Source organism: Taurulus bubalis, assembly GCF_910589615.1.
Source record: "Taurulus bubalis genome assembly, chromosome: 12".
NCBI lineage: Eukaryota > Metazoa > Chordata > Actinopteri > Perciformes > Cottidae > Taurulus > Taurulus bubalis.
Window position 1 is genome coordinate 15,573,006 of NC_136600.1, and position 144,179 is coordinate 15,717,184.

A 144,179-nucleotide genomic window follows, 5' to 3' on the forward strand; every position below is an offset into this window, starting at 1 on the left:
GTTAATCCTGTTAGATATATCATAATTGAATGCATGTAATACTTCATCTGGTGTTAATTAAAATGGTTGAAAAAAATAATTTGAACAGAACTCTAAATGAAACTTCTGTAGTAATTAGTACCAGTAGCTCCTACTTATAGCATCTCAAAATACCCTTTAATTACATGCATACAGTAATTGTGGCTAAATGTTAGCACTACTTCTGTACCATTTCTTTCACTATGAAATATAATGTCTCTATCTAATCTAGACAGATTAATTTGAGAGAGTCATGTCAAGTTAAGACAATTTGTTCAGGCTATTAAGCAAACAACACCCCAGAGGAATTATTTAGAAAAACAGATGAACAAATAGGAAAATTGAAAGCAGTGTAGTAATGTTTAAGTAGTATTAGTAGAAGTATGTTTAATTGTGAGAGAATGTGAATAGCAGAAAATAGCTTCATTGATAGATATGTAAAGCTGAGATGGAGCTAATAAAAATACAGACTTAGAAGTTACTTTACTTCTCAGTCTTACTTAAAATGAGACACATGTAATCATATTAGAGTATATAGTGTGAAATCTGGCTGTGTAGTATATTTAGCTGCACAATATGAGTCAAAGTAAGAAAGAACGTCCCACAGAATATGAAACCATTACTGTCTCACTGTGCCGCATTTTAGCCAATATTACTGTGGTTTTTAACCAATTATATTATATTTTTATTCAACAGTATTTAAAATACTAATCTAAATAGCAATATTTTTCCAAATAATATTAACCATTTGTTTGATTAATCTGAGTGTATATTTGTATTGTTTTATAATGCAATACGTAATAGATCATGCATTACATATAATCTATTAACTTCACTTTGACAACATTTTTCTTACAACGTGACACATAATCATACCATTAAAATTGCTGAACTGAACTGTACTGAAACTAAGAGAAAGATATTTAAAAAATAAACATAAATATACATAAATATATACATTTTGAAATAGTGGCTTTCGTGGCAGTTTTCTTTGTGAAGGCCAGAGGCACTCAGTGAATTTGTGAGAGAAACTCCACCCGGCACTGCTTCTGGGGCCAAATCAAGGTCAGAACGCTGATTACAACATGTACATAACATACTGTACTTAAACCAGGTCCAAACAGATCCAATTAAAATATTACGTGTCAAGGTGTGTTTTTGTAACAGGATTGAGCAAAAACCTTTAAACCAGAGTCACATTAAAACTATAAAGCCCCATGTTGGCAGCGCTTTAGTCAGGATATCAAAGTTTTCCCATCGGCACTATTTTAGGGTTTTGATTGGTCAGCAGCAACAGGCGTGTTTCTCGTCAGTCGCCATAGTTTCAGGCGCTCAATAAAAACCTGGCATGGGTCGAGCATCTGTGCATCTCCGTGGGGCATCAATCAGTCATGAGGTCTCTGGTCTTTGTTCTGCTCCTTGGAGCTGTGTGTAAGTATGGAACGAGCGCAGAATGCTTTTTTTTGTACAGACACTATTCATTCTTTGAAGAGCTATTCTTAATTGTCTTTTAAGTTGCCACAGAGGATGACAAGATTGTTGGAGGGCATGAGTGCGCGCCTAATTCTCAGCCCCATCAGGTGTCTCTGAACTCCGGCTACCACTTCTGTGGTGGCTCCCTGGTCAACGAGAACTGGGTGGTGTCTGCTGCCCACTGCTACAAATCGTGGGTGCTCCTCGAACATCATATCCCAAACAACAAAACAACAAAAGCAGCACTAGTTTCTCAAAAGCCACCCCTCCCGTTCTCCAATCTCTCCGTCTCACTCACAACTTGTTTCTCTCTTTCAGCAAAATGGACATTGTCCTCGGCGATCACAACCGTTGGTTCATGGATGGCAATGAACAGATCATTTCTGCTGCCCACGTGATCCCTCATCCAAACTACGAGTCCTGGCTGGTTAACAATGACATCATGCTGATCAAGCTGAGCAAACCTGCAATCATCAACCAGTATGTGAAGCCTGTGGCTCTGCCCACCAGTTGTGCTCCTGCTGGGACCACATGCACAGTCTCTGGGTGGGGTGTGACCATGAGTTCCTGTGAGTATCAAACACTGCCTGTTATTCACGATACATTTGTCCATCAATCATGCCATTGTGTCTGATGGTTCTACATCTCCACAGCTGCTGATAGTAACAGGCTGCAGTGCCTGGACATCCCCATCCTGTCTGAAGAGGACTGTGACCACTCCTACCCCGGCATGATCACTGAGGCCATGTTCTGTGCCGGATACGTGGAAGGTGGCAAGGACTCCTGCCAGGTGGGTATCTCTGCTGTTGTGAAGGGCACCGAGTATTATGCCCCGTGTAGTACCTTCAGCAGCCCGTAGTTGAGACTTAACACTGTCATATGTTAAACTGCTTTGCTAACCCACTATCAGGGTGACTCTGGTGGTCCTGTTGTGTGTGACGGTGAGCTGCAGGGTGTTGTGTCCTGGGGCTTTGGTTGTGCAGAGAAGAACCACCCAGGTGTCTATGCCAAGGTAAAAAATAAAGAAAAAGAAGCTTTCCACAGCAATCATTGCTTTGTATTTCTTGACTCTGAAATATTCTTAAAGGCCTTTTGTGATATAACGTTTGCAATATGCCTTTTCCCCCTCTCTTGCATCAGACATGTATTTTCACAGACTGGCTGCAGAGCACCATGGCATCTTACTGAATTCAGTCCAATCACACCTCTGCTACTGTGCTACAGCTGTTTCTACACCGCAAAATCCTGTTCCAATGAAACTCTGCCTGTTGAACTGAATTGTGAAATAAAACAAGAGCATATGTTTAGTATATTATTTGTGTGTGTGTCTCACTTTCTCTGTTACTCTGATCTGCATGGCAAACCCACATGAAGAATTAAATTAGGGGAATATGAACTTAATAATAACTAAAGACCTGTGATAATTAGAGTGAAGTTGATTTCAAAATGCCTGTAATCCTCTACCCCCCCCCCCCCCCCGAAACACCGTCTTCTTTGACAAGCTGACAATGAGCTTGTTTTCCACATTAACAGCTACATTTGCACGCTTTGTATAGAATAATAATCCAAACAAACAACGTCACATAAATATACAGACACCCAAACTGTCCCCTGTCCTTTTTTTGTTTTTATATATATATATATATATATATATATATATATATATATATATATATATATATATATATATATATATATATATATATATATACATAATATACATAATCTGAATAATAATATCTTGATTTTTTATTTCGGTGGTTCTTTTATGGTTGCGGAGTTTAGTGGAACTGTCGCTCAACAGTGCTGCGGTCAAGTCGGACATATTTGACGACGCACCACCAATGTCAAAGACTGCAAACTTCGTACTGCCTTGACTGACCTCGGGATTTGTAATTACATTGAGATAACTGGTTCTAAAGACAGGCAGAGGGAGGTTTGAAGACAGTTTACGCTTCCAATATATTTACTTTGTTTTTTCCCCGTGTGTCTGTCGCTAACAGGCGACTCTAACCGGACAAGATGCGCCTCACGTTGCAAATGTTGATCTCCCACGGCCGGGTGGCCCGGAAGATGGGACTCGGTCCGCAGTCCCGACTCGACATGCTGCGGAACATTTTGACAGGACTGGTCCGACATGAGAGGATCGAAACCACGGCGGCCCGAGCAGACGAAGTCCGCTTCTACGCCGAAAAGGTACCGACGCACTGTTCATGCTGCTAGCTAGCTAGCTAACGTGGCTGTCCATTCATAAAGTGACATAACTACATAGTTAGTCCTTAATATTGATGATGTGAAGGATCAATAGACAAATCATTTGGCTGAAGGGTTGTCTGTACACTTTAGAGGGGAAAGAAGAAAAGTCAACAATCGAATAGAAACATGTGAAACATTAAATGGATGAGAAATACAATTAAAATAAAATACATAAACACTTCAATCACTTTGGTCACTTTAACCACCTCAACTGTGCAATATAAATACATTTGTATTGTGTCTGTATATATAATATTGTTATTGTGCACGCCACATAATATCGATCAATGAGTACTTCAAATAATATAACATATTTGAATATGTACATACAAATATTGTAAGTGCAGCATAACATGAACACAAACGGTCAGCGTTTTCTGTTTGATTTGAGTGAGTTTGAATTTAATCTGTTTTGCGCTTATATCAAAACGTTGTTTATTTCAAGTCCAATCATGTTTGCATGCTTTATTCCAGAGCTGTGATGCTCCCCACTTTTTCTTTATTCCACCGTGACTAAATATTGAACTGAAATATTGCATTGTCCTTAATGTTAGTATTTTTATATTTAGTCAATCTGAAATGCGATACATTCTGATTTTTATTATCCGTCCTTCCACACGCAATGGGCTTGACCGTGTGTGTTTTCTCGTTTTCCAGCTGGTTGACTACGCCAAAAAGGGAGACACTGATGAGAAGGCGATGAAAATGGCCAGTTTTTGGCTGACGGTATGTGTCTGCAGCGATCTCTCTCTTTGTGAAGTTACAAGCTGTGTCACTCCATGTAAAACAGTTATTGTGAGGTTGTTGTTTTATTTTGAGCATGCTTCTTCTCTTCAGGAAAAGGATCTGGTGCCAAAGCTCTTCAAGGTCCTTGCTCCGCGGTTTGAGACTCAGTCAAATGGCTACACACGGATGGCGCGCATTCCCAACAGAGAGAACCTGGACAGAGCTAAGATGGCCGTCGTGGAGTACAAAGGCAACCCCTTCCCGCCACTTTATCCTGTGAAAAAAGAGAATGAACTGACACTCCTCAACCAGCTGCTCAAAGGCTACAGAGAGGAGAGGGCACAAGAGTTATCCACAACATCCACCATATGAACAACATCCTGGTTGTCGCTGAAATGCCTCCGAAGAGCCACTTGCAGATTGTGGCTTATAGACACTGATCCGTTTCTTCAATGGAAAAACAGTTCAAAAGCTCCAGTGTCAGCAAAAGCCAAGAACAATTCTGTTAAAGGACATTTATGAAAGGTTATGTATTAATAAATAATATTTGTAGAACAGAACTAAGAGATTTAAGCTTTACTTTTTTTTAAGTAAGTTTGGCCAAACCAAATGCAATGCCCAAGAAGGAAATGCTTGTCTGGTACAAATGAAAGATACTGAAGCAATTGAGTATTGCACTTCCATTAGATAAGGGGACATGTAAAAAGTGGTCATCAAAGCAGCAGATGGAGAATATCCTGAGTCTTAGTCTGTAGTTTCGGTCAAACTCCAAAAACACTGGATCCTACATTCACCATAATGCAGCCGTATAGCATCTGTCCTTCTGTATTCCATACTGCTTCTTGTGTTCCACTTCATTCAGAAACAGTCCTAAATTTAATTTGGGGTTTCTGGAGAAACCCTTCATGACGAATGTGTCTGCAGTGAAAAAGCTCTATAATGCTGTACTATATTACACTTTATGGTGTTTTATTATTTTGTCATCTTGGTGGACAAACCAAAAAAACAGAAGCACAAATAAAGTCAAAGACATTTCCATATTGTTGTGCTATTGTATTGGGTTGCATTAAATTTGATAGCCACATCTATACGGATGAAAAGCAGTTAGTCTCAAATATTTTAACAAACCTACCAACTGAACATCGCAAATTGTTAAAGAATAATGGAAGCGGTTTGAATTTTTCCTCTAATGACTGTCCGTGATTAGCCTGAAAGTAATTTACAAATGTATACCATTACTGGAGAACAAGTCCAGACAGACGGGTGCAGTTTGTTATAAATCTGCACTTCAGCAGTCAGAGTGGAATACTGGCAGGGACTGTGAAATAATTAAGCTAGCCGACATCAAATTTTGGCCACCCTGGAGTCTGTCCCTGTGGTGTTTCACTTTAATGGAGTCTTGTAATGAGAACAGTTTCTAAATATGATTTACAGATATTAGATCAACTCCTTTGGACATGTGACCTTGTCCTAACTGGAACACAGACACTCATGCTTATCAAGTCAAGGAACCAAATAATACACACACCGAGATGAACCCTCTAATAAAAACATTTTTAATTATTTTTGGCAAAAAGTGTGTATGTATATACAGCGTATTTTGAATTGTCATTTGACACCATTAAAATGCATTCAAACAGTGCTTCAGTGATGTGCTCTTAACCAGATCGCTCTGAGTACCTAAAAGCTGTGCTGTTTTCTGTCATGCATACATAATCTCCTTTCGTCAAGTTCTCTGCACTTAGTGTCTCCGTCCTGTAATCGTATGTCGATATGCACAAGGTTGAAGCAGTGATACAGTATCAGTACGCCTGTCAGTTAGTCGAGTCAAGCGGTGTCTATTCAGTCGAGTCATGGCAACTATAACAGGCGACAGCGGACGAAATGGCAGACATGCCAAATATATACCGGACACAATCAGAAATAACGACTCTAATTCATGTCATTCTGTTTCACAGACTAAGTTACACCTCTGACTACACTCGTACAAGTTACACACCACAGTCCTAACACCCTACAGTACTCCATTACAGCAAGATTGCCATTGATAAATCTGTGGACTATAAACCGAGGTCCACCATTTTTACGAATCAGAAATAAATGAACGCCGTGGAGATAAAAAATGGATTTGTTGGTGTCCCTTTCACGGTTTAGTTTCTGAATTGTAGGAATCTAGACGTAAACTGAGCATGATATGTTCCCTATAATGTCCGGACCGTCAATTACATTTTCAGACTGTATTTACAGGTGTATGCTGATGATTACTACTCCAAGTGGTGTGAATACAGGTTTCAAAGCAGTCCTATAAGGTGACATCATCACGAATAAACAGACTAAGACCAGGAACATTAAAGTGCTCCATGCAGGACAGACTAAATGTACAGTTGTGTTGCCGCTTTCAAAGTTCATCTACAGTAAAAGGCTTTTTTTAGTCATAGCTCAATGTTACGGGGATATAAAACTAGTATTATTTGTTTAGCTTTTCGCACGATTTGAACGTCAAAGTGAGATAAAGCCAACGAATATACATGTTTCAGGTATTAGACAGGGGTGAGGATGAAGTTACTAAGTTAGAAAAAGTAGTCCCCTACTCCACATGGATGTTGTAGTTGAAAGCCAAAGAGAGGAACATTTGACAAAAGTATTGTAGTACTCCAGTAACTTGAAAATCACCCCTGTCCTTGTGCTGTATTGCATCAGTACATTCACCAACGTCTACATACACAGAAATGACATTTGACCAGGCATATTCTGCACTCGGGTTTCTGGTTTCATGTTTCAGACAGCGCACGGTTTTGATTGGAATAACAATTAACAGAATTTATCCAGTCAAAAATATACTAACGCCTATTGTATGCATTTATAAAAGTATAGATTTCAATACACACAATACGCAAATATTGTATGGACATGGAGTTACATATATCAGCTTTTTGACAGAAAATACGATACAAACATGCGTGTTTAACGAGTACGTAGAAGTGCCCACAGTAAACGTGACATTTACATTTACACATCAGCATATCAATCCAGAATAACCAGCTGCAATGAAGGCATATAAGAATATAAACGAACCCAACAAACTCCATATAATATCTATACTTTATAAAAATGTGTCAAACATAAAAAAGGCCTTGTTTTAGTTTTTTTAACATGACTTGAATAAATGTAAATGGCATGAGATTTTTTTTTCTATTTGATGGTCACAGCACCAACTGGAATTTAACACTGTGGAAAAAAAAACATAAAAACTAATTTCCTTTTTTGAAATAAAACTATATAGAGTGGTAGCTCTCTCCAGTTTAACTATTTACAAACTCCTCCGGACCATCAATGCCTCATGAATTTTTTAATAGAAGTATTTCAAGAATTTTGTTCATTTCCACACCGTGCACAGCTATCATCCTATTGCTCTGGCTACATCCACTTTGTCATCTTTCTCCCTGTGTGCCTTTTACTGGTCAACATCAAATATTTATTGCTTCTTTATTCTTTAACAAGCTCAGCACTCCTATCTCACAGACATTTCCCCTCACTCTTCCGTTCAGGTTATTTCCATTCGCAGGTGGAAAGGGACCATTTAGGGATTCACTTTTCGGATGATTTCTCTGCTTCGTACATCCAAATCTTTTTTCGCGGCGTCACTAAAACCTTCATCTCCACTCTTTTTCTTTAAGTTGTATTGTCATTCTGCACATTCTCTCCATGCCTTCCCCCCAACTCCCTCTGTCTTGCCCTCTGTCCTTCTCATGCCTTCGTTCCAAACCCTCCTCCTCCTCCTCCGCTGCCTCCTCCGCTCTGCATACTGAAATACTCTGTGAAGGAAGGGAGTCGAGGCGGTAGCGGGGGCGAGCGAGTGGCCAGGCGTGGGGGTATCGGAGGCGGAGGTAGGGGCAAAATCGCCGTCAAGTCGGCGGCAGTGGTGATGATCTTCTGCTCGCTGTTCCTCGGCACCTCGGGGCCTTTACGGGCCACTGTCTCCTCCACTGTCTTCACCGGTTCCTGGAAGCAAGAAGGCGATGGTTTTAACCTTTGACCTGTTTTGATTCTCTGGATGTAGGTTACTTTGTCATGTGGACCTTGCAGACACAGTGTCATTAACACCATACTATACATCACATTTTGACAACTTCCTCTGGAGCTCAATGATGCTGTGGTGGTCGGAGTAAGTTCCACATGTACTGAGTTTACTGACCTCCAGTTCAATTATGTTTCTCTCCACAAACTGACTCTCTGTATTAGTGTTTACTGTATGGTCAAGTCTGCATGCAGGCCTGGGGGATCATTATTAACATGTCATGAAATCCCTTTTTATATCAATATCACAATATGGCAAATGTATGCAAAATCTAGGGCTGCAAGATTTGACAAAAATCACAGTAAAAGATTTCATTGAGCTCACGGTCAAATGTATGTCTCACCATCAGTCCAAAACAAACAAATACATTCTGTATAATGTATGACAAGAAACATTACTTGATATGATTAACCAGTACTTTTAATTGTGTAATTTTCTGTTGATCGACTAATTGACCAATCATTGCAATTCTAATTTACAAAAAATTTACTAAAACCTGCCCTCCAGCTTGGATGTTTTAATTCTAAATATTTTATACAAATACATGTTTATACAATGAAAACTTGAAACGTGTCTTTCCTTGTCATGACTTTGTGCCCTTGTCATGCATTGTGTCAACTTTGGGTTGCTCCTTTGTGTTGTATTATTCCTACTCGTGTCTGCAGATTGTATCAGTGTAGATGAAGACTCACAGCTCTTCTTCTGTCACTCATTTCTGTGCACTATGAAATAACAACGTCCACAGATTTGAAAGTCACCGGAGCTAGACAATTCATCACAGCAAACACAACGCCTTAATTTGATCTTGTCAAAGTTTCTATTCATTAATTATTTCCTTGTGCCCAAGTGTTTTCATATTAGTGCGTGTGCTATGGTAGGCTGTGCTTACTGTCAGTCAGCACACGAAGAGACGGCAGTTCCCACCAAGATATAATTCTCAAAAACATGTCCAACAAACTGCATTGTTACAGTGATACCTTCTAATTCAAGGCATCTTTGTTAGATGAGACAGCAGTTAATTTCAAGCTAGGTTTGTCACAGTGATGATGTACTTTAAAAGCATCAAAAAATGTGTCCAACTTAGATGACTCTCATTGCATATTGCAAGAACAGCAAAATGGTCGGGAGACGTTTAAACGTTTTAAAGGTAAAGACACACATACAGGAGATGGGCTACAATTCTCACTCTGATGCTTTTTAACCGGTTTCTGCGCAATCATCTCCTTCATAGCACTTAGTCTTCGGTGTCTTCTGCTTCAACAACTTCCAACTATGATATCAAGCATACATAAAAAAAAACATGTAAAATTAGACTCACTGATTGGATGGAGAAGAGTTCAGTGAAGTTGGGTTGAGAGTCTCCCAGGAAGGAGCCATTTCCATAGGCATGATGAGGGAAACTCTCCGCCCCCTCGCCTGCTTTTGGACTGGACAGCAGGATCCCAATCTGTGACGTCCGAACATGATATGGGAAGTTCTTATTGGCTGCTGAGGGTCGTGTGATAGCCTAAGGGACAAATATATATGACGATCTCGGCTGATTCTTACATATATACTCTATCTATAAAATATGTAAAACACATTGCCATTGCATATACGGTCCAAGTGAGAAGTGGGAAATAGAGTGAGCAGGTACATAAAAGGAAATTTGTGTGAGCAGTACGGCCCATTAGTAAAGAACAATGTGTCGAAGGTGAGAAAGAGGTAGATAATGATCTGTGGGAGAGACAATCAGCATGAGCCAGGATGACTCAAAGACAGTGAATAATGTATGACTGACAGTGGAAATAATGACTCTTGAATAATGTGAGCTGTGTTTAGGTCCAAGAGTCGGCATGAGTGCGAGTGTGTGTGTGTGTGTGTGTGTGTGTGTGTGTGTGTGTGTGTGTGTGTGTGTGTGTGTGTGTGTGTGTGTGTGTTACGAACGAGAAAGACGATGTGAGCGTAGAGGTGGATGCCGAGCTGAATGCCATTGACGATCTTCTCCCGGGCCCAACGAGGAATCCCAAAGTTGGCGATCAAAGCCATAACAGGCACGGCGAAAAACCTGAGGAAGACAAGTGAGTAGATTTAGAATAACAAAAAAAACGCATTAAAAGAAAAGATGAGAACCAAGTTTGATGAGGAGACAAAGAGAGGCAGGGAGAGTAGAAACAGATGTAAAACACACAGAAAGATAATCATGTAAGGAGAGGAGCGACATAGATAATGAGGCGGGAGATAGTGGCAGCAATGAGAGAGAAATACAGAGATAATATTAGTCTTTGTAGTCCACACTTCATTTGAAACTCATGCTATCACACCCCGTGAGTGAAGGGCAGAGAGACTAATGTATGTAGAAGGGTTTTTCTCTGGGTTGTTTAAAAGGAAAACCACTTTCCAGTACAAAGCTTTAAACTATCTAGCACACATATATGGAAGCATAAATTATTCTAATAGAAGAGACCTCATCAGCTGAGTAAAAATAGATGTTTTCCTCTAGCAATCATTCACTCAAGTACAATTATCTTATCTGTAGTAGTGCACAGAGGTTGGGCTCACAATGTCATAGAAGGGTAGTTTGAAATAAACAACTTTTCATTCCCGGACCGGTAAAGCATCAGCTATCCCGTGCACATTTTTACAGCGTGGCATAAATTATTCAAATTAAAGAGACCTCAAACAGAGAAATGTGTATTTTTCTACGCCTGCAATCTTGCTCAGGTGCTATTATCCTCAGTGAAGGGCAGAGAGGGGGAAGCTGCGGCGGTCTCACCATAGTGTGTACGTGGTGAAGAACGGGATGTAGAAGGGCTGTTTCTCAGGGTAGCGTTTCAGAGAGACCAACACGGCGTAGCAGAACCACACGTAGGCCAGCAGCTGCAGGCCCATCAGTCCGTAGCCTGCGGGGCTGTCGTAGGCGTACAGCACTTCACCTGGGTCGAAGAACTGGCACGGGAACAAGAGAAGGTATGCCAAAATGAAGACACGCACATTAAACAAGCCTAAACATTTACACAAAGTAGAAAAGAAGCATCTTTTGGCTTGGCTACACATTGCAGTCTGTGTGCCCTAATTACTAAGATGGATTGCTCGTGGTTCGGCTGATGCACTGCGATGACCGAGCTAAAGCTCAGCTTGTTGTATTCTGTGCGAGTCTTTGACATTGACACTTCTTCTCCACAACTAGGGCATCGGTATGTGTGTGCATAGGTTTGTGGGTGTTTGTGTGTCTGTATATGGCACCTGTGCTTGCATCTGCGGACACTAGATAGCATTCACAGTCCCGTGACTAGATAGTGTTGGCCATACAGGGTTACCCCTTGCTACATAATGCATTATTCTGATGGCTCGGTGAAATGCTTATTTGGATCCAACCAACAAACCTGAGCCTGGCAGATTCCGTGACTGCAGGCCCAGTACCAGGAACACTCTTTAACTCTTTATATCAGTTCCAATTGTAACCTAGTTTGGTGTATTTTTAGCAGGAGCTCTCCTGAGTTTTGCTCTCTTAAATAGCAGAGACCGTGCAGGGGGGCAGGCAGCAGATAAATTACACTGCTTCAGATCCACATATTGCTGTGTGAGAAATGGCTATAGGCTCCAGCATTAAATATAGCAGGGATACTTCCACTGCTATATTGCCACATTAATAGGCTGTATTCAAAGACTGTAATCCCCTGTACCTAAATGTACCATCATTATGGCCGACTGTGCTGAAGCCTCTGCAGCATGCACAGACGTATATGCAATTAATTCATAAACTCATATGCTACATGCTATAACATCATAGCTGTTTCCTTCTTTATATAGACATATGGGAGAGTATGATTAATTGAATGAGTGGAAATCGAAATCTCTCAGAATACTGATTAGTAAGACTTACTTTGAAATCAGGAAACCTTAAAGAAACAGTCATTGATCTAAGATGTATTATCTAAGGTTGTACGTTATGTTTGTAGTCTGGAGCTGCCTGACTGTTCCTATTCATTTGTATCTTATTAAGGAGTTCCCTTTTTTTTAAACAATAAACTTTCAGAATTAGCAATGTATCAATGTAATTAAGTGACTTGACAGAAAAAAAAAAACATTACAGGCCACGTTGATGTGTGGGCTCGACTCACCCATGCATATTTATAAGATTATTAAAATAAAGCCAAAGAGAGCAATAATACGAGTGCAGAACTGTTTTGAGCACCGTCATGTCAGAAACGTCACCAGTCACCCGAGGCGTAATACAGACGCTGCTTTCAAGTCACATCTGAAGTGTTCACATGTTTTACTAGAGTCTGAATTAAAACAAAAGAAGAAAGTAACTGCAGTTTGCTTTTAGTGACACTGTAGTTGGTGTGGAAATGAATGCTGTCGCTATTGATTATTTTGCCTGCTGATTATTCTCTGTTGTTTCTCTTTGTATTTCCCAAAGCCTGTGCTGAAGTTTTCATATTTTTTGTTCTATCCAAATAGTCCAAATGTACATCATATAATATAGAAAACAGCCATATAATACATATAAGCAACACATCTTCACATTTGAGAAGCTGAAACTGGTGAATACTTGGAATGAGACAATGGATTATCAAAACCGTTGATTCATTGTTTAGCACTTTTGATAAGAACCACTATAAAAAACAACATTTTGGATTTGAATAATGTGGATTTGCAACTTTTCTCCGTTTTAAATTACTGTAAATTACATTTCTTTGGGTTTGAATGAGTCACCTTAGGCTTTGGGAATAACCTCAGTAACCCCATGGTTAACTACATCGCAGTGTGTGTAATGTACTGTGTGTGTGTGTGTGTGTGTGTGTGTGTGTGTTACCTCTGCCTCGTAGATGAAGAGGATGACGTAGGTGATTGTGTAGACCGTCATGTAGATGCTTAACTTAACCGACCCACTGTGACTGATCCTCGCCCTGACACATTAACAGTCACACAAACACACACAAAGATCACACACGAGCGGAAGATAAGAAACAAATACAGACACCCTCAAAGATACACAGACAGAGGGAGTGACATGTTTAGTGCTTTACACACAAAGCAAAGACAGCTTAATCTAAAAAGCTGCACCACATTCAACACTACACACTCCAAAGGACTTGTGTGCTCAGCTCTGAACTTTATAAATATGAAATGGCTGTAGACTTCTTCGCAGTAGGCTCTGAAAAAAAGCTATCCGCACTCACAAAAGCAGAAATGAATGCGTCTTTATGTGCAGTCAACAAATACCACGAGCACTTCTTAAACATCATTTTACTGAGGCTAATTCAACACTGCACTTCAGAGAAAACATTTCAAAGTTGTTGGATTATTTCCAAACTGTCAACCTCTCAGTTACTGTAGATAAACAGCCATGGTTCTAGCTGGATGGTGATGCAGTTTAGGTTCATTCACCGGGGTTTTAAAAGGGTTTAATAAGTCTGAAAGATCAGAGAATCTCCTGAACCCAGAGGAGGATGTAATCCTCAAGTCAAAAAAAGCAAGCTTGAATCTTGCAAGCTCAGTTTTCACTACAAGAGTTCAGTCTTCAGAAAATATTAACAGAGATTCAACTGAGCCCTAAGCAGGGCCAATCTTCAAACTGTGACCAGTGGGTTAAGAGGATGACTCACTATGAATCAAAGCACAAAACCTTGTGAACTGCCATTTACTTTTGCCGTTTCTCGCACAAAACGGAGTCAGAAACCAACATCTGGGGATAGAATAAATCTAACATTTCAAGAACAGCTGACATGTTTGATAACTGGACTTTCAAATTGGAATTGGAAAACTTGAGATCACTTGTAAATCATCTCTTGTGCAGATTATCTTAAATAATGCCTGCCCCAAGCAAATCTCCAATGAGCCTTGCCAGAAAACAGCGATCAAACCTAAGAATTGTTGGCTTCACAGGGCAAAAGGTAAACCTGCAGCTGACACAGAAACACAAACACAAAATAAAGTTCACAGCACAGCAGCAGCTGTCTCTCACATTCCTCTGACACATCAGGTGTTTATACGCACCATCACACCCAGCGTACTAACTGACTATTTGCCTGACACTTAACATTGTCATGACATACTGTACTGAATGTGACAGTGAGGCCTGGCAGTGAGAGACAGCAGCAGCATAAACACACCTGGACAAGGTGACACGCTTGAATTAAAAGAGACACACATAGACTTGAAGAGACACACGTAAGCTGCAAAAAAAAGTGCAAACCCCCACCTGGTGACAGTGAAACCTTTGCCCAACAGTATGAGCATCAGGAGGAACACCAAGAAACTGACTGAGAACAGTAATTTCCCTGGAGATGGACAGAGAGGAGTGAGACAGAAAGGGAGAAAGAGAAGACAGAGGGGGTAATTAGCTTGTGGTTCTGTAATATCAGAGGGGATAGAATCAGGTCGTCACACACACACACACACACACACACACACACACACACACACACACACACACACACACACACACACACACACACACACACACACACACACACAGAATCATGCATGGTCCTGCCTATGTCCAACACACCAGGTATTGCACTTCTTCACCCGAACACCTCCATCATCGTCCACTCATTCATTCTGCTCGGGCAGTGAGTGATTTTCCAGTGCAGAGGCAGTGTCAGTCTGATGCAGGAGGAAAAACTCACCAAGTATTTTCAGGCTTCCGTTGCCAACTCCATCTCTTGCATACAGGCTCCAGTAGACACAATGGAACAGCAGGCTGAGCACTGCCAAGTAGAAGAGATACAGCGAGGAGAGACATGGAGAACGAGGGAGAAGAAGAGGAGACGAGGTAGAAAAAATGGAGATGTGACAAAGAAGATGTAAAGTAGAGAGGAGACAGGGAGATGATAATGAGGAAAGAGAAAGGGCAGACTTAGGAGAAGAGGATAGAAATGGGGAGTAGAGGAGCGAGACAGAAAAGAAGAGGAGTTGATAAAAGGAGATGAAAAGGGAGCAAACGACTTAAGAGAAGTGGGAGGAGAGGGAGAAACAGAGAATACAGAGGGGGAAGGACAATCGAGAATGGATTTGAAGAGGGGACGAGCAAGCGAGAGGGAAGAAAGCGAGATAAGAGAGGAAGATAAAAAATCAGAGGACAGGTTGAGGAGAGTGATGGGGTTCGTCACTAACAGCAGGATCCACTGAAGATGTTTGCAAAAGTTCCTATTCAGAGGCTAATAAGGGCGATACTATCTCGGCTCTTGAAGGTGGGATTAAGGTATAAGATGCAGCAGCCATGCGAGAAGCTCATTGTTTTCTTGGGCATGTGTGTTATGGCATAAAGTGTGTGTTACGGTTTGTGTGTGTCTGTGTTTTCGGGACAGAAGCGCTCACCCTCCACACCTGCCGCCGTCATAAACATTTTGTAGGTTGTGTGAAGAAGCTGTCTTCCCTTCAGATTGTCTGCAGGGGAGAGAAAAAAAACAAGAATGAGATGCATGAATGCGTGCGTGAGTGTGTGTGCGTGTGCGCGTGTGTGTGGATAGAGATAAAAAGGATGGAGATATGCTAACAGATGGCAAAGGAGAGCAAGAGAGGCAGAGAGTGAGAGACAGAGGAGAAATAAATAGGGCCTTGTAGTTGTATGCCTCTGACAACCATTAAAGTTGCCGTTTATATCCATGTCTGTCCAAAATGTCATCATTTAATAATTATATCCCATTCGACATTTGTGTGAAATAATTAGCATATGCATTCTTGAGTTAGGAAAGACGTTTTGTAAAGTCACAGTGACCTCTGACCACCACATTTTAGTCAGTTCATCCTTGAGTCTATGTGGACGTTTGTGAAAAATTTGAAGAAATTCCCTCAAGGCAAAGCTGAGATATCAGGATATTGATGAGAATGGGGCAGATGTGCAGTTGCTGTGACCTTGAAATTTGACCACCAAAATATACTCAGGAGGCAACCTCCTGTTCTGAAAATTGAAGCCAATGCTGAGACGCCTTAAACTTGTATTGTTTCTAATGGCCAGCAGGGGTCGACTACCTCAGTAAATATATGTTTATAACCTCAATTGCTAGTTTCAAGTCTTCTTCAGAACAGCATGATGTTCATTTAGTAAATGATGGTCCTATTTAGAGTACCGCAAAATAGACAATGAAGCAGCTCACTATCAACCTACATCCGGTCTGGGCGTTGTCCCTATTCTCATCTTGAAAGTTAATACTAACATTTTGGTTGCCTTCAAATGTCTTATACAGCGTTCTGTTGTACTTAGCTCAACTCTTGTGTCACAAGATGGCGATGGCCAAAATGCCAAACTCAAGGCTTCAACACCATAGTCCATGAACCAATGGGTGACGTCACAGTGACTACGTCCACTTCTTATGTACAATGTATAGGTCATCGTTCGTCTTAGTGGACATTTATGCCAAATTTGAAGACACTCTCTTCATGCGTTCCTGAGATATTGGTTCACGAGAATGGGACAGACCTCCCAAAAACATAACGTCTCTGGCCTGTAATTGCTGCCACGGAGGCATAAGAAAAGAACAAGGGAGACGGCCAGATAAAAGGGGGAGCGCGACCATTAGTACGCATCCATCTTACCAGTCTCTAGATGAGGCCATATACATCTTCTCCACTCTCTCCCGAAGTTGTGAGGAAATATTTTAATGCGTATTTAACAAGACAATTTTATTACCTAAACACTTCTGCAAACAGAAGTGGCCCGGGGAAAAATTTACAGGGGGAGGAAGGGTCATAAACATTCACACACACACACACACACACACACACACACACACACACACACACACACACACACACACACACACACACACACACACACACACACACACACACACACACACACACACACACACACACACACACACAGCTGCCTGTATAACCACAGGCTTGGCCAGCAAGACACTGCTGGATCCTCCTGGGACTTCCTCAAAGATACACTATTGGTGACATTCAACGGAAAAAAAAAAAAAACTCTGTCATCTTCAAAGTTTTATAACCTTTTAAACATTTGACCATCTTTCATAAACTGCACATTCTATGGCATTGTGAATGAATATTGTTTTCATTTTGGTAGAAGTAATGAAATAAAATTCCCTGTAGGCCTGATTTGCTATTTTGGTACAACACTCAACATTGTTATTTGCATGTGCTTTGTTTGACTTTAAAAGGTTAGAGATTTAATCGCGTTTACCTGAGGAGGAACCGGAGGGCGAGTATGAGAGCAGTGTGGAGTGGCAGCCCTTAGCTAGTCGCACGCTCACATGCACTCACATGCCTGTGTGGCCGGCACGGCTTTGTAATCAAAGCAAGGAGAGGCTTTGATTACAACATACGGAGGGAAAGCGATTTAATTCTCTGCTCAGGTAGATGTTCCTCCACTAAATCTTGACATAGCAAAAAGCTGCTTGCTGAAGGTACAATATGCAAAAAAATCCTGAAAAACAATGTATTGACTGATACAGAAATAATTCCTCTAAATCATCACTTATGACCCACAGAAGCATGTGGCGGCATCTCTATCTATAGAGACTGTATTTTCCCATATCTTCTTATTTTGGTCGGGACTCTTCTGAGGGTCAGCAGAGCATTTGGGCCCAACGTGGGGGTCAAACCCCTCAGCCAATAAGGGTGTGCAGCCCTTTCTTATTCCTAGGTCAAACAGCCCCGCTTTGTCCCGCCCCTCTGCGTCATGAGGCTCAAGGTATATAGCAGTCATTAGTGTCTGTTACAAAGCGACGGAAAAGGGTATGTTACATTGCTGTGTGTTTTTATGTGTTTTTATGTGTGTTTCTGTGTTTCCCCTGTCAGTCTCTCAGCTGTGTGGAGATATATATGTCAGTGTCAGTGGTCGAGCACAAAGAGAGCAGACAGGCCACAACAGGATGAACCGATAAAACGTACAATTAGATGAGTCGACCACCCATACAGCTGCTGTTGCTGTAAGGTTGAGGCATGTGGCTAATTTAATCGTAGGGTAGCCCGGCACTGTTATCCTTCAGGGTCGTTTGGTTCACCCGAATGTTTGGACTTTATGACGACAGCTTCGCCAATAGAACGTGCATAAAAGGCAACGAATAATCGCAATAAATCCAGCGGCTCACAGACTTCCTTATTCCCTCATTATGGTGTTTAATGCGTTTCCACGGAAGTTAGAGCAGCTAGAAAGGGTAAATGAAATGCACCGTTATCTTTAATAAAATCACAGATTTATCCATTGTTGGAAATATTTCTAATAATGTAAATACACAACACGACAAATATATATATAACATACTACTTGGTTTAGTCGTGTTTAGACATTTTAACGTGGACATCGCACATATACTGCGCTACAAATATGCGCTACAAATATGTTTTCTTGGAATTTTAGTGAGTCAATCCTTAAACAGTTTGAAAGAAGTGAATGTAAGGAAACCTTAAGGCATGACAGATCCTTCACTGAGAAGTAAGTCATTCCTTGGGGCTCTTGTTCGGAGCTGCTTCGGGTTATTTGAGCTGTGACCTTCATGTGACAAACTCGCTTCACTAACCTTAAAGCTACTACCTTCTCCATTCAACCGTTCTCCTTCACACAAAAACCAAACCACACTCTCACCATCCTCCCTCTCCTGCTTTTTATACTGATCTTGCTTTGTTCTGACAAACCCCTTCTCCGAGGAAAAAGTAGGCGCATGCTCCCCCTTTACTTATCAGAGGTAACATGAGAACTTACTTCTATCCCATCAAGAAAACATGTCGATTTTATAATAGATCTGAAGAAAGGGGCATTAAATGACTGCTGGGGCTCTGAAAGTCAGAATAAATCGGCTCATAGAAGAAAAGGGAGATACAGATAAGTGGAAAAGACAGTACTTACAGGCAAAGTAGCAGGAGAGGATGAACACCAGGGAGAAGATGACTAGGAAGGTGATGTCCGTCTCCAAGATTCCTGTGAAGAGGGGATGGTGGAAGTAGAGGGAGGAAAGAGAATAATTGATGAGAAAGAAAAAAACGAAGGGAAAAAGGATAAAAGAAGGCACGAGAGAGGAGATGGAATCAAAACCAGAAAGTAAAGGGGTCAATGAGGTTCAGAGGATATCAAGGCGAGGAAGAGAGAAAAAAGGAAATGGTGAAAAGTCCAGAGAGGCAGGTACATGATCAGGATATTGGATTAGTTAAGAAACAAAAAGAGAGCTGCAGTAGGAGAGTGGGGGAGAGAGAGCACACTGGAGATGTAGGAATAATTCATTTAGGAGCTACTTGGGCCTCTTCTTTTTTTCATCCATTCCTCTCAGTTCATCTATCATCATTAATTCATCCAGCCGTCCCTTCATTATTGTAATTTGTTCAGTTCAGTGTGCTTTATTGGCCGTGCTAAGTGGTGTTGGCTTCTGCCATCAGCGATTCCTTCCATAATCTCTCTTTTTCTGTCTAATCACTCTTACCAAACTCATCTGCAGAGAAATGCTGCGTCCAGAAAGACTGGCCATTGGTCAGCTTCATCTCGTACTCCAGATGCAAGCCCTCGCCCTGCAAGAGAGGAGAGAGAAGAGGCAGGGGAAATAAAAAATGCATTCAGACTTTAAGAGGTAACCACTCTTTAGATACGTTTTTAAACGTCGTTCTTCTTCCATTTGGCAGTTTCATTATAAATCTGATGATGGGAGAGAACAAAGATGTTCGCTGGACTTAAAACCAGCATTTTAAAGTTAAACTATACGAGTACGAGATCACTTTAAAATTCATAGAAAATGTATTATTTAGGTCCTCCTAAAATTAAATTACACACTGCATCAGCACTTTAAATTACATTTGCTATTTCTTGTTTGAAAAATGGAATAATAAACCAAAAAGTAGACATTTAGATTTGAGATTTTTTGGTTTCATGATGGAGCTTCCTCTCTTTGCACTAATCATAAATATAATCATTAATAAATTAATACAAAAATGTTGGTATCAATGCAATAGCTGAATCCGGAATCAATAACAAAATGAAAATTGTTTTCATTACTTTACTTATTAATCTGTCAACTTGTAATGCAAGATAATGCCAGATAAGGTTGTTTCCACAAAATAGTTTTTGTTATCTACCAAAAGAAGGCAACATTCTCAAAAGTACAATGTTGTGTAAACAGCCAAGAATAAAGTTAAAAATGTAATTTAAATGAGGACAATATCTAATAGAATACGAGAATGGCTGATACTCGCTGCTATTCTGGGGCCAAAAAAGTATTGAAAATCAACACCCAGCCTTATTAATAATATTGATGTGATGACTAAGCAAGTAGACGCTTTATTGCTCAGCACTCAGAAGGAACAAATACGATCACAGCAATGCAGCCCTTCATACCAGGAAAACAACCGACTAAACTATGCCACCAAATCAGGAAAATTACAATCCCAGAGGACGACAAATCTCATATCGCAGAGTCAACACATGGCCCCGCTTTCACATTACACTCATGCAACATATCCGTGCAACATATCCATGCAACATATCCGTAAACTGATGCAAAACATCCCACGACGTTGCCAGTCGTGAGACCGTTTTGCTGATTTTCTGCAGTAATTTGCCGCTCACATCCATTCCTCTCAGCAGCATGTCATGTGAGTGAAGGGGGCGAATGCCCCGCACGTGAATTTGTATTTTATTTGATGAGATATATTTTAAAATTAAATCTCTGCCTGCCACAGTTTTAAGTAAAAAAAAAAAAAAAAAGAAATTAATCAAACTTTCTTGTTACAAGTGGAGGAAAATATCCAAATCCTCCTTGGGGAGAGACGCACTGTTGGTCTGGCTGCTCAGTGTAATTGTGCCATATAGTCAGTCGGTCCCCCAGCTGGCCTGGAAGTGCCTCGGGATCCCCAGGTGTGGAAGAAGTTAGTGGAGGAATACAAAAAAAAGGAATCTAGGTTGCTACTGTGCTGCCAATGAGAATATGACCCAGATTAACAGGAAGGAAGGATGGATGGATCATATCCATAGCAACAGTTTTCTTTCCTTTAATGTAGTGCATTCTTTTTTTTAAATTGTAGTCAGTGTGATGCACTTATAAATTCTTTTTTAAGGCTCATTAAACTTCAACGTCGATCGAATATAAATGTTCTACATTGTAATGTAGACAAAAGTCTTTGACAAAAAGAGAATATTTAGGTCTGTGAACATGTGGAAAAGGAGAAATGCCATGAAGTAAATTAACATACCTTTGTGTTAGATTCATATTGGAATGATGTACATTTTTGGCAGTCACACAAATAAGAAAAAGGGTCAATCTGAAAGTGAATTCTGGGAGGTGAAAACAGTGATATGGGGAGCCGTCATCGAGCTAGAAGGGGGACAGATATCGGTTGACAATCAGAGCACACTGAGCTCATTTCACACACACAAGTTCAAAGCCGATGGAGTTTGCGCTTGTTGCAGTTGAGCGAGGGAAAAGACCAAGGGAGGGGAAAAAAAGACTTTGATTTTATTTGGCAGCTAGCGACTCCATCTCACTCCCTCTATCAAAAAGGGCGAGAAGCGTAGAGCGTGCACTGCCACAAAATCAATACAGACACAAAGAGCAAGGAGACAGAGATAAAGAGAGTGATAGACAGAGAGAGAGAGAGAGAGAGAGAGAGAAAGTAAAATAAAAATAAAAAAAAACGGTAGAAGAAAAAGTAGGGAGGAAACCAGAACGAAGAGAAAGGAGCACATGCAAAGAGGGAAATAGAGATGTATGCAGGGGAGAAGGGAGAGATGAGAAGAAGTAGCACTTCACACAGCAGGGATTATCTCTTGTTGGGACTGACAGGGAGTCACAGGATGATTTTGGGGTTGCTTGTTGGTTTCAGGTGTAAAAGGCATCACTTCTGATATAGTGTACACATCACACACTGACTGTGCTATAACCCAAACAGCTGTGCAGTCTTGAACATCGTGTGCTCCCCTGGGCTGCTGATAACTGCATTTAGAGTTGCATGGAGAGTGTGGATTTCTTCTCTGCCAAAACGTGTTACGTGAACAGCTGAACATTATGCTGATATGTGATTGTTGGACATGTCATTCCAAAACCACGAGACATTAAAGGGGTACTCCAGCAATAATGCACTCCACAGAAGTCGGGGGACTCACAGTCACAAGAGATAGATTTGAAAAGGAATGGTCAAATATATCTTGAAATACATCCTAGTCCCGAGCATGAGTTTACTCTAATCTACATTTTCTATAATGAAACTTGACAATGTATTTTCATTAGATCCTTCCTGCCTGGCAGACGCCAACGTCTTTCAAACGCCACACTTTTAGATTGAAAAGCAGGCTCTCTTTCTCAGACTTCACAAAGCTCCTCCAAAGCCCAAGTTCCCTTTGATATGCTGCTATAACATCCTCCACTCCTCTGGGAAGGCTTTCCAAAAGAGTTTTGGAACCTGGCTGAAAGGATTTGCACCCATTCAGCCACAAAAGCATAAGTGACATTGCAGCACTGATGTAGTTCTATAACGCTTGACTATGGGTTGGCAGTAGAGGTGTGGACATTTCTGAATTAGAAGATTCATGCCTCTAGTAGGAATCATCAACCAACGCATTGCTTTGTGGACTTTACTCTGTGCACAGAGGCATTGACATGTTGAAACAGGAACGGGCCGTCCTCAAATCAATACGATTTCCCTTAAATAATCAATTAATCCAAAAGATAATCCCCAGATTAATAACTGCAGTTGACAATGGAAAAACATTTTAGTTGCAGCTCTGATTAAATGTATTTTGACATAAAAATAATACACTAGCAGGATCACACTCTTCAGCATTGCACATCTACAAATCATTGGGTTTGTTCATTTCCTATAAAAGTGAATATATCTCCCAAAAGAGTCCAAACACCGCCAGAGGCTCATGCTATTGTTTTTTTTATTTGTCACATTAAAGAAATGCAATGCATCAAGTCCAAACTGGCTTCCCATCTTTCAGAGAGTGATATGATAAGGATCCTTCCTCCGTATGCGACTATGCTGAAGAGACTGTTTACATTTTTGGACGAAACACAGATGTAGGTGTTTTTCAAAACCTGTTCTATAAAGATGAGTCACCTGGCCACTTCCTTGGTTCTCTACTGAGGTTATTTAGTTTCATTAACAGCAGATCTGCCCAGCATAATACAGTAGTGCTTGATTACGAACATTCAAAGCTTTCTATTTCTCCACTTCTGTTTGAAAGACCCCAAGAATAAACGCCTGATAAACTAACTCTCACACAGCAACTGCTGGCAAGCACTGAAGCCATTTTATTGTTCTGCTATCTGTTTATTTTCAATAAATGGTACAATTAGCTCCAACTAATGAGTTATATTATATTAACGTATCAAAATGGTTTAATGTAAGGCAATAACAAATAAATAAGTGTTGGCTTGTGAAAACTTACACTGCTATGCAGATGTAATTACAGCTGGGCAGCAGAGTATGGTGTTGAGTTTTTGAGACTATAAATGATCAAGAGAATTACTAATAAGAAAACAACATTCATGCCTGCTAATATTAGTGAACTTTGGTTTCTCTGGCAATTTACTTGAAAAATTTACCTTTACCTGAAAAACCTTTTGACAGAGGTCCTCTGCCCTGTAATTTGTGATGACCTGAATTTTATTTATGACCCTCTTTTTCCCCTGATAATATAATGATTATTTGCAGCCTTGAAGTTTCCTGCTATAATTAAATAAGGGAAATTGCCTGGAAATGTTAAATAACGATCAACCTCACATTTTTCTGTTTCATGCGAGCAAGTCTACACCTGGGGATTGAGAGAAGACATCCTATGGTTTTAAGGGCCTCATGCGCAGATATAAATTTAGATCCACTTCAACACAGGTAAGACTGAGATGGAAAGTACATAAAATGAAAGCTGGATAAGAGAGAAACAGGGACAAAGAGAGGAGAATAAGTAGCAGCAGATAAAAGTGAGGGAGCACGAAATAATGCATGGAATGAACAAGAAGAAGAAATGAGATCAGTGAGATGGCGTGATGGAGAGGAAAAATACAATTAGAGACAGGCTGATGGAGAGGAGCGGCAGAGAGGTAAATGGATATGAAATGGCATGGAACGCGTCACAGCTTGGTGACAGAGTTGAAAGAGAGCAGAGACGCAGCCGGTGATTGTGAGCGACAAACGAAGAAAGACAGAGAGGTGTGAAAGCATAAGGGAAACGAGAAGGCGAGAGGCGAGGGGTGTAAATTGGCTTCGGGGAGCAGCGTGCGCATGTCCCCGGGAGTAGAGGCGAGCTTTTACACTTTAATCCAACAGCATTAGGCAGTGCGTCCATCAGCGGCCACTGACATGACACTAAAACACACTCTGGGAAGCATCTGTTCTTATCATATCCCTCTCCGACAGCACACAAAAAAAAATCCCTCACACACTTTTGACCAGGAGCATGACACTGATGCAACCATAGTTGTGACACTGATAGGCAGGCAGGCCGTGACACACAAACTCAGCAGAAACTTCACCAGCTTTCACAAACATAAAAACACTGCACCCATAAGAAAACAACACACACATCTATTACTGGGTTTCGTCCTTGACTGAAGCCGTCGGTGTAGAAGGCAGTATCACTGAGCAGAGCTATCATTATACAAGCTCATGATTTTTTCACAGAGTGCCTCAGTCCAAACTCACATCAACAAACAATACACCACAGCTTACTGTGCTCTTTGTCTCCCAGAGCACCATTAGCGCCACACTGAGCCCCATTAAAAAATAACACAATGCTTAAAAGTACCTGAAGCTATCAAATCAATAGCAGTGGACCCCCCTTGTAGGGAATGTTTAACACAGTTAAACCAGAGTCAGCTGTATTACATTTGGGATCGGGTCTAATGTGTCTGCAACATGCAACAGCATTTATAATCATAGGTAGAATATCATTTTGGGAATTACAATCTTTATAAGAGTGTATATCTACTGTATTTATCTATCTATCTAACTATTTACTATATCTATCCATAAATCCATCCATCTACTGTATCTATCCATCCATCCATCCATCTACAGTATCTATCTATCTATCATCTATCTATCTACTGTATCTATCTATGTATCATCTATCTATCTACTGTATCTATCTATCAATCTATCTATCTATCCATCCATCTCATTTGGATAACAACTGTAAATCAAAAGGGTTACATTTCCTTGCAGTTTTTGCCTATTTAGATTACTTTATTTCAAGAATTTAAAATGTTCCCTTGTACAAAATGCTCAAATGGAAACAGCACATACCGGAACAGAAATATAAATATATATATATATATATATATATATATATATATATATATATATATATATATATATATATATATATATAGTAAGAGACATAGCAAGAGATATATAGAAAGAGACAGCACAATAAAACTATAGCCTCAAAACATCCAGGGTTTCACACTGCCTTCTCGGGGTATGCTGGGTATATTTTTGCCTGAGCTTTCCCATTTTCTGAAATCTGTTCATTGAGTGTTTTTCTTAACTGCAAAACCTTAAAACTGTAATATAAAATGTTAAAATAACACATTTCAATAAATGTATGGATATCTAAGACATCTATATTGTTGTTATTAATAAGCATAAAGGATCAATCTGATCATTGATAGATGATGTTAACAGTGATGAAGTTTTGGTTTTTCAACGGTGACTGCACCGCTGCATGTGAGGCACCCGAGGCATGGTGGTCAGTCACCATGGCAACCGTCTGGCGGTACACCTGCCCCTGTAGAGAGGAAGAGCTGGAGGAGTCAGGTCCGAGGTCGATGCTTACCCCACACTTGCTGAGAGCGATGTACCACCATCTCTCCCTCACCGAGCGGAAACTACGACCACCCACGCAGCTCAGAACCTCCTCATTCCCGTCTCCCTCCACCTGAGAGAGAGAGAGAGAGAAAGAGAAAGAGAAAGAGAAAGAGAGAGAGAGAGAGAGAGAGAGAGGAAATGCATGCATGAGGTGTGGGGGGTGTGAACAGAGGATGTTGTTATCCAAAAAGGCTGCTTGTTCACCTCAGAGACGCATTGAATTATCACAGTAGAGTGGGAGCCTGATATATCAAGATACAAGGAAATTTCACACCCCAATATAGCCTGAAAATTGTCAACAAGATCCACTAAACCCCCACAACAACAGAGTCAGAATGGCAATCGCATTTCCTAATGTGATAAACAAACATGTTGTGTTGCTTCTTGAAAAAGAAACAAAAGGAATATATTATGAAAAGAAAGGTTTTTTGAAAGGTGTTAGAGGAGAGAAAAATATTTTGGACCATTTCTGGTTGACTGAGATGCAGCAACACAGTGAATCAGTAAAATGTTACAAAAACACATTACAGGCCATTAGCTTTCACTGCCTCTCCGTGTTTTTGTTTACCTATTTTACATAGTAATGCTCCTTTTTTGCATTACAAAAGAATACGCAATAGGACAGATGAAGATAAGTTTAACTGCGTGGTGATAAAATGGAACAGCAGCAAAACATTGAAGGAGAGGTCAGAGGTCAACTTTTACATAATATTCTGTGTCTTTTCATGAACAGAATATAAGTAGTACACGTACAAGTGTGCGTACATATTTGTATATCTATTTGTGTGTGTATGTGAGTTCTTACCACACAGCCTGACCAGGTGTAGCGTGTTGTGAGGTTGATGACCTGGTTGTTCTCGGGCCTCAGCACCGCTTCCTTCTGGTAGCAGTTCTGACAGGAGACAACACAAAGTCAAAATGTAAGAACAACGTTTAAAACCTTAAAAAATGCCCTCAATGGTAATTAGTTTTGCACTTTTCTAGTGTGCCACCCACTCAAAGTGCTTTAACGCGACATGTCGTCATTAACACACCGATAGCATAGCCTTCGGGAGTGTCTTGCCCAAAGACACATCGACATGGACTAGAGCAGTGGTTCTCAAATGGGGGTACATGAAGGCACTCCACGGGTTACGCAAGATGTTTTTAATAAATATATTTCAAATGAGCATCCATTTTAAAATCCTTTGAAATTGTTATTTAAGAAATATTCAATACAATATAAGTGTAAGTTAAACTGAATTGTATATATTCTATATTAAATCAGACACTCATGGCACAGCGCTGTGTATTACATAATTTTTCAACCAAAAATGCTTTGTACTGTGTCAGTGGGTACTCGGCTGAAAAATATATTTCACAGGGGGTACATCACTGAAAAAAGGTTACATCTCCTCGGCATATTTTTCAATAAGGCTCAGTAAATGTGCACAAACTTGAAGCATGCTGCTTTTGGTTTACCCATATGAGGCCGATGGTCTATGACTACGTTCAGCTGAATGCATATCAAGTAAAAACAAAGCCGCATTAAAAGCATAAGAGACCATTTTCCCAGTCCAGAATATACAAATGTAATTGAAATTGTGGCACCATTGCCTGTTGGTCTACTGAAGCTGCTGTACGTGGAATTACAATGGATTTTTGTTGTTGTCTCTCCTGTGGTATATTTCTCCCTGTGTGAGAGCTGAATAATACTGCAAAAATGATGAGTGTAGCATGTAGGTCGTACGATTTGATTCTGGGAAAATGACACCAAAATCTGTCTGAGAGCAGAAAGATGGTGTGCTGTTTGTAGCTGCGTTGGAAATATCTCAAGATAGTCTCAAAAGACGTCAGCAAGATGAAGAGTACACCAGCAAATGACTTCCTGCGCCGACCAATGGAAGGTATTTGGTCAATGTTATTCTTTTTTCCAACATTGCGAGACCATTTTAGAGGAGATTTATATAGTACACAACATGCCTGATAACCCTAATAACAGTCTTTACTCACCTCACTTTAATAACTCAAGAAACCATCAGACGCTAAGTGCTGATAAAATAACACCGGGTTGGTTACACGCGGCTTTAAAATGGGAGAGCGGCAGGTACCGACGTCTACTTACAATAAATGGTTGCATTATACATTATTCATTGGTTGTGAAAACAATTGAATGTCAATGTTATAGACTGTATTATGTTATATCTCATAGTTCCAGCTGGCTGTGGCATACAGGTGAATACAACACCGATTAAGCATTCCCTATACCTGAGGCCCGGATCACATGAAGCCACTCTCTTTAAAAGCCAAAGATCTCCAACCAAAGGCTCAGAAAAAAATGAGTGTGGTAAATGTAAACTGTATAGACCGTACCGTGCATGGTAGAATAAGTTTGAGAACCCACCAAATACAGTGATTACTCTAAATGCATACAGTGCAGTCTGTTAAGTATGTGGAAAGAGAAGCATTTTCTATTGTTTTGGCTCTGTACTAAGGCAGATTCAATTTGAAATACAACAATTACTATGAGGCTAAAGTGCTGACTTTCAGTTTTAAGGGTAAAATACTTGTCGACTTTACTATAAAAGGCAGCGTTACAGGTTTCCAAACCAGAAAATCAGCATCCATCCGCAGAAACTCTCGCTGCTATCATATATTTTCTGTGAAGCAGTTTCAGCTCAGACGGAAATCTCTGGTGTCTCACTTTGAGTTCACAAATATGGATTGTACCATCCTTGATCACTGCATGTATCATCAATAATATAGTATTGGCTGTGAGTATAAATCTTTTCAAGAACTGAGAAAGACAGCTTTGTTTTATTCTGAAGCAGCATGACCAGCGTGCGATCCTTTAGTTGAAGTTTAAATGTTGAAATTGGCAAAATTGGAGTCACAGGGCTTTTTCAGTACAACAATGACATATACATTTGTAAATTAAGCTGTATTATTTCTCTTCAATAACGGTGTGTAAAAAGACATGATGCAGAGGGTGTCAGCGTCTCACCTTTTCGTGCCTCTTGTACACAGCTGGCCACTGAGAACTGTCATCAAAGTAGAGCAATATGTTCTGACAGCAGCGAGACTGTACAGAGGCGAGAGATGGAGGGAGAGAGCATAGATCAGAGAGGAGGCAGTGAGACGGTTTGAGATTTATACGACAAAAACTCTTTCCAAAGTCTGCAGGCTACAGCAGTAAAGCAAGGCATGGGTAAAAGAAGACAGAGCGGAAGAACAAAACAGACGAGTAGAAAGATGGAGCGAGGGAGGGAAAAAAGGAGGAGGAAAGGATAGGAAAAGAGGACGAGGCGGTTAAAGCAGGAACAGCCGGAGAAAGAAGGACCGATGGCATCAGTTTATATGAGGTGAGAGGAAGGAAAGAGAGAAAGAGAGAGAACCAGATGCAAAAGTGGAAAAAGAAAGGATTAAGAAAGAAGAAAAGTAAAACTCTCATGTTGCCAGACAAGAAAGTGTGGGCAAGCGGGGGCAGTGTAAGAAAACTGATTGAAAATAATAGATGTAAAATAAATGCATGATACTGACACACACACAGCTACAATTAGTCGTCCTACCTTCGGATAGCGGAACCGGAAGTCCAGCCGTCCAAAGTCGGTGAGGAAGCAGAAGCGAGTGAGAAATACCCAGTCCTGTAGTCAAGAAACAGAGGAGGGAAGGAAGAAAAAATGTTAACATGAACAAAGATTAAGAGTTTACAGCCATGCTAGCAGCTCTGCGCTACCACAGCTAACTTATAACTTAGTCACATGTTTTTATGCTAACAATCGGCTACACCTGCCGACCAGTGGCACCAAATTACACATTGTTGGTTTGCCAACAATGTGGAGCAAGAAATGAGACAGTAAAGGCTTATTGGACAGCACGGCAACTGGTTGGAAAGAGACAGCGGGGAGGAAATGACGGTTGAGTTGGCAGAAGTCTGAGAGCTGCAGCAGGTCACCGCCATCTGAAGGTTTAAGGTCATTGTTACACACTTAGCTGAATTCTCCCAGTAACTGTTGAAAAGGATTAAAGGTTATTTAGTCAGCCATGTTTTTTTGTTTTTTTAAATTACCTGCAAACTAGTCCAATAAGAGGTCAATAACCTAACAGCTTTGAGCAAAGGATGAGTTGACACACGTCTGACTATTAGTTTGATCGAAGTCTATCGGTGCGAAACCGGCCCCTGATGATTGCGTGAGGTGAAAAGTCAGCAGACGACTGAAGTTAGTTTGACTCATCCTGAGAGGAAAATGTCTGAACCAAATGTCACAGCAATCCATCCAACAGTTGTCGAGACATTTCATTCAAAACCACAAATGTCATGCCGGCCCTAGAGGACACGTCAGGGGACTACCAAAGTCAGTAGCAGTTATTGTTTGAGGGCCATAAATGTCTGTGCGAACGTTTGTGCCAATCCATCTTTTAGATGTAGACATATTGTGAAAACTTTGACCTACTTTTAGCGCGAGAGAAAAAAGTCAGGGGAGCAAAGGATTCATTCTCTGAGCACAAGTTTATCTGGACTACAATTTCACATTCATCTATCCATACAGATGTTGAGATATTTCAGCCTGCGTATCATTATTGCATGTCTGTATACCATGAAAATACAAATTAACATAATAGTTTTTGGGGGTTTATTCATAGTATAGATGAAGAAGTATTGATTATTTAGAATAAGCATATAATTTTGTTATCGCTACTGACTATTTGACCACCCACCCTAAAAACAAAATGGGATCAATGTTAGCTAAATGTGAGTTTTATTCATGAACACAGACTTATGTCCAGGATGACACTCTGAATGTAAACCTGGTTTGTCAAAGTTGAGAGCAACAGCCAAGTTGTTTGTTTTGGTTTCCATTGTTTTCTTCACAGTTATGAGGCCACAGACAATAGGTTGTCTCTTTAAGGCTTGAAAGGAAATACAAGTTTGAGGAAGACATTAACTGGGCAATAAAGCGAAAGAGAGGAGATGAGAGCTGAAACAGAAGGGTGAGAGTATCAGAAAAGTTTAATCAAAAGAGGTGGAAGAGGAGTAAATCAAAAGGTTTCGGTATAAGAGAAAAAGAAGAAGAGAGGAAATTAGGGAGACGTGTCAAGAGGGCAAACTTCTAAAGTGGGTAAACAGAGAGGGCATTAAGGGGCTGCTGAGCACATTAAAAAGGGAGAGGTGGAGAAGAGAAGAAAAAAATACCCATTCTTAATATTATTCAGCCATAAGCTTGGCAGCATGAGACCAGATAATAGTGCTGATGGTGTACTTCACTGAGCTTACATAAGGCACTGCAGCAGCATCGGCATGGCAGATCAGTCAGTGGTATATATATATATATATATATATATATATATATCATAAACCATGGTATATATATATATATATATATATATATATATATATATATATATATATATATATATATATATATATATATATATATATATATCATAAACCATGGTATATCTATATAGGTATGGTATGGTTCTACACAGCTGAGGGCAGACACATTCTGTAGATTTGGATCATAGTGCTGAGCACAGCATTGATACTATATCACTCATAATGTTTACACACATTTTATTTCTTATCTGGAGGACTGCCCGGTGTGTGTGAGTCCCACAGAGACAGCCAAAATAAATGAAGACTTTTGAACCAGAATGAGACATCAAAGCTTGAAGGGAAAAGTAATAGATAGTCTTTCAAAATTAGTGCAAAAAAATGGCAGAGGTTTTATTTAGACAAATGACACGAGAGAAACCAAGGCTGCATTCTAGTCTAAAATATTACAGATTTGTGGTGAATGCCTTTTAATCAATATCTCTTGTTGAGTTAATCAAGTGCTTGGTTAGGAAAATAATTGACAATTTTAAGTCTCTAAACTGTGAATGACTTAATTAAAGGAGCAGTGTGTAGGATTTAGTAGGGGTGGTGGAGAATTGATTCTTAGATGCATCGCGATACTCTCGAACAATTATGACTCGAGGCAGAAAACTAAATTCTCAACATTATGATTCTTCCTTCCTTATCGCTGCCCCTGAACGCAACAGAGGTAATGCACATGCATCTTGTTTACTTTATAGATTAGACTAAATACTAGCAGAGTTTTGGTGAGGGCGGCTGAGCTTGAGCTGCCGAATAACTATACAATCCCACCAGCACCTCCTGTTTTAAAGGCTAATGTATGGAAGCATTTAGCTTTTCCTCCCGCCCACTCAGAAATGGCAAATAAGAATCACGTAGTAGATTCACACTTTAATTGCGCTCCGACTCAGTCAGTGATAATCAGAGCTTTCGCGCTATGTTGCACACTTTGAACCGAGATACAACATTCATGTCAAAGTGTTTACGGACACAACTATACTCTACAACCAAACCAAAGCTACCGCCATGGAGTCACTGAGGAAAGCGTGTAGGATGTCAGTAACACGTTTTAGTGGATGTCACCTTAACCAAGCACTGTATCCCTGTATAGTTTAACCACATGTTTCAAAAAGTATTATTTTGTATGAGAGCTGAATGTGTCTTGCCTATAACAGTAGTTTGTTTGAAGAGAAGTTTATATAATTTATTTGTGAATAAGAGCAACTTGTTATGTAAAATGACTTTTACTACAAAGATGCTGATCAAGACCCAATTTTATTCATTTTCTTGTTGTTGTTTTTTGCAATGCTTGAAAATGTAATCCTCCAGTAGACACATATCTTCTATTTTACTAGTTACTAATAATGAATTAATAAAAGATAATGGAAGTAAATGTATCTGTTTTTATTATTATGAATCATTACAAATATGCAGTGTTTTAAAAATAGCAGATAGTCACAGTGAGGAAAAATAAATCACGTATATATATATTATAGATGTAGAATCTTTGATGCGTCGAGATGAACGTTTTATAATCGCATCGTAGCCCTCTGAATCAGAATCAAATCGTGAGGTGCCGAGAGATTCCCACAGTTATGAATATCTTATTCCATTTCTGGCAATAAATCCCCCTTAATCCTACACATGGCTCCTTTAAGGTAAAAATGAGCTGATGTTGGTCAAGATGTAAATTAAATATCACAGCTTTAGTATTTTATCATTTTGAGGTTGTTTTACAGATGCAAATGCAATACATACCAATATTGTTTGCCCAATAGGTTTATAATACGATATTTACAATTACATGTAAAGAGCACTCTCCTTCTTAGTCAGAAACAATTTTGGTAACTTTGATGAATTGTTTGAGGTGTATGTTTGCTGTTATCCTTTGTCTTGTTGTTTGATAGTGAACTGAAGATATTTTGGACTGTTGGTCACACAAAATATGCAGAATGTCAGCGTGGGCTCTAAATTGTGTTGCGGACCCAATTAAATAAGATATACAAAACTTCTCAAATAACTGCATCAAAGTGTAATGTTTTCAACACAAACAGACCTACAGAAACTCACCTAAACAAAAGATATTCCAATTGAATTAGGAAATATTACAGATTAAGTAAACAGGACTGAGAAGCTGATACCTTTCAAATCTTGACTATTTTGTATTATTATTATTATGAATTTGGTATTCAACAAGTATTGAGGTATCTTTTCTTTCAATATAGGTGCCAACATCTGAGTTTTTGTACCATTACCAAAACAACATATTTTGCTAAAACCTAGTTGGAAGAATAAACATGAGTTTTCACAAAACCATTCATTTAACACAAGTGCATTATAGCAGCCATAGCTTCACAAATTGAATATTTTGTCTTAAATTATAGTAAATTGAATATATTTGTGTTTTAGGCTTCTTTGGGCTTTTGGAAATGGTGTTGGCCATTTTTCATAATTCTCTTACATTTTACAGACCAAACAATTGAAAATGTATAAAACAAAAACTGCAGTAGATTAACTGGTAATGAAAATATTGGTTACATGCCTATCCAATTTAGATCAAGAAGTATCTGATTAAAGAATGAGTAAACAAGACTAAGAAGAACAATTTTTATTACTCAATCTGAACTTCGGTGAGTATTTCAATTTCCGGCTGCTCCAAGCTGTGATAATGTCTGATTTCCTGGAGAGGTCGAATGTGGGTTTCTGGCACAACTTCACCTCCTCCCAAGGTAAATGGAGAAGGGAAAACGTCTCAAGAGGTCAAAACTCCAGCAACAACGTTATTGTTAAGACTAATGTGTTTCGGCTTGTGGCCTTCATCAGGGTCAGTACTTGTGCAATCCTGCAACACCAAATCCTAACTGGAGTTCTACACGTTATTTGGATATGATAAAACAACAGGTATTCAATTAGCACTTCACAGAACAGTCAGCGGAATTCTTCTTTTGCAATGTCGATTTTTTTTATGAGGAAAACACAATCGCACAGTATACAAATTATGAAATCCAGGTGATAAAATCTCTCATATCAGGTGATGATATTATATTGATACATCTCCAAGTTCTACTTTAAGTTAGGTTTATTTCCCTAAAATCAATCTTTCTGTTCAAATGTTAAAAACAAGCACATCCATAACAACTGCAGTCACACACAATGCTTTGACTTGTCCGCATCACACACACACACACACACACACACACACACACACACACACACACACACACACACACACACACACACACACACACACACACACACAGGAATCTGTTGCACATTTCAGCTTCTTCAGGGACCCGCGCACAGTTCTCCCTCGTCTTCTTTATTAAAACTGGCCTTAAGATTGGTTGTTATGAACTCTTGATCTCCACCCAACCAGCTAAACTCCCCGTGTACCATTATACTGTAATTACCTCTGCCCTGCGTTCTCCCTACATAAACCAGCACAGTAATTTCTGTGGTGGGAAACAAAGTGCAACCAGAGCGGTGTAGCGTGGCCGGCCCTGCTGCCTCCATATATCACAGCAAACAAAACCGCAGCCATATTTCAGCCGCTGCCAGGCAGCTTCATCCCCCGGAGCCACTGGGGTTATAATTCATGGCAAACTCCAAAAGTCACTGAAGCCAGAGACTCACTCCCACCTCTGTGCGTTGTCCTGGATGACGTTTAAGGCCGTGACCATGACAACCGGGGAAGCAGAGGGAGCGCTGACCCAGAGATGAATCCCTGGAGAGAAGGGTGGGCTGGTTGTGATGGGTGGGGGGATCATTTAACTCACCACAAGCTAGGACTCTGAAAGACCCCCTTGTTGGACACAACCACAGAATCACCCACAAACATCTGTCACACACACTTACTGCGCGCGCACGCACACACACACACACACACACACGCGCACACACACACACACACACACACACACACACATACATACATACATACATACATACATACATACACACACACACCAGTGCCTACAGCATGCCTTAGTTTGCAGCTGCCATAGAAACATCAAAAGGCCAAGCTGTTCATTCAAACACACACAAACACTTTCACTTAGTCACACTACCGTATGCTCGTCCTCCAGATTTCCTCCTCAAAAGAACAGCAATAATATAACTCCGCTCCGACTGAACGAAGGTGTTCAAAGCAGATCGCTTGTTCTTTAACTGACTTCCTTATTCCTATATGAGCCAATTCCTTGACTGGTTTACTAATTATTGAGTTTATTCATGTCACAATTTGTGTGTATATGTCTATAAAATAGCAGAAGTACTAACCAGACATTCAACCAACCAATAAATCAATACCAGTATCTTTAACTGGTTATACAGTGCTGTGATTAAACAGGACTATCATATCAAAAGTGAGCCAGATAAAAAAGCACACACCCAAACATTACACCCATGAGATTATGGGACATTTGATTTCTAAGGTGAAGAGTATTAAATCCCGGGTGATCATGGGAAGTAATAGTCCGGAATGCGATGAGGTATAATTAAAAAGTATTTAATAAAAGGTTGATCACAAAAACAGCTTATGCATTCTCAATTGAGGCCCTCTCTTTCTCAAAGATTCACAGTCTGTCCTCCAGTTACCTGCCGCCCCTGTGGTCCAAGAGAAGACCCTTCCAGTCCCGCGTGTTAGTTTATCCCAGACATTCACATAGCTACATAAGGCCCTTCCATTGGTTAGTTCTATTTTTCACACCTTTTCGTGCCTTTCTACTCGTTCATTGGCCTGCAGCTTCAGGGGCGGAGCTATTCTTCTTCTCCAGAAAAAGGGTAGATTCAATCATCTCAAAAGTCAATGTTCAGCGCCGCCACCTCAGGCGAACACGAGAACTACACTTCCTTCTAATAAAACAGTACCCTGGCATCCACATGCACTATGCAAACGTTGTTTTAAACTCCATTCACACATTAATCATGAATAAAAACAGTGACCTTCATATGCATACAATTACACAATCTTCATAATAATATCCCTTATTAATGATCATATTTCATGCATTGTAATGTACACAAACAATTTCTTTATATAGATGTGCAAGTCCAAATGTGACAAACAAAGTTTAAAAAACCCTTCTAAGCCAATGGACATCCATATGCTGCTTTAACAATCTTCACACTTCACAGGCTTTCCAAGATTTTGGAACCTGGCTGCAGGGATTTTCTCCCTTTCAGCCACAAGAGCATTAGTGAGGTCAGGCACAGATGTTGACTGTGATAAGTTCTGGCTCGCAGTCGGAGTTCCAGTTCATCCCAAAGGTGTTTAATGTGGTTGAGGACGGGGCTCTTCTCAGTGTATTTCAGTCATGTATTTCCTCAACAAACTCAGAGAAACTGCTTCCACAAAGTGCAACGCGCAATGTCTAAAACATAAGTGTATGCAGTGACAATTTCCCTATAAATTGAGCTCCACTTGAGCTGAAACGATTGGTTGATTCAACAGAAACATAATATACTATTTTGATGATTGATTTGTCATTTTTCTAGCACATATTCGTTAGTTCCAGCTTCTCAGATGTGGCTTTAAGATTAAACTGATGAGAAAAGGGCTCAGAAGAATCTTTTTTATTTTCAAACTGGAAGTCTTTAGCCTCCAAGCAAGGCCGAATCAAGTGACATCGCTTAAAGACAATTTATTCCATTTCACACAGCTCCACAAAGGCCTTAATACAACTTATTTTTTCCCATATGAATTAGCACTCCCTGAGACTTGTAAACATACTTTGTTGGGACTTCCCCTTCAAAGGCAGACCACCGAGTCTAACAAAGCCAAGATGGTATCAACAAGCCGGCATGCCGCTCAAATAGTTATTAGCACAATTCATCACCAGGATCGAGCGATCCCACCAACGTCAACAACTAAACCAGGCGGCTGTTTGTTAGTCTAGTATGGCGTTGTGTGTGTGCGCAAGTGTTAAAGGGAGTCAGTGGAGAGCAGAACAGAAACCGAGCCCTGGAGAGCAGCAACAGCGGATGAGGTGTCTACCTTAATCCCCTTTTAGTCTTCTTATTTCCCCATGGCCACTGCATTGTGATGCAGAATCACTCAGCCACCTCCCTGTGTGTGTGTGTGTGTGTGTGTGTGTGTGTGTGTGTGTGTGTGTGTGTGTGTGTGTGTGTGTGTGTGTGTGTTTGTCTGTGTGTGTGTTTGTGTGTGCATGTGCACACCATTAATCAAGTGTGATGCCTTGATGCATTATCCAGTCAATCCTGCATCTCTCTCTCTCTCTTTCTGCCTTTCCTCCCTCACAGTTTATGTGCTTTCATCTCTGTAGCTTTCGGTCTTTTTTCCTCTTTCTCTCCAGATCACCGTTTGCTTTCTAAGCCTCATTAACAATTAATTACCAATCAGCTAGTCAAGTCACCCCTGGACCGCTGGGCTTCTCAATGATTCATTAGTCAGGGTTACACAACGCTGCGACGCATAAACACACTCACGCACCAACAAACACAAATACACTCTAACTCGGTCCCTCTCTGGGTGTTGTATGTGAGCACACACAGACTCTGTCGACATGCAAACACACATGCACATTAAAACCAGCATCTGGGAACCAATGAAAACACACTCTCACGTACGCAGCGCGCCTGCCTGTACCGAATCACATGTCCTCATTAAAAAGAGATGCAGGCAAACTGATTGAGTTGGAAATTCTACACATGCAAGTGTTCCCAAAACTTTAATCTCAACTTGAATGATTTTACAGAGACTTTCAAAGCTATGTTTGCAAATATTCAAGAATGTTGAACTTATATTGGACATATTTCAAGATAAAGACATGGCATTAATTGAAATAAGACATGACATATAGGCCTCTTTTCTTCATGATCCTATTAACTCCAGAAATCCTGGTGAAATCCTTTATTTCAAAACAGCTGCTATCACAACCCCAACATCCATCCCGGTGTCATTCCTCAGGGTACGAGATGTTGATTTTTAGGGTGAAGAAAGGCCCAGCGAGCTGAGGCAAGCTGATTAATATGGCCGCTAGATTTTTAAATTAGAAAATTAACTTTTAAGGGCATCTGTTCATTTTCAAAAGACAAAAGTTTAAAGACCTTTCTGGTCTAATCCACATATTTTCATTAACTGTGGAAACCAAGGACCAAAGGCATTTGAACCATTCGAGCCTAATTTTTTACAGAATAAGTTTCTAGACCACTCGACCTCACATCCCAAGAGAATACCAAATGATTGATCATTTTCTATCTTAAAGTTGCAGTCGTTTTTAGAATGCAAAAAACTCAATTTTAAATTAGTTATATATATATATATCAAAAACTGGAGCAACCAAGTTTTACTGTTGTCTGGGCAACTTTTAAGCATTCTACTTATATTATGTTAATCAACATTAATTGTTGATGTCTTTCATACTTGGATTAAATGTTAGTGATGCACCAATCAGATTTTTTTCAGTCTCGGTATGATAACCGAGCTTTGGGTATCGACCAATAAAGAATACCGATCCGGTACCAGTGTTTAATTAATAAGCTGTATCTCACCATGTAGAGGCGACTCTTTTATGTGCAAGGGAACATCAGACTCCACTTACACATTACTTTCCTAACTTCCTAAAAAATAAAATGAATTACCAAATAAATGCATATATTTTTCGATTTACTGACATTGCGGTGACTACGTCCACTTCCTATATAAAGTCTTTGTAACTGAGCAACGCATGTCTAACATCTCTGGGAACAGGGGAACCAGGCTGCTGAAGTAGTGCACAGTTTTTATTCCTTTCCCAGATTGTCCCAGCTGGATTCAAAACGCCAACCTTCCCCTGACCTTAAAACCACCACTGCCTCTCAAAGGGACATTTTATCAGTGCCTCCACACGCCATGAGCCAAAGCTAATTCTAAACATCGACCAGCCAAAATAAAGCTGTTGACCAGTCTGCCGCACCGGTGCCTTGGGATTACTTTGTTTATTTTTCTCTATATTTCTCCAGCCATTCCACAGATTCCAACGGTTCATCTCTCTCAGTGTAGTAGATTACATTTGTCAATTTGCAGCTCCGCAAAAAAAAATCTGCCTTCAGCTCTGCATACATTGACACAACTACGGTGTTTTTGTATAGTTTATTATGTGTGTTTGTGTCAATCTGAAAGAAAGGGGATTTATTTGGAGTGGAGTTAGTTAGACCTTGGGGCAAAAATGCAGTGACATTTTAGACTATAAACACACACACACACACACACACACACACACACACACACACACACACACACACACACACACACACACACGCACGCACACACACACACAAAATACGTCAAAGCAGGTGTTTCCGGATGTCATTAGGGCGTTGTCGTTTCGCCAAGATTGTGAAATGATCCTTGACGTGTTCAGAAGTGCACAAGTAAAACGGGAAAACCGATCACAAAGTTCAAGAAAGATTTTGAAACACAAGAAAATGAAGTGCACGTCTCCATTTTTATTCAGATTCTTTTTTACTCTTGAGTACTTTTTGAGTGTTGATTGGACAACAATTCTGAAGACATCACTTTTGGCGCTGAGAAATTGTGAAATTTTTCTCAATTTTCTGACATTTTATGGACCGAACAATTAATCATGAAAAATAATCAGATCACTCTATAATGCAAATAATTATTAGTTGCAGCCTACAATGCAGTTTAAGTGCACAATTTACTTATAATGTCAAACGTATTTTATTTGTGGCCTTACAAGACAAGCTGACTAAATCCATATTCTTATTTACTGCAGAGGACTCGGAAAGTAGGTGCCCTCCTTGTCAGGAGCTGGAGAGTCTCACACACTCTGACACACACACACACACACACACACACACACAAACACACTCTGACACCCACACACACCCACACTCTGTCTGACACACACAAACACACACTCTCTGACACACACACTTGGAAGGTGCCCAGTGGAACCTATTGACCACCACTGAGCAGGTGCAGATTCAGCGCTTCGTTCAAGGGCATCGCATCAGTGATGGATGGATGAGTGCCTCTTGTTCAATTTATCCATTCAGATCCCCGTCGACATCCCAGGGTTTAAACTGGCAACTTCAATCTCTCACTTCATGCCGCATTTTTAAGAAAAAAATGGAATGTATTCAAGGTTTAGCTGAATGTGAGCATCACCACCAACAAGCCGGCATGCGAGAGTGAGAATTACAGCTTGTTGGCTCAAACTCTGGTGTCTGATAGATTCCGTTGTGGATTTTTTGGGGTGAGCCAAGTAAGGCGATATACACGGAAGGTGATATGCTGGTGCTCGGTAGCAAAGTGTTTCAACGCTTTTCTGCTGCCAAGTCGCATTCTGGCAACACCTGACAATCTGTGGTACATGAAACACCTGAGTGGTTGGGGCACAATACTGAAACAGTGTTTCAGTGGAGGGATACTTCTGAACACGCATGCTCTACTTTTGCCACAGCACCTCTCCCATCACGAGCTGAACAGTGCAACAACATCCACTGTCGACGAACATCAACTACGGATGGAGCTCATATTAGAGATTAAACAATTTGTTGACTATTGCTGGTTCTAGCTTCATTTGCAGCTTCTTCTTGTAAGATGGATTGTCAGGCAAAACAAAAAATGTGTACAAGTCACCTTGGGATCTTTGAGATTGTTTTGGTATCATCAGTTGTATATATTGAGCATATTTCATTCCTGTTATTTTTTTGCTACTGTGACAAACACATTTCCCCTTGGGGATGAAGAAAGTATTTATCTATATGCATTATTTCTTGTTTGTTAAACGTTACTTTTCTTCACCCCTGGATTGAATCTTCAGGCACAGCTGACCTCCCAGATTAAAAGATCAACGGAGTCCTCTGTGCTGTGGAGGTCAAAGTATTTCTCTCTCTGAAACAACAGTTTGTGCAACAGAATGACCATCATCTTCTCAACCACCATGACTCATCTGAACATCACTAAGGCGTTATGAAGGCTGTTTTGCATAGTTAACTGTCTTTTTTTTAACTCGCAACTAAATGGTCCACAGCTTCGTTACTGTATGTCAAACTTGATTCACAAACTCGTGAGAATACAAGCCAGAGATGTGGAACAGCAGGCGGGATCCTCCTGAAACACAAACGACCCAGAGCTACCAACGCGTCTGCTCAGCTGCACAGTTAACATTTTATCTCAGAGATCTTGTCAGAGCGATGATGCCGATGCTGATCTGTCTGAAAAACACATTCCAAAAAATCAAATCTGACCGGGCTGCACTGAGCCGAGCTTCTCATGGATCAACAGAGCAACCCATCGGCGCGCGCCAGCAGCCATATGACGCACACCTGTAACGGGTCCACTCATCATGAACAGAAAAACCACTGCGAATTTACATTTAGGAATGGCAACAACAACACGCCCGTTAAACTGGCATTGACTGAGAGATGAGTGACCACTACAGAGGGCGACTCGACTGGGAGCAGTGGGCTGGTGGGATGCCGCTTACTGGGCTTCAGTGATGCCAAAGACCATCACAGTGGGTGAAATATACGCCACACATGACACGCACGCAGATGGCGCGCAATTGCAATGGCAGAATAGGGGTGAATGTGTTTCATGTGGCGGCAGTAAAGAGGCACCAAAATATCCGAAGCAACTTAACGGTGAATCGGCGGCAGCCTGTCGGGTCTATCCGCCACGGAAGCACCTGCGTGCGGAGACGCAGTCCCTTCCTCAGTCCCTCCGTGGCGGTGGCATTGACGCAAGTGGCAACTAATTCAAGACGTAGACAAATACATGAAAAGCCTCGCTCACCTCTTTGGTGTTGACGATGCCTTTGACGTATTTCCCGAGGACTGAATCCACGAAGAAGACACTGGACAGCACGGCCAGGCACAGGAGTCTCTCCCCGACCCTCACCTCCATCTTTCTCTCTCCTCGCTGTCGCTCGTCTGCTCTCCGGGCTCCCCGAAGCCTGTCTCTGAGCGGGAGCGCGCACGGAGGACCGGCTCGAGCACCGCGCGAGCGAGGACCCGGGCGCGTTCACGCTAGTCCCTTCAATGCATGTGGCCCCCCTACGGCGGTTGAAGCTGGATAGTGTGTGCGTGTGTGCGCGTGTGCGTGTGGGGGGGTGGGGAGAGGGGGGGGGGGAGAAGGGGGTACAGAGTGCGCGCTCCCGGTTCCGCTCGTGCTTTGAGAATGCGACACGTCCGCACATTAAAAATGCTTTGGCTGATTAAAATCATGTTTTCATTAGAGGTCACAAACCTGTAATGAAGTATCACTGAGACAGATGATGCCTGGCCTCTTGGCTCGCGTCATTATGATATCAACAGGATGTAACGGGATGAATTACTGCTGAATTTACGTCAGAATCGTCTGGAAGCTGTGTCCATGCAAAAACAGCTGAATAATAACATGCAGGCTACTCAGCTCCTGTAATTATGTTAACGTATAGTCTTAAACTGAGGTTATATATTGTAGCCTATTTATTTGGGATTTGCACCTTATTCTTATTTTAGACTTTTATATTTGCACTATTACCACTTTGTATTGCTACGCCTGCACAGCAATTTCCCTCGAGATAGATAAAGTTTTAACACAATGTAAAACACTGTTATAAGAAGCTTGTAATCCCTGCATTAAAAATTACCAAAGTAACAGCTACATTTAATACCAAAAGTTAAATTCTACTGATCACATATGCAGTATGTACATAATTACAATATATAATATAGTATATACTGTTGGGTAGTTATACAAAAACATTATACATCACAGGTTAAATCTTTATCTGCAAAGTATCATTCTGCAATATTTTCCTCAGCAATGCAGTGGAGTAGAAGTAAGTAGCATCAAATGGAACTAAAAGTATAAACTTACAGTTCTTGGCTACTCTCCATCTAAGTGTAGATAAATGATAAATGAACAATATCACAGAGCTCTCTATATTGTCGTTTATTATCTGACACTTCATAGCTTAACAAAAGGTCAAACCTAGTAGATGACCTTTCCCCATGCCTCAACTTAATCAAGATTTGGGTCAATTTAAGAGTTTTAGGTACTCTCACATACATACATAAAAAAAATAAAAAGCCATCAGAGATGCCAAGACTATCTGGCGAGCTAGATTGAATTATAATCTCCATTTCTCATGGCTTTGTTAACCTTTAGTTGGATCAATGCAATGAATGAGTTGATTCATGAACACAAAAGCAGGTTCATGGGAGAATATATTTATTTAGATAAAAATCAACAAAGGAAGAGAGCAGCCTACTCGTGGCGAATCAGACACCACGTTGTAGCATGAAACCTGCAATGACAATGCAGTCAAATCAATCTGTAATCAATCTGATTAACACATCTTAAAGTAAAAATATCTACATGAATCATATATCGTTTAATATACATTATTTTTGTATTCACAGGTTTGCACTTGTGGCGTTTTGAATAAAATAAAAGTAAAAAAAAACACAAGTAAACTTAAAACCTCTTTATTTCTAGTTTATGGCTTGTTTTTGTTCATGTTTTTTTGTTTAAAGGCTTATCATATTCTACATCAGAATTACATTTTACAGTGCGGCACAATTTGCATATGGAGTGCAGAGAGGCTATGGCACCGACTAGCACCTGCATTTTTCATGATACCGGTAAACGGCAAACACTAAACGGCAAGAACAGCACATCTGTTACAAGACTGTGGCTGCAGTCTTTGGTTCTGTTTCAAAACTAACAATACATTTAAGATCCAACTGATGACATTAGTATTTACCATTAGTAAACAAGTGGTTCAGGTCAGCCACAGACGCATTGATGGAAAAGAATGCAGTTTAAAAACAGGTTGTGGTATATATGCTGGTTTTACTATGACATCCAACCTCAAGGTGATTCAAACGCATTGCACGACAATAAATGGCATCACAGCATTTCTGACTGAGGAAACTGACACTGTGAAAAAATGGTGCGATGCTGGTGTGTAACTGCACAGCTTTGTTGGAGGCAGTTAGCTCATAATTTTAGCAGCATTGTACTTTGCATTGCACTTCAACAAAATCCGCCTGAGGCAACGAAAACCTCAAGTGGGAAGAGCTTTTCTGTACAACCTGATAATTGAACAACAACAAAAAAGGCTAAATAAAAAAACAGCATTACTATAACTAGTTTGCACTCACAAAAACATTTACAGAAAAAAGTTAGTCTGTGGTTCATCAACAAATATACAGATATTAGACAGAGAGAGGTAACACAAATTAAAACAATACTGAATCATGCATTTCAGCTCCATTCTGCAGGAAGCATACAGTATGCATTGGCAAAACCCTAAAAATGCCAGGAATTTGGAAAACTGAAAAAGATAACGCTGCAAATGTATTTGTCCATAACATCAGATGGGCTCTCTGCTACATCACCTTCAGTCAGGTTAGCCCGATGCACGAGTGGTTATCAAGGAAAGAGGCATACGGAATTCAGTAAACAAGTGGGAGAATTTGACACAATTTGTTTCCAAGTTTTCCAACCGCTCACATACTAAAGTGTATACAACAAAAGTGCTGACAACCAATCAACCCGGCTGGGCTTCATAGGCGGGTGTTTTCAGGATTGATTTAGAAGTTCAGTCAATACATACCAGAGACGAAAAATGTGCCATAGCGGCTTGAGGTTGCTCTCAACAGCAGATGATTAAACTTACATATAGTCTCTTGACTGTAAAGTGCCATTCCTTTCTTTAAGTGAACAGAACACACAACGCAAACAAAGAGAACTCATGTCTGAGCTCATGATTCACACACTAATGAGAGACTAGTGTGATCATGTGAATGTGTACATGCAGACTCCATAAGCCTCACGTACAGGCACCAAAAAAATCAAAACAAAAAAAACATTACACGTATACAAGCTTTAAATAAACTTGCACAGATTGACAAACGACTGCAAAAGTGCAGCGTGAGCATAAGCAGCGACTAGAAAAGTGAGACCAAACTTCGGGCCAGTATTTCCAAGAGGATGAGAGTCTTACTTTCTTTCTCTTCACGCCCCTGGTTCTCTCCATCAATCTGACTAAAATATTGCAGTAAGTACTCCGAGCTGACAGAACAGAGCATGGTCTAATCCCGTAGCATGACTTTGCTGCTTAAAATCCTGCTCTTCTACGGGGAGAGGATTTTGCACTCAGAGCTTCAGCTAAAGCCTATTCATCACCCAGCATCCTTCTCTACAGACCTGGCAACCTTAGCTCTGTTACCAGGCAAGGGCAGGACAGTGCCAGCATTGTTGGCATCTATATTTAGTTGGACCTGAGAGGGACTGACCCTCCGAAGGACATTGTTGTGTACTTCAAAGTGCTTTGGTGGAAACGCGCTCAGGAGTGCCTTCAGGTAATTGAAAACAAAGTCAATCACAAAATGTGATGGTGAGGAGAAAAAAAAACACATCTGGTCCACCAGCCAATTTTAGTTGACCAAATACAAATTCAGTTGCTTTTACATAGAATCCCTACAATCTCTTTTCCTGGTCAGAGTCCTCGGGTTTTACCTAAAAGAGTCTGATTTGAAGAAACTCAAGAGAAGTGGTACTTTGACACACTGCATACTGTGCTGAGAAGTGAACAAAAACGCCTGCCGGGGACCGAGGACAACCTCAAATCAGTGCATTTGCGTTTAGAATGTGTATCGATAGCTGGGGGCTTTTGGTGACCTTTTCTGTCTAGCTGTAGTTCTGCAGAAGGAGAATGTTAACAAATTCTTTCCTGTATTGAATTGAAACATTTAGCGTCTGTCAGACATCCGAGAGCAATGCTTGCTCTTAAAAGACTTATGAAAATGGGACATTTTAAAGCAAGTAGTCCTCAGAAAATAATCCAGCTCAGTGCATCTGCACAAATTCCACTGTAGGTATTAATAAAATGCAATCTTTGCATTAGTTATATCAGCACTACAAAAGGCACCAAGCAGCGTCTAGACAGGGCACCGCGTCCCTGTGTAATATTCTACTCTATCCCATCAGTATGCATTACTGAGACAAGGATTTTAGTTTAATTGGAAAAGATGTTGGAGCAGCTGTGCAAAAGAAGCAGAGGTAAATATTGAGCACATTCAAAACTGTGGAATAAATAGCAAAAGATTACAAACAGTATTGTGTACAAATCAACAAACAAACCTGTGATGATTGAAGGATTGAAATACAGCAATAGAAGAAGAAAAAAAAAGATATAAATAACTAAAGTATTTCTACTGCATAGGGTTAACATTATGATTAAAAACTGCAACAATTTCAAGAAACAAGTAAATCAATTCATTCTGTTTAGAGCCATTTAGTCGGTTCTGTTTTAGCGTTGTAAATTTGATTTCGGAGAGTCAACATAGTTACTATCCACAAAGTGAGCTGTATTGACTTGCGAACTGGCGCAATGGAGAACATAATGTGGAGTTATTAAGTGTGATTTAGAGTGGCTCCCAAAAGGACAAGTGGCTATTTTGATGGGGATGGCCCCATAAGCATATAGTGTGCCTACCACTATCTGATTAGGCCTTCAAATGACTGCCTTGGCCGAGGTGAATCACCCATTCAGGCTTCGTCTTAAGTATCTTATGCACTGCTTCATGCTTAACTGCAACTCTATCAAGTATGCGTGCTGCATGTGTGGGCGAGTGCTGGTCTTTGATCTAAGTAGCTGCTAAATTACCATTTTATTCGAAAACACAATTGTCTTTTGTGGGCATTTTCATTTTGTCTGCCATGCGTCGGTGCATGATGGAGCGCAAACAAGTGGCAAGAATTGTTAAGCAGAGGAAGTTCTATTTCAGTGATCCTCTATTTTGTTTGTCTCTTAAAAACTAAGCATTCACCTAGATGGCTGCCCTCTCCCCATCTGTTTTTAGGATACCTTCTCTCTGCTTTGCACTGCCTACATTTGTCTGACTTTCATTTACTCCTTCTCCCTTCACTCCACAGATCAACTGCAGTTTTTTTATCTAACCTTATTTACAGTCCAATACCAACAGCGTCAGTATTGTTCTGGGCTGCCACAGCAACTAAGCCCTCCCCATCAGCAATTTTAGTCCCCCTCCCGACAGCAAGCTCCCCTCCCTCAATGGGGCCGACGAAGAGAGAGCCGGCTTCCCCAGAATAGGCTGACACACTCCTATCGGTCCGTTCCAGCTTGCGGTGCTTGCGTGGCTCCGGGGGTGTGTCCTTCTGGGTGAAGACTGTACGAATTCTTTCCACGCAGATATTGGCAGCCTCCTTCGTCTCCCTGCAGAGCTGCGATAGGCTGAGGAAGCCATGGGGGAGGTCATCCACCACGCACAGAGTGACAGGCTGGTCGATGTTCCTCAAACGCTTGGCAAACATCACAGAGTCATCCAGCATGGGGTCCAATGCACAAGCCTGAGAGGGGAGAGAGGAGAAGCAAGAGGGAGGGGAAAAGGTGGTGAAAAGAAAATTAGGATTCCCTTCAGACATGTCAAGAATCTTAATTAAGGGATGAAGAAAAGAAAGCCAAGCATCCCAGTCTCTTTTGTCCCCGCTTGCTTTACATTCTCGCCACTTTAAAATCATCACCAATTTCTTAATTTTCATATTAACACTCTTGAGAGAGCAGGCTTCAACCTACAGCAATATCATATCTTCTAAACTTGAAGAATAAACATAAGGACGATCAGCTTTCTCATAGAGGATCACTCATGAAACCAAATGTATACAGTTGGAAGGACTCAACTGCACTCCTTAAAGCACTTATTGACAGCTTACCTAACACTTGAGTGAGCAACTATTGAACTGTGTATTTAACTGTATAAATTCCCCACTTTGCAATTTCCCTGCATTAGAGTTATGTAAAGCGTCATACTGTTAATCATTCCAGCTGCCGCTTCATCTTACCACTATGTGTACAGGTGGCATGCCTCTCAGCATGCTATCAGGAGCCAGCAGAGGAGAGCAGAACGGATCCTTGGCCACTGGAGAGCTGTCCATCCTCATCTCAGATAGCTGCTCTGAGCGCAGTGGCTCAAACCCCAAGGGGAACTCCCTCACGTGCTCCAGCTCTGATCCCTCCTCTCCAGCAGGGGGTGGTATGGCCATTGAAGACAGGTCCCTGACCATGGAGGGATCTGCATCCTTGGAGAGGAAGAAATTTACATCTTCTGGCTACAAAAGAAGAGATAAGAAAAAATTCAGGATACACAGCGCTGAGTCGAAGGAGAAAGTAATGTCAAGGACAGAAGAAGAAAGGCATACAATATAAGACAGGCAAACTTGATTACAAATACACAAACGGCACTTCGTCCTTGTGAAAATCTTCTAAAAACCTTGGCCCTGTGCCTCAGAGTCTTGGCTGCACAATCCCAACTTCAAGGAAGAAAAGCATATTTAAAATCTTGCGTCACCCTTACTCGTTATTTTTCCCCAAGCCAGCCACTAATCTAGTCTGCCTGTGTGGAAATACATGCGAGGATAATCTGCCATACCTTGCTGTTAGCCACGCAACCACAAAGCTTTGATATTTAGTCAGCATTTTATAGCCAGATCTGTTTATGAGGCATGGGTGACATAATCTCAGCTGAGTTCATTGAGATGAAAAATGCACATCACTGCAGGGTATACACCATTGTATGAGAGGGACAAAATATCTCCATGCTGATAAACTGCTCAGCCGCTTTAAAAAAAAAAAAAAAAAAAGCAGCAGCAGCTGGCTGCTAAATCATTTTAAGACAAGTCGTATGAAAGCAGAGGTAACTTGATCACAAGTGGCATCCTGGTGTGTTTGCCCTTCACTGCAGTGGTGTAATAATTATTATTGAAATACAGATACTTCTCATCAATGCAGTTTAGAGTCCCACAGCAACCCCTACTAACGGCTAAGTGTTCTTCTAAGCAACAGCCCCTAGCCATTTAATGCTGTTGATTTCTTCTAGATAAGAGCACGCTAATCTCAATGAAAACATGTTCAAGTGTGACGTACAGTGCGATCAGAGAGCAGCGGTGCAATGTAAGATGTAGAATTGTTGTGGGATCCCAAGTCCTGGCAAGTCTGGCTCTTCACGGATAACTTCCTGGAGGGGAACTCTGCGGTATCTGAGGCTACAGGGGGGTCGGCGTGAGGAGAAGAGAAGGACGCCTCTGAAATGCTCTTCCTCACGGTGTCTAAAAAAAAAAAAAAGATGGCGACAGGGGGAAACTCATGAGACATTGGGTAAAACAAAAATCTAAAATGTTTGAGACGAACAATCTTTTTTTTTTTTTAAAGTTATCAAAAATAACCATCAATGACACAATGCACAGTATATGATGTATACAGGATACAGACTCAGGCTCAATAGCAGCTAGAGGACAGGGGAAAGTACACAAATAGTAGTACACAATCCCTTATTCTTCCGTTTCCACTTATCATGTGTCCTCTGGTTGACAGCCAAAAGCTAAAAGCCTCAAATGCAAATTAGGATATATCAGGAAGAAGAGAGGAGAAGTGAGTGGAGGAAATTCAAATAGTGCTGTCATGGGGATATCGTCGGCCCACCCCGAGCCGTCAAAACACAGCTGTAGGAGTAGTCATTGCTGGTCTCTTCCCAAAGCGCTACCGATCTCCTATCGCTTTAATAACGAACATCTCAGCATCATGATGGCCTTTTAATAATGCAGACCCACCTATGACATTATCATCAGTTTGGGCTTGCAGCTGTGGGGGGTGTCACCTCCCAAAAAAAAGGACACGAGGGAAATTACGATTCACCACCGGATTTACCGTGGCTACAATTAACAATTACTGTCAAAGCCCTGCTGCTCCAAAGAGGTGAATTGATATGAATGGGCTACAGGAGTGTTGCACAACAAGGTGGGATAAAGCGATAACCGATTAGTTGAATGCTGAATAAAGGGGATCCATCTCAATAACCTCCTTCATATGGGCCGTTAATGAACTTTGGGGCAGTTGATGTTGATGCTCTCATAATTGGTGTAATAAAGACACTGAAAACGTGGACGGTGCACGCACACGCACATCTCATCTGTACTTTCAGCAGATAGATGTAATAAAAAGGCACCAGCACCTGACTACACATGCACGCACAAACACACGGTGAGAGTTGGTGGTTTACCAGTGGCTACTGGTGGCCTTTCTGCAGCTGTGCTGGGGGAGGCTGGAGCTCGGTTGGAATCCAGCAGAGAGTGGATCCAGTTAGAGGCTCCCTGTCGGAAATCTCTGAGCAGCAGAGCAGTGTCTCTCTTCACCAGGCTCAGCGTGCTCACTTTCTCTACCTGCGCCTCTGTCTGCGGCTCATTGCCTGGAGCAGGAGACATGGAGGAAGGCTTAGTAGTGAGAGATGCATGAACAAATGAGATTTAAGGCTTTTTGTTATTCTTGAATAATCATGAATGAGTAACAGTAGATGGGAAAGCAATAAGAGGAAAGGTATAATAAGAGTGAAGAAAACCACTGACAGTGGGGTCAATACTGCAACACAGACAGCAATGCATAGTGATGACAGAAGGACTGAATAGAAAATGATAAGTGTTTTAGTTCAGTTATTTGGCATAGTTGGCCAATTACTAGCCCTCCATAGTCCTCCTTTTTTTTGTCTAACAACAATTTATCAAAAAGACTTGTAAGTTTCTCCGGCTTCTTACATACATTAATGACAACAAATGAAAAACAATCTATATGCTAATAAGTTGAGTTGTTGTTCGTGAAAGTTTTTCAGACATGATACAACTAGAATAAAATCCATAAAGATTTATGATTACATTTATTTTAATATTATACACAACAGTGAGATCCAAGATGAGAGCAAAACAGTTTCATGATTAATGTGATCATTATTACTGTCCTAAAACTAAAAAGATTGGCAGTGCAGACATTGGTTGAATGAATAAGTCGACACAGAATCTTTTTCAATTTTGCTCATCAATGTTCAACAGCGTATTTGTACGTTGTGTTGTAACTGCTGGCCAGACATGGTTAGACATTTTACGGCAAAACTTTGGGATGATTACAAAAATTATATGAATTGTTATATTAGTTACTTAATCAAATGGAATAGAATAGATTGGAAAGAAGAAAAACAATATCCTAACAGTCATTTATGATACACAAGTAGTTGCCAGTCAGCATCATTATTGTTCACAAACCCACAACTACGATAAAGACCATTGTGTTAGGAGTATGTATGATGCGGGGCAGCAGACGGTAGAGACATGCAGAGATGTTTAAAGAGAGAACATTGAGGAAAACTTAGATTTAATTCTCAACTCACCAGATAAAAGAAGAATATGGACATTATTCTAAAGACAGACACACACACACGCACACAAACCTACCTGCATAGGCGTTGAGACACCTGGAGAGCACACTGAGCGGCAGCAGGGGATCCATAAGTGTGAGCAGACGGGAGGGCGATGCGTAGGCAGTCAGCAGGGTAGCTGGGTAGATTGTGACAAGGCCATCTGGCATTCGCACACCAAAGGCAGCAGCGCGCATAGATGTGGTCACACACAAGTTGCCTCCCGCACTATCCCCAGTCAGACACACTTTTTCTCCGGTCCAGCCTGGAGAGATAAAAATAGGACAGTGATGATAGAGGTAAAGAAAAAGGAAAGAAACACAGCCCAAAAAAAAAAAAAAAGAATACAAGGGGAAGAAGAAAATTGGAACAGAAAAATTAAAGACCTGACAAAACTAGAATTACCCCCAGCAGTTGTGCAGTATGCCTCTGCCAACAGGTCACGGGTTACATACACGTCTGTCAAAAATGTCATCACTTCATCATCATTTTATCCTTTTACGAATTCTTGCAATATGGCCTAAAAGTGTTTTGTGAGATCACAGTGAACTTGACCATCAAAGCCTCATTAGTTCATCCTCGAGTCCAAGAGGATGTTTGTGCCAGATGTAATAGAGATATCCAGAATGGAGAATGGGATGGACTGAGGGCCGGATGGACAAACTGAAAATATAATGCCTCCGGCCATGGTGTAGCCAGCGTGGAGGAATTAATTTTATATATATATATATATATATATATATATATATATATATATATATATATATATATATATATATATATATATAGTACTCTTACTGTGGTGCAAGAAAAAACTATGTGATACACGGGATCTTTTCTCCAGCATAACGCTGTCGAATATGTGACTTTGAGAGTGTTGACACGCTGCCTGCCCCATGGCCGTGGTATTGTCTTCTTGTACTACAACACAAACATATTGCACTGCGATCACGGTTAATTTGACACAGTGTGCTTCAGTGGGCGGATGGATGTACCCCAAACCGACCAGATGTCTTTCGTTGTCGCCCTGAATATTGAGCATCACAATTTGTGCGATTTTGCAGAACAACGGGTAGCGTTCAAGAGTATACGCTGCAGCATGATTACTTTCAAAAGTGATGAATGAATCTTCTCCAGAGGTACCGGGAATTGGTAAACCTAGGTGAGGATTTACTGAGGCAGTCGACAGGACACCTTCACTCTGAAAGAGTTTCAACTGCCCATTGATTCTAATAAACCAACTTTTTTTATCCTGCCCAATTATTTATCATTTCAACTGCATGCAAGGTTCTTATTACTGAAAAAATAAACAGAAAATGTACACAAGAGTTTTAAAAAGCCAGTACTGATATAAACAATGCTGTATGATGTGCATGTACCCAGTAGGTGGTGGTTTCTCAGAGCCCAGCAGTAGGCGTAGAAACACTCCTCCAGGGCCCTTGGGAATGGTGCCTCGGGGGCCAGAGAGTAGTCCACTGACAGTATTGGGACACCAAGATCCTGGGACCAGCTCTTCAGATAGGGCTGCACCAGACAGAAGACACAGGTATGGAGGGGTGAATTTATGAATTAAAAAAAAACAAACAGTTTCACAGTGATTATATTACATGTTGTTAAATTTATGAGACACAACAGCAGCCACTATAAGACACAGAGGAAGGCAGATGGCAGGAAAAAGAAATGTGTTGGGAGAGATGCGTAGGGTGGGGTGGGGTGGGGGGGGACATTAAAAAGATAGAATAAAAAGTTATGAAAATAAAATGTCCTCTTCCCTCCCAGTCACCTTCATTTAGTTTTCTTCTCATGCAGCAATACAAAAAAAAGGTGTCCACATGTCCTAGTTTGCTGGGTGTAAAGGCAAAAAAGACTAAGACAAGAGGATGGTCTGGATTTACAGGGATAGCCTACAAAAACTCAGAAAAGAGTATTTTGCATTTCCTTGTTTCTATAGTCAGGATAAGTGTGTACTATTATTATGCCAATCTAAGGCAAGTGCTTTATGTCACAACAGCAATGCAGTGACCTTGAAAAGGCATTCAAACTTGTCATGACAAAATATTCCTTCCACAAAGCATTAGTCATTTTCTCCTCCGTCTTTATCTTCTCCCAACACCTTTTAGACTAGCGATGACAGGGCTGGCAGGGAAAGCGACAGCTCTCCATCCACTCACAATGCCAGGAAAAGCACGGTGTGTGTATGTTTGTATGTTGCTTCACCGACCAGTGATTCAGCATGAAAATAAATAAATAACAGCTCCAGCAGTCAGCTGTGCGGTCTTTAAGCCCTACTTGTCACAACAAATCTTAGAGTGAGACCGTTGACAAGTGAATGTTCAAGCACTGCTCAGTGTGGATTTGTACAAAACAGGTACCCCTCAAGGGTGTGTGTGTATATAAACAACAGTCATTGTTGAAAGTTAGTGTCAATATATGCCTGAATCCATGGACAGGTGTGTCAGTCAGACAGCTCATCTGCCTGCATAAAAGGTGCAAAGGGATCACAGCAAATGGCCCACCAGGCAGAAAAGAGAGAGTATGAGTGCTGGTGTGGCTACGATCAGGGGTGGTTGATTTTTACACAATGACTCAGGACACACACACAATTAATGGGAGCTGCAGTCCCACTCACTCTCCGACAGGCAGCGCAGTTAATCTGCAAGCTTTTACCTCTACTGGGATCATGGGTTTGTGTGCGTGTGGTCGTGCCCAAGTTGCTAAATGCACAGATGCCAGCACATCCATTCCTGTGATCTCGGCATAATTGGGACCTGAGAGCGCCAAAGGTTCCTGCCACTGAAGTCAAACTCTCCATCTCACCCAGACGACAGGGGAGACAGGAGTGAGGCAAGGACACGGGACTGGAGGACAAAGGAGAAGTAAAAAGGACAACCCTGGCCTCCGCCCTCAGAGCAACTTCAAATTCTCTCTTTCTTGGCTTTGCCTCAGGGATTAAGAGAGCAGAAGGCATCTAGAGATATTAAGGAGGTGAGAACATGTTGCCCAAATAAGACAGGAAGGAGATGTAAAAAAAAAAAAAAGACACCAAGTGAACAAAAGGGATTTTGTGAGATATTAAAAAGATTGAGAGGGAGGATGTAATAAGAAAGGCGAGCAAAGAAGAAAGAAGGATAGTCTGACAAGTCTTTCATTAGTGCCTGGCCCCAGGGTAATCTTTCTCTGCGGGGTGGTACAGTTATCTGTTTAATTCAACATGACAGCCCTGTTCACCCTCGCCTCTGATTGCTCCCTCTCATCCTCTGGTTGCTACGAAGGATGCCCAAGTCCTTGGCGATTTTACAGAGCCCTGTCTTGCGGTAGCTATAAGCAGCCTGATGCCACATAAAGACTGCGCACAGATGACCAGAGCAGCGTAGGACGAACAAGGAGACGTGGGGGCACAAACTGTGTTTGATGGAGTGATGACAAAGCGCCAACATCACGTTAAAGACATGAGGCCAAAGCTTGGGAGTGTTTATGTTGTTGTCCCTTTTTCAATCACAGTGATCGAGATATTGTGAACAAATTATAATCATAACAGCGCACTGATCTGTAGCTTTATGTACTTTTATCGTTATGTTTGTCTGGTTGTGGTGTTGATTGTAATGCGTGTCGAGATGGATGCCTCGCTCTCTATTGCAAACCAAGTCTACCTACGGCTACAAATGAAGTAGCCATACAAATTGAATCATGAGCAGCTCCTCTGTAAGAAAAAAAAAAAGGGATGAGGAGAAGTGAATGACAGAAAGCAACGATTTGCATGAAAGAGAGGAGCCAGCTTTGTGTGCACCTTACCAGTAAAGGTGGCATGGATAATTTATACTTTACAAGTGGTCAGGGCGTAATTACAAAATAATTAGCTTAACAGATCATTACATGTCACACTATTGACAATAACTATTAACACTTTAATTGCCTGGTTCAATTAAAATTGAGAAAACCGTCAAGACTTTGAAGCACTGAAGAGATGAGAAGATGAACTGATTGAGCGCTTTGTCAATAATGTCCAGGTTTCTAATGTAGTGTTGTTAGCATCTGGATATGTAGGTGCCACATTTTGACCAGCTGTTTAATTAGAAACATCACCAAGTCAAATACTGTCCCATGCCAGACAGCAACCTCTAGTTCTGAAAAGGGAAGCCAATGCGGAAGTCCACAAAACCAACGGGTGACGTCATAATAACTATGTCCACTTCCTATATGCAGTCTATGTCACAAAGACAAGTCAAAATACTACGTCAATAATACTAAGTCTTTTGTTAGCATTTTTTCTTAAAATTAAAATAATACCAAGAACAAGAAAAACTCTATGTAAAGCGTAACATCTCACCTCATGTGACTTGGAGGTCTGGGCCACAAATCCTCCCCCATGGAAATGGATCAGGAGGCAGGGAGATGAGGGGAGGCGCTTGGTCTTCATTCCCAGCGACAGAGAGATGGCGCCCCCCTCAGAGCGAACAAGAGACAGCAGAGTCTCACTGTCCTGGAGGGAGTGAGAGAGAGAGGTGATGGAAAAGGAATGAATGAGCAAAATGACAAAACTCTCATTCAAATAAGAACATCGCATGATGACAGATGGTGATGTTCGCACCACTGACAACTGTCCACAGACTCTGTGTTTATTGCAAACAAAGCCTTGTTTTCATTGTTAATATATTTTATTGCTAGTGTTAGCAACAGGGCTCCTTTGAGAGAAGGATTAACTAGCTGTTCTGCAGAAGCTTGCTGCCAGCCTCTCCTGAGCCTGCATGAATGCACACTAATTCCCATTCATTAACAGAAACAAGGAGGGAGGGGACTCGTGGTTGAAAGGGAGGGCTTTCGCTGATGCCGACTTGTACTTTGCATTATTAAAAAAGACAGTTTTTTTGTCGCAGCGTGATCAATGGCTGAAAGTGTTCGTGACAGCCATTTCTGGTTGTGTGCTAAGCTACAAAGAAAGGAGGAGTGCAAGCTCGGATGGAGAGGGGGAGTCTCCTGAGAGACTTGGGGAGAGAGTAGAAAAAGTGATACCTATAATGGAGAAAAAGAATAAGAGAGAGAGATAATGACTGGTGATTAAGTCCATGAGGATAAGTCGGAGCCGTCGTTTGCTCTCACTCTGAATAGTACCAGATATGCTATTATATATAGTACGAATATTTTAAGAATTTGTATGATTACAAGGTGGTTTAAAAAGAGCCAGTGGAAAACCGTCATAAACTAGGTCACACAAAAAATACTTACAGAAAATACAGGAGCTATCTAGTTTTGCATAACATCTGACATTATGCAGCTTTATTTTTTGTATTGCATTTTTTCCCTGTGCCACTACAGTGCGAACAGAATAATGATTTAGATACCTGTCCTTCACGTAAGTCATAGGAGATGAGCCTCATCTGAACAGGAGCAATGCCGATGTGTGCTGATGGTGGAGCTATAGTTACAGATGCTCTGTGGTTGGCCGTCAGGGGAAGGTCAAAGGGCACGGGGGGCACAGAAAGAGCCCGGTTCACCTTAACTTGCGTGGATGTCATACTGGCAAGACTCTGGAGGAAGAGGGGGGAAAAAAGAAAAGAGATGGACAGAGATAGACAGAAATAATTGACACAGAAAGGCAAAGAGAAAGGGGAGTGTAAGTTACAGAGCAAGTCATGCCACTGGAGAGAGAGAGCGAAACTGGATGAATAAATCATGAACGCTATTTAATAAATTGAATTTCACTCTATTATTACCAACGGCCTATAGGCCAAAATGCATAATGATAGGAAGGTATCTTTACCAAAGGAAAGTAAAATATTCTTGATACGGTTTTAAAATAAAAAAATCGTTTCTGTGTGCATGTGTTAGCGGTAACAACATGTGTAGATTGCAGATGTCTTGGGAGTGGGTTTGTCTGTGTGTGTGTGTGTGTGTGTGTGTGTGTGTGAAGAAAGTCTGCTCACCGACAGGACTTCGGTCTCAGTGATGTTCCAGAAGCTCTTCCAGAAATGGACGTCCAGGTTCTGGGTGATGCGTTCAAATTCTGCCCCTCTCAACTCTGGGTCGATAGCGTACTTCCCCGAGGTAAATAAAGAGCTGGCTGCAACACCTGGGGGAGGAAGGACAGATGAGGAGGGTATAATAAAGGTTAGGAGACACCAGAGACGAGGTAAAGGACAAAATAAATATATAAGGTGGCATAAAACAAGTAAGTTTGAAAAGTTAGAAGTAAAAGGGAAAGAATAGAGGAATGTGGATGAGTCGAAATGGAAACAAAAAGTGATTGGTACAAAAAATAAAGCTCAGAATAATGGGGATGAAAACAACAATTTCACAAGACAGAAACAGTAGTAGGGACAGCAGGAACAAGGGGACATTAAAAGTGAGGTAAGAGACTGGACAGAAGATTCAAATTAGAAAACAAACACACTGACAATATAAAAAGGAGGAACGTGAATGGCTGGAGGGAAAGTAAGATGGTCAGGATGGAAAAGCTCAGAATTGAGAAAAGTGTCAAACGCAGAGAGAATTGGCTTTTTGTCACAGAGCTGTAATCTTACTGTCACACAGATGTTTCAAACCTACTGTGCTAATGCTAATATTGACACCAAAGCATTTCATCATGGTATTACAATCAAAATGCTCTGCAAGGAATCAAGGATGGGCAGAAAAAAAAAGGGAAGCAATCGCCATTTCAGATACAATGACTGTACCATTCAGACTTCCATTAAACAAAAATACAGACACTATACATCTAATGCAGCTTAGGAGCTGTAGGACAGAAGCATATTCTTCATATAGACGTATAGCCTGTGCTCACTAGAGGACTATGATGAAGGGGTGAGAGGGTTCCAGTACACTCACCATATGGTGCAATACCTCCTGCCTCCACTGCAGTGCAGCACAGAGCACAAGAAACCATGAGAGTCGAATGATTCCTTTTTGAATGTAAATGTGCGTGCGTGCGTGCGTGCGTGTGCGTACACACGATGGTGCATGTTATTCTATCTTTGCTTCTGTACATAACAGTGTGCTTGTTCAAAACATTCTGAAATATAGAAGAAGCACACCAGCTAGCCCTCGAGATTCCAAAGGATGAAAGAGCATCTACAATTCAAGCACACAACATCAAAAAGGTACACAGTCAGGGGCCAAAGAGCAATGTGGAAAGAGTCGTGCGGATAAGTACGATCTGTGAATGAGAATTAAGTGACTGGATGATGAGCGGGCACAGACGAGAAGATGCTGACCTATTCCAGACTGATGGCGTTTGTAGTTTTCTCCAAAGGCCACGAGGCCAATAGCGATGGTCTGGAGACAGGGCCGAATGGCTGGACTGAACTGGAGGGGTGGAAAAAACAGACAGACTTTAAATTCTAATCTATGGTCCTTTTAAAAGACAAGAGGCTATACAGGCTACCAATAAAAGTGCTGTCATTCGACTAGAGAAAGTGAAATATAGATGATGGGACATCAGAATATCTGATGAGTCTGAGACATTATAAATTGATGCAGACAGAACTAGGGAGGTTTCATCATGTATTCCCTTTAGTTTGATTTTGACCTCTGTCTGCTGAGGGCAGAGCTTCTCTAGTTAAGCTCAACTAAGAACAGAGACTACGGCTGTAAAGAGAAGCCATTCTTCTGCCCAGCCAAATATGTTACTTGTTACATTTTACCTACAAGTTGGGGCAGCACGAGTCATTTGTAGGTCTGTATTGCTTTCCTGGCTAACTTATCACACTTCAGACCTCTCTCATACAGGCTACTAGAGGACTTGAGTGGAGAGCGTTATTCTGTTCATGACAAGCCCCATTAATAAAACAAATATAAATAATTTACTAGGGGCAACCGAATGGAACACAGGTGGTAAGGTGTACCTTTAAGTGTAAGTGTACCTTTGGAAGAACTGTAGATGTTGGTACATTCAGGACAGTGGCTCCATGTGTCAAGTCAGAATTGGTGAGTTTTGATGTTGCTTTCTATTTCCTTTTCTCTGCATTGTTGAAAGAGGTATCCCTCTAACCTTAACCCTGACCAGCGCCAACTTTGTGCACATTATTCTACCTTTCTTTCTTGCCAACTTCTTACTTCTAAAAACCCATTTCAGAACTATCACGCATGAGACACTGCCATTTCTAAGCCAACCTATCCCAGCACCACAAAGCATCATCTCACCTGAAAGCCAAGACAACGGCCATAGAAGCAGCCCTTGTGCATTGATGAGTACTCGCGGACAAAGCTCTCACTGAGGCCACTTTCATCCTGGAAAAAAAGGTTGCCATGGCTGTTGTCATGTAGCATGCGCTGAGCCAGGTAGAGCAGGGCGCGCAGCTGGCACAGAGCGTTGCAGTACGCCTCCATCTCCCCTGCATTGTGTGCTAATCGAAAGAAGATGCTGCGGCGGTTGGCGGTGATGTATCGCCCCTTCTGGATGATGTGGAGAAGGCAGCAGCGCACTACCTAAAAAAGGATAAAGAATGTTTCAATTACATTTTGAGTCCTATTGTATTCTCAAAAAAAAATTATGCATAGTATTATTACTTTTAAGAAAACACAACTAACAGTTCCTTTATTGTGCTATCATTAAATAGCCATGTCCATTGGGTCTGCTTAAATTGTAATTAAGATTAGGGTGGTCAGCTTGAAGGAAAAAAACAAAACAATGTAGGACAGCATGCCTGAAAGAGAGCATGAGAAAGGCTTGCTGCTGTCGCGGGATCGTAACAGATTAGTCAGAGTAGCACTGTGGGAATGAGACGGATTCTAAATGTTGAAATCAAGGAGCAAGAAAACAGAGCAGCAAATGAATGCTGCTAGACTGCAGCCACTGAAGGTCATGATGTTTTATCAATAACTGGAGAAGATAAAGTACAGTGGGTACAGTAGGGGTAGATATTCTGCAGCTGGAGGAATTTATCCAACCTGATTTGCAGCATAAAATCAATCTGTTAAACAAATGGACTGCCCTTGAAACAAAGCGATATCAAACGGGGCTGGTGAGCAGTTTCTCACAATGTTGGAAGAATATTGATGAGAAAGTGTTGCGGTATGGGGGCATATTATTCTCATAGCTGCACTAGTGTGAAATTGAAACAGACAAAGATCCAAGACCTGACTCGCATACACAAAACATCCCAAAACTTACCTTGACCAGTGAGCGATAGCCATTGGCAGGTATGTGTGGGTCAAAGTCAAAATGATGGTAAACTGCAACAAAGCCAGAGACAACAGGCTCCAGACTGCGAGCATGCTCCTGGGTCAGCTTCATGGTTTCCACCAGCCGCCGGGCCGCATCACCCTGCGACTCCTTGGCACCTCCTGAGAAGAAGGTGGCATTTTCTTCACACATGCTGTACAGTGCCGCAAACACTGCCTTGGTGTCCATCACTAAGAGCAGGGCAAAATGTTGAAAATTAAGCAGAGATCAGTTTTATGTAGTGAAGGTTGGACATGCATAATAATAGTTTCAATAGTTATTCATGTGATTATTTATGTATTCTTAGGGGAATTCTCTTTTCATTAGACAGATTGCTGACATAGGGGCTTGTACCCCAATCATACCCACTAACCATCAATTATGCCACCTTCCCCATGTATACTCAACTTGTAAAATGAAAGATTTTTTTGTTCCATAGTTGTTAAACTACACCATTAGCTGGTATCTTGTCCTGAACGCATAAAAAAGGAGCAGCTTGATCCCTATTCTGCGCCACACCCACACTTGTTATTAGCATGTAGACACTGTACAAAGTGGGATATCATTGGATATATCCTACATAATGTTCTCTTTCTCCCATTAACTAATCCCCCACAGCCTGGCGTATAGAAGTTCATTGATTGAAACGAGTTAAGAAGGCCTTACAATTAAATGATGTAAAGCCCGGCTAAGCAGACAAAATCCACCGAGATCTAGGCAGACATGCATGGAACAGGAGGAGAAGGCAGAGGCCCTTTGCTAACATCATGCTGCTGGGGGAAAAAACTGATTAGTCATACACTGACAAAAAAACACACACAGTCACATAAGAGTCCCAAAGGGAGGTATACAGTCGACAACACACAGCCAAGTCTGTTTATCAAGTGTGCCCATACCCCTGCCCTAATGCAGCATAACACAGATCTAGTGCTGTTGGAATCCTACTGTAGGGCTGAGCTTGTCTGTCAAGTCACCTGAGACCTCTGTTTCCACAACACACAAGCCTGGGAACTAGCAGGTACTTACTGTATAGGGTGAAAGGCACGCTGAGAGACAGAGGAAAGAGGAGCGGGGCTGGTTGAGACAGAGACAGACACACACACACACACACACACACACACACACACACACACACACACACACACACACACGAAAACTAAAAAGAACTGAGACAGCAGTGGTTTCTTAATAGATGTGAAAGTGAATGTTTTAAGGGGCGGCGCGGACACGGAAAAGGAAAATAATTTCTTCGTTATGGATGGGTGTTAACCAATTTCCTTGCAGGGCTGAAGTACATTTATGGAGATAATAGATAATGATCAGGTCATCCCAAATGACATCAGCGGCCCTTGGAATTAGCACACACCCCTCCTCAAACTTTTGCTATTAAAACTTCTACCGAGGCTGGTGCAATGAAGCAGTACAGAAAAAACCCTCCACAGTAGTTTCTTCACAGATTCCCAAAAGGAACATATTGTGCAGCGGACACTGCCTGTGCCTGCTGAAAAGTGAACAGATCCTACAAGTGACATTTTTTTTGGTGGGGGTTCAAAGAAATAATGGAGCCCTTATCGCACAATTATTCCGCTATTTCTTGCCATTCAGGAAGAGTAATGGTCATGGCAATTTCAGTTTGCTGTGAGGAATCACAACCCCCTGACATCTGGGAAGAGACATTTATTAACCAGACAACTTCTAGCACACACGCATAATGCATGAAAAAAGTATTGTGTTTGCCCGTCACTCCACCTCTTTCAGGGAGTGCTCCTTCTATATGCACGTTTTTCCATAATGTTAAAGGTTTAGCAAAAAAAGGGACAAGGACACAACACACCCAACTTTAACCCCAAACGCTACAGAGTTGGGCCTTATAACATATCAGAAATAAAAGGACAACTACAGTAATATGTAGTTTTGAAGGCCTACCGTATTCACTTATTCTTGTTCCCGCCCCGAATAAGTCTATCAAAAGCCAAATCATCTGCAAACAAGAAACCCTGTGTGTATTCTTGTGTGCGATCTCGCCATCCAGACCATGGTGAATGCCCTATGAATGTAGGGCGCATTCCTTGGCCCTGGGGTATAGAAACAGATACAAAAAAATCTGCACAGCCGAATGAGGCGACTACACAGAGCTGCACTGCAGTGGGGAAACGTTTTTCACGACAATATCATGTACTATATATTGCCGCAAAGCTACAGCCTGGAGCCTAATTTCACATTGATTAAACATTTGAAAGGAACGCTCCAACAAACTCGCCCCATGACTTCAAAGAAAACACCACACTAAAACAGAATTTACACTGTGCTAGTTATAATTTTAGATTTTAATCTAGAATGTGCTATTGGCAACTATTTGCCTCTGAACAGCAAGACTGGAATTTGTGATATCTGGTGATTCTTGAGTTTGACTCAATGATAGATAAAGTGGCGAGCTTTAAGATTTCAGTCCTGGTCGATTTATATGAGTGAAAACAAAGGAATTGTGCTTTGAGTTTAATGTAATGTTTAGATGAAATGAAATGAAGAAAAGCTGTAATACAGCATGTTTTACAGGAATGTCACAACAGACTACATATGACTGCAAATCACCATTGTATTACTTCCTTCAACGTTACGATAGTGACTTATTAACAGACATGTATTTGAATGACAACATTCAAGAGTGCCACTAGCATTAACATCAAGGGCTTGGCTCAGAGAATGTTTTCTATCCAAATGACTTCTAGCTGAATTCAGCGTTAAATAAGAAAATATCACCATTCATGCCATTAACATCTCAACTGGTTCTGTCACTACATTTGAGTTTACTTAACTGTGTCTGGAGGAGCTTTAGGATACATCTCCACATGACAACATCACTATACAGTAGTTTGTTCATCTTAAAGCTTACAGTACTTGCATGTGTTCGGTCAAAACAATTCAGCAGCTAACGCACATATACAATCCTTGGCTTGTTGCCCCATCTAAGGATTTGGCCAAAAACCTGTGGATTACCCACAAACTGTGAATGTTCTGAACCCGACAAATAGGGCTGCAACTAACGATTATTTTAATAATCGATTCATTATTTTTTCGATTAATCGGATTAAAAAAAATAAATAAAAAAAAAATAAATAAATAAAAAAAAAAATAAATAAAGCGTTCATTTCCAACCCTTTATTCAAAAACAGAAGTGACAGTGCAAAACATCTTCAGAAAGTGCACAAACGGGTTGCTCCTTGAACATCCCTGAGCTGTTAATTAAAACAACAAAATGGACTAACACTAAAAACATACACATGTATACTTTACATCTGCCAAATGTGAGCCATTTTTACTGTAATTGATCCCTCCAGAGGCTGCATTTACATACCCTGCTTTATCAATATGTATGAAATACTGGGACAGAGCGAAGCTGTACTGCTCCATATAGAGCGTCCTCTTCCTTAAACTCTTTCATTCTGGGTCTCTTATGACCACGACGTCACGTTGTTGGCTAAGCCCAACTACGTGATTTGCTTCATTCTACTTTGAGTAAAAAAAACAAAAACCTGCAGCCAGTTCCGCCGGTGTGTCGGTTTAACGTTAACGAGTGACAGCGTGAACTGAACCAGACCGGGGGGTGACGGCATGTTTCATCACGTTACGTTTTTTTACAAGCAAGACTGAACTGTAACGGAACATAACGTAACTTTAACGACAATACACAACCCAAACACGTTAGCTAACGTGATAGCAAGCTGACTAGTAGCTTCCATTAAAAACAAGTTTGAGGGACATGAAGACGCCGATTGGCCAAGACTCGTCAAAGATCTTCTATTTTTGCTAAGATCACGACCTCAGCTTTTCTCGTGTCTCACTCCAATCTCAGAAACGCTGGCCGGCCAGTTGCTCTGCTACGCTCTTTTTTTTTTTCTCTCCGCGACTTATTGCCCGGCGTAATAATCGCGCGACACAACGAATCGATAATGAAATTCGTTGCCAACACTTTGGATAATCGATTTTTATCGATTCGTTGTTGCAGCCCTACCGACAACACAGGAAACTGTTATTTTATGTGCAGCAGAAAACTCCGAGACATGCACAAAGAACATCTATAAACATAAGCAGCAGTGTGGCCTTAAGGGACACCATGACTACCTTGGTCAAGCAGTCACCCACATGTGGTGCTGCAGGACCAACAGTAGCCAAAATTAAAATTGCTTTGCTTGATTGGAGCAGTGAGTACAGCTCTGTCAGCTGGAAACGACAATAGGCCATCCATTGACAGAGGAAGCTAGACACGTACTTTATGAACCCCTGGATCAGAATAACCTGCTCTAAAACTTGCTTAATGAGAATGAAGCTGGCGCACATTACACCCTTGTCTAACTGCAGGGAGTATATCATATGCAAACACTATGCAAATGATCAGTAATGTGAACCAGTACAATCTAATCAGGAGCTCACTCAGTTCAACGGGCCGAGGCCCATAGAAGACTTCACTTTTGTCTGAAAGAATAATGCCTCACACAGAGTGCCACTACACTCACACCAGGCTAGCTGTCAATGAACCATCTATGTGAGTCACTGGAGGGAAAGCATGACTCACCTGATGCCTCATCACCTCTGCCTTTTGTGCATCAGCAAATGTTCCAAATATCTACGTCTAGTTGCGTCAGTACCGCACAACGTAAATCAGCTTCCTCCCTTCCTGTGTTACCGACACGAGTGGTAACTGTAATCCCACTGCAACCATTACATTCTCTCCACATTAAAAATGGATGAGAGTGGGCATTAATAAGTCATGCACAACAACCAACACCAGTGACATTACAGACAAATAATGACTCCTGCAGGGCCCACGTACAGTGTGAATTAAGTGTTTGTATAAAACTACCCACAAGCTGCTTCTGGCATAGCATATAATTGTTGGCATGGGCTAACTATTGAAAAGATGGAAAAGAAAAAAGTCAAAGTGTTTACCAGCATCTGAGATCAAGGCTCCGTCCTTGTCTGCCTCCTCTCTTCCACGAAAGCAATGAGAGCATGGAAAAGAAGAAAGACAAAATGAGAGAAAGAGAGGGATGGCAGAGAGGAAGGACATAGAGCGTTCCGATTGGTTGTTCTCCCCTTCACCGTCTGTCACTTACTCATCTTTACAATTGGATGTGGCTCTTCTCCTATTAGGCTGGTTATGTCAGACGGTCATAACCAATTCTAATCAGAAAAAATGCGTTGTACTTCTCTTTCCTTCTGCTCCTCCCACCAATGCCTCTTTTTTTAAATGGGTCGGGGAGTCACAGACAACCCCGTCCCAGTTAACTTGCTCCCTGTGAGGCTATTTTGCTATTGGCTGTTCAGCTTGCAACTCCCTGTGACCTTCTATCTGATTAGGAGGTCACATACAGAGACATTGGCAGAACACCACAATGAGAATTTTAGATAACAAGTTTTCGAATGGTTGAGTTACATATTTGATTAGGTCATAAATAAAATGCAAACAAACAGGTGAAAAAATGTATAAATCAATTAATTATAAAGTTAAAAAGTTATAATAACCATAACACAATAAGACACTAATATTGAAGTGCTATAATTTGGTAGTGCCCGTGTTAGACTTTTGTATTTTGAACAATGTTTATGTAGCACCTTTGAACATACAGTGTGCAGCAGAAATGTGCTCTAAGCACCAACTGTTAAGCAATACTGTTTGGCAATGAATGCAGAACATGGACAACATGTGCACACCCAAAAGAAAGGGATCAAATGTAATACACAAAATATATTCCAGTGGGAAATATGACCTTAGTTTAGTCTTCTTGGCTGATATCACAGAGGACAGTTCCAATAACTCTGAGAACTGAAACATGACCCCTCACCGACTCACAGAAATACAGAGACAAACACACCTAGGAATACTGCGACGCCGACACCAAAATCCCACTTGTTGGTTTTACAGCTCGTTTTGTTTATTTAGAGATAGATAGATAGATAGATAGATAGATAGATAGATAGATAGATAGATAGATAGATAGATAGATAGATAGATAGATAGATAGATAGATATCTATCTATCTATCTCAGACAGACGCTATGTCAAACACTTCGACTTTGGAAAAAACTTTTGAAGATGTCTGAACTAAAATGATATTTCAAGAGGACATTTTGCATGGCCATCCCTGGGCTACAGCATTAAAATCACTGTTTAATATGAACAATTTGTCATTAATTTTCCAGAACAGGTGACTTTGTGATATTAAGGGAATTAGGACCAATCTGTTACTCATGTATAGAGAAAAAGTCTGTTGATATATGGTGTAAGCAAAAGTTAAGAACCTATTTTCTCATAAAGAATAACTACAGTGCAGAAATGTTTGTGAAGTATAATTTAAAACAAAAAGACAAAGATCCCTATGTGCACAGTTATGCAAAAGAAAATTACCATTAGCCACTGAGACCAGTAGGTTTAATTACACGCCAGATGAGGACAGAATCTGTTTCATGTTGACCTAATTCTTAATATCAGTATGATTAACTATGCTGACCTTGTCTAGGTTGTTTCTAACTAGTGGCTCTCTTACGACTCTCTTTATCAAGCCTAAACAGACACGTTCAAGATGTGAAGCCTGAGGAAATTGAAGTCCAAGTATATGAAAACACAGAGGCTATTCCTTGAAGTGGAACTCACCGTCACAGCACAAAGTTCTCATCTATCTATGCAAGTAGAAAGTCTCAACATGCCTCATATGTCCAGACAGTGATAGAGGTACAAGTCCACCATGTGTCTATAGGAAGCAGGCTTTAAAAATAGCTAACTTTGAGCAATCCACCGGCAAGGGGAAGTGCCAACAGCAGGGGCTCTGTAGTGTAGTGTTAATGAGGCATTGACCCTTCTCCCAGACAGAGCACCTTCAAACACACAAGGCCAAACTGAACAACAGGAAACTTGCAACAATGAGCCTCCACACCACCTCCGAACAGGATGGATAGGGCTTCCCTTCAGTTGTATTATGCAATGCAGTCAGAGAAAAAGAACACGACAAGTCTAACACAACAAGTAAGATTAGGTTCAAACTTGTCTAATCCCATTATACAGGCCAAAGTCTATTATACAAGCACCATTCATAAAAAGGCATGTACAATGTGTATTACTGTAGCAAAGACACAGACATGGGATGGCATATTTTTTAGGTTCCTAACAAAGCTAAGGAAGCTTTTAGAAAACAGTGTTGTTTTGGGAATGGTGGGAATGTTCCAGTTACGACCTAGTTTACAGGCTCAACATAGGGCGTTGGTTTAGTCATAACAGCATACGTCTGCTACCTTCTTTCAGAGGCTGCCCATTCGTCCCTGCTCTCATGTCAACCAGGCAGTGATGACGGCTTCAGTGACCCCATTGGCGTAATCGATGTATGCACAGTACTCGCTACCATGTAACGTTGACCCACTTGGGAGGTTCAGTTTAGTTTAGTTTCCCTTTGCCCCCCCCCCACCCACTACCATTTTTTGTTTTATATTCTGAGTACCTGTTCAGGTGGGTCCTGTCAGTCAGCGGCTCAAACTAGGGGCACAGAACGTGAATAGGTGAATTTAGGACACAACATGGGCCATACATGTGTAGTTCAAGTCTACTAACTACTAGTACAGCAACAGTATCACTACCACTGCTAACAGGCAGCGTAGGTGGTTGATAGGACGCTTTCTTTCGGGTAACGCCTGTAAACAGTCAGAGTCTGAAGTCGTTAAACAATCACAGGACCGAGACAGCTGAGACAGACCCAGCGGCTTAAATTGACCGAGTACAGCTGTAACGGTTAACTAACGTTAAATGCTAACGGAGGCTAACGGGAGGTGACTGCTCAGGGGCGTCAACTAGGGGACGTTAGTAAATAGGAAAGCGACAAGGGGCTTTGAGGAAGTCGGCACGGTACAGACAAACTCACCCACTGGACCCTCCTTGTGTTTGGACGAGCGTCTTCCATTCACACTTTTCTCAAGTCTACTACTCCCACCACTCTTCTTGTTCGACGCCATCTTCACCCTCTCTGTTTACGCACCGCCTCTCTCATCTCTTCCCTTCATACCTGCTCGCAAACGCTCATGGCCTCGCCCACGCCAAAATAGAAGCCAATGAATGACTGCGCTACTTCCAGTAGCCAATCACGACGCTCTAAACCCCGATAACTCCCCGCCCCTGTTTGTTTCGTTTTAGAGCTTGGTTTAAAATCAGAGAGAGCCCATTCAAAACAGATTAAAGGGGCATTACGTGTGTGGACAATGTAGGGCTTTAAATAATTACAAGGATTTCTTTTTTTAGACAGCTTTATTCTTGGAGCAACCTCAGAAATGTACATTGTGAAATCATTCAGTAAGATTCAAGAAAAGCATTATATACAGAGAGATGTTAATGAACAAAAGCTGAAAGCTGCTACAAAACTATTTCAGCACCAGCTCCACCCATTCGGCAATTAAAGATGGCTGGATTTCTGACCTCTTTAAGGATTGATCGCCTATGTTGGCTTGAAAATTTAGTTTGAACCCAATTCCAAGAATATGGAGTGACTAGATGTAGCGATAAGTTACTCTATTTTTGGTTATGTTCAAAAGATTAGTCCAGCTACTGAGTGCAAGATTAGATACTGTTGCGTAGACAAAGGACAGATAAAAAGACAGGCACTACTATACTCTAGACTCTGTGTCTTTTAATTTAAATTGAACTGCAGGAATACACAACTTGATTAAATGCCGATAATGTGTACAAGATACAGCTGAATGTATAAAACATAAAAAATCCCCTTGGACTTCTGACCTCAACATTTCTATAATCCTAGCAATTAGTGGCCCCTGTGGTTAATTAATGTTCAATCTCAAATTAAACAACCCAACTAAGCAATGTTATCAGATGCTAAAACAGTAAACACAGGCTTTGTACAAAACTCCAAATCTGTGTTGTAAAGAATTAACCTGTTTCATTCAGATATAACACAGTTAAACTTCAGCCCTAAAAAAAAAACAGACTCAACACTTCCTTTCTTCCTTCCCTTTCTCTATCTTTCCCTGTTTCTTCAGGGCTTCTCCAGCTGGATCTGCTCCTCTTCTTCCTTAAAGTTGCCTACGTCCTGGTACGGGCCGTGTGCCTGGGAGCGTTCAATCTGATCATATGTGGACCAACAATCGTCCAGATTTAGTCCCTGGAGTATTAGATAAGGAAAGATGAAAATCAAGTAAACGCACAAAAATCAATGAAACATATTCATCTTAAATTGATTAGTACAAGATAACATGTTCATTCATAATCATGTTCCTGCCGTCAGCAATGTGACTTGCACAAGTGTTTCTCACATGCCTGCCATGACATGTGGTTGACTGACTCATTTTACCTGATAGATGTTTTCCTCTTCCTTCTTTGCTTTCTTCTTCTCCAGTTCATTTAGTCTGCTTGACTGTGAGAATAAAACAGAAGTGAAATCGTGCAATTTCCAATGGAGTAAAGTATAGAAACACAATGAAAAATATCCATTTGAGAAACTTACAATATGAACAGTCAAAGTAGAACTGTCTTACAACCTGCAACACATTCTGGTGTGTTGACATGCTGGCAATACCATTATTGAGACATTTTGGAAATTAACCATTGTTTCAACATCCAAGTGAGGAGTAGTGCATATGTAGAGTTAATCATAATACAGTGACTTTCTGACCTTGAAGAGAAGGGTGACAGACGGTACAATCACACACAGTATCAGTAAGACTCCCTCAGCTGTCAGAATCTTGTTTTTGGTGCTTTCACTGAGGTTTATGGTCTTCTCCATTGGCTCTGGGCATAAAGACAGGGTTCAGGGGGGAAAGAAATTAAAGTGTTTACGTGTTTCATAACTACTAATAACAACTTAACAGACTTATTTATTACACTGGATTGTTTAGTTATACAGCACAACTGTACCATTTAGTATAAAGAACACAGTCTAATAATGAATAAATAAACACATACAAAGAATGGTTTTGATAAGTACGGCTTCTCGTAAACATATGTATATAATGGAGGAGTTGTAGTTGTTTCACATTTCTACATCTGCCTATTTAATGAGATTATGAATTTCAGTATGACAAATGGCTCTACACATTAGCTTGACTGCAACTTGATCTATTCTTGGTGCTATTTAAAGTAAATGACCGAGCAGCAGACTGTAATGAGAAAATCCAGATTATGTAAAGATTAACCAAGCTGCAATATGCAAGGATGCTGCCACTCACACAGCTCTTGGATGAAATAACGTTAACAGGATTTATGGCTTATGAGGTGTTAGCCGTTTTAAGAGCTCGCTTGACTCCATCTCACTCCATCATACTCCTGAACACTCACTGTAGACCTGCAGGTAGGTGCCATGTGAGAAGAGGCTGCCTGTCAGCAAACACTGGTAGAACCCGGAGTCATTCAGATGGACTGGCTCGAAGGTTAGGGTGCTGCATGATTTGCCAGAGACTGTAAAGTTGTTTTGAGTCGCATATTCTGGAAGCTTCAATTCTTTTTTAACCTTGTTGTTGGCAGGATGTGAGATCCAAATGGATCCCACTGAATTCACAACGGTACGGTAGCAGCATTTCAGCTCAGCTGTGTGATAGACCTGCACCCTGAACAAGGGCCTGTCCGGCTCAAAAATCACATTAGTTTGAGCAATACCCACTGTGGAGGAAGCAGCAATTACATTATGTTGTTTTCAGCATTTATTATACAGTTGTTCATTGTTGGATTTTTATCCAACATTTGTCAAATAATTTAATAATGATTGCATATATCGCAATGCATATCCTGTATATCCAATGGGCATAAGGTCTTAAAAGTTGAGTAATATAAAATAGATAAAATGAGCTGTAAATGTAAAGCATAAGGAAGCACAACTAAAAGAGCAAACATGCATCATGATAGCGTGGACATCTGCTTTGACAGGAGATGTGGTTCACTGAAGCAGAAGGGCTAAGTTATAGAAACAAAGTTATAAAGAGTACATTAACTTATACTAGCTTGAATATAGACATGTCTATCTTCTACAAAAACCAAAGGATAATTGTACCTACACAAATACAAAGTGTTATCTATTGAGTATTTCAATTTCAGTTGTATCTTAAAATAAATTGATCTGTCTCACCAACAAAGCTGCAGAGTAGAATGTTTGTAATAGTCCCCATCGCATTTACTGATGTTTGATCAAAGTATCAAAAAACGTACTGAATTACTGCAGAACAAATTGTGAAACAATACCGATCACAGTTGTCGCTGCTATTTTGTCCTAACAGACTGCTGTATTGTTTTTCTCAGTCAGGATTTATGCTTGACTGATCGTGGACTGTCCTACATTTGCATAATGCACGTGTTCAGAAAATAGATATGTGAATTTCTTAACCATGGGCCCCAAACTTTTCCCTCAAGATATATTCTTACATATGTATATATACTGGCTCATAAGTATATAAAAAGACAAAACAGGAATTTATTTCCCCAATTTATTTAAAAAAATGAAGAATTAAAAAACAGAACGTACCACAATTTTCCTTAAGTATACATCATTAAAGAGCCTCTTACTTGATAAAAGAATCAAAACCCAAATACACAGTATATTTCTTGCATATTCATTGTTTATAGACATGATGGCTGACGCCTGTATGACAAGGAGCAGTGACTTTTCCATACAGGCCACTGGCTGGCTGAGTTGGTGGAGGGCTCAAACCCGATTGCTGTGGAGGTGGACACAACAGAATCCTGGGATGATCTCTCAACCGTTATTAGTCATTTTGTCAGCGTCTCTCACTCTCCGAGGTCGATTTGACAGTCCTCCCATGAAAAATAGCCCAAACAAAACAACAACAAAACAACTTGATCATTGGAACAAGGCACCACTCTATAAATACATGTTCTATACATCTAGGTATTTGTATATAGAATGCATGAGGAAAAGCATCTGGAGGAGAGAGAGCAAGAAGTGCCTGTAACAGTCGTTCAGCCAGTAAGTGAAGGCATCACTGGAAGCTGGTGTGAACTGGGTTTCACTGCAGTTTGACAATTAAAAATCTCTGGTTGAGACGATCTGTTTAAATGTGTCCCATTGGACAGCCACAGTACAGAGGGTTGTGCTTTAACGTGCACAACAAAAGAAAAATACAAATAAAAAATGGTCACAATGTTTGCATAATTGTTAAATTCATTCATGCATAGACAAGTTACAGACAAGTCCTGTCTCTCTCACCGTACATAATTACAAAGCTTGTTTGCGAACAAAAGACAAATAGTAAAAAAAACACCCTCCCCAACCCGTTTAAGTAAATCAAATGAAATACACAACAACATATGGTAAAACTGTGCAGTAGGTGAACATGCTATCACAAGTGAGGGTGTTATCAAGAGGTGTATGTAGCCAATAAGCTCAATAAACAAAAAGAGGGGAGCTAATTTATGTGATCTCTAAAAAAAAAGAAAAAAAAATCCTTCTATGTACATTTTACATGAGGAGAGATGGCAGTAATGTTCAAGTTCAAACACAAACTTAGGTAACTCAGCATCTTGTGATACTCTCGTGACTACTGGCACCAACATTTCCACAAGTTTACACTGCGGTTCAGTGGGTCAACAGGGGCATTGGTTGTTGTAGCAACAACGGGTGAGACTGCATATCAGGAAGTGGTCATGGTCACAGCGCTGGCGAGAGCGTCGCTGGACTGAGACCGCCGTTTTCCTTCCTCCAAGCCTACCAAAGTTTCCTTTGTTTTCTCATCTGGCTTCACCGTCTTGTTGCCTTTTACTTTGCAGTTGGAACCGGTCCAATCATGTGTTTTAAACACAGTCCTCTATCCAGGTCAGAACAGTACAGCTTGTAGCAGTCACACTGGCTTTTACTCGCACGTATTAACACTTTGGTGCGTATGCAAGAAATCATAGCTCTAGAGTTTGGGTTTGGTAATAAGACTTGGGCAGTCTAACATTCTTCATCTCAGTATTTATCGAAGAACAGGTGTTTTTTTATTCACAACCAATGCTTCATTCTTCTATGTGCTTTTGAAATACCTTCACTTAAGTTTGAGGAGAGGAAACGCAGCTGCAGGCTGTGCTACTGAGATGATCACTCCCGCATTAGCATTAGGTGGCATGCTACTACACAGATGAAAATTATGTCTTTGGTCCTGTGTGAATGGTCACAGCTGTGCCACTAAGAAATTATATCATCATAATTATAATTACAATCAACGGCTGAATAAAATACAAAGACAGAGCTCAGCTTTGATACAAAAGTTGCTACCAGGGAGGAATAGAACTTTTTTTCTAATAAAATGTGAAAATAACATTACATAATACAATTTATAACCCCATCTAAAGTCTGTCTCTGATCAGGAGCTGTGGAAAGGTGACGCTGCAGAAGTGTTGCTTGCACTGAATGACCTTTGTTTGTGAACACTTCTGTCGCACTGTGCTCAGTGTTTGTAGGTGTGTGTATGTGTGTGTGTGTGTGTGTGTGTGTGTGTGTGTGTGTGTGTGTGTGTGTGTGTGTGTGTGTGTGTGTGTGTGTGTGTCTACATTTTACAGTACAGTGAGCCAAATCCTAATCTCATGTTTTCTACACATCGTCTCATGACCCATTGATTCAAGCTTGCTTCAAATAAACCAAAGAAACCTCTAAATCCGACAGCTTTCGTCTTCACTCTCTACCTTGATCTTCGTTAGACATTCTAGGTTTACCCTCTTATGTTTTGTCTCTTCTCTAACGCAGAGCTCTGTCATTTGGGAAGGTGGGTGGGAATCCGGGGGGGCAGTGCTGTAACACTTTCACTCAGGCAAGGCAACTCACTGACCCATCAGAACTCAAGAGGAATAAATAAAAACAGTAAATACAAACCATTATCACCATTATTAACAGCATGATTACCTATAGTGCCACTATTTATAAATGTTTCTGTGTGACCTAATAACAGTAAGAACCCTCCAAACAAGCACATCCTTAATTAAAAACATTGTAACACACATACACACACTTTCTTGCATGCAATCTTCTTAATAATGAGGTTTGCCTACATAAAGCCAAACTATACTGAATAAAAAGTAAATACATTTAGCAAAAAACAGTGTGATTTCAACTTACTTTGATCAGAAAAAAGTGCATCTCTGTGGTACTTTGGCATAGACTAGAAATAACACTATATATTTCAGCAGTAGTATTTTTTATACATCTTCAAACGCTACATTGGCCCCTTAAGGCTTCCACCTGGTTAGAGCTAACCAGGCGGGCAAAGGCATAGGATTTCTCCTTTACTGCACATCTGCTAATAATGTTCATTATTTTCTAGCGTGCATGTCTCTGGTGTGCATATGTGTGTTACAGCAATCACTACATTGTATTAGGCAGCATCTCTCTCACAGCAAAATATTGCTTCAGTTTTTTTTGGCACCTCTGCAAAAACAATCTCCCACTCAAAAGTAGGATGTCCTGTTTTTTTGGGAGTTTTTTTGTATACCTCTCGAACAAGCACGCACACAAACAGACACACATACACATGCACGCACCCGCCCATGCCACATCACTGAACCACTGCACTGAGCATAAAGTCCCCTAATGCAGCAAAAGGGTCCAGGCATGACTTTGAGGAATTTCCAGGGAAGCTTCCGAAAGTCACTCTTGCACTCCAAACTAGCACCAGTAAAAATCTAAATGGAAGAAAAGACGAGGGGAAGTTTGAATGTCAGATAACAGCATGTCAATTTAATAAGTTTAATGATGAAGCAAAATGTTTTCAAAATCCTATTTTTGTCAAGTCACTAAAATATGCAGGCTGGTGAAATGCCAGCGTGGACAGCTTCGTCTTAGTGTCAAAGACAAACGGATCATTTTGTGTTTGGAGATATTATGGGTTTTACCAAAAGTGAGCCTCAGGATATTACACAGTCTCTCTGTAACTATGCGGAAGATGTAAAGGACATGCAGAACACTCATTTATTTGAATTACATTTCTAATGGAGTGTCAACACATCTATTTAATAGCAATGTCTCCTCTATTTAAACAACAGCTCCTAAATGTAAACACATTAAAATGTGTATGTTCCATTAAACATTATTATCTTATGTTAAGTCATATCCATTATATTGCATTGTTGGGTATTTATTTAATTCTCTGTACTTTTAGTGATCTGATTTCATCTAATTTGTAATGATACATTGTTTTAACTTGATTTTCCAATGTAAAGCACTTTGTAAGTCTGTTTTAAAAAGGGCTTCAGGAATAACATGTATTATTATTATTATTATTATTATTATTATTGCTGGATTGATGCAGGATGTAGCACACAATCCCATTCTGTTATTGAGAAACATCTGGTGTCTCTCCACTTCTGACTGGACTAACTAAACCTATGCCTTTGATGATGAATGATACTTAAATCATACACGAGCACTTTAAATATAATTATACAACTTTATATAGTTCAGTGTTCTCACCTAGTAGCCAGCAGGTGGCGTGATGGTGTCTCACTGGAAGTTGCCCCCCTCCAGTGAGAACTTGGAAAGGGCCTCCTGCAGCCTGTGGTGCTCCTCTTCTACAGTCTGCAACACACAAAATCAATATCACCTTAGGAACTGTAGCGAGACACTCACATCCACACCCCCTCACGCACACGCAGCCACTTCAGCCTCCTCCTCTTAACATCTTCTCTTCGTCTCCCTCGCTGCTTCTCTGACACATCCCATCGCAAGTGCTGGACATAATAGCCATTTTCAGAGAAGTCCAATTTCATGAGGCAATTTTCAGCCAAGCAATAACAGCAGTGGTTAAATGGTTTTCTATTCTCTAGTTTCTCTTTTGTGCCATTTTGGCCCCATTTGTCCAAAGTATACCACAGCTCGCTCCTTACTTAAGTTATCCTCAGTGAAATCCTTGATGCCCAACTGTGTGTGCTTATTCCAGTTGGCTCCCATCTTTTGTCATGTCTCTTATCTCTATCTGCCCCTGTCATACTACCTGCTCCTAGCTCTCTTGCTCTGTGTGTGTGTGTGTGTGTGTGTATATGTGTGTGTGTGTGTGCGTGCGTGCGTGTGTCTCCCCTTACCTGCAGTCTGTTTAGTTGTTCCTCCAGACTGTGGAGCCTCCTACACACTTCCTCCATCCTCTCCTGGGAGAGCACCAGGGGCGCACTGATGCTCCTCTCCTCCTCTCCCTTCATCCCTGCACCTTCTTTTTCAGAAGAGTTGTCGTTCTCCTCCTCCGCTCCACTGTCTATGGTCTGTCTTTCTTCTGGAGACAGAAAGATTCAGTTTAGATACGTCATGAGTCCGTTTGGTTTTGAATTGCAGTTCATTCTGAACAGTAAAGCTGGGAATTGTAAAGCTTCATTGTCACAATGTAACTTCCTAATATTGTTGCATTTATCTGGAATGTTTTATTGTAAAACATGTCTTAAAATCCATTTTTCTTTTAGAATAAACAAGAAGAAAACATATTTAAACAAGTAGAAAAGCGACACTTCTTAGTTATGAGCAGTCCCTGGTAACTTAAACTTTACGGTCGATTTCAGGAAGTCCCTACTCACGGCCATCAAAAAGCCTGGAATACTACCCCATTAAAATTGGAAAATGTCATTTTCATTAACTTTGACTTTTTACAAAAGCCTACCTGTCGATTGACAGCTATCCATTTCTTTACTGGGCCTCTCCGAATGCTCCTCTCCGTTTTCTCCATCAGGGTGTGAGTCTTCTGATAGACTGATGCTGCCAACCAACAGCCTCTTTAGAGACATAACTAACACAGGAGACGCATTCAGTGGTTTCATTAGAAAGTCAGGCAAGCTACTATGAAAGAAAGGAAAGACGGTTATGCAAAAATCATCTACAGAAGCACCATCATTTACCTTGGTCCAAAGCACTGTTGGCCACATTCTCCTGATCGCTGTTGGAGTGGCCTATCAAGTCGAAGCCTTTGTCTGACAGGAAATCAATCAGCCTGTGTCTGGGGTCTGAAGACTTGTCATCGGTCAAGCTGTCTTTATCTCGATCTACAGACAGACACAAGGCTTAAGTTTGTCTCGAGCTTTCAGAACTGTGTAACAATAACAAATTTGTACTATTTATTAAGTGTTCAGCTGATAAAGCGTTGCTGTCTCACCACTGCTGCTTTTCAAACCCCCATTCTCAGTCGGGCTCAAAGGGGCAGTCATCCTGACGGAGAGAAAATGATAAAAGAAATGAGATATTTCGAGATGGGTGAACTTTGGCAGCCGGTGAATACGGCTTGCTCTTTCAACAGACGAGTAAAACACACACTGACACATACGTGGTAGGACTTAAGAGAGCTCCTCCTCCAGGAGGCAGTGTCAATCTCATGGGTGCTCCACTCTTCTTCAGATCATCCACTGCTGACTTTATCACCTCGGTCCAGCTGTACACGCACACGCACACGCACACACACGATAGCAATTCACCCTATGATTTACCTTCTGAAACAAACTTGATTAATCTGTGCATTTGTCTCTCTGCAACACTTACAGTTTCCTTTCTCCAAGAGACTGAGCCACCAGTTCATAGATCTGAGCACCGCTGTCCCAGGTAAATATCACGTAGAAGGCCTTCCGATCTGACAGAACAGGGGAAAAAAACAGAAATTGGAAGGTTGAATGATTTTGATCTCACAATGGAAGCGTCCGCGTGTGAAACTAATGTACTTCTTTGTGCGTCTAACCTGTGGCGACCTCTCGTAGGAAGACTGAGTCCAGCTTGATGATGGGGCTCAGCATCTGCTTGCCCTCCTGCACGGCGATGTTACTCTTGCTCTGGCATTTTAGGACCATCTTGTCGTCCTGCCTTTGTAGGAGCACCAGCAGGTCCCCAAGCAACACACACTGCACCTCTGTGAGACAAGGAAGAGAAGGAGCAGGTCGGTGAAGTGGGAAAGACAGCAAAGGACAGGTAGGAAGAGATAAAGGAGATCGGGGTAGGGACGTTCTCTGCTGTCAGACTTCTCAATAATTCATAGGTACTTTTTTTAATTTGTATAGCTTCCTTACTTTAGATTGTTCTTAGTTTTATGTATTAACAGCTTTTATTCCTTCTCCTATCTAGTGTATGTTTGTAACTGTTGAAGTGCCCAGACAGGAATAAAGGAATGAAGTTGAACAATTGAATTAAGGTTTGAAGGTGCTGAAATGAACTAAATATATAAAGAGAAAAAGGAAGTCAAGGGGCTAATGAGATGTCAAAGAGAAAAACCACCTACACCACAGCTGTGGTTCCTTTTATAGCAACCTTTAATCTACAAATTTGAAAAGGGGAAATGAAAATAGAAATATCTGATACAATTTTTTTCAATATCCCAAAATAAACCAGTTCTTTTTGCGTTTTTATCAAATACATATAATACATTTTTGCATGAGCCTAATACATTTATTTGTATTTGAATGAATTCAGCATTTGTTTTAATGTCTGTGAAATGTTCTTGTTTCTGCAGCAGAACACTGATAATTTTTGGCAGTTTACATGAATGTAACGCGCACACAAGCAGATAATTACCAATTGCTTTTTCCTTTGTGACTCTCCAGGTCACGGCGCCTTCATAGAGCATCTTCTTCTGAGTCAGATCGATGTTCTAGAAAAGACAGTGGGAGAATAATTCAAAGAACTAAAATCTGTAAAGTTCAACAGTGTGTGCAAAAAAACTTTGTTAAAAAGAATCTTACTTTATATTCTGTATAAAGGTCATTACTGGGTTTGAGCCCTGATGTGTCCAGTCTACGTTGGTAGTCCTTCAGAGTCTGGGAACAGAGAAAGAGGTTAGCGGGTAGACAGGATCAGACGGCTAAGAAGTAGACGTAGTTAACAAGCAAAGACCTTCAGGAGGTCTCAAAATGAATTTACTAGACTCCAATTGGTGCTCAATCACAACATAACTGTGTTGAGTGATGGATTGTATGTTTCTCACCAATAGGTTCTCCATCACTTTGACCTCCTCATTGACATGGTTGAGGATCCTTCTGCAGCACTCTGCGCTCTGCTGGATCCTCTCCTTCTCTGTTGGGTCCTCTGGGGAGAGACAGAAAACTCAGAGTTGAGGAAAATGCAGCTTTCACAGCAGAGCCCAAACAAAAGCCATAAATCACAAGCAGACACAAAAATCTGGGACGGATCGTATCGATTGTTGAAATGTTTTGCTGGTGTGCAAATAGTTGGTGTATCAGTAGTTTTAAGCATTAGCATAATACATTTCTGCATTATGTCCAAATAAGATGTATTTGTAATTTACTCATAATTTTCACATTTACACAAACAGATACATTATCATATGGCTGTCACAAAAGATACAATCCCATGTATCAGCTTGGAAAATATACATAAACATTCAGACTTGGTTATTAGTGAGTAATTAAGTCAATTTCATCAATATTCTTTTTAAGAAACCAGGATATATGGAACATATAGGTTAATGAGATAATATATATCATGAATGGAACAATAACATTTATACTATGTTTGATACAATTTTAATATATGTGAATGTAGTAGACAATTGTAGGCAATGAGCAGAATAGGTTCATCTGTTCCAAGTGGCTTGATTAGACAAGTATTTCATTCAATGAAATAACAGCTTTATTAACAATTTACCGATAGCGTGCCAAGTGTAGAGCGTACCGTCTACACTTGGCATACACACTTGTGTTCGACACTGACTGACTGACACACACTCTCTCACACACACACACACACACACACACAAACAAACACACACACACACACACACACACACACACACACACACACACACACACACACACACACACACACACACACACACACACACCTGTGTTCTTTGCAATATTCTCCAGCAGCAACGGGTATTTGGTCAGTCTCTGCATCTCTATGGGAATGATGTCCTTGAGCTGCAGCCTGCGGCATTGCGGCTTACTCTCGGCCTCCTGAGATTAAAACGATACAGTCAGAATGAGAACACATGCATGGGACAAGTTACGTGACCTATTGACTTGAATATGCATCTTCAGTTTGTCTGTGAGTGTGTGTGTGGTATGTGTGTATACCAGTATGAAGGAGTTGAAGCGTGGCTCTTTCTTCTGCCTGCTCTTGATCTGGTCCAAGGCCCAAGACTGGTGACTGCAGAACCGGGCCGTCAACTTCTGGAACCACTCCCCCTCTGTACCTCCAAACTAGAACACAGACACACACTCACATGATGACACGGTGTTTTGATAGCCAAGTAAGGAATGAGATGAATAAAGAGATGGGCAGATGGAGAAAGAGCTGGAAAGGGCACAGTGTAAAACCTGGCAACAAGTATAACAGTAGCTGTTATAGCCAATATTGTATTTGCATAGATAAATTACACTTAGCATTTGTGAAACCAATAACATGTCATTGAGCAGATATACTGCCGAGTTATGTTGAAATGAATTGTCAGCACATATGCGGTGGAGTTTTCCCCAAAGTAACACATATACTGAGAGAAAATAGAGGTAGGATAATATAAAGAGAAATATTATGATGACTCACTCTGCTGAGCACTGTGGTGCTGATAGATTTGACTATGAAGTTGTCATCCAAACGCAGTTTCTTCAGGTTCTCGTAGAAGTTATCTGGATTCAAAGCCAGAACCAAACAAATAAATAATGCACTTTCAAAATACTATGATCAACTCTCCTTTACAAAACAGTCAATAAACATTTTTTTGTGAGCGATGCAATAGATTTTTGATTTCTGAATTATGTGCACCTAGTTTCATCCTGTTAAAGTAGACAGATTGTACATGGAGTTACTTTTATCTCTGGCAACATACACACAACAAGCAACTTACTGCTCAGAATACAAATGTAGGTTCATTGCATAATGGTTTGCTTGTTGTGTGGAAGGAGAGCACTAGCTTCCAAGTTCATAAGTCTGACTCTGGGAGGATACAAACAAGGCAGAAAGGGCCTCTTTGCAGCAGCACTCACAGTGCATGTCAATGATCTCATCCAGGTTCGGGAAGATGGCGGACAACTCATTGGAGGTCAGGAGCAACTCTCTCTCCAAAGGCTTGGAGAAGATCATCTGAAGGACACTTAGCATCCGCACATGTGCATGCTCAGTTGCAAACAACTCTGAGAGGAAAGAGGGAGTAGAGATGGAATTAAATATGCTAAAAACATTTTCAAAAAGGGCTCACCAACACTGCAACCTTATTTTTATCTGCTCATCGGTTTCCTTCTCATCATGTGCTGCTACATCTCTCTTCTCCTCACCATTAATGACCTCCTGTCTCTTGGTCTCTTTCTTGGTGAGACTAGACAGGCCTTCAGGGGGGGTCAGCTCCCTCCAGTTGGGTGGGTCCGGCTCAAACTCCAGGAGGCGGGGCTCCATCTCCTCCAGCGGTGGAGATGGACTGGTTGGGGAGTGGCCGGGCCCTTCAGGAAGTGAGACTGGTCCATCAAAACTGAGAGAGGAAAGAAGTGGTAGAGTCATGAATGTAGACTGGTTACTACTATACAACGTGAATCACGTATGACCCAGGTGGCTGTCAAGTGATGTGACTCACGCTCTGGTGGCACTAGTGGAGGTTGTTGGCTGAGGAACAACAGCAGCTGGTTGCATTTCTAAATGCAACCCAGGGATGTCTGTAAGGATTTTAAATAGATAGCCAGAGTATCTAGCAGATAAGCTATCTATCGTTTGTGATGTTTATCATGTTGTGATTCCTGTAGCTTTGCTACAGTATCAAGTAGAGCCTCAGATTAAAATCTGCTAGTAGTTGTATGGTGAGATAATATTACAAAATCAGCTAAATGACTAGCTATTAATATCTTTGAATAAAAAAAATAGCAGGTGAACTGAAGCATAACTTAAAAGTGCTTAAAGTAAAACAATGATTCAAATGGAAAAGTATAAAAGCCATGATGGCTACTGTTGCACAGTAACAATCACATGATGCACTTATTATTTTTTCCTCTTCTTCCAACCTTGTTAACAGACCATTATTAGGCTTTATGTAAACACAGCCACACTCCACTGGATCTCCATGATGCCACCAGCTGCCATTGTAAGAATTGCACCTCTGTTGGCTTCCTCGGGATCATTTATTGTTTCAAGACGTTCCCTCTGACAAAGTACAACTGACAGTGTTGTGGATTTACAGTCGATAAACAAGTAAACTAACCCCTAATAACACTTACCCAATGGTCAACATTGACATAACTCAATAATAATTCCCTTAAAGAGCTAAATGTCTGACCTTTAACTAAGAATGAGAGCTCTGTTTGACTGTTACTCACTCCCTGCCAGTAACAGCGCAGGTCAACAGATCTGTCTGACAGTGAATAATGAGTCAGTAAACCTGTCAGTCAATTGATTCATTTAGCATGTGTCTATAGGAGGCGAAGGACATGTGCCCTTTAAAATAATTAGGTTTAAATATCCTGTCAATGTGATCTACCTAATAGTTTGGAAGGTGGGTTTGATCCATCAATATTATCATTATTACCAATCATTTAGTTTAACTGCTTTCTGAATATTTCAGAACAGCTGCATTCATCCTGTTTAATCTTTTGGTGCTTTACAGCCTGTCTGTCTGTGCTGTGCACCTCTCATTCAGAGGGGGTTTGTCCATCTTACGGATGGAGGTGGTGGGGGGCGAGCGGTGCAGGTGATGTTGTCATGGCAGAAGGCGGCTGGAGGTCCACGTCACTACGAGAGCGAGACTGTTTGGCTCGGGAAGAGCCACGGCGCCGAGAGGAGTGCCGGTCCACGCGGGCACTCTCGCTACGCGTCACTTTCCTATTGTAGGGAGGGAAGGTCGGAGAGGATGAGGGAGGGATGAGGAAAGATGGGGACGAATAGAGGGAAGGATGAATTGGAATAGAAAAAAGAAGGTGGAAACAAATGATAGAGAGGACAGATGGTTAAGACAAAAGTAAGAGAGGCCACAGAAAGAACAAGGAGAAAACAAGAACACAAGTATGGAAGGAAGAAACAAAGACATGCCACAGAATGGACAGAGGAGATACCAAACAGCAATGAAAATAACACAAAAAGGGAAGGACAGTAGAGGAGAAAGTAATGTGCACGCAGTGTGCACAGACATTTGTGTTAATTATGAGGGTAAAGAGAAGGATTCATGATTTAAAAGGTACAGCAGTAGAGGATTTACAAAATAAAAGAGTGATTCAAGAAGATAGAGAAAGAGAGAAAATGAGTGACAAGTGAATATGCATGGCATATGACATGCATGTACTGGTTGGATTAGAAAATATATGAAGTATGCTTCATATACCGTAGACATAGTAGAAGGACTTGAATACCAACACTTTCTATATTTCCTTACGAGTTACTGGAACCACTGAAGTATGTTAATAAAGTACCAATGCATTGCTTCTACATAATGTCTGGACAAGGCATTTTCAGTGAGGAAACTTTACTGGTAATTTATATCAACAGTTCTCCAAATCTCCACACAACGTACATTCACACCAACTAAAAATAATCCAACTGATCTCAACAATCAAGCTTCTTCCAATTCCTTCACACGCAGGTACATGATACTTAGCCATGTAGTGTGTTTGTGTTGTGTATCAGGACCGCAGGGCTCAATGTGAGGTGTGTATGCATGCAAGTGGTGTTTGTTCAGTTTGTATGCGTGTTGTGTGATCAGTAAAAAGGCCTGAAGCATGTCCATTACTCAGTCAAGGCGCTGACACCCACCTTGTCTTCCGTCTGTAAAAACACGGACACCATATTGTTACACACCCGCCTTTATACAACTATTAGCCACAGTAGCAACCATAACATGCAAATGCACACCCCCAACATGATGTACTAAACTAGATACCGCTGTCAGAGTAGCATGCCAGATAATATGCCAAAGCCCCTGGCACAACATGTAACCGCACACACTTTGGAGACAAGCAAGACAAAAGGACGGGCCCTGGCCACAACAGACGCAGACACCTTGAAAAGCACACGGGGCGAGCAACAAATACTATAATATAAAATTAAACTTATTGTCAACTTTTGACTATTAACTAAATACAAGCAGTGTTAAGGTGAACTACTTTGTGTACAACTTTGGTGTAGACTAAGCAGCCAGTCTTCACATTTCTTTGAAGCTTTAGACAAACATTAGACAAAATATCACCATTTCTATAGGTTAGCTAAAATGTGTGACTTAAAAGCCAAACCTGTTTACTGGTTAAAAAGTTGCAGCATATAAATCTATAGCAAGTGCCACATAACTGTAACAATTACAAATGTCTCAGTCAAGAAGTAATCACCAGTATATTGACCAACAAGTACCTGAATCCAATGAAAAACAGGAGTCAGAACTGCACAAACAATGCCTATATGCAACAAAAACTGCAATGAAGCTGTGTAGTAAACATTAGGAGATGCACAACAGGACGCACACAAAAAGGAACAGAATGATATTAGGAAGAAAGCACACAAGCCATTGTGAGGAGAAAAAGGACAGAGGGTATGAGGGAGAGGGAAGGCAAAGGGCTGGAAGGGAGGATTGGGTCCGAGTTCACCTGCTGAGGGTCCTTCTCAAATCTGAAGGCTCTGTTAACTAGCGAGCAACAGGCAGCATGACAAAAGCACACGGCAGGGACAGACTGCTGGGGGAGTTTTACCACGCTCCCTCAGCCTGAGGACTTCAGACATGTGTCACCTCCCACTTCCCCTTGTCATTCGATATACACAGTGTTTACACCTCCCATACCGTCTAATTACAATCTGATTACATTCTCTAATCCTGTATTTTCTAATACTCGCTTATTGAGTCACTACACTGCAGCTATAATCGTAGCCCCTGGATGCTACTGCTTTTTACACCATCTCCATATTCCTTACCTTTCTTTCTCCACATTTTCCTCTGTGGGAGTGTCCAGCGGTGAGAAGGGCTCCCCGACGATCAGCCCTCCTCCCAGGCTGATGGGGGACACATCTCCCCCGTCTGACACGGTCGGTGGCTCTAAGCGATTGCTTAAGAGGCCTGGAAGATTAGAAGGTGGCAATACTTTTTGATTAAAAGTTCATTAATTGGTGCTTTTATCAAGTAAATGAACAAATGCATAGCTCATCAAAATAATGTACAACTATATAGTATACAAATATCTATTTTACACAACATATTTATAGTTATATCTTTTTGCACAAGAAAACAAATTCTTCTTTTTCCATATGCTGACACCAAACAATCGTGATATACAGTTATATACCCACATATATGTATCAAGTTTATTAGAGGTTTATACACAAGTTAAAACGTTAAATTGTTGAGTTTTGAGTGTGCCACCACACTCATCATAAACTTGTTTAGTGTTAAGCAACTAATAAACTAATACATTTTAAAAGGCTGTTATTAATTGATTATTCAAACCCGAATAAAATGATGTATGTGAACATGCTAAAAAGTTAAGCTAAGCTGGTGAGCATTGTCATTGTGAGCATGGTCGCATGCTGACGTTAGCATTTAGCTCATAGCACCATTGTGCCTATACAGAGCCGTTTGTGGGGCTGCAGGCTTGTTTTATTCTTCAAATCATCAATTGGTTATAATTAAACTGTAAAAAAAAAGAAAAAGAAAACAGCCTAGTTGATGAGCCGGCTTACCATCGGTGTGTGAAGACTCTGGGATGTTGGCGGTGCTTATGTTGTTGCCCGACCCATCACTGATCTCTAATCCAGGTACGGAGGAGGAGCTTCCGCTGGAACCAGACTTTCTGCTGTTGAGGAAAGGGGCTGCAGGGTCGGTCAAGGAGCCTCTGCCGGGAGCTAGACCCTTACGCTCCGGATTCACTTTCTCTTTTTCCGCTGAAGACGGGGAGTAGAGTGACAAGTTTAACAGAGCTGAACTTTAGACAAAGCAGAGGCAGAAAAACAAGACCCAAAACCAATTCAGTGAGTGAAAAAGTGACTTTGTGAGACAGATAAAACAGACGGGATGAGTATGGTACAATCAGGGCCTCTGTAGTAAAGGAGAGGGTTAATTTGGTGCAAGAGAACACCCACAACTTTGCAGACAAGATAAATGTGAGGTTTCTTGGTGCTTACAAAACATACACTACAACTAATTCTTCAAACAACCACCCTGACACATGAATCAGCTACACAATGCCCCACCCACATCCCCTCCCAGGTTGATTTGGGACATGCAGACATGCATATGGATCGATTAGTAGGGATGTGACTACAGATAAAAGGGGGTTTGGGAACTCTGGACGTCTAGTACCTTCAGCCTCCATTTTAGGTTTCACGTCAGCTGTAACAGGAAAGAAGGGCAGGACATGTTCTCATATCCAGAGCATTCATGGAGATCAATATTTAAAGATGCTACATTATAGTAATTTTGAATGTCACTATAAAACGTATGTAATGTGTATATTTATAGATTGTAAATACCCTGAAATATCATTCACAAACAGAAATGAAATACTTGATACGAAAAAAATAACAGTATAATAGTTTGCTAAGGCACAAAAAGCAGATACATACTGTTGCCTGCAATCCAGCTCGGGATGCCAGGAAACACCCCTCTGGGCTTGGCCTTTGTGGATTCATCCTTCTTATTCTGGAAACACAACACAGGTAGGGAGCAAGAGAGAAGTCAAATCTGAGGGCTACAGAAACACAAATGAATCCCCATAATGGTTTTATGAAGATATTACAGTACATTTATTGACCTGTCTGATAGCTCCCTTTCTAGTTAGGGAAACCAAGTAGACAAATAAATGGTAGCTTACCTTTACGAGCTGTCTCCTGAAGAAGCCTCCTCTGGACTTCTTACTGTCAACTGCCCTGGTTTTAACCCCAAGGTGCTTCATGAAGAAGGACACCGCTGAAAATATGGATTGACTAAGGGAGAAGTGAGATAAAGGTAATTATTAGTAATATCAAATATGTTTTGTTAATATTTATTTGTAAATGTTTTATTTTTCTAATTTGAATATGATTTAAAATCATGGTATTCTTTTAGATGCGTCTGATTTTAGTATATTTGACATTAAAGGCTGCAAGAAAGGACATTTGTATAGTCTGAGGTGCCCCTGAAGATAATGCTGAGAGACTTACACAAAATGGAAAGTGCACATGAGGGAAGAGCGTGAGGATGAAAATGAGGATGGGCAAATGCAGGGAGGTGGAAGAGGGAGGTGGAGAGTTGAGGATGTCAAGAGAGGGAGGAGGGGTTGCAACGAGGTGCGAAGAGAAAAAAATGACACAAAAAGACAAAAAGGAGGAGCTGAGATCAATTTGAGAAGTTGACAGAAAAAAGCTTAGGGGAGGAGCCTCTGGGGATGTTCACACAACAAAAGCACAAGTATCTCACATTTTACAGAGCATGCTGTCTGAATACACTGACAAATCATTTTAATCACACGACTAGAAAAAGGCACTACAATCTAAGAAGTGCATGACAGGGTGTAATAATTGAATGTGTTTGCAACACATTAATCAAGAAGTAGAACATTTAAGAATGTATCAGGGTCTTGTTTAGAAGATAATGATATGGAGTGCAGGGGCAATGTTTGAAACAAAGTACCAACATATGTAAGTGTAAAAAGAACATTCTCAATCGAAAACTCATCTGAAAGAAATGTTTGATATGGTGCACTTGAGCCAAACCTTTAGGGTTGACCACAGCCAGGCTTGGAAAAAGCATTCAGAAATCAAATCAGCTACATGTGCAAAAATACATAACACTCAAGCAAATATTTTCGAGTGCACTTAAAAAAAAAAAACTCACCATTTTTCCTCGTCCGAGACGATTGAAGGTCTGAAAGAAAAGAGACATGTGGGATGTCACAATTGGAAAAAGATAAAAACAAAAACAGACTCCCTCAACTTGCAGCCTCAAGCTCACCTCTTTCTCTTAAGTAGCATTTTTTTCTTTCTCTTGCTCGACTGATTATTAGGTGTGTTTTGGGCCGGTGGAAGTGCCTAAGCTTTTTCTGATCCAACTCGAAGCTAATAGTTGTGTTATTTTGTTCGGAGCAGAAGCTATTGAACATACTATAGAATTTGCGCACAAAAAAAATAAAAAAATCTAAACTAAAAAATATCAAAAAAGAAAAAGATGCATCAAAAGCTGTACCTCTGTCTGCTCTAAATATTTAAAAATCGACTTGCACTCTTGAAGTTCTGCAAATAATTCCAACTATTGTTTCCTGTTTTGTCTCGCCGGTCAGCTGTTGGCAAAGGGAATCCAACGTCAGAAATGATCCAGCACAGTGGAAATGTCTATTTAAACTGGGCTTTTTCTGATGCAACATGCAGGCAAGACTTAAGACATTGGATACTCATGTTTTTCTATGAACATAAAGAGTGGGAGTGGTTTCCCAGGGATTCCCCAGCATACTCCAATTAGATGGTCCGATTGCCTCATTCTCATCACAACAAACGCCAATAAGAAACAGCTGGGTCGAGGTCACTTTGTTGTGGTCGAATGAAGGGGAATTGGATGTGGGTCAGCGGGGGCAAGAGAGTGGGAAAAGTGTGAGGGTAATAGAGAAATGATTGTCGGGAGGAATGAATAGAGTGAAACTGAATGAATCGTTTGTGCATTGGAGACAGAGAACCAACTGTGTGATTGAAACTGAGTGAGTAAAAAGTTGAATTATCATGTCTTAAATATAGACTGCTTTGCACAATGTGTGTGTGTCTTCTCCACTGACAGCGCGGTTATATCCACAGCACGAGGGATGCTCATGCACAGTGCATCTTCCTTCGCTTATGTTGTTCTCTGTTCTGACAAGATGAAGTCAGACAGAATTCTGCCCTCTCGCTGGCCTCCTCTCGCTCTCCGTCTGACTCGCTTCTCGTAGAGGATAACACATTGTAGTTTGCCACGGGGTCAAGGATAGATTAACTTTCCCCCAGAACTCTTGCTTTCTTTCTTCATCCGTGTCCAGGGCAGGAGCTATCCAGCATTGATAACCCTCTGGCCTTTTCTCTGCCCTTCCTTCTTCCGCTGTGTAACCCCCCTATCACCACCCATCCTTCCAGTTGGCAAAACGCCAGGGGAGAGCCTTCCTGCCAGCGTGGCACTGCTGACTCCATCTTTTCCTCTCTGCTTCTTCATTTCCTTCTTGCTCTATTGTGCTTTCTTCCAATCACCCTCTTCAGCTCTGTCCAGTAAGCTTGATTTTATCTCTCACTGGATTTGTGTGTGTGATTTGCACTAGATTGGTTATGTATACAGCTAATATATAATCCACCTATTAAGGGGGTTTATACAACGCATAGTGCCAACTTTTAGGGGAACAGATCCAAAAAGGCTGTTTTCCACCTTTTTGACAGACCAATCATCCTCTCGGCTTAAAGGGTTGAGCAGCAGGGAAAAGAGAGGACACTGTAGTATTACTATTTGAATTCTTTTTTGTTATTAGTATCTTGTTTTCTTGTGTGAGAATTGCATTTAGTTTTCTTCATCAGTCATTGTTGTAATTTCCCAGATTTCCACAGTTCTTTAGATGTGGTGGAAATGCAAACACTAATGCACAAAAGGGCATTTTAGTTTTGCTCCTGGTTTTTGTTTCGTAGTACCAGGAACTTTTTAGCCAAAAGAGGCTTGCTGTTCTTCAATCTTGAGGGAGTCTCCTCGATAATATGACAATAATGTAGGTTTAAGTAATGCATATTTATTTTTAACTTAATTTCTAAGAAAATATGTTTTTCTCTCAGTTTGGTATGGAACATTGCAGATGATTTCACATGAGGTCAAATCAAATTCAAAACACTTTAACATTGCAAGTGAGAACAGAAAAAGGCAACTTATTCGCTTTAGTCCTTCAACATTGAGCCAGAAACCAAAAGTGAATAGAATTAAAACAGCTGAATGTATTATCAGAACCCATAAAGTGTTCACCTAACAATGTCTATGCAGAAAAATGTATTTTACTTATACTACTTTGGGCACCAACACTAAGTCCTTCCTCATTGAAATTCAGTAGCGCGAGAAGCAGTGAAAGAGAGAAATGCTCACTGAGTCTCAGACATCCTGTCCAGCAGGTTCTCAGCTACAGACTTCTCCTTCATCTCCATCGGGATGCGGTCGGTGATATGGTGACTCTCCACGTCAATGAGCTCAGCCTCGTTGGGTGTCATACCCATCATCCTCTTCTGCCTGAGAATGACACAAGATGAGGCAAGGGTTTGGCCAGATTAATATTGAAAACAAAGGATTTGCACATGATGAATGTTTTCCCAATTATGTGAGCAGATACATAATGTAGATGAACAGGGTTATTCATCGACAGTTCCGACAGAACAGAGACCTTTTCCATTCATAAAACACTCTCCATGATTTCCATATTTGCATATTATGTGCTCTGGAATGCAATGCTATTTGTTAACTCACTCTAAAAGCTCACATCATGTCATTTCCTTGACATCTAAATCCTAGGCAGCCAATGTAAAAGTGAATTGGTTCAGGTTAAATACTAACCTAAGCATAAGCTTGGGGCTGGGCAATAATTCAATGGAATCAAATCATGATGAAATAGTATATTGAGATATTCCATTCCATTATCCAAACCGCTTATCATATTTAGGGTCGTGGGGGCGCTGGAGCCAATCCCAGCAGCCATTGGGCGAAGGCCGGGTTCACCTTGGACAGGTCGCTTTGAGGTGACCGTGCACTAGCCACTGCATAAATTACACTGATAAATTACTCAATTAAGCAAGTTTCAATTCTCTTGAAGTTTGTTTTCATTTTGACAAGCACAACTTCCCTTTAGGTTTAAGATGCAGTATATACAGCAGAGACCTGAATACTCATGGTATGGTCAGATCTAAGAGCATAAATCCCACAACTATAAACAAATGTTGTGGATTTACAACAGAAACAGTTGGGGTATAGCTAAGAGTATACGTGACTTGATGAGTATTGCTAAGGATGGGGATTCTCACCTGAAATCTTCAAGCTGTTTGGCCACTTCAGCAGCCTGCAGGCTCTGGACCTCCTGAGCATAGCGTCTTTGGGTGTCCTCATGGAGCAGATCTGAACGTGTGCGGTCTTAGGGAAGGAGGACAAGGGAAGCGAGTGAACGAGAAGCAGTGTTACAGAGAGGAAGACACAGAGTGGGACTGAGGCAAGTTCTGTGGCAAAGAATACATTGGCACTTAAAAATAACTCACCCAATTCATAGGCTACATTAGGAGGAAGCAGCACTCTGAGAATCTACAGTGGAGTGAAAGACAAAATAATATTTTATTTTATAATGAACAAGTGTACTGAATCCTTTTTTGTTGCTTTGATCTAGATTCAAGTGAATTAGGTACTAAAACTAATGCAGTCTAGTACAACAGTTCTGCAATAAACCCGATCTTCATGAAAGGAGGCTGCAATTTACTAACACAACTGTTAGTAAATTACAAAATTAAAAAATGTCCAAACAGCTAAATCACTATTTCGTCCACCCCATTCAAATCAACGAGGTTAGGCTAAATATCAGAACACCTTTATAATGCAATACAGTTCAACCGCACCATAAAATACAGCCTCCGAAATGACCATAAAGTTGAATCAACGTCTCTCTCTGGGCCAGATGTACTTAATAAACTGGCAACTGAGTGTATATGGATAACGGTTTCTATAATGTGTTGACACAAGGCAAAACAGAGTGTTATCACGGTCAACTGATAAGAATCAAAAGAAAGTGTGAAGTTGCCACATATAACCACAAGGGGTCATTTAAACATTAGAAATAAAACAACAAACCAAGAGAAAAAAAACATATTCCAAATGGGAGATACATAGCTCTGTCACTGACAAGAAAATTACCACATGGCCCAACTTTATGTGAATGGGTTTATAAAAGGTTTAAAAAGAGAGAGAAAAGAAAAGGAGAGTTGAGAGAGGATGATTCCTCCGAAAGGGCTTTCCCACGATCATGACAGGAAACTGTGGGGTCGGACGAAAGACAGAAAGTGCAGCGCAAGTCAGCTGAGCTGACAGACATGTGCAGTGCATGAGATCTGAAAAGGAAATATAACAGATAAGTGACAGAGGCCAGGTGTGCAGGGAGGAGTAATGGAAAGTGACAGAAACCGAAGGGCGCTACACAGAGGCAGAGTATAGGCAGAGCAAACAGAGCCCACACAGAGCCGTGCACTCCAAAACAATGTGCACACAATGTCTTTCCTGAGTTCAACTTATAGACTGCAGCTGTGGAGTGTATCAAATTTATATTGATACAACACAATGAGAGGAGAATATAATATCTATGTTACAAAGGCTGTTGTGTTTATCTGAATAGATTTTTATATAATTTTGCTGCAAAAACTGAGAGCGACGACCTGACAACTCTCTAGAGCCAAGAATCACAGAAATATGACAAAGAAAGAGAGCGACCATTGAGAGTCGAACAAAAAATGTTAACCTCAAGTCTGCCATTATAGGAAGTGTTTGAAACGGCAAAACTATTAAAACATAAAGGTCTTAATTCAAGTAATGTAGCGTGTGCGCAACAGCTTAGTCCGAACAAGACAGCGGTGGTCTTCATACATCCACAAGGTTGCACCCGACTTTAAAAAAGGGCCGCGACTTTCTTCTCCCCTAAAACCCAAGATGGACATTAAAAACTAAATCGCAGAGCTGAAAGTCCAAACGCACTTCAGAAAAGGTCATCTGTGCTTCCTTAAAGAAAAAGTGATCAATGCACATCTGTTAGAGTGCACGTAAGCCAAATACTGGAGTTCCTATTCCTGGGCTAGATCAATTGCATGAGAATAAAATATTGTCATCAGTGTGATGTTCCTCCCTCTATGCCGGCTACTTGGTGTTAAAAGGCAAGGTCTTTTGTTTTTGTTTGCACACATCACACACTACATTCATTCATTCCTGACTAACATAAATATTTGTATTTTACCTTAAAAAAAAAACTGGACATTTGTTTAAACTTTATATTGTGTTCGTCAAGCCCATTCGCATCCACTTAAAACTGGCATACGGGCAAACATCCTTACAGGAAATGCCATGTGGTGTGCTACTTACTGCACCCTTGTCCAAGAAGGTGTTGAAGAACTCCACAAATTGCTTCTTGGTCTCTTTGGCACTGAGGTTCTTGAAGAGGTCAGCATGGAGGTAACACAGCTGAGAGGGGAGACAGACAGAAGACCAGTGAGTGCCTTTAACTTCCTGTATGCTGTTTTGATGCACTCCAAGGTTTCTTCTTTTATGCACACAATTAACTGACATATGATAACTGGTAAATCATAATATCTAAATACTCATTTCACTTCACCTGACCTTAAAGTCAAGATGCTGACATAACATGAACAAAGGGCTGTTTATCAAAACACATAGATTAATTGGGTCATTTTTATCACAATGTCATTCAATCATGGAACATGGATCTCAATCAGGTCAATAAACACTATAATAACTGTATAAAACTGTATAAATACTTTTGACGTTCTGACACACTTCTATTCTCTACAGTGCATGGATCTCCTTGAGGTAAAGAGGGGTATAAAAGCAGAGGGTGTCATAGTGGGTCACAGTGTCTGCATGCAGAACAAAGGGGGAAGGACAGGCGTGCTTTATATCAGCACTGACACACATGTAGTCAGACACACACACACACACACACACACACACACACACACACACACACACACACACACACACACACACACACACACACACACACACACACACACACACACACACACACACACACACACACACGCGGGAGGAAGTCTCAAAACGTGCTCCCTTGTCCATAAAGCAATTTTAATCGGGAATATGTGCCATTTGGACTTAATTGCCATTGGAATTGATTAATTTCAAGGAATTTTGCGATACGTTCAAGAGCAGTAAAATTCTATTTTAAATAATATTTTAGCCACAATCGTGAAGTTCTTTAAACATAAAACGTATTCAACAAATACCATATAACCACAAAGTCCCTGGTTTAATTTAAACTGGGATGCTTGTGCATGTCCTACCCCTCCTCTCTCTCCTCATTTCCTGTCTGTATTCTGTACTAACACCATCAAACAGGGAAAACAACTAAATATCCTAAAACAAGAAAAGAAAAACATTTTATTGTTCTGTGACCCATTTTGAATATTACATTGATTACCTATAAGACTGTCTAGATCAGACGATATACTTACTTTACTTAATGTATGAGAAATCTTTCTGTCCACATACATCAATAATACGGCTGCTACCAGTGATTAGCTTTCAGTGATTTAGTTTTGTCAATTGATTCCGGGGCAACTGTGGTTCAGTGGTGAGCAGGGTTGTCCTTCAAGGTGGATTGTCGGTTCAGAGGATCGGCGGTTCGATCCCCGGCTCCGCTAGCCCATGTTGATGTGTCCTTGAGCAAGACACTTAACCCTAAATTGCTCCCGTAGCTGGGCCTACGGTGTATGAATGGTTGACAATCTGATGTGGCACATTGCATGGTGCTCCTATCATCAGTGTATGAATGGGTGAATGATGTCATGTAGTGTTAAAGCGCTTTGAGTGGTCGGAAGATTAGAAAAGTGCTATACAAGTACGGGTACATTACCATTCTCCCCCCACCCCCCATAAATTGATGGAAAAAGCGAACCTGAATTGTACTTATTTTAAGAATTTAAGACAGTGTGTTGCATTGTAGGAGTTGTAGTTCTCACCAGCGGAGCTGGGTCAAACTGTAGAATGACATGTTGTATGAAGACCAGCAGGTGGGTCGGCCGATCCTTCAACAGGTCTATATTGTTGAAGTGTGTGCACTGCTCGTCCATCACCTGAGAGAGAGAGAACAAACAAAGAGACGAATGAAATATGAAAAACACATAAGGATAACGGAGTATGATACAAATACACTCAGTTGTCTCGCTCCACGTTTTCATTGACTCACATCATTCAGATCATTCTCGAAATCCTCATCCTCAGCACCGATGATGCTCATGGCTGGGTTAGAGCACTGAGCCCCAAACACGCCCTGTTATGCAGAGGGAGAGAAAACAAAACAATTAGCAAACATAATGGGCTGTACTTTGAACCTGTAGGCTTTCTCTTTGACGTCCTGAGCCCCTGCTTAGCAGAGCCAGACATAAAGACAGATTAAGATTTGGGCACTGAACTTTCCCAGTGAAATATCACATCAAGCGAAAAGTAGGAAAACTTCCCAGCATCCATCCAATCAAGCCGAGAGAGAGAGAGAGACAGACAGAGAGGCCTGATCATCATGTGTATGGTCCATAAAATAAGTAGGATGCCATTCACATATAGAGGTAAAGCAAAATACAGGAGACAGACTTGCAAAGAACTATGATAAGGGGAACCACCGACAAAGCATGCAATATTTTTACTTTACAGTTAAACATATTCTCTCCTGAATTAATTATGAGGCTCACAGGAATTGGATACTGATAATGAACTGATAATAAAAAGGAATACAAATGTATATTTAGGACATAATGTTGAGCATTTTATAAAGGGGGCAGGGGTTCTGTAAAATGCTAAAGTATTTCCCCCCAGGCCAAACTAAAGTATTTAGTTCATATGTTGAAACCAAGGGGGAAATCATACAGTGTTTAAACATGGATTACAAAATAGCATTTTTGAGTTGAGCTTTCCCTGAACTTTGGACACATGTTGCCTCTGGAAATTACTTTTCAGACCAGCGTTGGGTTCAGAAAAACGCTCCTCTAGCCGCCAGGACGTGACCCCTGTAGGTCTAAAAATGTTACTAAACTAATCTGAAATGAAAGGTTTATGCCAATCCTCGCCTTCAAAATCCGTGAATGGGGAAGAAAAAAAAATGCAACGGAACAAGTGACCATTTTACCCCCACCTCTCACACCACTTCCCCTGCACGCATACACACCCAAAACACACAAACAACCCACTGCTCTTGTATTCAGTCCTCTGAAGGACGCAGACCCAGCGTCTACTACCAGGGAACACCCAAACACACACACAGTCAATAAGCCAACAAATACACTGTACAACATGTAACATTGTTCATTGCTAGGTGAGTACAGAAGGCAGAGTGGAAGTAAGAGGTGTTTGCATGAGTCAAGGTAATGAAGGGAGGGGACGGACCAATATTCCCTGTAGGGGGGAACCTTAAGAAACTAATAGTAATCATAATATAAATCATTCGTCATCATTCGGATGGCGATATGACGACGATACCTTCATGTTACCCGAGACCGGAAAGATCAGAGATGACTCCTGTGTCTTCTTTACTTCTTCAATCATTAACCAACATTAACCTGATTTTAGTTTATTCAGTTCTATATTTTATTATACTTTCATGTTTTAACCCTGTCTTGTTTTATTTTGTATTTTATTTCACTATTTTGGCTTTGGGTCTATAAATAAAATGTATTATCATCTATGTACACTAGAACATTAAAATTAGTCAGCTGTGGGGGGGGGGGGGGGGTCCGTCATACCATTCATACCGTGATGGCTAAACATTGAATACTTCCGGTTGGGCAAATCTTTTTAAGATAGGATTCACGGGGTTGTTGCATCAATGTGACAAAATAACTTTATTTGTGATTTGTCAAATAGTTCCGATAAGCGCTGATTGATTTATATCGACATAAAATTACATAGAATGGTTTAGAAGACTTTCGTCAGATCACTTACCTTCTCTATGTAGTATATGGTCTCTGGGTATAAATAATGTCAAAAAAAATAAAATAAGAAATTCAAAATTATTCTGATTGGATATACTGAATTAATAATGTTTTCAGACTTCAAACTGAGTCAACTGTAGCAGGTTCTTGTCTAATTACACATGTGAATGTGTGTACACGGCCGCGCTTGTATTCTGCCTGAATGCAGCGTTTGTGTTCAGTGGAAAGCAGAAGAGCTGACAAATGCTTTGAGGTCAAGGTGAGTTCTTGTAAAGAGTCAGAGAGAAAGAGAGAGAGAGAGAGAGAGAGAGAGAGAGAGAGAGAGAGCTGTTGGTCGGACAGAGAAACAGAGAGCGAGAGAGAGAATGAAACTCAGGGAAAGACAAACAGAGAGAGAATGTGTTCATTCATGGTCGTATCCAGTGGGCTGCGGGTTGAGAAAGGCCAGTGTTGGAGCAACATGCGTAGGAGGGGTTAGTCAAACAGAGTCACAGGCCTGTCAGGGCCATGAAGGCACATCTGCATGGACACTCACTCCCAGACATAAACACACAAGGACACAACACGCACACACGTGCACACACGTGCACACACACACAACACACAGATCCTTACCAAGATGACACCACCAACACAAATGTACTCAGGCCAACACAAAGTCCTTATGTCACCATGTCAACAGCTGTAACAGACTAATGGAAAATCAGATCTAGACATTTCCTTGTGGAAAGATGAGATGCTTTCACCGCCACAGCTCGGCTGAAGAACTATTGTATTGCATAACTTATATTCTTAATAACAGGTGCGTAGGAAGAACAACTCACTTCACTGAGAAGGAAACAGAAATCCTGCACAACGTCAGTCACTTGTATTCACGTCATTTAGTTTCTAGATGTTGGTCGGTATAACTTCATAAAGACAGATTATTGACTTACTTATGTAGTACTTATTAATTATCTGAAAACATGTCATGTGGATAAGGACTAGATAAAAAAATGTATGCATCGGTACAATGTTTGTTTACAAACAGAGTAAACAAGTGACATATTGGACCACGCTGTGTAAATGGTTGTTATCACACTGGGGAATGATGACAACAGCACATGATTCACCTTGGGGCTGCTACTGAAGAATATTTATATTGATCTACTGATCATTGCCCCGTATTGATTGAAATCTGCATTTGCTATTTTCTCCAAATAATTTATTTAGGTATATCATTTGATCACATACAGTAAAGAGGGCTGTAGGAATTAATAAAAAAAAACAGAAACGTTGCATTTTTGGTTCTCTTGTCACTTAGTCAATGTTTTTTTTAACAGGTTTTTGGTTAGATGCCTGAAATAAGGGCTGATGTTAACACAAGCAAAATATATTTTAATGCTTTTTTCTATTATATAAGATAAGTCAGAAAATATCCGATTTGTTAATGTTGAAGCTTTTACGCGTGTGCGCTTGCTAACAAAGTGGCTAAATGAGACTACAAATCGTCATCACTAGTCCACCTTTACAATATCGTTGTGAATAATCTCACTTCGGTGACTTTTCAGTCGACTAATAGATTAATCGACTCAACGTCGCAGCTCTAAACGCGTGTAGACTGACAGCGAATGATTTCTGTTTCCATCCCAGTTAACTAGTAAACAGGAGACGGCTGTGAAACAATGGGGAACGCTGACTATCGCTGCTACTCTGATGCACTACTGATCGCAGCATTTCAGCCTCCTCGTTACAGAAGATGCTGAAGCCAATCCCTCGTTATCGTTACCGTTTTGCCTGATATTCGAGTGACTGTCATACATGTTCGTACATCTTGAGAGATAAATTGGAGTAGTCAGGGGGAAGCTTACTGCGGCGACTCAAGGGGAAGTAGGGAAGGTCAACCCTGCTCTGCATTTAAAGAGCACAAGAGAGTACAGAGGGGCGGCCGGAGTGGGAGCCTGCTCTGCCCAGCCGGAGCCAAGTGGTACATTCCAGCATATGGCACAGTTCAGACAACAGATGGAGACAGTCTGTGAGCTTCAGCGGTAACCAGACTCTCTTCTCTTCACCTCGATTAGTACGCGATAGCTGGCATAAGCTCCACACTGCGAGGGCGCTTTCCTGGCTGTGGCTTAGTTAGAAAGAAAAAGACCACGAGTGGCTTGTATTTGAACAGAGCATCCCAGAGGTGCCGAGATCGGCTTCGGTGCTCCTGAGAGTCGGCAGCTGCCCCCCGACCGGCCCTCCCCTCTCTCCCATTACATTCCAGTACTAACTAAGTGTCAGGTGGCATCAATCCAATGATAGCCATCAAGCGTACGTGGCTTTGTGTGTGTGTGTGTGTGTGTGTGTGTGTGTGTGTGTGTGTGTGTGTGTGTGTGTGTGTTAAGACTGAGCACGTATGTGGGAGGGGGCCATTCCTATGTGATTGTGGGGAGCTGCTGGTGAATGTGTGCGTGTGTTATATGACAACTGGTCTTTACAACAGCATTCCCCACCATTCCTGACCAGGCCGAGCTCCAATAATGCACATAAGGCAAAGCAGTAGCACAGTTTAGCATTTCATATTTCCACAAGGGGACTAAGAGGTTACGCCGCAGCCTAATAATAACAGTTAAATATCAGAGTCACATCAGCTCTTATGCAAACCCAACGTCCATTGTGAAACCGCTAAAACAATTAGCTGTTTTAGTAAAAAGCCCCGGGGTCCGAGAGGAGGAGCCGAGTTGTGACTTCACCCCAAAGTGGGCATCTTCAGCGTCCATACTGCAACCGCAGGGGGCCAGGGGCTCGCACCTGTCAATCAAGCTCCTGCAATAACATGACGGTGGCTGTCAGAGGGGAGTGTGATACGTTTAGTGGAGCAGGTTCATGAGCGATGAAACGATATTATACATGCATTGGCACCTCAAAGTGTTACGAGTAGAATTGTGATGATAAAGTTGTTTTAGAAATAATCAGAGGACAAAGTTCATCACCCTTAAGTGGATTTGCCAAAAGTGATCCAACTTGTTATTGCACAGCAGTTACAGGCTCCAGGCGTTTAACTTGACGGGTGAAGATATCATTAACAGTGGTATCTAAAACGGACAAATCATTGAAGAGAAGTATTCATTTGATCAATTTTGCTCACAATAAGGCTTTATACACATGATCAGTCACATGGTCTGAGCTGCACTCACTACTGGATTTAGCATTTATATATGAAGAAAAGCCCAAATACACCACACTGGTTTTAAAGTTACAATCCTGATGATCTGTTTTTTTCTCAGTGGCGACTTCGATGGCGATAAGCGCTAATAGCAGGTGTGTGTTTGTATCTCACTCAGAGATCAAAGATGGCCGCTTGGGATTTTTCTTGGGAATGTCGCCACAAACAGCTCAACCACCACAAACAAATCACCATTATATTAACTCATACAGTGATAGATAGTGATCGAACAGACAAACATTCAAAAGAAAATCTTAGAGATTATTAATTTAAAGGAGTAACATAAAGACCTCCTCCTGCTGACTGCTAAGATTAAATACATTCTCTACTGAATAATAATGTGTGTGTCTGATATGTCACAAAGTTCATTATATAGTTAAAGATTCCTAAATTGGCATCTGTTCCTTCTAGCTCGAGAAGGAATCTATTAATAGACAAATGTGTTTTATTTCAGAAGTTTTTTATAATGGCTGGAAGCAAGAGGTTGCCTATATAGAGCCCACTTCTGACCCCACCCAACCACACCCATGAGTGTAGTTAGAGGTCAAACAGGCTTTAAACTTTTAACCAGAGAGAGCATTGAACCACTGCTTTTCATCCTGGTGTTTTATGTTTCTCTTTAAAAAGCAGAATATCCGGTTTTGATGAAAGATGCTGTGACAGAGAGACAGCTCCCCAGGGATCCGATCCGGGGACACTGAGATGAATGTGAGCAACCCTTTCTAGCAAGAGAAGGTCTAATTTTTCAACCCGAAAGAAAAGCGTAATCATGTAACAATTGATCAGATAGTGGCTTTATATTGGATAATACGTCAGCAGAGATGCCTCTTAATCAGCGGTAACCGGATTAGTTTTACACACAAAAAAGGCAGTAGCATAAAAAGTTAAAAAAAATGTTAACTCCGAGTGCAGCAACACGTGTAAACTCAGCACTCAGCATATATCTTCCGGTGATGAAAATACTAAATTTAGAGCTTCCCTCATTCACACTTACTACATGCACCTGGCCACAGAATCCATTGTATAAGCACAAGTCACTGTTCTCTTCTCACACATGGTCACAAAGGGCTGTGTCCTGTCCTCTATATGCTATGAGGGCAGTGTCCAAAAATAGCCCAGCAGCTAATGGCTATAGCTTGCTGCATTTGTACTGCTGTTTATCTGGTTGTCTCATCAGGCCACAGCCTCATTAGCAGAGACTGGGGGATTCCTAGCAGCACCACTGCTTCTCCACTGGCTGCTCCCTGAGGCGCCTGAGCAAAGAAGTAGATTAACTGGGGGAAGGTGGCAAATGGGGAGGCACACAGACAGGAAGTGGGTGTAATTTCCTCAGGAAGCTATCAGAGCCATTTCTTGTATGACCTATCAGATGAAAAGAGGGAGAGAGAGAGAAGTAAAGATGAAACAGAGGGAGGGAGAAAAAGGCAGAGATTGCCAAAAGTTGAAAGAATAAAGAGCCCAAGAAGTTGCATCAAAACTTTAAATTAACTTGTACAGACGTCAAGGCCTGTCTTGCATTCATAAAGGACTAGGAGTTACTTGGACTAGTAAACCTGACAGTGGCTACAAGCACTAGCCTATATGAACCCTATAGACTAAACAGGAGAGAAAAAAGACAGGGGCCTAGTGAGATGGGTGGAGGAAGAGGAAGAGTGGAAGCAGTGGAAAAGAAAAAACAAACAGACAATGGAAACATAAATGTTAGAAACTAGTCCAACAAGCATCCATAAACTGTGTTTGAGAACAGACCTGAGAAGCTTACAACATATGTCGACTCCCCAAATGCGACACACATAAACAAGCACATACACACTGAACCTTGACCAAAGGGGGTTTGGCTCCAGCTGGCAGAGTTGACAGTGAGCTAGCACCTCAGTGAAAACAGACCCAGAGGCATCTCTGACAACGGAACACGAGTGTGTACGAGTGTGTGTGTGTGTGTGTGTGTGTGTGTGTGTGTGTGTGTGTGTGTGTGTGTGTGTGTGTGTACTAGACCTAAGGCGTAAAGTGACAAAGTTAACTTTACACAGCCATATGCACATGACTAGAAAGGAATAAAAAATTGACCCATAACCCTAGAAAAAAGAGAGTAGAAATAAGACTCCAATAAAAAGAATATATCCAAAATAAAAAGGGTACAACTTCAAAGAAACAACGAGTATATTGGGCCAGAGTGAAAATGGGCTGTGCAATTTGTTCCAGGATGTTTAACTCTAAAATGTATATACTACTATTGTGAGGCAAATTATACAATACAACTTTGACAAAAAAATGAAGTCACAGGCGAGAAAAGGCAAACAAATGCTGACCTCTGAATTTACACATGAAGTTCAGTTGACACGTCACGCTGAAAGCAGTTGTATAATGTAACTATATAATGTTGCAGGCTGAGAAAATAACCCTAATGATGTCATCGAGGTTGTGATGGAGTGGACTTGAGAGTTCAAAATCTAAAACAAAAAGCCTTTACATTTACTGGACATTGAGGGTCAGATGAAAGACACTGTTGCATTGCGGGTGCTTGACCATAGAGACCGTTATCTTTCTAATCCGTCTTTCACAAGATTTACTGAAAGTGGAAAAAGGTATTATTTATGTTCTGAAGTTATTAGCCTAACAGACGATCATTCTCCAAACTCTGAGTCGATTAAAGAGGCTCTTATCAACTCATAGAGATAAGACATTTCAAGATAACGAGGCCAAATGTGACTGAATGTCCGCATGTTAGTTCAAGGAGGTAAAGGGGCAACAGAACAGTGGTCCGAACATAACAGAGGGCAAAGTTATCCCAGAAATCTCGTCACTGCACTGACAGTAAGCAAACAACAGAGGTGAGGGTCCACTGCGAGATAGTGTGTGTGCAAGGAAAGTGACATCAGTGTACATGAGAGAGGGAGGGGCTCGTCTGTGGAAAAGGTGCAAAAAGAAATTCTCCTCTTTTTTGGCGACCAATTTCTTTTTTTCATCTTCCATCCTTCTACATCTTGTTCCATCTCTCTCTCTCTCTCTCTCTCTCTCTCTCTCTCTCTCTCTCTCTCTCTCTCTCTCTCTCTCCCTCTCTCCCTCTCTCCCTCTCTCTCTCCCTCTCTCTCTCCCTCTCCCTCTCTCTCTCTCTCTCTCTCTCCCTCCCTCTCCCTCCCTCTCTCTACCTCTCTCTACCTCTCTCTCTACCTCTCTCTCTCAACCTCCCTCCTTCGTCTACTCCACCTTTAGCTTAAAATAAAGCGGCCCCTTATGCGATCGCTCCAAGACAGCCAGTGCATTCATGGTCGGCCAATTATGTAATTTAACGACCATTACGTAGTGGCTAAAATAAGATTATGGCCAACAGTGCCGGAAAAACACAGGCAGGTCTTTTCATTGCCTTACATGTTGTTCAGCTGTAAGTCCAAACACATCATATTGTTGAATCCCTCGGTTTCCTCCTGAATTCAAAAGAGACTTTTGCACCACTGACATGTCTACCCGACGTCTCTCCTTTACTGCAAAGGCTTTTTTCGCGATATGATTTTGTTTTGATCCAACCGCTGCGGAGAATCCCTGACCTTCTCTTCATATGCTTTCACTAGAGCAGACACTGCTCCCAGAGGTTTTTAATGATGTCAAACAATCCCCACCCCCAAAATCTCAGCTCAAGACTTCCCAGCATTTTAAAGGATGATGGTAAACCATGTATTCCAAAAAACAAGCCGCTGCTGAGCCTCCTCCCTTCTTCATGCACACAGCCACGCGTATTCGCCGAGGCCTAACACACTTTCTCTTCATTTTCTGTCGTCTCTCCTTAGAGCCAAAGTACACTTCACTCCCCTGCGCCAACAAACTGCCAACCCCACCCCCTCCATCCTCCTGCACCCCCAGCCCTGTCCCCATATAGAGGTCATTGGCTTCATGGAAACAGTTGATAGGCCGGGGTGTATTGACTGGCATGGATTGGCAGCTCAAAGTAAACCTCCAGCTTGGCCTAACTGCTTCCATGTGTGTGTGTGTGTGTGTGTGTGTGTGTGTGTGTGTGTGTGTGTGTGTGTGTGTGTGTGTGTGTGTGTGTGTGTGTGTGTGTGTGTGTGTGTGTGTGTGTGTGTGTGTGTGTGTGCGTGCGTGCGTGCGTGTAATTGCTGTGGCCAAACACACATCTGATTGGCATTTCGTGACAAAAACAGCTCTTCATTCATTCACAAGTCTGTCGTCTGCATATGTGTGTTTATTAGGTGCGGATTTTGAAACAACACCAAACAATGCAGCAATAAGAACAAGCTGATCCTGAACATTTTTGGAAGGAATTTATCCTGCCCAGAATCAAAGTCTCACAGGCCAAAAAATGCCTCTGGTTCACGATGCCCATCTCATGCCAATAGTTTGCAAACCAGATATGCAGCATTCTTCCCTCTCTCTCCTTCAGAATAGAGCCATTAATCAGGAATCAAGTAAAAATGTAATTTTTATGCCAAACAATTCTCTGTCCTTTAGATTTAAATCTAAAATAAAGTAATGACTCCAACGTGATTAGCTAACTATCGATACAAGGCAAACAAAAGAGATGATAACGTCCAGATTTGAGAGTCTACAGATAATATTCAAGTTAAAAAGTGGGGCTGAGCAATATGTCAATAATACATCGGTAGTGTGATATGGCTTAAGGGTGGTCTGGTTTTGAAGGCTGCATTAAAGTAAAGTGATGTATTTGTATATTGTTCAAGCTGTTCTATTATTTGCCTTTGCCCATTAGTCATTATATCCACATTACCAATTATTATTTATCACAAATTTCACTGTGTAAAGAATTTGTGAAAGCACCAATTGTCAACCCGACAATATCGGGGAAATATTGGTATCGAGGAATTTGGGAGGGAAATATTGTGATAGTTAAATTTATTGATTTTTCTCCATATCGCCCAGCCCTATCAAGAGTAGTTAATTTAGCATTGCACTTCTATAAAATTGTTGTATTTAAGAGGGACAAAAAAAGTAGTCTCTCGCTCAGTGGCCATCTGTCAGAGATTGATTCAGAAACAGCAATCTTCAGGATTTATCTGACATCCCATTGGCAGAATAAAACAGGTCTGACATGAGGATAAAGTAGGCTACAATGCATACTGATGTCTGCATTATGTAAATAAAGTAAAACAAGAAAGAAAATGTGTATTTGGATCTTTCAAGATCTTCGCCTCCTTACTAAAATAACACTACTTTAGGGGTAACGAAATTCAGACCGTTGCTGACGTTACAACAGTTTTCCACTCCACTATATTTCTAAGGTTCTTTCCTAAATATAGGACTTCATAATCTTGCGAATTAATGATTTTTTTCATTAATGATTATAATCATAATTAATGATTTTTTTCTGCTTTAAAAAGAGACTCCCTCCACTATTATTTGCTAATACGCAGAGTTCAACACCAGTCTACTCAGAAAATAGTCACTAGAGAAATGTTGTCATTATTCGAAAATGGAAATGATGTGTTATTGTATTATTGCAAAAGAGTCATTACCAAATATCCCTGCTGTTAAGATATTTATACAAAATGACAAATACAAGAATCCTTTTTGTTTGTAAAGGCCTGAGTGCTAACCTACAGAAAACTACACACACACACACACACACACACCGCCAACAGAAACACTCAGAGTGGAGGACCTTTCACCCCACCAGACCCCCCATCTTTCACTCCTCAAGAGTAAACAACATCATCTATGGAGTCGAGTCTCGCTTTTTTCCACCGTGGCTCTCAAATGAAAGAGCTCATTCTCTGCTTCTTCACTCACTCTCCTGCACATCAGCTTTCTAGCCAGACATCTCGCTGACTCACACTTGGACCGGTGGATGTAACTTTTTCCAGTTTGTGAGGCACAAGCTGCTGCAGCCCAGATTATACTTGCACAAAATACACGTACATTAAGTTTGACAGCTGGGATTGGCTGCATTTTGGCCTCTGAAGTAGTCAATCGTTGGCGGGGGGGGGGGTCACCACTGCGCACACACACTACTCACCTCTCACAAATAAACAGACACAATGACCACACGCATGCTGTGAGCAGGGAACCGCGTCTATGTTGAGTGACAGCAGAGAGACGACAGAGATTGGCAGGTGAATCCACTGACTGAGCTGTGTGAGCCTATTTATCGGACAAATCATTGTTCTGTGAATGAGCTGAAACCATATGACGACTCAACAATGGCACTCATGTGTTAGCTTCACAGTGAATGGTCTGCAAAGAAAAGAAATAATCAAGGTTTAGTATGAAAACACTTTGTCAGCACAGACAAAGGACAGAAGAAGTCAGTGCAGATGAGTGTTGTGGGATTATGTATTCTAATAGTACGCAGACAGTACACATAGGTAAATATCTGTCTACTAGAAAACTGTGGAAAATGTCATTTGTTTTTTCTAAAGTCTAAGAATATTACCTCGATGATATCATAGTGATGTCATCAGGGTTATCTCGGCTTGGGCCCCAAGACTAAGAATCAACGGCAGAAAGTGTTATGCCGGGTTCAGACTACACAATATCAGCCCGATTCTAGCCAAACCCCGCAGATGAAGGGTGTCAGGGATGAATATGGGCGTTGTGCGCAGCAATCTTTTCATCTCTTGTAGTGAGTAACAGTGGAGGACGACCAACGGCGCATCACGGACGTCTCATGACACCCTAACGGCGAAACAGAGACAAGATCACAGTCATTTTTTTCCGGGTTTTTTAGGCTTTTCTGAACACAAGGCAGCCAGCATCATATAGACCACCATCGTTTGTTTATGTTCTTGTTCCTGGAAGTCTGTTCTCAGCACCTACTTCCAAAGGACATCAAGGGGCATCGTGAAAGACCACAATCTTTGATTTGTCGGAGCCCAACGTGTACATCAAGACAACAAAATGTTGACTCTATAATCTGACTCGGTGACCATCGAAACAGACAGACATATTGTGTAGTCTGAACCTGGCATCAGAAGCTATGGGCATGGAGGTACAAAGACGTGGGAGTCTACCAGGCAGGGAGGGTCAATGAAAATCAGCTGCATTGTGATAATCTGTTGAGTTTGACCCATAATGAAGAAATAATCCAGGAGATACCGGACAAACCATTGTACATCGTCACACTGATGCAAAATTATTAACAACATAACCTTCAGAGAGCCAACGACAACCACACACATTAAAATCATATATGGTATCACTTCATCTATGTATAATAACAAACTGCTTATGTATGAGTGATCGGTTCAAACAGTTGCAGAAACACAGTGACACCTCACAACGAGTCACCTTGAAGAGCTGAGATTAGCTGTGGTTTCAGGTATAGTTGCGTAGTACAACATGAGCCCCGTTCCTGAGCACTGCCACATGCATACACAGACTTCTGCAACTTCACCCCACCTCACCCACTGAGCTTGTTCAGGAGGAATCAGTAGATTTCACAGGTGACCTGTGGAGAGAAGAAGAGCAGCCCGGTCCACTCTGTCTCTCATTATCTGCTGCCTGTGCGTCAATCTAACTCCAGCCAGAGAAGAATACCTGTGTTCCCTTTGAAGTCCAGGCCTGACTACAGTAAATTATTAGCTTGCCTGCAACACAGCTCCAGGCCCTCAGGACACCCCCTGGCTGTTCCACTGTGGGTGCCATTACCTGTCATTTCAGTTATTGGGTATTTCTCATCGAGGCTCACAACGACGCCTCGCTGCAGCTCTATTCGAGTTTATCTCCCTCTGAGAGACAGTAGATGTGGGTGAGTTTACATAGGCCTATCGGACAATAAAGAGAGAGAGAGAGAGAGAGAGAGAGAGAAAGAGATACAGGGAGGGAGAGAGCAGCACAGCAACTCAGATTAAATAGCCAACATTCCTTTAAAAAGGAAGAGAAGGTAGCCTTTAGGCTCCAGACAAGCCTGCTCTTGTAAAATGTGGAGGGAGAGAGAGAGAGAGAGAAACAGAGAGAGAGAGAGAGAGAGAGAGAGAGAAAGAGAGAGAGAGAGAGAGAGGACAAGTGCATTGCTCCTCTAGTCTAGCAGAGCGTAACAGGAAGTGGCAGGGCCCTGCTCCACATGGGGCCTCTGGGGTGCAGCGTCTGGCTGGGAACGCATCACAGTCTCAGAAACCGCCAACTGCAACGCCCTTAACACACACGGGCACCGTGTAGTGACTAGCAAACCGCCTCGTTATTAAAATGTTATTGGAATTATGAGTTTGTACAGAGATCGTGCTGCTGCTGCTGCTACTACTACTACCCCCCCCCCCCCCCCCCCCACCCCCCAACAACATCACATAAGACTTTCTTTCTTTTTTAAACCAACAACATTGTTTTATGAGGAAGGATTAATGAAAACATCACGCCTTACTGGCAAGCACAACCCACACTGCTCTGGCCTCCCATCTTTAGTTAGTGGCTGCAGTGAGATAATGAAACCACACTAGGTACAGTAATTGCAGTTTCCTGTGAGCTCAGGCAACGTCCTCTGTTTCACAAGGCAAAACCATCATGGATAATCAATTATATGCAGACACTAATTACTGAACACTGTCTGGACTGAAACTCCCACTCTATAGGCTGATCAGATGAGTGAGTTGTAGGCTATAGGGGAGGTTGGGGCACTGGGAGGGAGGTGTGTCAAACGTAGCCTCCATTCGTATTGTTTAAAAACAGTGTTGACATAAAATAACAGGAAAACAAAATGCCTCACCTGGCACTGATGTTGAATAAGCCTGTGTAATCACCGTGCAGAGAGCCTTTGTTTTTTCAATTGACAGAGCAGAAAACAACCAAAAACAGGATTTAAGAAGAAAACAAGAGGGGAAAAAAAAGCAGTTTTATATTCTATAACTATATTTATCTTATGAGAAACAACCACAGAACTTCTATGATGCATGTCAGCAAGACACTCTTGCTATAACAATACATCAAATGTCCCAAGGTCACCAGCTATAAACTCAAACGACACCCCTTTTGGGAATATTAAAGTGATTTGTAGTTTTGTAAAAGACCCAAACGAGACAAGTCGTAAAACCCTTGATGGCTTTGCCAGAACCTCCACACGGGCCAACTCTGCCACCTGAAGTTGTGAGAACTGCGTCGAACTCACACTTCAAGTTTACAATAAAAAGTAGTTTGTTTTGTTCAAACGCTACATTAAAACATTTTTTGTTTAAAAATGTCAAACAAAGCCGTTATCCACAGAGCACGAGACGTGTCGCGCGCAGCACCCGAGCACAGCGCTGCCGTCTGCGGACGCGAGCGTCTGCACCTCGGGCTGCGAGGGGCTCGAGGAATATACGCCGTTTCTCTCGGTGAAACAAACACTCCGGACGACTTTAAGTTTTTACCAGACAAAGCTTAAAAAAGTTAACATTCTCCCTCGTGCTCGTTGGCGTTAGTGTTGAATAACGTACTTACCAGTGAATACAGAGAAAGCGACAGCCGAAGCGTCAAATAGGTTTCCTGTTCGAAAGTTGCCGTGTGTCAGTGGGGGAAAAAAACATTGTATGCGGAAGTACACATGAGAAACACACGCACACACACACTCTCACACGCACACACACAAACAGGGTGATCAACCAACTGAAGGCGGATACAAAGTAACGATTTGGCGTTTCAAAATAATGTGTCGGATAACAACAACAAAAACTGCTTAAAAAGTAACGTTGGCCAGACTCTTGTGCTTATTTGTGTTTTACAGCCTGACTGTCAAAGTTTTTTTTAAAGTGTATACCGTCTAAAACGGCTTGTTTCCGCCTTGTGTTACACAGTAAGTCGTCCCCATTGAGGTCCTCACCCTGTACTATACTGAATATAAAAAAAGCATATACATATTTTATAAGCGTGTTTCTTACGCTTTTACGTGGTTTGTTGGCCTGTTTTTGTAAAAGCTACATGTACGTCCACGACATATTTGGCTGAAGTATGTCAAAGTGTTGTACATGTAATGTGCACTTGACAAGAAAATGGCTGCAACATTTTTACTGATTCTTTGATAATTATTAGGCAATTTCCTACATGAACTTTGAGGAAGCATGTGGCGTAAAGCTGTATTCTCCCTCCCTTATCATTGGTGTTGTCTGATATGTCAATGACAATTAGATTTTTTTTAGTATTACTCTCCAATGTGTGATCTCCTGAACAACCTGTATAAAGTAGGGCTGTCCCCTCTTTATCAGTTAGTCAACTAATTTGGTCAATTTGGTCGTAGTCGACAACAATTTCTGTTTTGATTTTATTTTTTCATGCTTTTTTCATTTTGAATGATTTATTTCCAAGAAACGTATGATCACAACCCTGGTACACACACAATCTGAAATGGTGCTGTTGTGTGATATTCTTTGAGGAGAAACTCAAACCTGTCGATTAAATTCAACTATTCGATTAGGACAAAATCGTATGAGTGTAGTAGTTGACTAAGAATGTATTTGGTCGCCCTTCTATTAACCATCAATAATTGTACTTGCATGTTCTTTTTCACAGCTGATGTGCTAGGATATTTATTTTATCAATACAATTCACACAACACGGTGGAGCCATGAACAGATTACAGACTATAAAGGACAAATCAAAGGAACTGTTTACAGAGTTAATTGCCCAAATTAAACTCTACTACCTATCAGGTCACTCCTCACTGCTATTTAGCTTCCTTGCGCCATCTTGTGGTGAAACATAGACATGACCTGGTCCCCTCCCACTGATAGGACTGCCCTCACAATTTGAACTGACCTCTCAAACTAATATGATATAAAACTGGATTTCCTTTTAGTAACTTCGTAAGGTTTTAATGTCACAACATTTGAGTTTCAAGGTTAATTATTGACCTTGTTGACAAAACAACCTCACCTCAAGCTCTGTTTTAATAACACATGATCGTCATCATAACCAGATGTTGTGGAATTGGAGATGTTCAAAGTGTAAGCACTTTCATGACTTCTTGTCCATGTTGGCTTGAAGTCTATTTAGGTGCAGTGCAGGTTGACACAGTAATGAACAGTGTATGCTGTTATCTACCTATATAAACCCAGGCACGTAGGAAGGACTCACACCTGGCAAAGTGTTAACACATGACAGCAATGGCCGTTGGACTGAGAATGAATTGCAATATAAAGAGGACCGACTAGAGTCTCTGTCTGCCTTCCAATCAGGTCGACTCCACATTGTTTTTATCATGGTCGTAACCTTGAATCATTCACACATTTTGAGTGGCCGCCATGTGGCGATTTAAGATTGTAGATCTGATAGTTGAGGACATACGGTCAAAAGGTTGTTTCATTGAATGAGAGGTTGTAAAAACATCCCTCAATTGTGCCCTTCATGTTTAAACTGTAAAAATATACCTTATAATAAAGTAAAGTATGGCGTATGCTTGAAGGGATGTGTCCCTCACTCAGGATATAACATTTGTAGATGCAGTCAGAATTATGCATTTAAACTAGTAATTTCCTGATTGGGGGTGAAAGGTTTTGTGTTTGCAAATGACATGGGAGTTGAAAATAAGGATACTGTTTTGTGTCTGCACGTCTTGAATGAACTGCTGTTTCTAGTGTTAATTCAAAGTATGGCAGACACCTCTAATAACAATTAAAAGTAATACAATAAAAGCCCACAACATAACTCCAACAGAGTTTGTAACAGTCTAAAGACTTTAAGTCATGAAAGGTGTCTGAATGAAAACCTTCTAAAGGTATCCTTGTAATATAGGCTCCTTCTTTATGATGGCTCAGACTCTATTATGATTATTATAATTATTAATATGTAAAATAGAGTATGTATAGGAGTAAAAGTTAAATCCTGAAAACATTAACTTTAATACACCAAAGTAGGAGCAAGTCGCAATGTAAAAACAGGACACTATTAGCATTAGAATATATTATATTTTGTATCAGTCATTCTCTGATCATTTAATTAATGCTTTTGTGAATCTAATTAACTGAGGATATAACATTGACTGTTTTAACAGAAATTAAATTTGAAAGAAAGATGAAATTCAAACTTCCCTTTTTTAATTCTTAATATCTTTACAATGCAGCTCTTACTTGAGAATTACATCATTTGTGTAATTTGTATCAGTGCAATTCAGAAATAGTGAACACAATTCTAAATTGGCAGATATCAGTGTTCACGTTTATATTATAATTTACTAACTACAAAAGATATAAAGTGATCAGATAGAAAATGTAATTTCATTCCAAATATTTAAATATATTGTGTTGTCAAAATAATATGCATCTGTTTTATGAAGGTGTCTTCGGCATGGATACAATTTGTTGGAATGCAATGTTATTTTTCTAATATTATGATAGAAATTGACGTTACTAAATGAATCCATTCAACAAACTCACAGTCAACAACAGTCCACTATCCAGAATAATGTTTATTGCTTTTGAAGATATTAATCTTTTTCTTCTTTTTTGCACTTTCCATTTTTCCTCTTTACAGTAAAACAAAGAGAGATGACAGGTAAAACCACTGCATTGTCATTGTTGGATGTGTACACACACATACACACACAAAGGAAACAGTATTTACAGCTGTAGGTTGGTGTTCTCCACGTGGAGGTGACTGGAGGCCTTTCCTGTAGCAACTCAACAAACACAGAGCTTTACATTAACTTTACAATAGAGCTTTCACAACTAACCGTATACCGCCACTGTTTGACAAACCATAGGCTATAAAGGCTATGAAGCTGTACAATATGGTGATGCGTTCACTCTGTGCTGAGAAACGGCCGGAGGCAGGATGTTGGTCATTAGATCTGGGTAGAGCAAACATAAACAGTTTTTGAATATTTAATTATTTTCTAACATCCTCAAGCAAAACCAATTGCCCTGCTGCTGGCATGGACAAAAAGCACTGATTGAAAAAATAATCAAAACAGATTTTCAGGGGAGGATTTAAAAAAGAAAATGCAAAGACCAATATTATTCACATTTGACTAATTACCGTACAGTTACACCGGGTGAATGCTAACTATAAAAATAAGTCTACTGGCATATTTTTTAACCCAAAGGGTTCGTACGTTGGGCATCTGGCAAAAATGACCAAAGGGCACAATTAATTGGGGTCGAGAAAATCAGACACAATTCCCAATGTGAACTCTGTCCTCATCATAGAAAAACATCTTCAGAGTGCAGATCGTCTGCGATTAATAATTTAAACTTTGATACACCTAAGCTTATAATTTTTCCAACATGTTTAAATACTGAATTAAATCACAACAATACAGCTAAATCTTATCATAGTGAATAATAATTAAATGTAATGTACACCATAATAAAATATATACAGTGAAATATTCATACAAATTTCTAGGTTGGTCCAGCTCCTTCTGCTCTCTTTTTCTTTCCTTTTAGAAAATGTGCAGGAAATACTTGAACCACAGGACAAAATAAATATTCACAGACTATCACAGTTGACACTATTAGAAATATGGATTTTAACATTTTAAATTAACCCGCAAGAAACAATATATCATATCAAAGTAAGTGCAAAATAAAAGGGCAACAATTTTACTCACAGGATTACGAATGGAAGATGGTCTCATTTCAAGATACATGGACTGAAAGGACCACTAGGTGGCAGTATTTGACTATGTCTCAAAAGTCATAGTGATTATATATGCATAGTCCAAATATCAAGAATTACAGGACAAATCTGTAAAATTGGATCGATCTGAGCATTGTTTGTTGTTGTGTTCTGTTCGTATAGGGATGTTGTTTGTTAATGTTTGTCAAGGTAGACATTGCTGTGTTGCAATTTACCACCTCACCGCCTTCTATCATAGCACAGCCGCAAGGCCGCAAATTGTAGAGTACTGCATGCAACGTGGAAAACAAGTCTACAAACCATGGAGCGATCATTTGGTGCGAGAGATCAAAACAGAAAAGACAAGTTGGTGATACAGACATCCGATACCCCAAAAACACTGTACGCCACATATATTCTAAGATAGACGAGTCGGTAGTGTGATTGTCTGCAGGCAAGTTCAAAACTTACACAGCAAACAGGGAAACAGTCATTTCAGAAGTAAAGAACACAACTGCCTTCTTTTTTCTGGATCTACGGAGAGGGATCGGGGAGTTTACAATTTAAAGAAAGGAGAGAAAAAGAGAGTTATCAGAGCACAGTCTGGCAAGATGGTGGACGCAGGAGAAAAAGTATTAGCTGTGTATCATTTTGAGAGTCTTGGTCTCCTTGTGTCTGTCATGCAGACCCACAGAGGGGGAAAGTGATGGAGGCAGGGACAGGGGTGGGGGACTGATGGACACCAGCCTCTTCAGGGAATGTGGGGACACTGTCGGGGGGGGAGAGGAGACGGGTGGCAGCACGCTCCCTTTCTTTCCAGCCAACACTATCTGCGGTCGGTTCGCCAGCCTGGATTCCTTCCCGATTCTGAACTCGTGCTCGTTTTCGTTATCCGAGCTGCAGTCACTCAGATCTGTGATCTCCAGGTCTGAGTCTGACTCCGGGTCCAGCTTCACCCCTCCTCTCCTCTCCGTGGGGCTCTGACGGCCCGTCCCGGCTGCGAGCCCGATCGCTCCCAGCCCCAGACTCAGCGCCGTGGCTGGAGGATTGGCCTCCACTCTTTCCCTTTCCCCCAATGACGCCCCGTTGCCAACGTCCGTCCGACCCAATGACAGGCTCCCGGGGTAAGGTGGCAGGACGAGTCTGACTGGCTGACCACCCGCTGTGCCGTTTGTCCCTCCGGTTTGCCCCGCTGCTCCCCTCTCACCCCCACCTGCCTCCCCAGGGGGGAGGAGGGAGGAGAAGGGGTTCGGCAGCTGGGAAAGGCTGCTGTGCAAAGGGTTGGGGTAAAACTGGGAGGGGTAGAGGGAGCCAGGGGGCAGTTTGGGGCAGTTATTGAGGGAGAAGGCCCCTGGGAGGTAGGGGTTGAAGCCCCAGGGGTAGTCGAAGGGTGGGTTGCGAGCGTACGGGCCCAGCAGTGATGGGGGTTTGGTGTAGCACGGTGCACCTAGGACAGAGACAATCCAGTGATGGAGGTTAGCTCTCAGAAGGGCCAAAGGTTTCTTGACATACAACATCCAAGAATGTTCACTAATTATGCTCATCGGTATTAGCAATTCTAATCAGAAGCCACAGGGGCCAATTCTGGCACGGTTGCTTTCAAAAAAGAAAAACCTGATGGTTCATTTATGCATGCCAGTACTGAGATGTACACCCACTTCACACCGCTGACAACCAGATGTGAACACAAAGATTCTGCACTGTAGTGGAAAATAAACGTTTAATAAAGCAGAGTTTATCTTCCAAACACTGTATTGAGCACATTTTGTATGTTAAAAAAAAGGAGACGGACGGCCACACATCATCACAGTGGTGACAGTCACCTTGTTGCAAAATGTAAATGAGAAATAAAGAATGCATCAGCAGCCTGGTCCGTGTACTTCTAGAGGTTAAAAGTAACTGGCGGATTTGTCCCCACAATGTTTTGACATGTCACCAGATAATTTTAGATTAAGCAAAAAGAACATAAAATGTATAGCGATTTAAATATTGCCCCGTATCACTTGATAACAGAACATGGGGGGGGCATTTGAGGTGGTGCTGGAATTCAGTTTTAATGAACAAACAAAAGCATTGCCTCTCCACATTCTGTACCTCCTTCCAACTGACAACCAACTTAAGGATTCTCTCTCTCTGCTGCACCCTCCTCCTCTCTCAGTCTTCCTCGCTCTCTCTTTCACTCTGTTATTTACTATGCAGGGCTAATTTGACAGTGGTGAAGTCTCTGCGTGCTGGGCCAGGAGTAGCTGGCAGACACATGAATATTGAATCAGTCAGGCAGGCCTCACTTGCTTATGAAAACACAGTAATGGGCGCCCACAGGCCACAAACTGAAGCCTGCACCCTCAATTAGGGCCTTCCTGCCTGGGAAGGGATTAGGACAGCAGGGACACATGGGAGAGAAAGGAGGGTGAGAAGGGAAAAGGGGGGGAATAGGACCTGAGGACAAACAGAGTGGGTAAGGAGGGGGGGCGGAGTGCATGCGAGTGTGTGCGAGTACATCTGTTTACACACTGCCACGCTAGCTCTGCACATACATACACATTCTGATGCACATATAGAGTGTGTAGAAGTACAAAGGCGTCGCATTAACGCACATATTAGGTAAACATACACAAATCAACGCTGCGTTCATTGACGCCTATATGCAGACAGAGAAGAGGACAAATGAGGAGAGTCATCCTGGAAAGGTGGATGATCTCTCTAGCTTACACCTTGTTTCTTTCCACCGCTGAAATGCATAATTCACAAGCTAACCTGGCCTCTCACCTGAAGCACTACCTCACCGCGGGCTGCGATGGGACAGCCATCTCTCTTATTTCCTTTAACAATAAATGTTCATGCCTCCCCATATCCTCAATCCTCTCCTCTTTCCCACTACCTTCTCCTCCTCCCTTTGTTTAAGAAGGTCTGTTTGCTGACTATACCGCCTCATGCTCCCTCGGTACAAGCGGTCTTTCTTCTCGTGAAAAAGTCTCTGGGATACAGAAGGATTCCTATTTTTGCTCTGGCACTTTTGACTAACTTTTCTTGGCTCACCTGTACTGAGGAAGGGGAATGCATCCAGTCTCAGCTTGTCTCCTTCGGGCCCTGGTGCCGTGGCTGCTCGATCAAACAGAGACGTTCCCCTGCCAGAGTCTGGCAAACGAGGAAACAGAGACTGTATGGCCTGAGACAAAGAGGGGCAGAAAAAAAAGAGTGGAAAAAATATTTCATTAGTGTGTGTACTTCCCAAATAGAGCACACATATTGCTACACATCCCCCCTGATGGCAGTGCGCTGCTGTCAACGTAGGACTTGCACAATGCAGCAGCGCCCGGCAGAGTGTGATGCAAACAGTGACAGAGTTGCAGCAAGGACAGGATAAAAAGGGGTGTCATGGGACTCGGGGTAAAAAAGGGAGGTAGGAGGACACAGAGGCTCAGAGACTCAAAGGCAGGAAGAGTACAGAGTCAAATGGAGACCAGCGATTAAGATTGTGGGCACAAAGGATAAATGACGGGGAGAGAGGGATTGTGGGCATTCGTCCTGCATGAAGGGACACAGGACGAATAGGACTGAGATCTGAGAGAATGACATCCATTCAGGATGTAGGGCAGCAGTGTGTGTGTGTGTGTGTGTGTGTGTGCGTGTATTTTATTCTGTAAAATACGTGAAGGAGAAGGAGGCAAGGTAAAATAAATGGAATGCTTGAATCTCAGGAATCAAGGGGACAAAGGGGGGATTTTTTTCCCCCCGAGCAAGACTTTGGATCAATAGTATCTGTCACCCCGCAGCCCCAAGTTTGAAAGGCGAGACTGTACTCCCAAGCTGCAAGATCTGCGTTGCTTAACAAACCGCATTAATGACCCACCATTGATCTGATCTGACGCGACCCCTTTGCTTTCCATTTCTTTCATTTTCAATCAATGACAGATGGATACGCCAATGGAGACGGATGAGAGAAGGAGGGGATAACGTCTTCTTTTGTTTTAAGGACAAGTTAAAACCGTCCTCCTCCACTGTCTCCTTCAAAGACTGTGTCTCCTTATCCCATCTTAAGGGTAGCGCAGACACATGATGGATGAATCTCTCATACTGTACTTTCAAGTTACGTGTACTTTCTAGGACTTTAGTTGTTTGAAATAAAATTATCTGCACACACTTCAAAGTCAAAAGAAAAGACTTGTGTACAGTTGTGTCTTAATGTAGTAGAAACTAACAAATACAAAAAGGTTCATTGTTTTATTTTCTCTAAATACTGAATCACTTGAAAAGAAGCACAAGTCATAAATCTATTTAACAAAAAAAAGATTCTGATACCATTTAGCTCTATCACAAAATTGTAATCTCTCTGGGCAAATATTAAGTATTCTATTACGACAGTGGCGAACAGCTGATCCACTGAAGGCCCAAGTAGAAAACCCACGGCCCGTCACTGTATTACGATCACCATGAGAGGCAATGCGTAAAAGAGAGACATGGTGATTACCACTCGTTCTCTTGTAAAAAGTCAACGCACAGCAGAGGCCTGAGAAATACAACAGCGAAATCACTTGAGTGAAATGGATTTCAGTTACCTGAATCAAATTACTATTAATACAAAATTAAGGAGCTAAGCACTATGTCTTGCTATTTCACCTTCTTTTTTCTTTGTTCCAGTTTTATCTTTTTTGTAATTCTGTGCATTTTAATGCAATGTGTATTACCGTGGAGAAACACAGAATCTAGGCGCTAAATCAAATATGGTTATACGATTCAGATTTCTGTCTCGGACTGTGAATCTCTGTGAATCTCGGACTCCCCTTTTTATATGATTTACACTTCGTTTATCTTAGGAAATACACCCCCCTGCCAATCCCATCCTCTTCCAGTCCCTTCTTCCTCCCCTCTGTACCTCTGGGCTGCAGTCTGGAGCAGTGGAGCTCCCGTTGAAGTGGTTCTGGGCCAGAAAGAAGGGAGAGTTGGCCATGTCCAGAAGGGGGTAGTTCACCAACACGACCTTGCTGAAGTTGAACTTGTAGGTGAAACGCTTCCCTTTGGTTTTGTGCAAAATGCGCTTGTTGTAGTAATACCTGTGAAGGAGGAGGAGAGGATATCGAAGGAGGGATGGAGTGGGGGGATAAAGGAAAAAGGAAGAGGAAAAGGAAAAGAGGAGGGAAGGATTAATATAATGCTCGCATCAAGGTTTCGTATCTCATCGCTAACAGAAACGAATAAGTAAACAACTTCAGCGCTGTAGGACAAGAGCTATGCTGATTTCCCACTGTTTTTATTCATCCCCTCCTTACTCAAATCAATTCATGTCTGCCTGCATTGATTCAATACAATATGGTTCTTTAAAGGGAAATTTTATTCAGCTGTTACCAGACAAAAAGCCAAAAAGCAGAATCCCTTTGAGCCTCAGAGTCTCTTAACATACAGCCAACATTAAAACAGAAACAACAAAGGAGAATACTTATTTCATTGTGCACAAGATTATATCAAGTACAAAAATCATATGGGTGTTAGATTATGGTATAGGATATAGATTATGGCATTAAAATAAATGAAAAGATTATATCATGATCCTTAAAAATGAGAACCCAGCTCATTACATCGTAAAAATATATATTTTATGAAAAATAGTGAAATAGTGAAAATAATGTATAAAATGTTAGGGTAAATATGGTATTTACTGAATGCATCAGAAGCAGTTTGGACTCTGAAACATAATATATCCAACCCGGGTACCGTGTAAATGTAAATGACACTAAGAAGCTGCCACAATCAGAAAAGCACATTTACAAAGACAACGGGAGAAGTCTCCACGGTAACGACCTCAGGTGTCTCCCGCTGGGCATGTAGAGCCGTCGTCATGCCTGTTTCCTGTGCCACCCACTTAGGTGTCACAACGTACAGTCTGCCAGGATGCAAGGTTGATCAACAGTAAAGGCAAAACATGGAGCCATCTGGCTCAGGCAAAGGAGCCGAGTGCTTAGGTGGAGGAGCACAGGGTGGAGGAGGGAGGGGGGCGGGATGCCGCAAATTGAAAAACCTACGAATGTCTCAGCGCAGGCTAGAACTTTAAATCCTGGACGCCCTTTCTTCGAGCGGTTGCTTTGAAGTGACCACGGCGAGTGCAGCAAATACAGAATGCATTAGACCACCTCAGCATTAAATACTGGCGATCAACGGCTCATTATGCAGACGCATGGTACCAACAAACACAGCAGCATGTAAGTATCCACAGTGGCTGCGCCCAGTGCACTGATGTGTATGTGTTTTGCTTTGCGTGGCAATTGTGCCGTGGCCCTTAATTGAGCAATTAAGTGAGGCTAATTAAGAAGGCTAATTGTGGCCCCAGCCAATTCATAACAATTAGACTCTGACGACAGCCCCCATTAACAAGAGGCCAAAGGAAAGCCGAGGGAGAGGGGTGGGGTGGGGAACAAGTCGGGGTAGTGTGTATTTGCATAAGAAAACTGTGTGCGGTTGGGGGATGTAAACCGCTGAAGGTATATGGAGTACGAACGGTATTATTTTAATCACCTTCGGCAAGTTCGGCGTCGGGCAGTTTCCCCGTTCTCGACTCTAAAGAAGAAGTCCAAGCAATTTCAGACTGGGGCTTAATTTTAAAATCCCTATTGAATTTTTTATTTGGCAGCTCAATGGTGAACTTTCCATTAGGATGTCCACAGATAAGGAGAAATTGAGGGTATTGACGTTCCCCAGGAAAAGTCCCACCTTTATCTTTCCATTAAACCGACATGAAAAAGATCGACGTAAGTGGGGATTCAGCCAAACAAGAGTAAACAATTTATGTAAACCGCGGTGTAATAAACATCTCGATTCATCTGATACCAACAGTGTTATTGCTTGACATTCAGCACATCGTGTACAAACACATACCTCAGTGCCCTGCTCAGCTTGTCGTAGTTCATGTGAGGTTTGCATTTCCTTAACCCCCACAGCCGAGCCACATCATCTGGATCCTTGATCACAAACTCTCCATAGTCTCCCTGCCATGCGATTATGTTGTTATACTCCTCCTTCTGCAACAGCTCCAGGATGAAGTGCCACAGCTGGATCTGTCTGGACCCGGGGCTCGACTCAGGCTTGTAGGCCCAGTCTGGGAAGGCGATCCCTGGACACAGGGAGCAGGAAAGAGGGGAGGATGAGGTTAGGGCCTGTCATTTGTCCCGCCGCTTGCCAGGGGGGATCGCTGTCTGAATGACTGATGAGTGATGGTGGTGAGGGATGATGTGTTTAATATCACAGCACGTGCCTTGAGCAATGTTAGTCTGCGCTAATGCCCTCTAGCCTCAACAGATTGGTCAGTGGGATGATGACAGCTCGCTGGGAGAGACCTGATTGATGCTGCTCGGGCCGATGGTATGCACATCATAGATGGAGTTGAGCAGCTTTTTGACTCATCCCAAAGATAATCTGGCACTAACTAGCTTTGTAAAAGCATTAGATATACAACCAATTACTACCAGAGACTGAATTTGCTTTCCAATGTGTAAGGTTATTTTTTTTCTTTTGAAAGTTTGAGATGCATTTTAATATGTATCAATTGGATTTTCCCGATGATGGTTATGTTTTATCAGAACAGAATTTTCTTGTTTGGGCTGTTATGTTACACTCAATTCACACACGTGACCTGGGTCTAGATTTAGAGGAAGATGTCTGCACATGCATGAGTAGTTTTCTTTTCACAAAATACATGACTTTAGGCAAACCAAAAAAAGAAATTATACCCCTTGCATGAGCTTGATGGTGGGACTGACCTGGCGTCCAGAGAGCGGGCACCGGGGGGAGCAGCAGATCATTGACACAGTTACAGTCCATACCTCCTCAACACCTGGAACAAAACAAAGAGAACATATTTACCTATCTTTGTATATATAGAGAGAGAAACGAGAGAAACTACCCAGCAAGTTTATTTCAGTGATTTCAAGTTGAAGTTGAAGAGAGTTAACTTTTTTTTTAATGGAGGGATTGCGTAAGGATCTAAGGGTGCAATAGGAGTTTAAAAACATACCGTAAATCGATATGAAATATGGCAAGGTTATGTTTCATATGTCTTTGGTCGAGATAAGGTGTTTGATGGATGTGATCTTGTGTGGCCACCTGAGGCCGTGTCTGATGCAACATGGTGGACATCCCTATAGTGCATTTATGAACAGGAGGAATTAAATAGACTTTTGAAAACCAAGTTAAAATTGAACCATATTATACATAGAAAAATGGGACATTTTGATGTATAATATGGCTTGGTCGAGTTTTTAAATTTAAAAGAATACATATAAAGTTAAGGATCTCTATGTGCACTGTTATATTTAGGTGCACTACCGTTAGCAACAGAGACTGGTTGGTTTAATAGTCTACCCCAGGAGAGGCTGAGTTTGTTCTGTGATTTAGGCATCCATATTAATGAGAAACGCCTCTCAGTATAACGCAATACAACGCCACAAACTATAGACTCCTCAATGATCAGAAACTTGGATTTCATGTCTGTTGCATTAGGACTAGCTGCATGTAATAAACTGGCCATGGAGTATATAAAGTACTAGAAACAGCAGAGTAAAAGGACCAAACTGGAGTTCAATGTTTACCGTCACAACTAAGCAACACACTGAAGACGTGAAAGCCTTCAACAAACTGTTGATTTGATCAATCCATTGCGTCACGCTGCTTTTTATATGCGAGCAGCTGATCTGAAGATTCTGAACACATCGCAAACAATAACATGTGAATTAAATGACAGCTAGGAAGATAATGTCTGGGAAAGGAATGCATATAGACGTCTGCTGACAGGAGGAGGTAAGGAAGGTTTCCAGGACGAGCGAGGGGACGGTGAGATGTGATCTAGTTTGGATATCACAGTTTCATCAGGGTTGTTTTACAAAACTCCGATGGAAGAGATGCCCTGCTGCTACACTGGTATCTTTAATGCTGGCCTCTCTATCGCTCCCTTCACTCTGCCTCTATTTAATTATGCTCTGTGAATTTTGGATTTTCCCTCCAGCATTGAAATGGAACGTGAATTATTAAGGTGTGTTTGTATAAATTATTATTACTAACTCCAGGCATTTCTCTCTCTCTCTCTCTGACCGACTCTCTCTAACCCGCTATCTCTCGCTCGCTCTCGCCCTGCTTCTAGCCTTTGGTTTGTGGCCCCTCTCACTCTCTCCTCCCTCTCTTCATCTTTCTTGTTTTCAAGCCGCTCCTTCTGTCTTCAAATAGTTGGCATTCATCCTATCTCACTCACATATTTTTTTTTTCTCACATCATTCATGTTATCATTTCTTATTTTTCATCTTTTTCTATCGGCCTTGTGTCTCTGCCTGCGCTCACTTTCCCGTAATGAGTCAAAGTTATCACCAGGGTTCAAATAACAGCAATGTCTTCACAAAAAGCTCCTCATTTTCACGTGGGATTTTTCCACCAAACTACACTACAAGAAGCCTGTTAGATCACTTTGAATTCAATGTACCAGGATATCAAAACACACACATTGGCCTTCAATCGCACAATTAGAAATGTCTCTCTTGCAAAACACATGTCCTTCCATTAAAACTTGATACAACCCGTGCATCGGCCTCTGCGGAGATTGGTATGAGTCTTTAAAAAATAAGATATTCTTTGCGTTTGAGGTAGTAATCTATAAGTTGCCTCTTCCCTGTAGGCTACAGGTCATCAATACTGCATCATCTGTTTCATTTGCCATGTTCTTATGGTCCATGGCATGTATAAGCTTGTCTCCTCCGAGGATAATATATATGTGTGCTCCAGTCTATCAGGGTCTCGACAGCTCCCTCTCATACTACCTACACACCGCCTACGTCTACATCCATCCTCCCTTTTCCCATCCAACAGCGTAACTATACAGGTGAATCCTCCTTTCCTCTTTCCCACCTCCTTTCTATTCACACACACCTATCCACAGTCTGCTCCCCCGCCCCACCCATCTCCTTTCTCTCCCTCTCTCCTGCTCTGTGTGTTTTGCTTCGGCGCAGTAATTTTCCGTTTGATTTCGGAGGTAATGCATTTTTTACAAATCAAAGAGGAAGCCAGGCAGCTCCCCTCCCCTCCTCCTCCTACCTTCCTCCCCTCCCTCCCCAGTCTCCTTCGTTCTCGCCCCCCTCGGCCCCCCAGGCCAGAGAGGAGATAAAGGAGCCCCCATCATTTCCTTGTTAGTTTTGATTTGGGCAGCGCAGGGCTTTCAAGTTCCCCCCATCACCCCCAGAAACATTATAACTAGCAGCCCAGGGAATACTGTTCCTCATACGCACACACTCTTACACACACACACACACACACACACACACACACACACACACACACACACACGCATGCACAGACTGTCAGATACAGATGCTTGCAGATTGTAATGGATTGTACAAGCACAGTAAACACACAGTCTCAAGCAGATATGCCACAATAATACAGGTATTCAGGTAGCCAACACACGCACACACGTGGACACACACACACACGCGCGCACACAGCACACAAAATAAGACATGGAGCACATAGATATTGACTGAATCCATATAGACACACTAACACAAATCTCACCAAGCTGAAAGAGAGAATGCACTTTGTTTACTAAAGATGGTTCTGATAGAGCACAGAGATGTGCACAGGCACACACATGCAACACAGAGCAATTGTGGACACAACAGCCTAAACAAAGGACCTCTCTCCCACAAAAGGCCACCTATAAAAACCCAGTCTGGATGATGGATTACACAGTTACCAGTGACAAAAGTAAATACTTACAACAGCGGCGCATGTGCACAACAGCGCCGCTCAGAAGGAAACCTCAGTTGTGCTCGTCCACATGTTGTGGAGTGTCGGCCCACACTGGTTTTTAGCAAACATACATTCCTGCTGCAAACCCTCTGGTGTGCCGGTGAGTCAGAGGCTTTTGATAAGTCACTCAGTTGAAAGAGTCGGCGGGTTTTAGGAACAGTTTTTCCTCGCATCTTTTACGAAGATGTAAAGACTCAAGGCTAAAAGGTTGTCGTGCTTTTGCTTGACTTTCAAAACAACCACACCCAAAGTCCCAGAAAGGCCAAATCAGTATGCATTTTTAAATAAAAATGATCTTTATACCTGTCAAAGGTGATTTTTTTGGGCCCTTGTGGGAACAATGAAACACACTGTAAACACACCATCAATATATTACCACTATCAGGTTGATATAGTGAACTGATGTAGTGTTTCTGGTCACTTTGTTCAATGCAAGTCTAATGTTCACTCACGTAAAGCTCCGTTTGGTCTCGAGCAAAATATGAATATTTAACTTCAAAATGTTCCACTTTCTTCACGGTCTAGCTGCTAACTTTGTCTGTGGATTGCAGCTCGGCAGGTAGTGTGAAGGGGGTATTTAAAGCTTCATCACACATGAGGAGAACTAAAAGTCAGGTGATAACTCTCTGCGGGTTCATCTCTACATGACCCCTTTCACATGTCATAGTCATTTGATCCTTTCTTAATATGAAAATATTGATAATAGCAGCTTTAAACTCACATTTTGTTATTTGTTCTTGATTTTATAACTTTTTTGGTTTGCACTCTTTGTCTCTTTGTTTTGTCTATGCCTTATTCCCCATCATACGCCTGTAAAGCACTTTTTTTAATGACATATATTGTCACCGGATTTTTCTGGTTGGAATAAACCACCTGAGATTACAGAAAATTAAGAAAGTATGCTCGTAATTAGAAAAATGTCAGGTTTAAGAGTTCTCTAAAAACAAGTGGAAAGTCATAAGAAATGAAGGAAATTGCTTTTTGGTACAAACTTAATGCAACATTTGGCTCAGTCTTTTCTGCTGGCAGCTTAACACCGTCCAAGAAAAGATGGATCATAACAAAATTAGAAGTGTGTTTCAAAAGTGTCATAAAGATGTTGTTTGGAAGAGATCTGTATTTGGAACATGACATCATCTTCCCAAACAAGACTGACGGATACACACTGATACAAGTTTGCAACGAGGCTGCTAATCTATAGGACTAGGCCCGTCAGCAGAACTGAGCCGAGGTTAGTAGGCCACTGACGGGATAGAAAAGGAAACTACTGTAGTACCAACTATGTTTTGAAATTCTGCAGAGTGACTTGGGTAGAGGGAGGAAGGGGGGCAACCTGACATTCAGGCAACATTATATCTCCAGTGCTGTCTAAAGAAGGAAAGAGTGATGGGTCACGATATAAAAAGATAGAAAAATATGAGAGGCATGAAGAGTCTGGCCTCTCCCGCTTTCTTTTTCCACTAGATGAAACGAGCTCTGTACATCTGTCTCATCTTCCTTTTTTTGGTTGCCCCTGAAAAAGGCCCAACTGAACCCTCTCTCTCTCTCTCCCTTTCTCTATACTTGCCTCTCTCCCGCTATCTCTGTCTCTCCCTCTCTCTCTGTTCCTCTCCCTGGTTAGCTCTGACACACTGGTCAGCCTCAGGGTGGAAGAACAGAGGGACTCTGCTATGGGTTTGTTAGAGGAGCTGGAAAGAAGGAGAGAGGAGAAACGAGGAGGAGAGGATGGGAGGAGGGGGAGGGCTGGCCAGAAAGAGGGAAAACAGAACCTGTCCATCCAAAGAGAACAGTGGCCTATAATTCTTCTGATATAGCTGAATTAGTCTAATTTATAAAATAACATTTCTGATTTGGTCATAGATAAAGAATAATGGATGACTCATTTCTGTGTTTTTTTTTAACTACCTCAAAACATATGGCATCATACACAAAGTATACTGGTGAAGAAAAAATAATCTATCCTTCATAAACATAGAATTCCAACTCTTTTTTTTGCACAAATGAAGAAGAATAGTTCTCCCGTAAGTTATGATTGTATGAACATCTTTAGGATTTAAGTGTCACCAGAAACTCAACCAGTTGTGATTCACACTATGGGATGGGAATACATTGGATAAATAATAAAACATATAAGACAATAAATGTGCACTGTATGTATCTACGTTATATATCTTTATTTCTGTGTTAGAAGTAAGTGTTCTCACTTTTGTTATCCCTTGAATTAGTCTGTTTTATAGATTAATAAATAAAGAGAATTGCTGAAAATTACAGTAAAACAGTGATGGCTGAAAACATTATAAAACTATGTTGTACAGTGTTATAATGAACTCAAATTGCTGCATCCACTACTATAGTGGTAGTCGCCATATTACATCTTTTGCTGCAGCTAAATTTCCACGTTGGCTCCTTGAGCTCAAAACCCAAAACACACTATATCACACTGTCAAATGAAACGTGAGAATTCAGTGCAACACTATAATAGTAACAGGCAGCAATGTCTGTGTATTTAACCAATATGTGTAGTATAGCTTTGAGGCTGTGACTCTCGTTCTCCCACAGAGCACCAATCAGTCCACACTGCAGCAGCAAAGCTAACTCTGAGTCCTTCACAGCGAGAGACAGAACCGACAAACCAAAATGTCTTTCAGTGGGATTAAACTTGAAATACATGTGCCAGCGGGTACAGTGATTGTGAGGCCAATATGAGGTTTAAAATGAGTCAGAAAATATGTTTAAAAGAAATCCAGCCATATGACAACAGTTGTCCATAATTGAAATAGCCAAAATAATTTTATTTGCACTGCAAAGTAAACTGGTCCAATAACAGACCTCAGTCTCGAGGCTTTATACGGCTGGCTTTATATTGGGCTATATTTTGACAACAAAACCTATGAATAGGCCGACCGCTTTAGTCTTTCAATACTTTCCGACTTCCCTACTCTTTCCCTAAACTGTCTGTGGCGTTTCCCAACTGAAGGTGTCACCCCTTAATAATATGTCACAAATACACTGTCTCATTTTCATTCTGTCTTTCTTAAAAACGTCCGAGCACTTTTCTCTTCTGCAACTTGTGCTTTTGGGGACTATTTTGGACTGCGGATTGATAGAAATGTGGTGCCCCAGAGTGTTTATTGCACCAGGAAGGATTCAGAATAAGAAGCCATGTTCATTATAATGAAGGAACATGTCTCTCGTGGCACCAGCGCAGCTCATTTATGAGTTTTTCATACTTTTTAGACAACAATGGGAGGTTTATGGAGAAGGCACACAGACTTGTGAATAGGATCCATTCATTATTGCATTTTAAGAATCTTCTTTTATATTGTTTTACTAGCCTTTTCCTGTAATGGCCACTTTCATTCATGAAGGCCAAGAGAAGTTTTAGAGCTTTAAAGATCCCTTCAGTCAGGTGAAGTTGAGATGCTCAGATCATAAATAGGCTGTAGCTTGTGATAAATAAGGAAACGTGTTTTTAAGGCTTTCATGAAAGGTGGAGAACTCCAACAAGTTTTAAGTGGTGAGTGGAGCTGAGGATGTGAGCGCGTGAAACGGTATTAGTGTGGTATGGAACGCCGTCCTTAAGAAAATAAGGAAAAGAAGGGGGAAAGGATGAAGAAAAAAAGTATCAATCGATAGGGTTAAATTATTCATCGTCATTAATTATCGATCGCTCTCCGCTGCCGGCTCGTCCGCCTCGCGCCAGAGTTGAAAGGAGGGAAAGCGCGCTTTATTAAAACCGGCTCGAGCCTCATTGTTTCATGTCCCGCGGCAAAGAAAAAGCTCGAGTTTGGCTCTACCCTCGCCAGTAGAAAAACACACACACACACACACACACACACACACACACACACACACACACACACACACACACACGCGCGCGCACACACACACACACACACTGCTCAACCTCCCTCTTTTACGTTTTCCTTCTCTCCTGTTCTCTCTCTCTCCGGACGCGCGGGAGCAGCTTTGGGGAGCCTCGCGCGGTGTTCACGGGGCGGCTGTGTCTCGTGTGGATCGATGAGGGATCAATGGCTCGCGCTGACTAATAGCCAGAGAGCGCCTTTGATCTCGCGGCTGAGAGATCAAAACCTGCGCGAGAGGGAAGAGAAATAGGAAAAGAAACTGCGCCGGCGAGCTGACCTTCACACGCGCACTAACTCACGCATGCAAGCACACATTGACGCAAAACTCACGTAGACTACGCACGTGCGCAGCTTTTAGGAATTTGACTACAGGATATCCTACCAGCAAACACACCATGAGAGGTGCATTACGAACGAGATTGCAGGCGAATATGCATTGGACACATTTAGAATAATAACTAACGTATCTATAGGCTATAATAGAGGTCCTTCACACTTTTCCTCACGCCACAACACACACACACACACACACACACACACACACACACACACACACACACACACACACACACACACACACACACACACACATTGTGTGCGCGTGTGTTTGTGGCCCATACCGCCTTGCTTCCTAGTCCAACTTGATTTTGACTTCCTCCGACAAGGTGATAAGGTGAGAACAAGGAAACCATCTGTTGTTTGCAGCGAACAGATGAGTGTCCTATGGGCTCAACTTCAGGCCTATAGAGACCAAAGAGGTGTGTGTGTGTGTGTGTGTGTGTGTGTGTGTGTGTGTGTGTGTGTGTGTGTGTGTGTGTGCGTGCGTGCGTGTGTGCGCGCGCGTGCAGGAGCTGACGTGCTTGTTTATGCGTGTGAGAGAGAGAGAGAGAGAGAGGATGTGGTCTGAAGAGCAGGTTTGAAAAAAAGCCACGAAATTGTCCTAAAATAGAGCCATGTTTGTCTATAAAGTGATTTTGAAAAAGGAATCTGTAACTGTATGCATATCCCTTTAAGTAAAACTGATGACAATAGTGATGAAGAGGTTATAGGTTATATCATTTACTTGTGTATACTGTATGAACGCTGTTTCCTGTTTTAATGTTCCATTTAGGGCCCCGAAGACCTCAGCACCCCTTTGCCAATTTAAAAAACATACATAATATAATGATATTACTGTGACACTGTATTGATTTAATTTTTATTATGATTTCTTATTAACATAATTTCGAACGGATGAATATATTTCAGAAGAATATGACACATTCAGCTCAGAGACACAGCTGTAAAACAGTTAAATACAATGCATTATTATTTTCTCTGTCTGTGATTGTAAGTCTTTTTCATTGGAGTTGCATTAGTTTGTTCATAGGAGGTCTAACAATGACTTTGACTCATATACAGACATGATTGAGGGTCACTCCTGTATTTAGTCACCTTTATGTGAAAGCCCAGCGTGCTGCAATGGGAGGGGGTTGAACACTTCTTTACATATTGGATTTTAAATAAGGGCAGACGAAAAGATACAAAATACTATATAGTATTATTGTTATGGACAGCAGTGGGGTATAGGAGGTCAAACAACAAGGAAAGCAGATTTCAACAAAACATAATCGTTAATAGTTCTCTCATTAGTCACAAAGAACCACAACATAATCTCTTGCAAAAGAGTGTCTTGTTTTCCACACTTTTACCGGAGGAAATTCACTTCTCTCTCCTCATCCTCACCGGGCCGTCTCTATCTCTCTCTTTATCCCCCCTTCACCCACCCTCCCTCTGGTCAGTGAGTTACTCTCTCTATCGCTCTCACTTCCCGAATTAACCACTCAAGAAGTCACCACCGACTCAATCAATAGCTCATACATAAACCCTGCTATAATCGCTCCCCTAGCCTGTCTGTCTGCCCCTCCCTTTTCTTTCCTCTCCTCACCCCTTACCCCCTTCTTCAGCTCCTAACTGACACTCCTCTTCCTATCCTCCCGTGTCCCCTTGTTTGTCTTTTGTATGTCTTCATCTTGTCCTTGTCTGATTATTTTAGACACTCTTTCCTCGTGTTTTAAGTACTCGCACCTCATGTATAACTTCTCAAAGAGTCTGGCCTCATGCAATTTTGACCTAATAATAAGAGCATGTGACCAAGACCTAACCCTAACTTTAACCAAGACCAAACTTTACATTTATTGCATTTATTTTGCAGTTATCGCACAAATACAGAACAAAAATGTAACTTTTTGTACAGTACACGATGTTGTGCTTTTGGGAAATCTAAGACTTTGTTTTATGTTTTGTTTACAGAAAGAAGTATAATGTATTTGCATGTAACACCTTGTTTGAGATAGGACAATGAAACTAATCTATTTGCATCTCTTTTTAAACATTAAACATCAATCGTTGTCAAGAATCACACATGTTCTCAATGTGTGTCACAATGAAACACTTTAAAAGATGGAACTATGAACAGTAGTTAAGAAAATTAATCATAACAAACAATTGATAAATCTCAAGAGTACAGTCTCTGCAGCCTGTTCTCATATGCACTTAACTACAAAGATGAATGCATTATATTTTGTTTTTCCCACGTAATCAATAATCCACATAAGTGTGAGCCAGAATGTGCTCGTTGTGCATGTTGTCTCCATTTCTGTTAAGACTTGCAAAGGCAACCTCTTAAGTAAAATTGAGTCATTGGGGCCACCTGCCGGATCTGGAATCACTATTTTGAAAACTAAATGCATAAAGAGACAAAAATGAAACATAATCGTGTCCCATCTTGACCTGTTGTGTGTCTTGTGCTGAATACTTAGTCTGAAATGTGACCTGATACTACTTTGGGAGTATTTTTAACTCTTGTGTTTTCACTAACCGTATACTATAGTCCTATAGGGACTTCGTATTTGTGAAGAATCCCTCTAAAGTGTATTACAGGATCACAGTAATTATTTTAAGTGCAAGGGCACTATCGGTCCATGTTAGTGTGTCCAGCCAGAATGGGCCCAGTATTGCGTTATAGCAAAGACAAGGAGACATCAATATTGCATTATCTCATATTTAACTGTGAGACATAGTTGTTTTGGGGGCCTTAAAGATATTATATTACCAAAGGAGATACAGGCAGACATCAACACACACACACAAACACAAGAGGAGAAAAAAAGGGAATAACAGAGAATTTTAAAATGATAAGGCCTCTACACACCCTCTGCTCGTTCCCCTTCTCTCTATATCTCTCTCTCTCCTCTTCTCTGCCTCTCTCTCCTCTCTCCAAAGTCTTTGATTCGTCCGTAAGGTTTGATCTGTGAGAGAGCGAGTTTTGTAAACACATTTTTCACGATCATATAGCCACGGGCAAGGGGAGCGTGAGGCGCGGAGGAAGAAGAAGGAGAGGGAGAGAGACAGGGAGAGAGAGTGTGAGAGAGAGAGAGAGCGAGAGAGAGAGAGAGAATGAGAGAGAGGGAGAGAGTCTCTGTGTGTGAGGGGCGTTTAATGAGCGTGCAAGATGGAAAGACAGACTGACAGAAAAAGCAAGGATGGAGCCTCAAATATGACTTACTGCTATGCTGCACAGAGCAAAGAAGACACACAGACACTCACATACACACACACGCCAAACCACACACACACACACACACACACACACACACACACACACACACACACACACACACACACACACACACACACAACCCGGATAGCCCAGACTGATGGTTATGGCACAAGTAAAGCATCACAGGGGTTGATGAAATGTGAAGCAACAAGGAGAAAAAAGCAAGTTATTCAGTTTTCCTCATCATGCAGAGGGGGGTGACACTCCAACACTGCATTTCCCGATATGACATTTCCTGACTGGTGCACCCGAGTCACAGAGTCTCTCCCTCTCTCTTCCTCTCTCTCTCACACACACACACACACACGCACACACATCAGGGAGAGATAGTGATGCATCTCGTTTGGGATGATGAACAGAGAAAACAGAGAGAAACAGCGTCTGAAAACAGATTATGGGTCGAGCCAATAAACCCAGAGCACAGACGGTAAACACACCGTGGTGTAAAGCTGAACTAATAACAGCGCGAGGCTCTCATTCCTTACGTTTCTTCTTTTTTTTTCACTTGGTTGGAACACTTTCTTTTTGTCATCTGGCAGCTGCTAATCCGGTTAGGTTCGATCGGCTCCGGTAATGGCGCTAACCCGTCGCTTACACCGACTCGTCTCCACGGGACACGGCGGAGAGGAGGCGACTCCAGCTCGGTGTGAGCAACAGAGAGACATACCGGCCACGGTAATGGCCGAGGAGGAGGAAAAAGAATGTAGGACCCAGTCCACTCTAGGTGTAGCGTATTTTACCCCCCACCAAAAAAAACTTTTAAACTAAAGTCATATTTGCAGGTATTTTAAGAGACCGGAAATCACGCACAAAACCCAAGAGGAAATGTGGATTACCTTGGGGGGAAACAACGTAGAAAAAAACAAGTCCATAATGTCTTTGCTTGTGCTCACTGCACAGTTCTTAAAAAGAAGATAAAAGAAGAAGAAAAAAGGATAAATTGGGTACATTTTGACTAATGTTTGAATTATACTGCGATGTTGTATATGAAGGCATAAAGGCTAACAATATGCACGCAATATGAACCAACATTATTATTATTAATAATATTAGCAATATTAATAATGACAATACTCCTATTAATAATAATAATAATAATAATAATCGTAATATTCATTTGCATATATGTCGAGCGCATGTGATAACTTTGTGGTGAATTGGCTCCTTCGACTTCTGGGCTGGGGTTAGATGCAGGCCACCACATTTAAAGTGCTTTTCCACTTCGAGATTTGTTTGTTTTCCTAAAAGACGGGGAAACACTCCTCAACAATTCTGCAGAAATCCCTCGCGTCAGTCGTTAAAAAAATGCTTTTCTTTTCATTTTTCCTTTCCTTCCATTCTTTCACTCTCTCTATTTATTTATTTTTTTTACGGACCCTGCTGCTTTTTAGAAGGAAGAATAGCTGCGAGCAATAAAGTCGGTTGTCAGAATGTGTGTGTGTGTGTGTGTGTGTGTGTGTGTGTGTGTGTGTGTGTGTGTGTGTGTGTGTGTCTGTGTCTGTGTGTGTGTGTGTGTGTGTCTGTGTGCATATATTGCAGTGCAGTGTAGCGTTTCCTCTTCCTCTCTCTTTCTTCTCTCAGTCTTTTCTGTCCGGGGAATTGTTCTCAACGTCCACAAACACATTGCAAATACCCGCCGGCCCAGCGGCATCGATTTCTAATTAGACGCCAGGATAATCGTTGGAGAGAGATGAAAAAAGGAGAGAGTGATAGCGAGACCGAGTAAATAAATATATAAACAAATTAGAACCCAGATTAATTGAATGAATATGAGCATTAAAAAAAAGAAACAAAGGTGATCTTGGCGGATAACCTTTGAATGGACAAAACGGGAAATAAGGCTTGTACACGCACGGAGGAGGCACGCGGGCTGGAATATGCAGAAAAAGGATATTGCAATTGGGAAATTAGGGCCTATATGTTTTTTTCTCAAACATTTATTATGGAATTACTGATAGGTGCTTATGGATGTGGTTTAATTCATTTGGAAAAAATTTAAATGTTCCCATTTTTCCATAGAAAGTTCTCAGAAATTGATGTCACTGCACCAGAGAGCTCAACCCATGCAGGAAAACAAGAACCCTACAAGAAACTCGCCCTGAAAAAAAGGAGGAATATGATAATATAAAAATCTTACCAAAAGAAGAGCATAATGTGTGTATAATACAGGCGGAATGTGACCCACTGGTAATTGTTGCACGTGCATGGTCTGCAGACGCACGACGACGCGCTTGAAACTGTGACAGCAATCAACCTTGAACTAAAGCCACAGCTGGATTATCCAACTTCTCTCCTGTTCAGTCAAATTTCCCCCCTCTCTCCCCCTCGTTCTGCCTCCTGACAGAGTGTGACAGGGGGTTAGCCGGGGAGCTCAGGTAGCTCGTTTACTTTAATTAACGTTTCATCATCCTCGGAGCGGGACCGCGCACCGTATATACTCTTTCATGCTGCTCCGTCTCTCATCCCTGTTCTCCATCCATTCATCATCAGCCCTCCCCTCTCCATCTCTTTCTCTCTCCCTCCCTCATCCCCACCTTTGGGCTCAACTCTCATCTTTACTTCAACAACTCGCCATATCGCCCCCTGCTCTCTGTCTCATGTCCACTCAGGCATATACAGGGTAATAATTCAAACACGATCCTTCCTTACTTTCCTCGTCAATTTCTGCCTCCCCCCTTCTTAAAAAAAAAAAAAACTTAGTTCCTCTTTTTTCTTCTTCTATCCCTTCCCTTAACTCCTCCTCTCACCCATTTTAACCGCATAATTACATGCTCATCGTTTTTCGGCTGCTACGGCACAAATAAACTCGACAGGATATGTTCAGACTATTAATGTGGAATATTAAAATCCTCATAGGCCGATGGGTTGCTTAGGATGGACCCATTATGGCAGGAGATGAGAGAGGAGGCTTATTGAGCGGTATTGACTGCCTCTGATCATATAATGGAAAATAAACCTCCAGTCGGTGATCATCATCAGCCAACCAACCGCGATAGATACAATCAATCCGTTTTAGGTCTCTTTCAGTGAGCTTGAGAATCAATTAGTGACCTAATGTTTCTAAGAGCTGAACATCGTAAAATTATTATGTATGGTAAGTAAAAGCAACACAATGAGGTCACTGCTTTTTAGACTGTGACTCACTTTTTCTGTTTGTCCTAGTGTGTAGGAAGAGAGATCCAGCAAGGGACAAGTGGGCTGCAGCAAGTAATGAGAGCACATGGAGGTAAGATACTGCACTTTGCGCAGTTTTGTGCACAATAAACATTCAAATAAGGAGCTATAAACACAGTTGAAGTTCGACCAAACTCTACGTTTACTTTGTGCGCATGTGCATCCCGTTTCAGCATTATCATTAATGGCTAATATGAATACGTAATAAGCTAATTAGTCGACACATTATTATATTTTAAAGTCTCAAGTAACTCGGACATAAATTGATTAATACATAAAACAAAAAAACTCTCCAAACACATCAGTTCCGTGAAATAACTTTCTCTGAGAACTGACTGTTTAATGAGGGCGAGCTGAGTTATCACGATGTTCAAGAAAATGGAGGATGAGGGCTAAAGTGCAAAGATGGCGTGATTGATTAGTATCTTCAACTATTTAGAAATGAGCAAAGATGTATGTTTACTGTAAAGTTATCTCTTATGGAATTTGGCTGAAGGCTCCGCTCATGAATCAATTTCACCATGTCTTCTTGAAATAATTGGCCTTCACTCTTATTTGAACTTTGGCACATTTTCTTGAGTGTAATAGTCGTTTTTATTGCACCAAATTTCCATGTAATTTTTTTAAACAAATAGGAGAGAATTACCCCCCAAGGAAGTACGCCTTAGTTTATTTGTGCTTGTATTGATAATTATGAATATTACAATAATGTAAAAATGATTTTAAGTTATAATACAACAGCAGTTATTCATCTCCTGATTCTATTGTAAAAAAAAAAGTAAGTTGGAGGATAGTCAAATCATATAAAAGTGTCTTATATTTTGCTAACTTCTTGTTAATGAAAAAAGGAACGCCGAAAATGAATCAATGAAACCAGGATTAAAAACTTGAGACTATCACAAACCAATACTGAATCCCCTCGGAGTCGGCTTTGAGCTGGAGTTTGATGAACTGGTGGAAATGTGCAGGTGTTATATGAAGCAAAAATAAAACGAGAGAAAAAAGTCAAGTAAATGCAGTTAGACTCATATGGTTCAGTGTGGTCTGGGCGGGACTCGAACGCGACCTGGGACTCAGCGTGGAGCATTTTGATAGTTTAAACAGTTTAAAACACTTACAGTGGTAACCGGATTTGTAGCCTTGTGGGGTTAAGACCGTGATGAAATCCTCCGTGCCTACTGGGACTAAGAGGGGAGCGCTCACATACAAATTGCCATTGATAGAGAGAGAATGGGAAGCCCCGACATCACAAACCTTAAACCCCATCCCTCTCACACTGGTTCGGAGAAAAAAACTAAAAAAAACTATTGTACCGAGAGTGCAGTGCAGCTGACACCACCCGGCACCCTGGAGGGAGGGGGGTTGGTTTGACATCATTACATAAAAATGTTTCTGCTTTGTAATCATTTTAAATTGATCCATTTATTTTTGACTGGAGATCACCCTACCACAATGTATGCAATCAATATCGTGTGACATGTGGGAAAATTCAGCTTTGTTGAACTGCAAACGTACCGAATGTTGACCTTTGAGAGTGCAGTGCAGCCAGTGACTGCGGAAGCTCAAAGGTGCCATCAATAATGGGGGACAAACTACAAGCCAACGTCTCCCATTTTCCAGACATGCATTATGATTAATTGTTGTCATGCAGCGGCCACACAGAAAGCATTTGCGCGACAAAATGCCTCCAAATGGAGCAAACAATCGCAGTGACATCAGGACAGTTAATTAGGACTCAATATAAACCATAAAGTATGAATGTTTAACCTCAAAAACGTTTGAAATAAGAGGTTATGATCATTGTGATGTTCTTGATATAGGCCTATAAGTGTTGAAGACTGGACCTAAAATCACCACCTGAGCTGGTTGAACCGTGGACTACAAAGCAATGCGCCAGATATCTAGGATAAACCGACGAATCTAACAATATTCGCTTGTTGTTTGCAGGTATTTGTTTATATAAACAAACAAGATGAATACCTGCCTTCAGGGATCAATCTTATGGATCCAAACCTTCTGCATTCTTACCAAATCCTGAACCACATCAACATACCTAAACTCTCCACCTCCAATTTGAATCTGCACTTCACAATTTCTCATAGATTCTTACGGTTTAAACATTTAATCACTTTTAATCTCACATCTAGTCTCAAACTTTGGGTTTGGGTCCATCATGGCGCTTCTATACAACCCTGTGGGATCCATCATTTTACATTAGAGTGTAGAAGTTATTACTCTTGCAAGAGGCCCAAAAAGATCTAGAGACTTAATGCTTGGATCTCTGTTTGTGGATTCATTCCACCACAGATTTAAAGATTTTACAGAGGTTAAAAGAAAATAAATTGGAAAATGGCCAAAAATGCTAATTTCACAAACAAGACACAGCAACATGAGTTCTACGAGCACAGCTTCTTAATGAAAGGATATTCCATATTAACTACGATTTCTAATGTATTTTAATGCTGTCTGTCTCTTCCCAATACACAGACCTCTTGGAAGTCATATGAGTGAACACACACACACACACACACACACACACACACAGACTACACACACCAAAATTCAATCTCTCCATCTTTCTATCTGCGTTTCCATCTCCCACTCTCTTTTATACACACCCTCACACACACACACACACACACACACACACACTCAGCGGCCGTCTGCCCCGGCCCCCGTTGGCCCTCTCGCCTGTGTGTGCGTGTCAAATCGAATCTCCACCTCAGTGCGTAGTACACCTGCTGTGCTAGTATATAATGTGCAGCATACAGTGAGCGCACGATGACGGATTACTGAATTAGACCAATAATGACAAGTGACACTTCTGTTACCGCTCCCTGAGCCACTGCAGAGACGGGGAGAGGTGTAAATACAGAACAGACGCAGCGGCAGAGAGGAGGGAGAAGAAAAAAATAGATCAGAGACAAAGGAAGTCATGAGATGGATTGGGAATTTTCAGCTTGTTCTGTAAATAAGTTCTGTTTCATTCGAGTACAACTTTGATGTCCTGTATCTTTTTTTCCTCTCTCTGTTTCCACGCTGACAATCAGTTGTCATGGACTCACGGTGGCAGCTCAAAATAGATCCATACGACAAGCACCAGTGTGGTTTAATACCGTATTCCAGTGTAAACCATATTGTTTTTGTTCTCTCTTAATACAAATTTCAAGCCCCGGTCTCACTTGGACTTGAACTGGTCTTGACAGTGACATGTGGTCGAGGCATCAGCCGGACTGAAATCGATGCAACATTGCAGCAACTTCATGTGTTTGGCCAGGCCGAACTGTTCTGAGAAGTTTTGATATGTTTTCTTAATGAATATACATGAAATGTCGAGCAAGGTAATTTGTGAGTGTCCACCAGTTGTAGACCGGTGCAGTGTATCTGCAGGATGTCTGCCCCCCCATGGACCCAGGTCTCCGCAGGCCTGTGCTCAGGATACTAAACCATGCCAAATGAGGAAGAGAATGTGCAATCCTCCCTGGGACCACATGAATAAATCAGCCTACCACCCGGTGCTCCTGTATCGGGGCAACGATTGAGAGGAGTAGTATGCATATGAGATATGTACACAAACACATGCATTCATTCATACATGCACTCATGCAGAATAGAAACTGGAGAACAGGGACCACGTAGGTGCGATAGGTGTGAAACACCAGTGGCTGTCTGCTTGTTTTTGGGGTTAGAGATAGACTTTGATACGAAACATCAATGAGAATATTTGCGTTGGCGCAACGTCAATGGTGTCAATTTAACTCCAAGGCTCATTGTGCTGCCGGTATTGCCGGTATAATGGAGACTCAGTGGGGGATAGAAGCCTGCCAAGCCCTCGAGTCGTTGTGCCACAGTCGTGTTTCCCTTGCAAGCCAACGCTCAAACAGGGCGCAGACGACTTCCAAAACTTATACCTTTAGTTTATCTGCACCCACTTGATAGAGGAAAGATGAACAAAGACGGACAAGGCTGCTGTGAAGAAGTGAGCACTTAAGTGGGAGAGACACACGCACACACACACACACACACACACACACACACACACACACACACACACACACACACACACACACACACACACACACACAGACACTAATACACACGCAGAGGGAGTGGAAGCACAATTGGAGTTGGAAAAAGAGAGCACAGGAGCGAGAAGGCAATGGGGAGAGCACAGAGGAAGGAAGACAGAAAGAAATATTGACAAAGCCTAGATATACACATAAGTCACCCGACACGACCCGCCTGCTCCCTGTATTTTATAGAGCTGCTCTGCGCTGGCGGAACAGCGTGACAGGCCAGTTCCTTCAACGGAAAATATGGTCCCTCTCTACCCTCCCGCCTCTCGCTGCGCTATCACTCCTGTTTTCTGTCTATCCCACCTGATATCATTCTGTCACCTCTGCGCCGGGCTCTTTTTTTCCATCATCCCCCCCCTATTTCTTCCCACCCCGTTCTCGCATTTTTATTGGCGCTCTACATTCCGCCCGTCATGTTTCACTCCTCCGTTTCTATCCATCTTCATGTCGCTCTCTTAATCCCCTCTCATTTGCTCTCCTCGGCCCTCATCCCTCCCGTTTCTCTTCCTGCTCTCCCGGAGCTGTTTCCGCGCGCTGTCCCATTTCCACCTACTCCTCTCCATTTCCCTCATTCTTCCTGATTCATTTCCTCTCTGCTATCCTTTCCATTCATCCCTCTCCTGCTACATGCATCGCCATCACCATCCCTCTCCCCCTTAAGCTTTCCTACTTCCATCTTACGCTTTTCCAACTATATTTCCTTTGACCTCCATGGTTTCCCTTAAGTTCATCTGTCACCATGCCTCTCTATCACCCCTGTAAACTGTCTCCATCCACTTCTTTAAACGGAATGCTTTCGCTTGGCCTTTTCACTTCTGCTCTTTCCTTTCTTCCTGCAGCTTATTTCACCTTCCTTATAGACATCTTTTGTCTCACCCCACCTTGAAACGTAAACGTTAACGCATGCATTCACCAAATCTCCCACTATTTCGTTGTTTTCACTGTTGTCTTACCAGCCCCTTCTCCCTCCCTCCTTTCCTTCCTTTCATTTCTTTCCTCTTTTCTTCTCCTTTCTTTCTCTTCTCTCCCTCTACATTCCAGCCGGCCCTCCCTCTCTCATCCGCAGCCCGAGCACAGAGCCCCATGTGTCGGAATCAATTAGGGCTGAGAGCCGTCGCGGCCGCTCTTTCACGGAGGTAAATATTAAACTGCACCAAGCACCGAGGAGGAAGAGAAGGAGAGAGAGGAGGGGAGAAAGGGAGCCCTCCGTCCCTAATCCACCGCATCGATCAGGCGGGGATGAGGGTAATATATTATTTTGACAAGATACGATTCTCCGACGCGCACCGCTATCCCCGGCGATCGATTTCTTTTTTCTCTCCTTTTTTCTTCCTTTTTCTCCCCCTCAGCGAGTGGGACAGAGTTTGTGTGTTTCTGTGTGTGTGCGTGTGTGTCAGAGATAGGGTGCGCACGCGCGTGTATAGGCAATTTGTGCGCTGTTGTCGGGCGTCTTGGCGTGTGCATGTGCACCGGAGTGTGGATGGGTGACAATAGGAACAGCATTAGGAAATGTGGGGAAGAGATGAGGATGGTGCTGCTAGTAGGCCTGCGCTTTTACAAACAAGCTCCTGTCTAAACAGCTAAATCACACTCGCTGAGAGGGTATTCTGAGAATCGCCTTGTGTTTATTATATGCACGCGCAGCAAGGCAGGACGTCAGGGTTACAGTTAGTCAAATAGGTAGAGCTGACCTATTGTAAACTTAAATGTCCTCCCCCGCACAGTCCCCTCTGCTCCCGTGCCTCCCCTCTATATCGCTTTATAAACTGTGTCTAAATGCTAAATTCACAGATCAATTTTTTTTATTCAACCTCTCCCCCCATCAACGAGCTCCCTCTGCCCCCTGCCTCTGTCCTCCTCAAACAGCCTCACATCTTGCTGTCCTCCAGTGATGGAGAGTGTCCTACCCAGCCTTATGTATGTCTCTCTGTGTATGTGTGTGTGTGTATGTGTGTGTGTGTGTGTGTGTGTGTGTGTGTGTGTGTGTGTGTGTGTGTGTGTGTGTGTGTGTGTGTGTGTTTACGGGCCTGTGTGTGCAACTTATTCTCATTGTAGGTCACAGAAAAAACTAAGAAAAGCTAAGGTTTTCACATCACATATGGAAAATGAAAGGGCCTTAATTTGGCGTACCATCAGAAAACTACAAAATTACTGTGAAAGCTATATTTCTGACATACATCTTCAATAAGTGAATCTTACAGAGGATCCCATAGTAAATGTTAGCTCATTGATTTGTTTCTCCATGGTTGAGCCTTACAGCTCTCATGAAAGGAAGTCCAGCCCTCTAGCTGGGAAAGGAGACATAATTTCTTTTCAGATGCTGGTGGAGACCAACATTTTGCAAAAAGGCCTGTGAACACTAGACTGAGATTCATCGGGCGGCCAGAAACATAATTCCACTTTGAGGCTCATGCATCTTAGTGTAAGTAGGCAAATGTGTACTAAACGTTTAGCTATAAGTACTTGCTGTAGGTTTATCCAACCCTGCTTCACGATCCTGTAAAACCTCAGAATACAGCTCAGAACCTCAGAACCTGTTTAGGCAACTTGGGTATGTTGAGGGAAATATTGTGGTTTCTTTTACGTAAAATATATATATATATTTGTTACATACCTAATTAACGTAAGAAAAGTAAGGTGACTCGTCATAAAACGTCCGACGAGTCCCTCGGTCAGTGGCTTCCAACTCGGACGCTTTAGGTACAGGGACAGCGTCAGTTACATGCATTGTGTCTTTTTAAAAAGACAGGCAACAAAACCATTTAGTTCAGTTTAGGAGAAGAGCGGGATTGACATTAACTGATTAACGACTCCTGTGATTGCGAGTACAGGGAAACTGACCAAGCGTTGGTGTTTGATGAGTTCGGGCTGAGACCGGGTTGGTAAGATAAGTCAACGATGACTATTGGTTTCACACGGAAAACACCAACAGAGTTCTCCTGGGTGAAATTATTGTGTTTGTCTGACCCATCCATCCACCCCTCCTTGCACGGACTTCGTCGCTCTTAACACTACGTCACCTGACTTCCTTATCAGCAGCCCTGCTGGTCCTGGCTCATGATTATGTGGGTTCTATACTAATTACAGTGCACTGATTTTCGTATACGTACAAAGAGTGAATGAGGACAGCCTCAGACACGACGATACAGGCAGACAGCAGCATTACAAATAGGATACCGTGTGTTGCAATACAGAGCACTAACTATCAAGTGTATAACGCCTCTGTGAGTGTATCGGGATTATATAAAACAATTGTACTGTACGTACGTAAGCCTGCATTTATTTGTGTGTAGATGACATATTTTGCTTGTCCTTCTGAGTGTGTTGTGGTGATACAAACAAGGCATGTCTACATGCACACACACACCCTGGCACCCAACCAGTTTCCTCTCTCAGAAAGCTCTGTCCAAACAAGCACGACATCCCCCGCTGGTGTCTCCTCCAGCTCACTCCCTCTTACTCCTCGTCTCCCACTTTCTCTGTTTCTGCCTGCCGCGACTTAGTTTTCCTCTTTCTTTCTATCCGCTCTTGCCTTTATTGTGCCATTTTCTGCCACTTTGGTCCAAGAAAGGGAGGCCGTAATGCAATCTCTCCCCCTCTCTGTCCCCTGCTGTGAGGGAGAGAAGCTTGGCCTGTGTGCTGGGCCGGGGAGAAGGGGGAGAGACGGGGTCAAGGTGAGCTCTAATACACTATTGATCCGCCCCAATTGAAAACCTGATGGAAATTTTACCCCCCTCCCCTCCCTTCCTCCTCATCCTTCCCCTGCACCCCTCTCTCTTTCTCGCTCTGTTTTTCTCCCCCCTCCTTTCGTCTACCGCCCCCCCCCTCTCCCTTCCTATCTCCCACTCTTCTCTTCCCTTATGTCTCTTTTCCTTTCCTGTGTGTATCCTCCCTGGTGTCTAGAGTCTTCCTCTTTTTCAGTGTCTATCGCCGTTCACTCCAATCTGTTTTCTCTCCCAGCTGAATGTCTCTTTCAACCACTGACCACTTTCTCTCGTTTGCTATCTAGCTCGATGCCGGGCAGCACTCTGCCTACATGTCTTTTAAACCGGGCCTCTAATCATTTCCTCTCTTCTCTTCTCTTCCTTTTGGTCTTGCCATCTCCCCTCTTTCAAGCGTGTTCCTTTCTTTTTCCGTTCACATCCCTTGCTACCCCACAACTGCCTGCTGTTTCTGTCTCTCACTCGTTTTCCCTCATCCCCCTCTCTGAGCGTGCATCAGATGGTCCATTTCTCTCTAACGCAGTGCATATTGATCCCTATGGCAGTAGCATGCAGGGTGAGGGCTGTGAAGACCACTGCTTCAGTGTATTAAACGCCACAAACGCTTTGGACGTGGGGCCTGAGACACGCCTCCCCGGCAGGGCCCTGTCAATAGCTGCTCCCTCCTGTCAACAGCAGCCAAATGGCCTCTCAATCTGGGACT

General features: G+C 41.5%; 7 protein-coding genes across 7 annotated transcripts; 2 read left to right on the forward strand and 5 right to left on the reverse strand.

The window, feature by feature from the left end:
• Positions 1-1,409: 1,409 nt before the first annotated feature.
• LOC306744808 (trypsin-1-like) lies at positions 1,410-2,679 on the forward strand (the record flags this gene model as incomplete). The annotated part of the gene is made up of 6 exons (XM_079227495.1): positions 1,410-1,449; positions 1,534-1,684; positions 1,810-2,060; positions 2,145-2,281; positions 2,402-2,503; positions 2,632-2,679. 6 exons carry the CDS (start codon positions 1,410-1,412, stop codon positions 2,677-2,679), a joined length of 729 nt encoding a protein of 242 aa, XP_079083621.1.
• A 770-nt stretch (positions 2,680-3,449) lies between these two features.
• Positions 3,450-5,927, forward strand: mrpl17 (mitochondrial ribosomal protein L17). Its single transcript, XM_079228096.1, has 3 exons — positions 3,450-3,687; positions 4,405-4,473; positions 4,585-5,927. Exons 1-3 carry the CDS (start codon positions 3,514-3,516, stop codon positions 4,843-4,845), a joined length of 504 nt encoding a protein of 167 aa, XP_079084222.1. The 5' UTR covers positions 3,450-3,513; the 3' UTR covers positions 4,846-5,927.
• A 2,293-nt stretch (positions 5,928-8,220) lies between these two features.
• Positions 8,221-42,531, reverse strand: tmem145 (transmembrane protein 145; the record flags this gene model as incomplete). Its single annotated transcript, XM_079227727.1, has 15 exons — positions 42,406-42,531; positions 29,851-29,925; positions 29,286-29,363; positions 27,108-27,194; positions 26,271-26,372; positions 19,927-20,011; positions 19,359-19,430; positions 15,863-15,931; positions 15,172-15,252; positions 14,742-14,820; positions 13,353-13,446; positions 11,307-11,479; positions 10,478-10,598; positions 9,870-10,058; positions 8,221-8,475 (listed from the first exon to the last, which is right to left on the reverse strand). The coding sequence occupies exons 1-15, from the start codon at positions 42,514-42,516 to the stop codon at positions 8,221-8,223; spliced, it is 1,671 nt and encodes a 556-aa protein (XP_079083853.1). The 5' UTR covers positions 42,517-42,531.
• Positions 42,532-47,571: 5,040 nt separating this feature from the next.
• Positions 47,572-69,018, reverse strand: lipeb (lipase, hormone-sensitive b; the record flags this gene model as incomplete). The annotated part of the gene is made up of 14 exons (XM_079228045.1): positions 47,572-47,976; positions 48,469-48,735; positions 49,550-49,731; positions 50,682-50,867; positions 51,901-52,128; positions 53,243-53,387; positions 56,191-56,343; positions 57,203-57,388; positions 57,785-57,930; positions 58,686-58,712; positions 59,072-59,162; positions 60,000-60,284; positions 60,970-61,211; positions 68,928-69,018. 14 exons carry the CDS (start codon positions 69,016-69,018, stop codon positions 47,572-47,574), a joined length of 2,634 nt encoding a protein of 877 aa, XP_079084171.1.
• An 891-nt stretch (positions 69,019-69,909) lies between these two features.
• cd79a (CD79a molecule, immunoglobulin-associated alpha) lies at positions 69,910-74,699 on the reverse strand (the record flags this gene model as incomplete). The annotated part of the gene is made up of 5 exons (XM_079228046.1): positions 69,910-70,175; positions 70,365-70,427; positions 70,686-70,801; positions 71,348-71,668; positions 74,681-74,699. The coding sequence occupies 5 exons, from the start codon at positions 74,697-74,699 to the stop codon at positions 70,050-70,052; spliced, it is 645 nt and encodes a 214-aa protein (XP_079084172.1). The 3' UTR covers positions 69,910-70,049.
• arhgef1 (Rho guanine nucleotide exchange factor (GEF) 1) lies at positions 72,479-100,321 on the reverse strand (the record flags this gene model as incomplete). Its single annotated transcript, XM_079226984.1, has 31 exons — positions 72,479-75,673; positions 76,461-76,565; positions 77,069-77,253; positions 77,632-77,757; positions 77,867-78,010; positions 78,121-78,173; positions 78,289-78,393; positions 78,501-78,588; positions 78,694-78,861; positions 79,521-79,596; positions 79,688-79,762; positions 79,930-80,030; positions 80,806-80,920; positions 81,041-81,166; positions 81,510-81,592; positions 81,950-82,096; positions 82,238-82,428; positions 83,604-83,765; positions 85,836-85,977; positions 86,598-86,798; positions 87,217-87,246; positions 87,480-87,555; positions 87,728-87,839; positions 88,729-88,758; positions 90,967-91,107; positions 91,893-91,998; positions 92,121-92,163; positions 93,979-94,077; positions 95,613-95,726; positions 95,840-95,923; positions 100,295-100,321. The coding sequence occupies 30 exons, from the start codon at positions 100,319-100,321 to the stop codon at positions 76,491-76,493; spliced, it is 3,225 nt and encodes a 1,074-aa protein (XP_079083110.1). The 3' UTR covers positions 72,479-75,673; positions 76,461-76,490.
• Positions 100,322-114,890: 14,569 nt separating this feature from the next.
• On the reverse strand, positions 114,891-122,067 carry erfl1 (Ets2 repressor factor like 1; the record flags this gene model as incomplete). The annotated part of the gene is made up of 5 exons (XM_079227798.1): positions 114,891-115,702; positions 117,295-117,424; positions 119,132-119,309; positions 121,126-121,360; positions 122,007-122,067. The coding sequence occupies 5 exons, from the start codon at positions 122,065-122,067 to the stop codon at positions 114,891-114,893; spliced, it is 1,416 nt and encodes a 471-aa protein (XP_079083924.1).
• Positions 122,068-144,179: the final 22,112 nt, after the last annotated feature.

Coding starts and splice junctions, on each gene's coding strand:
- mrpl17 (XM_079228096.1), top strand. CDS start 3,514: ATGCGCCTCACGTTGCAAATGTTGATCTCCCACGGCCGGGTGGCCCGG. Junction 3,688..4,404: donor TCCGCTTCTACGCCGAAAAG/GTACCGACGCAC, acceptor CTCGTTTTCCAG/CTGGTTGACTACGCCAAAAA. Junction 4,474..4,584: donor TGGCCAGTTTTTGGCTGACG/GTATGTGTCTGC, acceptor TCTTCTCTTCAG/GAAAAGGATCTGGTGCCAAA.